The 144,179-nt window shown below is 38.8% G+C and overlaps 1 protein-coding gene across 1 annotated transcript; it reads left to right on the top strand.

Moving 5' to 3' along the window:
- The first annotated feature begins 84,377 nt into the window (after nt 1-84,377).
- Nucleotides 84,378-122,330, top strand: PLPPR4 (phospholipid phosphatase related 4). The gene is made up of 7 exons (XM_047785218.1): nt 84,378-84,756; nt 102,453-102,638; nt 108,865-108,994; nt 112,186-112,381; nt 114,182-114,239; nt 114,978-115,151; nt 118,490-122,330. Exons 1-7 carry the CDS (start codon nt 84,679-84,681, stop codon nt 119,813-119,815), a joined length of 2,148 nt encoding a protein of 715 aa, XP_047641174.1. The 5' UTR covers nt 84,378-84,678; the 3' UTR covers nt 119,816-122,330.
- The last annotated feature ends 21,849 nt before the right edge of the window (nt 122,331-144,179 follow it).

The following is a 144,179-nucleotide window of genomic DNA, read 5'->3' as shown; positions in this document are numbered from 1 at the left end:
ATTAATACAGAAACTGGAATTGGGGAAAGGTTGTCAGAAAACTATCAGGAGAGGGGTGGTGATGGCTTCACTTACATACTGACAGTAACTTAGGGGGAAGAGGAAGAATTAGAAAGAAACCCAAGAAGCCAAATCATCAGGTTTGGGGGGTATGTGCTTCAACTTTTTTTTTTTTTTTCCTGCTAGGCTACCTAGTTATCTCAGTGATGTTTATTGATTTGAAATGCTATTTTCATCATATACTTTAGGACAAAATTATGCCATATAGACTTAGCTTTAACTCCTACAAAGTCCTTTCTTTGCCCACGAGGTTAGTATCCCACGGCTTAATACTAACATAGCCCATTTCTCTAAGAAGTTTCAAAATTTCCCCAATGTTGTTCTTCCAAATGAACTTTAGAATCATTTAATAAAGTTCCAGACATCTTGCTGGGATTGCATTGAATGTTCAGATTAATTTAGTGGCTTTAACATCCTTTGAAATTAAGTAGTCCAAATGAAGAATGGAAGATACCTGTTTTTACTCAAACCTTTGCTTATATCTCTTAGTAAAACCTATGGATATCTATGTTTGTGCATATTATATATTTATTTAAAGTTTTATTCCCTTGCAAATTGGTCTTTTCATTATTGCGGATGATATTTTATTTTTCTTCATTTCCTTTCTAGCTGGTTATTATTATGACACTTTTATTAGATAGTTGTGCAATTTATTTAGATTATTTAGCAACTCAACTTACTAAGCTTTCTTATTGGTTATATTGAAAACAATATAAGCTTTTGATATATTGAAAGCTATTAATTTCTTGGTGTTTCTAGTCATACAAAGAGATTATTTACAGACATTCATCAATTTTCATGGTTTTTTCCAATGCTCACACGTTTTACTTCCTTCTGTAAGTATTTTGGCATTTGTATGACAATATTAAATAATGCAGACAGTAGCAAGCATCTTTCTGTTTTGAGTCCCTGACTTTAAGAGAACGCTTTTGTGGTTTACCATAAAGTGTTTTGGCAACTACGAGATGCATATCATAATTTATATTGATTTTATATAATGGTATTTTTAATATAATATAGTTTTAGTATATAAGAAAGCATCCTTCTATTTCTATTTTGTTCATGGCTTAAAAAAAAAAAAAAAACAGGTGTCGGTGGAATATTACTCAGACAAGAAACAGAATAAAATAATATCATTTGCAGCAACATGGATGGACCTAGAGTTCATTATGCTAAGTGAAGTCAGACAAAGATAAATATCATATGATATCACTTACATGTGGATCTAAAAATGATGCAAATGAACTTATTTACAAAATAAAAATAGACTCACAGACATAGAAAACAAATTTATGGTTCCCAAGGGGAAAGGGGAGGGAGGGATAAATAAAGAATTTGGGATTAAAATATATATACTACTAGATACAAAATAGATAACCAATAAGGGGTTACTGTACAAAACAGGAAACTATACTCAATGTCTTGTAATAACCTATCATGGAAAGGAATCACTTTGCTATACACTGAAACTAACGCAACATTGGAAATCAACTCCATTTCTTTCTTTCTTTTTTTTTTTGTCTTTTTGTCTTTTTGCCTTTTCTAGGGCCACAGCCACAGCATATGGAGGTTCCCAGGCTAGGGGGTCTAACTGGAGCTGTAGCTGCTGGCCTACACCAGAGCCACAGCAACTTGGGATCCGAGTCGTGCCTGCAACCTACACCACAACTCACGGCAACGCCTGATCTTTAACCCACTGAGCGAGGCCAGGGATCGAACCCGCAACCTCATGGTTCCTAGTCGGATTCATTAACCACTGTGCCACAACAGGAACTCCTTTTTTTTTTTTTTGTCTTTTTTCTAGGGCCGCACCTGTGGCATATGGAGGTTCCCAGGCTAGGGGTCTAACTGGAGCTGTAGCCGCCGGCCTACACCAGAGCCACAGCAACGCAGGATCTGAGCTGTGTCTGCAACCTACACCACAGCTCACGGCAACGCCTGATCTTTAACCCACGGAGCAGGGCCAGGGATCGAACCCACAACCTCTGGTTCCTAGTCAGATTTGTTAACCACTGAGCCACGACAGGAACCCCAGAAATCAACTCTATTTCAATAAATTTCTCTTAAAAAAAAGAATGTGTTGAGTTTTAGCAGATACTTTTTAGTATTTTTGGTAAGATCATATGACTTTCCTTATAACTTCTTAATACAACTATTCACATCAATAGATTCTTGATATTGAACGATTTATTATCCCTTCATTCTAAGGATAATCCCACTTGGCATAATGCAGACATTTAAAATATATTCTTATATTAACAACTTGGGGAGTTTGTCATATTTTTGCCCAAATATCCATAGGCAAATTTGTTTTGTAAAATTCCATGTTATCTTTGTCAGAGTCCAAAGAATGTGTAATTCTCAATGCATGAAATAATTAGAAAGATTTCCTTTTTTTTTTTTCTGAGATCAGACACAGTTTAAATAACAGAATGATTCTATTTCTATTGCTGTTTTGAAAAAAAAATCAGGCTAAAATTATCTGGATTTGAAATATCGCTCAAGGATATCTCTTGACAACTTTTTCAGTTTATTTTGCAGCTATTAGACTCTAGCTATGTTCTCTTTTTGAGTCAAGTTACATCACGTAAATTTTACCAAGACCATTTCATCCTGGACTTCAGATGCTATTAATTAGTTGGGAGAAGTATGAGTTCCTAATTCTCTTTAATTTTCCTGTGTTTTAGGACTTAATTTTCTTGTTTTGAATTGGGAGTGTGTGTGGGTTTTCCTTTTTCCCTATGTTGCTTATCAAATTCATTCGTGGTTTTGTAGTTGCTGCTGCTACCACGTCCAAGAATCACATCTGAGGAATTTGCGATTGATTTCACTTTCTCTTTTATTCCCAAATTCGCTAATATCCGTATTCAATCATGCTATTTCTCTCACATGTATTTTTGTATATATATATATATATTTAATGACAATCCACAGCATATGGAAGTTCATGGACCAGGGATTGTCAGACCGGAGGCACAATGCCAGATCCTTTAACCCATATGCCAGGCTGGGGATTGTACCCTGATTGTACACTGATCTGAGCCACAACAGACAGATTCTTAACCTGCTGCACCACAGTAGGAACTCCATATTTTTGTAATCTTTCCTGGTTACTTGAGTTGGATATTTAACTGACTTTTATATTTGTAGTGAATCCAACTAACATCATAGATGCTACTCTCTATATAACTTTAATTTCACCTCCCTCTATCTTGTTTGTATTTGACTCATACAAAATTACTCATACTTTAACTAGATTTAGGTGTGATTCATTCACACAGCATGGACTGCAGCTTTTTTTTCTTTTTTTTTTTTTTTGGTCTTTCGAAGGCTGCACCTGCAGCATATGCAAGTTCCCAGGCTATGGGTCGAATCAGGGCTGCAGCTACAAGCCACAGCCACAACCACAGCAATGCCAGATCCAAGCTGTGTCTGCGACCTACACCACAGCTCACAGCAACACTGGAGCCTTTAACTCACTGAGTGAGACCAGGGATTGAACCTGCATCCTCATGGGTTCATTACCACTGAGCCATGACGGGAACTCTGAGATGATACCATTTTTTAGCATTTAGTTTTGGCTTGGTGTTATTTTTTAATCAATATTTTTATACAATTGTGTTGCTTTATTTCCTTCATCTATTCCATTCTTTGTGTGCTTATTTGGGTTTTTTTTTTGGGGGGGGGGGACTTCCTTACTGCTCCTTTCATATTTTATCATTGGGCATACTGCCTATATGCTTTTCCTTAGTAATTTGGAATGAATTCTTTTTTCATTATATTAACGAATATCTAAGTACTTAATGTTCATCAAATTAGCATATAACAAAAAGGCCACAGTAGATATTACTAGTGTTCACCAACAAAGAGTTTCCCTTGTCTTCCCTGCCTAAGAAAAACTGGACTTCCCCAAACACTTGTAGTGAAGTGGGGCCCTAGGACTATGGGACTTGTCCTGGCCAAGGAAATGTGAGCAGCAGTGACCTGTGTCATTCTGGGCTAAGCCACTGAGAAGTGCAGGCCATGCTCCAGGCCCTCTCTCCATCTTATGTGGCACGTGTGTGATTACACAGGGTAGAGCCTCCATCACCCTGGGACTTCAGTGACATGTGAGGCAGAGCTCAGGCCACCAACCCAGCGGTGCATGTGGGTAATTGAGAAATAAATCTCAGTTAAGTCATGGACATTCCAGGGTTAAAATTGTTACCATAGCCAATCCTAGTCTCTCTTGACTGATCTAAGTAGGGAAGAGACTACAAACATATGCAGTGTAACCTAAAATTAATACTGAAAGAGTTGGCAGAAAAGCCAGCATTTTACTTACAGGAAAAAGGGTTTAGTGGCAAACCACAGACTTTGTAATCAATCTTGAGGCTGATTCACAAATGGCATGATTTTTGACGAGTTAATTAACTTCTGCGTGTTTAGTTTTCTCACTTGTGAAATAAGATTAATAACAACCTTGGGAATTTCTCTAAATGTTAAATACAAATAATGTTTGTTAAACACACCAAGTCTAGTTGGTTCCAATCAAAGCAGATATAATAATTATTACTGAATTTCTGCTGTTTATTCCTATTCAAAAGAGAACACTATTAAAACTTTTTGCTGATAAAAATTTTACTACTATCAAGGGAATATATCAGATAAAGTCAATAAAATTAGTCCAAATCTCATTATTATTATTTTTTTGTCTTTTTTTTTTTTTTTTTTTTTTGCCATTTCTTGGGCCGCTCCCACGGCAAATGGAGGTTCCCAGGCGAGGGGTTGAATCAGAGCTGTAGCTGCCGGCTTATACCAGAGCCACAGCAACGTGGGATCTGAGCCTCGTCTGTGAACTACACCACAGCTCATGGCAACGCCAGATCCTCAACCCACTGAGCAAGGCCATGGATCGAACCCACAACCTCATGGTTCCTAGTCGGATTCGTTAACCACTGAGCCACGACGGGAACTCCCAAATCTCATTATATAACGATTAATCCCACATACACCCCCCCGCCCCCCCCCCCCCCCCCCCCCGCAAACGTTGAGGGTTTTTTAAAAGAAACAATATTCTCATGTGAAATTGGTTATAGTTTCTGTGTTTACATGGTTGGAACTTGACATTTGAGTTCTTTGCATCACAAAGTTTATCCTGAGGCCTTTTCTCCCTGAATGAGCACATTAGTAAAAAAATATATATATACAATGCAGCAGTCATTTAAAAATATAAACTAGATGTTTCTCTTCTCTCTCCACAATATCAAATAATCTAGTGAATATATTAAAAGACAAAAAAATTCTTTGAATATTCCTGGCTTAGTTAGTCAAATCATTATATTTTCTTTCTCATTATTTTTACATCATTGAGAATTTTTTTGGATGCTCAAGTTCAGTTGATTGACCTGTTTTCTTTTTCTTTTTCTTACATCATTGACAAGAAAGTCTCTAAAAAGTGATTATCTACTGCTATATCTCATTTTTTTCCTCAAACAATGTTCTTTTTAGTTTGAAAAAAAACAAACAAACAATTACTCTGACAAATTATGAAGGATTCATATTCAGCTACAGTGGATTCAGGAAATTTCCTTTCTTTTCTTTTCTTTCTTTTTTTTGCTATATTAGGGCCATACCCGCGGCATATGAAGGTTCCCAGGCTAGGGATCCAATCGGAGCTACAGCTGCTGGTCTACACCACAGCCACAGCAACACAGGAGCTGAGCCTCATCTTCGATCTACACCACAGCTCACAGCAACGCTGGATCCTTAACCTACTGAGCGAGGCCAGGGATCAAACCCGCATCCTTATGGATCCTAGTCAGGTTCGTTAACCACTGAGCCATGAAGGGAACTCTGGGGTTCAGGAAAATTAACTGTTGTTTATCTGGTGAAAATAACTAAATGAACTCGATGCTTTGAGTTCCTTGGAACAAAAGCTACAACCACTTAATATAGGCTTCACAAATATTTTTACTAAATTGTATCATAGAAAATATTTGACTAATTAAAATATTTAAAGATAATTCTATATTTTTTACTTCCGATATCAGAAACAGCTGAATTTGCCTTCACCATTCCAATAGATAATTTGCTTCAGGGATGCAAATTTGATTTTGCAAATGTGATTCAAAATACATTGACCTAATTTTTAAACTCAAAACACACCCCAGAGGCCTTCTCTTACCAATAATAAAAGGAAAAAGAAAGGGGGAAAACATCAAGCCAATAAGTATTTCTTCTGGAAAATCAGATGCTAATATTACATCAACTTGAATTTTCTTTCCATTTATAAAATACATCCCAAGTTTTTAAAAAAGCACACATGTGATAAAAAGAAGAAGAAGAAAAAAAAAAGGTAGTTCCATTGTGGCTCAGTGGAAATGGATCTGACTAGTATCCATGAGGACATTTAGCCTGGGAACCTCCATATGCTGCAGGTGCAGCTCTAAAAAGACTGAAAAAAAAAAAGGAAAAATAAAAAACAATGCAATTATGATTATGGCAACAGGACAGAGATATTTTGCCAAAGAAATATTTTTTTTTTACGCAGATAATACAATTTAAAGAATGCGCCCTATACAGCAAATCCATGGTTTATGTGGGCTATCTCACTTTTACTACCCCCAAAGGATCTTATAGGCTACAGTTCTGAAACTTGCCCGTGCTATGAATGAAAGTGATTAAAGTTGTAGCTCTTTTGCCACCACTTTCTATTGTTTGTCTCTGTCTTATGGTGTCCCAAGCCTTTTTTTGCAAGGTGTCTGCCATCCTGAGAGTCACTTGTATTTTCCTGGTAATGACTGACATCAATGTATTTCTTTTTTTCTTTTTTTGTCTTTTTAGGGCCACACCCGAAGCATATGGAGGCTCCCAGGCTAGGGGTCGAATCGGATCTGTAGCTGCCGGCCTACCCCAAAGCCACAGCAACACCAGATCTGAGCGTCTGCGACCTACACGACAGCTCAAGGCAATGCTGGATATTTAACCGCTGAGCAAGGCCAGGGATCGAACCTGTGTCCTATGGACGCTAGTCAGATTCATTTCCACTGAGCCCCAGTGGAAACTCCAACAATGTATTTCTCACCTAAGGGAAAGTAGTTCCCTGTCCAGGTGTTTTGAACATGATAGTTAAATTTAAGCGTCCATGTTATATTTCCTAATGGTAGCACAGCTTAGAGATGTTCACGAGAGATGGAGGTAGAGGATATGCAGAAACAACCTGAAAAGAGACATCTCCTGGAGGCAGGATGTGAGTAGTTTGTTTATTCGGGTATTTTTAATGTAGGACACAAAAGACAAGTTCCTGCGGCTGATTTTAGCTGATATATTCACATTCAGGGCAGTTTCCAGAGGCTGCACAGCCTAAGGAAAAAAAGTTTGGGGTTGTGGAACAAAGCAGAGAAGAGGATGGACTCTCATCTCCAGCCCTGGTTAGCTCTGTGGTTACCTGGCCTGTTTGAGACTTAGTGCTCTTATCTGTAAGATGGAAATAATAATAATTAATGAGCAATGTTGTTGTGAAGAACAAAGCTAATAAAGATCTGGGTACTTAGCAGATACTCACTAGAGAGCTACAGTAATACTCACTTCTGTAATTTCAAAGTTTCTCATGGACTATACTAATCTAGGGCAAAGTGCTTAGCCTACTTAGCTAACTAGCTAACATAGCCTACACAGCTAAGTACATGGAGTGATGTAAAAACTGAGTTTCTCTCCCTTCTTTCCTTTCTTTTCTCTCTCTTTCCTCATCTCTTCCTACCATATCACCCCTCAGTTTAATTAATCCTCCCTAATATATTTTTGGGTGTATGTCTTCCCATTGCGAGCGGTACTCCCAAACCATCGTAACTAGGTTATCTTGTTTATTTCTCCAGTTTTATCTCTTTTGACATAAACAGGAAGAAAAACTACAGCTGTGAGGTTTTTCACCAAACATATCATTTGTTTTACTCAGAAATTTATCCCTGGAACAAATTGAGATTCCAAGCAATAAAACCACCATGTACAAGGCTTCTTGAAAAGAAATTCTACTTGAAAATGTACTGGGGATTCGATTAGTAGAAGAAAGTGACAGACTTCTGGTAACAAAAACAGCTATTCTCATCAAAGGAGAGAACTACAATACATTTCCTAAGCAAAATTCAACGTCATTGTATTTAGGGCAATATTGAGCCATGCCTCCGTGATGTTTTCCTATGAGCATAATTGGGCACGTAGCCAGGGAATCATATTGTGTAAACTAGAGCACTGAAAAAGGACCTGGGAGGCTCCTGGGGTTTTCTGTGTGATGTTGGTGGCTCAGGAGACAGCCCTGAGCATGTCCCTTAGCCTCCCTGAATTTCCATTTTTACATGATTGATTAGTTGGATTTAGGATTTTCCTTCCTCTTAGGAACAGGGCTGTGTCTTAACTGTATCATGACATTGCTCCTTCTCCATATCTCTAGCTGTGGAAAATCTTTTCTGCCAGTCTTCAGGTCATTCTTAGCAATAGCTGCTCTGAAATAATTGGGATTTTGTGATGCCTATGGGAAGAGGGAGCTCGGAGTCTTCCTACTCTGCCATCTTGTTCACTCCTGCCTCATTAATCCTGTGTCCTGGTCTTGGTGACACTCCCATTTTACCCACGAGAAAACCTCGGGGCCAAGGGTGAAGGTTTGTCTGAGACCTCTGAGCAATAAACAACACTGTTATCTCTCAGCACCATTATTTCTAACCCCCATCTGCTGCTAACATCCATGTCCTCTGGAAGCAAATTCCTTGCTCTCATTGACTTATTCAGTATGGTATTTAGTAGTGCATATGATAAAGCGAGCCAATAGTTTTTGACCTTCACTTGGGGAGAAAAACAATTCACCTGGACAGTAATGTCTCAGGATTTTACTGAGAGTTCTATTTCTCACAAATCCTGAAAGCTGAGCCGAATGTTCTAAAATTCCCTGGGGGTCCTGCTGTGTTGCAATATGTGGATGATTTACGCCTTTGCTCTCCTTCTCAAGCCAGCCTCCTACAGGATGGTGTCCATTGGTGAAAGCTTTTAGCTGTGAAAGGACTTAAGGTCCACAAGGAAAAGTTGCAGTTTGCCCAAACTCAGGTTTGATATTTAGGGTGTCTGATAGCAGAACAAGAGCTACACCTCATCCAGGTAGACTTCGTGGTGTTCTAAGTTTCCCAAAACCTAGCATGAAGTGCTAATTGTAGAGTTTCTTCGCCTAGCTGGTTATCACCAAAATAGGATTGCAAATGACCAAACTTCTCTATGTTTTACTAAAAACCATCAATCCTGACCCAGGTTTTTAGGAAGAACATAGCCTTCAACGCCTTAAAGGAGCGTTTGATAAACCCACCTTCCCGTGGATATCTCAGTTACCAGATTCCCTTTTTCTTCTTTATATATGAAAAGGAAGTGCTCTCCTTTGGGGCACTCCCCCAACACATGAGGTCTACCACTGACCCATGGCATATTACAGCCAGCAACTGGACCATGGGACAGCGAGATACCCTCCCTGCCTTAGAGTCATAACAGTCAGACCTTTTGGTTAAGGACACCACAAAAATCATTGTGGGATTTCCTCTAACCATTTTTATCCCTTCTGGATACAAAAATTCTCATCACACTGAGCTTTTCTTAGTCAGCTGCCTCACCTCCCATGAAGTCCTTTTGTTTAACGCTTTTGTCGTAACTCTTTTTTCTTTCCTTTGCTTTTTAGGGCCACACGTGTGGCATATTGGAGTTCCCAGGCTAGGGGTCGAATCTGAGCTGCCACCGTAGGATCTGAGCCACATCTGCAACCTACACCACAGCTCATGGCAATGCTGGATCCTTAACCCACTGAGTGAGGTCAGGGATTGAACCTGCACCCTCATGGGTACTAGTTGAGTTCATTTCCACTGAGCCACAATGGGAACTTCTCATAAGTCTCTTACATTGTATTAACCTTAATCTTGCTACTCGTCTTCCCTTTGGTCCCTAACAAAGTCTGTCACGACTCTTTAACACTGATGGATCACCTCCTAACTCCTCGTAATAATTTGAAAGAAATTCCTTTGAGTAATGCTGACTACTCATGGTTCACTGATGATTCTTATTAAAAGATGACAGTGGCAAATATTATGCTATGTGCAGTATTCCAATGCATTTTGATATTGCTGAAGGCTACTTGCTACCTAGGGCTACTTTGGTCCAACAGGCTGAATATACGCTCTTACATGGGCTTGTATTTTAGCCAAGGGACAGACTGCTAGTATTTATACTGGTAGTAGATATGCTTTTGGAATAGCTCATGATTTCAGAATGTTCTGGAAGCAACATGGCCTCCTTATTGCCAGTGGATATAGAATTTAAAATGGCCCTTATGTTCAGGAATTATTGGAGGCAACACTTTTACCTACCACTTTAACTATTATTAAGATTCCAACACATTCTAAACTTGGATCCTGGAAGCTAAGGAAATAACCTTGCTGATATTTCTACAAGGAATGCTACTCTGAAAGAAACCGACAGCAGTCAAACCTCTGTCATGATTCAGAGGGATATTTCTCCAAATGACAACATAGAAAAACTGGCTAGAAAAACCCAACAATAGCTCCCAGAAGAGGAAAAACAAGATTGGAAAATCAACAATTATTACTTTGATAAAACTCTGGTTTGGACCAAATAACCACCCAGTCCTACTAGAGACCTTAGATTTTCCACCAATTAAAACTGGACATGCATTAAACCATTGGCTTACTAATGAAATGACAGGCTTCATGAATCAATATTGGTGGGGATACATGTGGTAATAGTAAATAAATTCATGGAAGGGAATTTATATCTATTCAAAAGGATAAAAATTAAGAAGCAACATTGTAGTTAGAGTCATGTCTTTGGCTGTTTTTGGGCTGGTATAACAAAAAGGCCATTAATTGGGTGGGTTATAAACAATTAAGAATTTATTTCTCCCAGTTCTAGAGGCTGGAAAGCCTGAGATCATGGCTCTGGCAGATTTGGAGTCTGATAAGGCTTATTGACAGCTGTCTTCTGACTAATACCTCACATGGTGAAGGGGCAAAGGAGTTTCTCCAACTGCTCTTATAAGGGCATTCATTCCATTTACTAGGGTTCTGCCTTCTAGTACCATCACAATGGGGACTATGTTTCAACACATGGATTTGAAGGGAATGCAAACATCCAGGTACAGCAAGTGATTTTTAGCTGCAGAACTCTTTTGTCAAATAAGACATTTCGGAGAACCCCAATTCCTCTTTTATACAAAATATATAAAAGGGAAGTTTCTCTGGAACTTGCTGGGAACTCAAGTCATGCCAGCTCGGATACCTCTTGTATCTTTTCAGCTCCAAACCTGGCAGTGCCTAAGGCACCTCCTGGTTACACTGTGATACCAAGAAAGCCACTGGGAAATAACTGGTGTGACATATACGATGACCAAACTGAGAAATAGAGATTTGGTCTTCCTCCACAGTTCCTGACTCACAGTTCACCAAATCCTCTGAGTTTTATGAGTAAAACAAGCCATGGGAGCAAGCGTTGCTACAATATTTTGTCTCTTGCTCCCAGTTCTTGAAAATGTTTCAGAGCCATAAAGGTGAAGCGAGTGTCCTGCTATTCATAGCAAGCCCTTTTCCACCACAACTGGGTTTATGTTAATGAGGCAAATTTTGGGGATCACCTAAAGATGGGAGCTGGTTTCCAGGGGAACCAACCATAACTAGAAGGTTATAATTTTCAGTCCTGTGCCCTGATTTCCAGGGAAGGGAGAGGGGCTAGAGGTTGAATCAATTACCAATGGCCAATAAATTTATCAATCATGCCTATGCAATGAAACCTCCTTAAATGACCAAGAGGAGGGGGTTCTGAGAAATCAGAATACTTTCATTAGCCACCATGCCAGACCCCAAACTCCATGTGCACAGAAGCTTCCTTGTTTGAAACCTTGCCCTATGTATCTCTCTCTTCATCTGGCTGTTGATTCATATCCTTCAATATGTTTTATAATAAACTTGGCAATCAAATGAGTAAACAGTTTTCCTGAGTTTTGTGAACCATTCTAGCAAATGAATCAAACCTGAAGAGGGCATTGTGGGAAGCTATGATTTATAGCCAGTTGGGTCAGAAGCACAGCTAACAACCAGGACTTGGGGCTGATGTCTAGAGTGGAGGTTGGTCCTGTGGAACTGAACCCTTTACCTGGGAAATCTCATCTTATGTCCAGATGGGTGGTGGCAGGATTGAGTTGAATTTGTAGACACCCTGCCAGTGTCAGAATTGCTCGGTGGTGGGGGTGGTGCGTGTGCAGGGATGTGTGTGTGTGTTGGGGTGAATCCACCCTCTCAATGTTGGAATTGGCTGCAGTACCCCCAAAGAGCTGGGAAATCACAATTAAGTTAGCCAGATTTGACCTCTAGTCTCAGCTCCAGATCCACTTGTTTTAGGACTTTGAGCAACTTAACTACTCTGCTTGATGATGTTTTCTTATTATGAAGACATAAGAGATAATGGCATTAAAGCATTAGCATATTATCTGAATAATAGTATAGATGCTCAATAAATATCTTCACTGGAAGAAAATTCAAGAGAAGTCAACACTGAGTTAGACTGATACTGTCTGGAGATTACTGAAATAGTAATGTCATATCCAAAAGACCCATTGACTCTGTGTATTTCTGTTTGGAAAAAATTGTACTTCCTTCATATCATCTCTGTTTTCAGAGTGGATATGGTAAAAACCCGGGAAATCACACAAAGCTATCACGACTCATTATGCTTCAGAAACATGAGTTAGAAAGAGCAGCTTTCTCCCTGCTTTGAGAGCGGATAACAGCATCATTTTTGTAAATGAAGGTGGAGATAAAGCAGAGATAAAAGCGATAAAGATGTCTAAAATAACAAACTAGAGAACATTAGAGACAAATATATATATACCTGTTGCCAGGGGACTATTTCCTCCAATAAAGGCGTGCATTAGCTCTGACAAGAGAGTCATCTAATAAATGATTCATCCAGACACTCATATTTAATCAGTGCATACCTTTAATTGCTCTAAGAACCTTTTAAACATGTAGCATATTTAAACATAGGATTATTTGTTGTTCAAGGTTAATTTCTTAGTCAAACCTGTTTTTAAGTGAGTAAGTGACACAAAAGGACAGCACATTATTATCTCACACTAAATGCTAATGCTGCAATTATTCTCTTCAGAGAAGTAGATTTTTACCTGCAATGTTTACCTTAGAAAACTTTTGCCAATTTGAAAGGTTAATAGAAACTGCTTGCGAAGTCATAGAAAGTTTGCTCTACTGTGACATTAGATAAATAGATTCCAATTCTTCTCTGGAATTGCTTTTTAATTTTTTACAGCCCTGCAATGTTTTCCCTACTTAACTTTTATCATGTGAGTCATCAATAATGAAATATATTTGCTACATTCAGTGAAGTAAAATGTGATGCTAAATTAAAAAGCATTAATGGATTTTCTTTACATTTAGTATTTCTCCTTAGATAAATGACAATTCTCAGCTAACTAAAAATGCTGCCTTGAATTATTATACTTTTCCACAAGAGGGCTCTTGAAAAGCAAAAACACTGCCTGTGATTAGTGATCTGCCTACATCTATTGGTAAAAACTAGAGAAACAAGATTTTAAAATATTTCCCTGAGATTTAACTAAATATAAAAAAAACATTTTAAATTATTTCCTCTAACTCGAACTATCTAATTGCAATAAAGTTAAAATTTATCAAATGCTTCCTATGTGCCAGGCATGTAAAGTGCTGAGGATATAGTTACTATTATTAACTGCATTTTGCACAGTTACGATAAGCATTGAACTCTGGAGCCAGATTGCTTGGATTTGAATCTCAGCTCTGCTGTTGTTATTATTTTTGTGATTTTGAGCAAGATATTTGTTACTCAACTTTATCTGTCTTCTGTTCCTTTTCTATAAAACGAGGCTGTTATAAGCATCAAGGGAGTTAAGACGTGAAGCTTTTAGCTGTGCTTTGTAAATTCTTGCTGCTACTATTATTACAGAGGAAAAAACTGAGGCAGGCACACAGAGATTATGCAACATGGCACAACAATAGGGTGTTACAGATTTCAAAGTTGCTAAGAGACTAGATCTTTTTTTTTTTTTTTTTTTCTTTTTAGGGCGGTACCTGCGGCACATGGAGGTTCCCAGGCTAGGGGTCTAATTGGAGCTGTAGCTGTCAGCCTACACCACAGCCACCACAACGTGGGATCCAAGCGCGTCTGCGACCTACACCACAGCTCATGGCAACGCCAGATCCTTAACCCACTGAGCAAGGACAGGGATCGAACCCACAACCTCGTGGTTACTAGCTGTGTTCATTAACCACTGAGCCACGACAGGAACCAAGAGACGAGATCTTAATCGTTCCCAAAATAAAAAAGAAATGATAAATATGTGACATGATACAGGTGTTAGATAACAGCAGGGTGGTAATTATATCGCTATATTTAGATGCATAAAATCAATGGGTTTCACACCTTAAACTTACACAAAGCAGTATGTGAATTATATCTCAATTAAAACAACTAAATAAATGTAATCATCAACAAATAGTCAACTGAATTATAATTAATAATAAAGCCTGATTTTTTTTGTTGTTGTTGTTAGCATGACAGATACCACGGTGAACCAAAGCAGGTTTGGTTACAGCTTTCAAACGCCTGCGATAATGCTGGGGGAGGCAGCTCTGAATTAAACAGTTGTCCAGACAATATAAAACCTCAACTGTGAAAAGCATTAAGAATAAAAGAATATTTGACAATGAGAATGTGTCATGAAGAGAAGCAGCAGGTCAGGGGCTGGAGGAAATTTCTTTTGAAGGGAGGTTTCTGAATCAAGAGCTGAACGATGAGTAGGTGTCAACCAGGTGACAAGAGGTGGGAAGAATATTACTCCAGGCAAAGGAAAGCAGTGAGCAAAGGTTTTGCAGCAGGAGACACCAGGGTGCTGAGGCAGTGCTAAAAAGAGGCAATGGAATAGGGAGTAAGGAGGAGTAAGGAGCCTCCAGAAGAGGCTGAGAGTAGAAGGCGATTAATATTAATTAATTTAGTAAACATTTCATGGGAACCTGCTATATCTGTACTATTGCCATAGGTACAGAGAAATCACAAAGCGTTAAAAGCATTTTTCTCTCAAGGAACTAATTAATCTGGCAGAAGGTGGTGCACGCATGCGCGTGCACATATATACATACACACATGCACACACACACACAACCTATAAATATAATGTTATCATAATTGTAATAGCAGCAAGAACAAAATGCTGTGGGAGTGCAATAGAGGGAATAATTATTTCTGGCGGGGAGGGGGGATGGAGAAGCAAAGAATTGTCACAGGAATCACTGAGTAATATTTAAGCTGAGTCTTAGATGTATTCCAGATAACAGCATAGAGAGAGGCACCAGGTATAAATAGTGACCGTGAATCTATTAAATAATAATTTCTTTGAACAATCTATTTTTGGAAATAGTTATTTCTTTTTGCTTCCCAACATGGGTACCATCAACTGTTTACCGTACTATTTAGCATCTCTCAACTGCCACCACTAGGTGGCAAACGTTTCCAAACTATGGCAGGAGCGTGTCCTGAACGTCAGAGCCTGTTGGGACACCTTTCTGGGGCTCGCCAACAATCACAATCTGAGGAGTCCAAAACGTTCTCATTATTGTCATTTTGAGCACCTTTACTGTTTTCAAGAAATAAAAGAGAGCAACAGGAACAAAGATGCATTCAAACGTAAACACAGGTTTTATAGGCAGAAAAATAAAATTCTGTTCTTTTAACGATAGAACCTTCCACTTCAAGCTCAGAACAAGGCCAGAGAAGTGGAGCAGCCCCATCACGGATTCCCATCTCCATGGCAACCTTTTTAGCTCCATGCACAATTAAAGCAACAGTATCATTTTGTCAGGAAGGAAAAAAAAAATGGAGTACTGGCTTGGATTCACTTTTTAGAAGGGGTTAGAGAAATTAAATTGATTCTAATTAGTGAGGTTGAATTTTAGCTGGGAAGGAACAGATTTGGAAATGCTTCGCATAAGCGGCCCTGTATTTCTTCTCTATCAGCAAATGAAAATACGTGCAATTTGATGTACTGATATTATCAGTATCCTCTTTAGCTTTCTTTGAAAGCAGCTCTTCTGTGCCAGGCTTTCTCAGAAATCCAGCTTAATTCCCCTTTAGGCTATATTTATGGATGAAAAAAGAATCTGTCCAATGCATTAACAGTAAGATGTAGACCAGATGGTCTGGAAAGTGTTGGGATTCCCTCGGAATCCTGGAATAACCTCATCTCCCGGTCTTGTGCTCTCTCCCTCTTTTGCAGCCCTTTCTGGGTTTCTAGTTGTCAGAAAACTTAGCGCAGGTTCTCCCTGTGCTGAAGGGGATTGTTCAGAATTTCGGAAGAGTTAAAAAAAAAAAAAAGAAAAAAGAAAAGAAAAAAGATTTAAAGGATTAAAGAGTGGAACATAAGGTTTAGTGGAACAAGAGTGTGGTATATAAAGAACAAATGATTGCCAAAGGATTTTATGACTTAATGACTTTTCAAAAGTATATAATGGCATTTGAAATAGAGAATGAAGATCAGTTCCTTTGCTCCCTTAAAAAAATTATTAATAAAGAGTAAGATTCTAACGTGACCTGAGCTTTCATATTATTTCATGAAAGCAAAAAACATGAAAGACTTAGTTGAATTTAAGACAGTTCTGAGATTCCTGAGGAGAATGGTAATATATTACTGAGGATTATAATAGAATATTAGTACATGAAATTATATATATATTATATAATTATAACAAATAAAAGTGTATGTTCTTAAATGAAAAGTTTGATATATAAATATCTATTTATATATCCCCATGCAACCATGACATATCAGAAGACAAATTAAAGCTCTATTTTGCCTCTGTCTAGTCTGTTCCTAGTTTCCAGAAGTAAGTAATACTCTTACTGCTATCGATGTGTTTTGCCTGTTCTTAAGGTCATACAGTAAGTGGAATTCTACAGCATATCCTCTTCTATAGCCACCTTTTTCATTCAACATAATGTCTATGAGGCTCATCCATAGTGTTTCATGTACCATTAGTTCATTCATTTTTACTGTTGGGTAAAATCTATTATGTGAACACATCACAATTTATTTGTCCATTCTTCTATTGATGGGTATTTGGGTAGTTTCCAATTTTTAGCTATTATGAATAAAGTTTCTTGAAACATTCTTCTCCATGTCCTCTGTGTGTCTGTATAAACATATGGACTTATTTCTCTTAAGTACCTACCCAGGAGTTTGTGTTGGGTCATAGAAGATATTTATGTTTAGATTTAGCAAAAATTGCTAATATTTCAAAGGGGTAATACAATTTTATATCTCACCAGCACAATGTGAGAATTCTAGTTGTTTGTTATCTTTACCAAGTGGTGGAATGATCAATCTTTTTTTTTTTTTTTTTTTTAGGGCCACACCCGCAGCATATGGAAGTTCCCAGGCTAGGGGTCCATTCGATGCTACAGCTGCCGGCCTACACCACAGCCACAGCAACGCCAGATCCGAGCCGTGTCTGTGATCTACACCACAGCTCATGGCAGTGCCAGATCCTTAACCCACTGAGCAAGGCAGGGGATTGAACCCGCAACCTCATGGTTCCTAGTTGGATTCGTTTCCACTGCACCATGACAAGAATGCCATGATCAATCGTTGTATCTATTTGATGGGAGGAGTTTCACATTTTAATTATTTTAATTTGTATTTATATGATGAGTGAGGATGTTGCTCACCTTCTCATATACTTAATGATTATTTAGGTATCCTTTTTTGCCAACCTCTGTTTAAGTCATTTGCAATTTGAAAATTTTCATTGTCTTTTGCTTGTTGATCTGAAGAATGCTTTATATACTCTGAATATCTTTCATATATATGTGTTGCAAATATCTTCTTTTGTTCTGTGGCATAATGTTTTCCTTTAAAGATGGGTTTTGATGAATAAAAGTTTTACCTTTTAGGGTAAAGTGCATAATCCGTCTCTAATTTTTAAGTGTGGCGTATGAATTAGAGATCAAAGTTCCTTTCTAACCCGTACAAATATCCAGGTGGTCCAGCACTACTTAATCATAAGAATTCTTTTCTCCATTAAAAGTATTGATGCTTTAGTTTTATGTCAGGTGACCAGATGTATATGAGTCTACAACTGAATTCTCTGTCCTGTTCCATCAATCTCTTTGTATGTCCTTGCCCCATGTCTTATTAACTGCATCTTTAATTATTGGTAGTCCCCTGACTTTATTTCACTCCTTCAAGATTGTATTGGTTCTTTTATATTCATTGATGTTTCCTGTAGATTTCAAAATTGACTTATCAATTTCTCCAAAAAAAATCTACTAGAATTTTTGTTGGGATTTAACTAGCACATAGATCAGTCACGGACATGGTACATCTAATTTTTTGGCCTTTCTATAATTCTAAGCAGTAGTTGGTGATTTCAGTGCACAGAGCTTGCTGTACCTGCCCTCTGCAGATGGAGAGCATACCTAGTGAACTAAGCCAGAGAAGGACCTCGGGGCTGACGAGCAGAGGTCAGTGACGTGTCAGTGAACTCCAAGAAAAATTAGCTTCACCTAGGAATTCAGCTTCCTTCTTCTCAAGCTCCATTTACACTAACAATAAATCTTTTTCTAATTGAAAACAATATGATACCAGCCAGCATAACAATCCCCTTTATCTACAGTTACTTACTGTAGATATTAACCACATCTACAAAATACCTTCATGGCAACATCTCTTTCAGGGTTTGGTTAAATCACTGGCTACCATCTCTTGGCCAAGTTGACAAAGAAAACTGTCACACCAAGAAATGCCAAACAGCCACCAGAAGCTGGAAGTAACAAGCTGTGCATTCTGCCCTCAGTCCTCTGGAGGTGGTGCCTCTGGTGACACCGTAAATTCACACTTCTAGCCTTCAAAACTGTGAGAGAATAATCTTCTGTTGCTTTAAGCCACAAAGTTTGTAGTACTGTGCTAGCACAGCCACAATAAACTAATATGGGTGATTTGGAGCTATAGATGTGGAAATCATGGGCAAAATGGAAGAAGGACGAAGAATGAGATGGAAGGTGTGGTATCACAGGAATGCAAGAGAAAAAATATTTCAATAGACAGACTGTACTATCAAATGCAAAAGAAAGATCAAGCAAGACAACGGTGAAAAGATTTCCATTAGATTTAGCAACTAAGATAGCAGGGAGAATCTTTTTGAGAACAATTTCATTTTAAAAACCAAAAGGCAGATTTTAACGTGCAGAATGGTTACTGGTTAAATGAGGACTGAGAAATGATAATTCTAAATCTCTCTCCCCCTCTCTCTCTCTCTTTTTTTTTTTTTCAAAATGCTTGCATTTAAGAGGAGGAAAAAAGCAATGCTGTAGTTGAAGAGATTTGCAGGGTGACTATGTTAGCTTGCTTAAGATTAGAAAAGGCTACCAAGTGTTTAAATCCCATCCAAAAAATTAGTAATATAAATAAAAGAATAAGAAACTAATAAAACACAATCCTTGAGGGGACAGGCAGGTTTATAATACAGAAGTTTAGGCAAGATAAACAGTATCTTTTTCAGAGTTCCCATCATGGCTCAGCAGTTAACAAACCTGACTAGGATCCATGAGGATACAGGTTCGATCCCTGGCATCGCTCAGTGGGTTAAGGATCTGGCGTTGCCCTGAGCTGTGGAGTAGGTTGTAGACGCATCTTGGATCCTGCCTTGCTGTGGCTGTGGTGTAGGCTGGGAGCTACAGCTCCAATTTGACCCCTAGCCTGGGAACCTCCATATGCTGTGGGTGTGGCCCTAAAAAGCAAAAGAAAAAATAAATAAATAAAAGCACCTCTTTCATTGCAAACACAAGCATCAGGGTAGCATGAGTTCAGACAAACTGAACATGGGGTTTAAGGAAGCTGAGGATGACCTTGTGTGATGGTCTCTATTTTCTATTTTCTCAGCGAGTTGAGGATGAAGAACTTGAACTAAGAGTGAAGGGTGAAGCCTAGAGCTAGAAGGTTTTGAAATAAAAAAAAAAAAAATTTTTTTTTAAATAGCCAATCTGGACAAGGGATAGAAAGTTAGTTAGAAAAAGAAATAGACTATTTCTGCACAATGCTGAATATATATTTTTGTTCGAAAACTATTAGTTTATAGTGGCACCAACCTGCATATAATCATGGTTCCTGCTATAAGGCTCAAAATTCCAGAAGAAAAAGAGAGAGAGAGAGAGAAAAAAAAAAAGAGGGCATTTGGATGGATCTAGTGTTTGCATTTGATCAGTAGGGACAATAGGAGGACACGTCGATGATGAGGACAACAGCAAGAGAACAGCTGAAATAAGGGACATATTATTTTTAGGTTCAATAGGGTTTGCTTTTCATACTTGTTTTTTTATCCCTGTGCTCCACCACCTCATCACAGCAAATGAAGAGTCATGTTGCCCGAGGAAGAAAAGCAGCCACGAAAAGAAAGCTTCCAAAAGGAAACAAAGGGCAGAGAGAAATGGGGTGGGTTGGGAGGAAATAGAGGTAAAAGCTAGAGGAGAATGACAGGTGCAATGCATAGGATTGTAGGTGTGGCTATGCCGTTTGCTTCACTGAATTTAAGTGTTTAAAAAATGATTATGGGGAGTTCCAGCTGTGGTGCAATGGGTAGGAATCTGAGTGCTGTGGCTCTAGTCCCTGTGGAGGCGAGGGTTCGATCCCAGCTTGGTGCAGGGGGTTAAAGGATCCAGCATTGCCTCGGCTGCAGTCAGAGTCAATCCCCAGCCTGGGAACTTCCATATGCCGCAGGTGCAGCCATCAATCAATCAAACAAAAACCAATTATGCATAAAAGCTTTTCTGGGCATATTTCTAAAGAGTTGGAGTAGGAAGGGTGGAGGGAGGTAAGGACAAAAGGAATCTAGGAGTGAAGGCATTCCTAGATCAGATTGGATGTGATTCTCCCCCAGGGTTGCCAAATAAAACACATGAGGCCCAGGTAAATTTGAATTTCAGATAAACAATGACGAAAATTTTTACATAAATATTTTCCCCAAATCTCATGAGATATAATCACACTGAAAAAGTACTTGTTCTTTACCTGAAATTCAAATTTAAGTGGCTGTCCTGGAGTTTTACTTGCTAAATCCGGCAACCCTACTGCTTCTCCCCTATTAGAAATGATTTACAGTCTCTTTTACCAAGGAGTAGAATAACACATAGAACTGCAGGCTCTGAGCTGCAACTGTGACCTGTGTCACAGCTTTCAGCAACACTGGATCCTTAACCCACTGAGAGAGGCCAGGGATCGAACCGGCATCCTCATGGATACTAGTCCCGTTCTTAACGCACTGCGCCATAAAAGGAATTCCTGTGCTATGAGGTTTCTTGAAGAAGTATTCAAACAAGACTTAGATCATAAGTGTGTGTGTGTTTTATTCTGAGGTCTATTGTATTTCTTTTCCTTCTACAAAAGAAATTATATTTGATGGTATATCCCAGAAATAAGTCTGATGTTTATTAAAGTGTAACTAGATTGCAGCTCTTTTCAGATGATGACTGCTTCCCCTCATCCTGGAAAGACTTAAATGAAACCTGTCTATAGGTCGTGAATGAATGAGAATGGTTGATGGATCGCATGGTATTCCATGAAAGCCCACCCTAAGAAAAATATTAGATGTCTGCAATTAAAGACAAGGAGAAAATGTCTGATGAGATCTTTTAAATTGAAGCCACTGAAGACGACACAATAGAAGTGAATACATGGTGCTGCGGTTGTGGTGTAGGCTGGTGGCGATAGCTCTGATTTGACCCCTATCCTGGGAAGCTCCATATGCAGAGGGTACGGCCCTAAAAAAATAGCAAAAAAAAAAAAAAAAAGTGAATACATATAGAGTAATGACTCCATGACTCCATGTCAGACATTAGTCCTAAGTGCTCATATGTATTTATTTTTTTTAATTTTTATGTTTTGCTTTTTAGGGCCACACCCTTGGCATATGGCATATGAGCCTACACCACAGCCACAGCAACACAGGGTTCCAGCCACATCTGCAACCTTCACCACAGCTCATGGCAATACCAGAGCCTTAACCCACTGAGCGAGGCCAGGGATGGAACCTGCATCCTCATGGATACTAGTTGGATTCATTTCTGCTGCACAATGACAGGAAATTCTGCTCATATGTATTCATTCTCATCACAGTCATATGGGTCAGATATTATTAATATCCACATTTTATAGATAATGAAACTAAGAGGTTAAGTTCAAGATCACTTAGGAGAGAGCAGATCGAGGCTTTGAACATAGGCAGACACTGGAACATCTGCTCTTAACCATTGAACTACATTTTTCTAATTTACTCAGAAAAGCTTTAGGATTAGAAGGTATTTAGATAAATACCTTATCGTTTCAAAATAAAAAAGGTCTGTATAATGGCAGCAGCTGGCATGGTGCTTAGTACGTATAGGAGGACAATACAGGTCGGTTAATGGATTGTCTAAAACATCCCTCTATCCCCAGTTCAGCTAAAGCATTGTTCCTTCTTCTACTGCAGCATTTGTAAGGCTGTCTTGAATTTATTTGTTATTTAGGTAGTAGGTTATGACCTTTTTTGGATTAAGGATCTGGTGTTTATTCTCATTCTTAGTTCCCAGCAGGGTCCCTTGTACACAGCATTAACTTGATAATGCTAAATGAGAGTGTGAATGAAAGAATACCAAAAAATAGTGAATGCTAAGGTTTGGACTTAGGATTCAAGTAGGGTTTTTGTTGGTGTTTTGGATAAATTTTTCTAAATATGCCATGGAATTAAGGTAGAAAAGGAAGTGGCTTTCTAGTGCGTAGTGCCGGAGACCCAAAAGTGTGGCAGGAATGAATTCTGGCTTGATACATTCAATACTTATGCAGCAAAACTATTTTAATGGCTTTTTTTGGTAGGTTTCCTGATAATTCCAGTCTTATCTAACTGGTTAGATCTTACAAATTGATGGAGGTAAGGGAGGACTTTAGACAAAACAGGTAGTTCTCTTAGTGCAAACTGTAGAAGCAGCCTTCAGTTAAATTTGCAGCATTTCACCTTTAAATGCTAACAGGAAAAAATTGCCAAGGACACTACAATTTAAAAATGGAAATAGTAGATATGGATATAGGTCATATAAAATATACAATAATGTGTACTTTTAAATATGTGTGTGAGTATATCTATCTATCTATCTATCTATCTACCTATCTATCTATCTATCTATCTATCTATCTAATTAACTATCTGAAACTCAGGAAAAAGAAGAATGCCCAGCATACTGATAACCATCATTACCTCTGGTTAGGAAAGGAAATGGTGGAAAAATGAAACATGAGTTTCAGCTATAGCAGTTTTTTAAAACAGGAATATATTTAGTCCTCTTTTGTGCAATTAAAAATAATTCTTAAGAGTCTAGCTGCACTCTCAGTTACCAATAATCTAAGTATTTTACTTAATGGCACTGAATTAATTTACAGTCCTGGGGAGTAGGTGATACATTCTGAGAAATGTTGATTCTTCTGTGTATGTGTGTCTTTTTAGGGCCACCGTGAAAGTTCCCAGGCTAGGGGTCAAATCAGGGCTGCAGCTGCCAGCCTACGCCACAGCCATAGCAACGTGGGATCTGAGCCACATCCGTGACCTACACCACAGCTCATAGCAATGGCGGATCCTTAACCTACTGAGTGAGGCCAGGGATCAAACCTTTGTCCTCATGGATACCAGTTGGGTTCATTACCCCTGAACTATGCCAAGAACTCTGAAATGTTGATTCTTAAAGACTTTAAAAGCACTTTTATATTTTAAAAAAATGTGATTGGCAAAGTAGCACAACTTATAAAAATTCCAACACATGTACACATGTGCACATAGGAACACATGTGAGGTAAAAAGTGAAAGTCCTCCTTTGGGCTGCAGATGAGATGGGGTGGAAGATGAGAGGAGAAGAGTGTGAGATGTCTATTGCAAATATTATTTTGGTAATAAAACATTTTACATTTCAGTAGACCATTTTGGCTTGCATACGTCAAAAGAGCATTTCAACACCATTTTTGCCCCTCCAAGGTAAATTATAGCACATAACTGCCCTTTCTTTCTTTCTAAAGAAAACGTATGGTTTATAAACAGTTGTATTTCTCAAACTAATGTTATTCTGTGAATTCTTTTCTATTCACATGAACACTCAAAGATCTTTTCTTTCTATTGACAGCTGCTACCCATGTAATGAGGAAATGTCACCGCTTTGTTTCTAAACTGAGTAACTAGAAGCTGCTAGTGCACACAACTTTAGTGTTTTGTTAAACTTTTGGAAAACTAGTAAATTGTTTTAGACCTAATGTATATTCTCTAAATTACTTATGGGGAATATCATTTTTGAATACAGAGACCACCTTAATGCTGTCAAAAGCCATCATTTAAACTACCTGTTAAATTGAAACAACCCAAGAAGAGCTTATTAATTAGCTTTGGTTTTGCCAATAATCTACAATGCTGGGGCGGTGTTTTTAATACTTGTTTAATGGGTGCTTCCTCTAATACTAGCAATGTTGTTTATTCTTGTGATATGGCAGCAAACAAGAAAAAGTCTCCATGTGGGTGTATCAGTCAGAATCATCTTGTATGGTATCCAGGAAGTGACTCAGTGAGAGAAGGAGCAGTCTCAAAATCATCCTCTTTATTGGTACCAAGACTTTAAGAAGACCTGCATCAATTGTCATCCTTCTTTAAGGGTGCATCTGGAATTCCTAATGATTTCCTTTTTAGAATCTGCATTTTTTGGGGGAGGGGCGGGCAGCACCTGCGGCATATGGAAGTTCCCAGGCAAGGGGTTGAATTGGAGCTGCAGCTGCCAGCCTACACCACAGCTACAGTAACACCAGATCCAAGGTGCATCTGCGACCTACACCACAGCTCATGGCAATGCCAGATCCTTAACCCACTGAGCAAGGCCAAAGATCCAACCCATATCTCATGCACACTAATCAGGCTCTTAACCTGCTGAGTCACAATGGGAATACCTAGATTCTATAATCCTAATATGAAAACTTCAGATCAAGATGTAATCTCCCCCGCCCAATAAATTGGAAATATAGTAAGTATTATAGTTACATATCATATATATGCATATATAATATATAAAGTTATAGTTACATATGGTATATAATTTGTAACTATAACACATACATAATCATTATACTAGCTATCAGAGCCTACAATAAGGAAATATTTTGAAATGTTCACTATCAATCATACTTTGTATGTCAAAAGTATGTAAAGCAAATCAGCAGCCATTAGCCCATGAACACAACCACTGACCCATTAATTCAACATTCAATAACTATTTATTGAGTACTGTGCTAAGGGCTGAGTATAGCATTGTGAAAAAATATAGTCCTTATCCCTATTCTCCTAAAGCTCAGAGCTAAGTGGAAGAGATCAGTACTAAAAATATAAATCAATAAGTAATCAAAAAACAATGAGTTCTATCATTAGCTGTGCAAGTAAACAGATTACAACTGCAAAAAATAAGAGTAAAGCGCAGTTTCCCAGTTGCCATAGGAGATTCATAGTTTTATCTGACCTGTCTTTGCAATAAGAGTAGATTTATTAAAAAACTCTGGCTGGAGCTTATCATGTTGACATTATTACCTAGTTATGGGTTTTATGTGTGATACTCTGATTGTGTGCTTCAGCCTTAAAATTACCTTAAAATCTTGTGTATGTCATAATAATCACATCAAATAGGATCTGGCCATTTTAAATGTCTACCCCTTTCTCATTAATAAGGTGAATGTGAACATGTAACACACGAGTAGATTTCATTAGTGATATGGGGTGAGGTGCAACTGATCGCACTTCTGTGTACATTAATGTCTTAAAAATTGAAATGGTACATAAATCTTACTCTAAAGTTGGGTGTAGAAATTATCTGTTAAATATCTTTTTTTCTGTCTTCTGGTGAGGAAATAAGCTCTCCCCAGAAAAGGCTGGGCTAATATGGGAATGTTAAGCCTGGACAGATTTTTCTATTCCTTTCACTTTATATTTGACAAGCAATACAACATGAAGACTAGGCTAAGAGAGTGGACAAAAAGCGATAGGTGAACAGGAGGAATGAGAGAATGGTGTTAATTTGGGGATGATAGAGCTGCTGTAATGATTACTTCCAAAAAAAAATTTAGAAGTATTTTCATGATAAGAAAGTTTTTGAGCAATTGATAGCAATAGCAATGGCTTCCATTTCTTACATATTTGCAAGGTGTCTGCCCCAGTGCTTGACAAAGACTATCTCATTCAATTTCCTTGATGGCCTCGTGGGGTCAGAATCATTATCCCTGCTTTATAAATATTGAACCGAGACTCCGAGAGGGAAGTGACTTGCCCAATGTCACACAGCTCACCAAATGGAAGAGCCAGGATTCAAATTGATGTCTATTGGATGCCATGGTCTTTTGGTTACAGTGCTTTTTACTGAAGGAAAACTGTTTACAATTTTCCTAGGCTTTCATAGCAATGTGGAAATGATTTTTTTCCTGAGCCAAGCCTGGAAGATGTAGAGCAAGTCATTAAATGTGCATATTGATTTTATGTTAAAATCAATGAATTTTCAGTGAATAGTTCACTAATGCCTTCTACAAGGTGCTATATTTAGTACTTGCATGGCATTATGGCACGCCACGCTATGGGACAGAGCAAACATATTCCCATAAAAAACATTTATTCAACATTCCAGAGGCAAATGAAACTCCAAACTCTTCTTACACTTTCACTGGTGACTCTAAAGTAGAAGTTTATAGTTTTCATTGATTTGCAGGGGAGCATAAATATACTGTCCCTTTCCAGCCCTTTCTAGTTTATTCTGACATAAGCAATTTATGACATAAATTAAGACTATGTAATAACTGGAGTAATTTAATGTGAGATTTCAGAGAAATCCTTAATGAGTATTTTAAAAGTCATAAGGAAGGACGAGATCCATTCCCCCTTCTTTGTGCGAATCCTTTAGAGATGCTGAGAGAGGGAAGCATCACTGAAAATTCAGCTGAGTTCTTTATGAACCTGCAGCAAATCTTCACAGCCAAAATGTGTGCCTCCCCAGGCATATTCATTGTCTAGCGCTGTATAAAAAGTTACCTTCAAAACCTCCTGCAACAGTGTGTCTCTCGTAGTTTCTATGGGTCAGGAACCTGGGCATGGCTGACTGGGCTCTCTGGCTCACATCTATCATCACGTGGTGATCAAGGTGTAGGCCATAGCGGTCTCAAGGCTTGACCTGGATGGAATTGCTTTCAAGCTCAACTGCGTGACTGTCGGGCTTCACATGATCCATTTCCGAGCTCCCTCACGTGGCCATGGGCAGACCCAGTATCCTCACTGGCTTTTGGAAGGAGGCATCGTCTTCTCCCTACACAATCTTCTCCATCACAGGACAGCTTGCGTCTCCCAGAGCAAGGTCTCCAAGCCGGAGAGAGTGCAGGATGACAAGCAAGATGGAAATGACAGACTTTTTGTAAACTGACAGCGGGAGTAACATCCCATCCCTTTTGCACTGTTCTTGTTCCTTAAAACTGAGTCACTAGATCCAGCCCACACTCAAGGGGGGATAATTATATAAGGCTGAGAGTCTTGGGGATCTTTTTAGAGGCTGCCTACCACACAAACAAGCTAGGTCATAAGACAAACATTATTATCATTATTTTTATAGTCATGCAACAACATTAACTTATATTTTTAGAGTAATTTACATTTTTCAAAGTATTGTAGAAAAAGCTTACCATACCAACATCTGATGACATTTCAGCAGTAGATAAAAGGGGCATGTGTGAAATTCATTCGGTGGAATAGGTGGACACCTATAAATCTGGCAAATGCTTATGTCCTAGGCCTAAGAGGAGGCAGTAAAGTAATAGCAGATCCATCCAGGTACGATGCGAAGAATTTCCGGGTATCTTGCACATACCTTTGCAGTATAATTGACTTTGCACATAACTGACGTAGCTGAAAAGTCAAAAGTCTGTGACCTTGGGACTAGTAAAAGCTAACATGACCTCAAGGCTGTTAAGCCATGACTGGGTCTCATTAGCCCTGACCAACTGAATGCTTGATCCTAGTACTAACAATGTCTCAGTACATCATGATCATGTGGCTTCTTAGGTCAATGACCACTAATTCAAGGAGTAAAAAAAAAATATGGAAATGATATAGAACAGTTTATAATGATTTTTCCCTCAAGAACAAATTTCTTAAACCTGTTATATTAAAGTTATCTGGGGTCTGTTGAATACCTAAGTTCTAAATGTCTGATAAATGAAGATCATCTTTCAAAGTTGTATTATTCATTAATTTTGTGATAAATCCACTATTTCCAACTGATAATATAAGAATTGTTGACACTAATATAGGGAATTGCCTGATAGCATATCCCTAGAATTTTTTAAGTCCTGCCTGATAAATAGATAGCTTGTCTGTTGATAGGGTGAAGTGTTGCATGGGAATAACAGCAAAGGTGTTTTGTGGGTTTTTGGGGGCTTGTAATTTATTTTTTAATGGAAGTGCAGTTAATCTACAATGTTGTGCTAGTTTTTGGTGTAGAGCAAAGTGATTCATATATATATATATGAATATAAGAGAGATATGTATATAATCTTTCATAATCTTTTCCATTATGGTTTATTACAGGACATTGAATATAGTTCCCTGTGCTATATAGTGGGACTTTGTTGTTTATCTGTTTTATTATTATTATTATTTTTTGTCTTTTTGCTATTTCTTGGGCCGCTCCCGTGGCACATGGAGGTTCCCAGGCTAGGGGTTGAATCGGAGCTGTAGCCACCGGCCTACGCCAGAGCCACAGCAATGTGGGATCCGAGCCGCACCTGCAGCCCACACCACAGCTCATGGCAATGCCAGATCGCCAACCCATTGAGCAAGGGCAGGGATCAAACCTGCAACCTCTCGGTTCCTAGTCAGATTCGCCAACCACTGCGCCACGACGGGAGCGCCCTCTATTTTATATACAGTAGTTTGTATCTGCTAATCCCAAACTCCTAATTAATCCCTCCTTTACCTCCTTTCCCCTTTGGTAACCATAAGTTTGTTTTCTACCTCTGTGAGTCTATTTCTGCTTCATAAATAAGTTCCTTTGTGTCATATTTTAAATTCCAATATAAGTGATATCGTATGGTGTTTGTCTTTCTCCCTCTAACTTACTTCACTTAGAATGATAATGTCTAGGTCCATCCATGTTGCCGCAAATGGCATTATTTCATTCTTTTTATGGCTGAATAATACTCCATTGCGTATATTTACCACATTGTCTTTATTCATTCATCTTGCCACAGCCATTTAAATTGTTTCCGTGTCTTACATATTATAAATAGTGCTGCTATGAACATTGGAGTTCATGTATCTTTTCAAATTATAGTTTTCTCCACATACATGAGCAAAGATTTTTAATGCTAAATTCTTGTTCTTTTATTTGTAACTCTGGGAATATTTCCTAAACTTTCTGAGATGCAATTTCCTCACCTCTGAATGAGGATGAACGCTAGAGCAACCATGAAAATATGCCCCCCAGACCCCCTACTACAGGAAGCACACTGGACTGAAGGCCTTGCTGCTCTGCTTTGAAACCCACAGCTGTGTTTACACCAAGGTCATGCTCCCATGGGCTACCCCAGACCAAAGAACAAATGTGAGCTGACTGGGTACCAGGTCTTATTCCTGGGAGACAGGGCACTCTTTGCTGGCAAAATTGGGCTTGAATATTCCCCAACCACTTTGCCAAAACTTCCTCAGACTGCTTGGTACTCTTGGATATTTCTACCCGTCTTCTCCTTTCTCTCCCTTCAGGATCATACTGTCATTGCAATCTGTTGGCTCTCTGCCTTTGCTAGCTCCCTTCTGTATTAGCCACATCTTTTTTATTTTCTGTATCTAATGCTTTAACATAGGGCTCTTGCTGAGCCTGGAGGGAAGGACCCTCCCACAGTTAGGGATTCTAAGAGATGATAAACAATCTGCTCCTGAGCATGCCTTTCAAATGCAAACCAATCAATCTGTGTTGTGCTCTTACGCCCCAGGCGACTATCCACTTGTCCTAATCACTCTAAGATCAGGTCCCGGGAAACTGGAGACAGCCTCTAAGCCCTAGACACACTGAAATTATTCAAAATAGCCAAACCTAAGCCTGCTTACCTTGCCTCTGCCTATTCCTTCCCACAGGAATCACAATAAAGCTTTTGCCCACATTTTCCTTCAGTCTTTGGTCTCCTGACCAACACTGGTGCCCACCTGTGTGCCATGACATGGCTCTTATTTCCAGAAAATTGTAAGTGTTATTTCCATGTTTGCTTGTCTTTCCATACTTGATTAAAATGAACCTGTTATTCTTAACACACCTTCCTATTTCCTTTTACTCAGGCATCTTCCTAATTACATCCTTGCATATCTAATCTCCTCTTGGCATCTGCTTGTCTGAGGATCCAGACTGATTCGCAATGCCTGATAAAAATGGTATCTGAAAAATACTTTTTAAAAAATGGAGACATCATGTATCTCCAGGGCTGGGGGACAACTCCATCTTGCCCTGTCTTCAGATTGTTCCAGAGGAAGAAATCCATATTTTTAAAATGTTCATTCCAATGTATCAAAAATACTATGAAGATCAAACAAGGTATTGAGAGGCTAGATGTGATTCATGGAGTCAAAAAAGGCGCAGAGGAAGAGTGTAGAATTGCATGCCGAGGAGGATGCCTAAGCAAGGCTGCCAAGTGAGAGCAGCCATGGTCATGGGGGGAGGGGGACATCTTTCAGTAAGTCTAGGGGTGAGAGTGGTGGGTTGGAGTGGCTGGTGGGGGAGGTCAGAACAGCCCGGATTAAGAAAGTTCTTGTCAAAAACTGATAGAATACAGACCTTAACCTTTAAGGGTTTTAATCAGTGGAATTCAGCAGCTAAATTTACCCTTCAGAAAGAGCTTTTTGGCTACCATATGGAAAAAGAATTTGAGTGTGCTATGACCACTAAATTGGAGACTATTACTTTCACCTCTTCAGAGGTATCGTCTTCTGTGACAATAAGACAATAGAATGTGCTTTGTGAACCATGAGCAACAAAATGAAACCACTTATGTCAAAGGGATGGTCTAAACTGGATCTGGGAGGCCACTAAGGAAGTAGAACTTACATTTGTCCATACCTGAATGCAACATAAACTTATGATTTGACCAACCACAGGCCACCTGGAACTCATTTTCCTCCTTCCATGGAAACCACAGATTAGCAACCAATCAGCTTCTGACAAGGAACTGAATGCCTGCTGGCACATAGTTCTGTAAAACAACCTATGTAGCTTCTCTGGAATGTCCTTGTCTGTTGTCTTTATAAACTTCCACAACTTTTACTTCCCTTGGAGCACATTTGAGTTGCTGCTTGAAACTATGCCTCCCAAATTGCAATTCCTGACTCCAAAGAAATTCTTGTCGCCTTCTGTGTTTCTTGGTCAATGGATTCACCTAAACCCTTGGGCTATTTCTACTCCCATCCCCCTTGGCTGAATTCAGTCCCTATCTTCAACCTGGAAGTTAATTGGAAAGTACTTCTAAGAATAGTGAAGACAGCCCACCACAGGAAAGAGAAGACAGACAGACACACACACACACACACACACACACACACACACACACACACCCCCATGCTGCTTAGGCTCTATCTGTCATTTACTGCTGCAAAATTTTATCATCAATTTAGCACCTTAAGATAGCAATAAATATTATTACCTCAGTTTTTTTGAGTTACGAATTTGTGAAAGAGCTTAGCTGAGTCGTTCTGGCTCAGTGGTCTGTAAAATGTGGTCATGACATTGACTGGGTTGCAGTTATTGGAAATTTTGATTGGGGCTGGAGGATCCACTTCCCAGATGACTCACTCACATAGCTATGGGCAGAAGTCCTCAGTTCCCCCCATGGGAACCCCTTCATGGGACTGCTGGAGCGGCCTCATGACATGGCTGAAATGGGATATCACTCCAACCTTGAGATGTCTGGCTACTATTGCTAAAATCTGCATAGTTTTAGGCGATACCTAGAGGAAGGAAGCATGGGTTCAGAGATGGAGATTGGATTGGCTTGAACTGAGTTAGTCTTGCCAAATTTGACCCAAAAAATCATTGTATTTGTTTAAATTTTCATGCCATCATTTGAATAGAGTTATTTACCAGAAGACTGCCTGGGAGCTCAGAGTCTGAAATCAAAATCAGTTCTATAATAAACATTTTATAGAAGTGAGTTTTATTGGCTATTATACATAATTGGTGAAATAGATACATGATAAGTGCTAGAGAATGTGGACTAGTTAAAGCTTATTCTTGGTTCCAAAGATTCACGAGAGATTCAGCATTGATTGAGGAATTATCCCAAGATTATCTTACTTAATGAGACTACACTACTACAATATAATGAGACTACTCCCTACACATCTACTTGGGGAACCAAGGATGTTCCAAAATGTTATAGTGGTACCAATGTGGATGAATTCCTAGAGATCCAAGTAAAATGAATAATAATCTGGGCACTAAATAATAATCTGAATGTCCTTTACCTCAAGATATTCCCAAATATTATATAAAGGAATTCTTAAGTATATTATGATTCCTTGCTTAAAGACAGAAAAACTTATAAACAATACAACATATTGAAGACTATAACTCATAATGAGACTCTGAGTTCAAAACTAATCTCATGTCTACATTATTAAATCATTTGAAAGGTTAATGATAAATAAACAATTTAACACTATAAGTAAGCTTAACTGTCAGGATGATTTTTCTTACCCCAAATAGACAGCTTACTATATAAGAAACTTGAAAGCATGAAAACAAATTATTCTCAAAAAAGCCACTTATATTAACATAACGGAATTGTACATCTTTTTAGCACAAAAGCTGGACAAGATGACATGTTAACATTTGTAGGATCCATGTCAACTTAATTTATTAAAATATAGATGAAAAACAAAACAGTTAATGAAGAATATAATTTCTCAGTGAAGATGACCTAAGAAATGACATAAGCAGTTGTAACTGTGCTCTCTGCAAAAACAGAAAAGTACCATGATTTCTGTCTTAATTTGATTCTTTTTTTTCAGTTTTGCAGAAGCTCTTTATGTGTAACTGAGAATATGTTTATAATATCTGCCAAGCAAAAAATTCACTGGACAAAGTTAAACAGGCAAGGAAGACTTTATTCAAGGCTACTGCAAAAGAGGAGAGAGGCCAGAACTCAGTTTGAGCCCAGCTCCACTAAGGACTGGAGAGTTTTTAAGAGCTAGAAGGGGAATTGTAGACCATCTCTGTCTGCTAAGTTATCTTTACCTAAAGGAGATGTAAACTTCCTCTGATCATCATGACAGGAGGTAGTTTTACAACTTGGTACAAGAGACTCCCCCCTTCTGGAACCACTGGAAGAGGGTGTACTATCTTCCTTGATAATTACATTTCAAAGTCACGACACCTGGGTCTTTGGGAAAGACAGTCTTAGGTAGTAAAACTGGCCAAAAGCTTTTAAAATTTTGCATCTTAAAGGATACAAAGAATTTACAAGTTTTCTAAAGTAACTTAGTAAAACTCTAAGACAAGATAGGTCAAGAGCCTCAAGTCAGGAAGAAACCTGTTTAAAGTTGAATCAAGCTGTGGTGAAGGCTATCTTGATCTTACAAAATCTATATTCACACATGTGAGTCTGAGCTAATTTCTTGGCTTTTCGCCAATGGTAGACTCAACTTTTGTCCTAGATTTCAAGTCCTTTTCTTTTATACCAACTGACAGTTCCCCTGAGGCAGTTACAGGGATGAGGACCAAATGCCGCACACAGGGAAGGTGGGGAGAGTGCCTTGACATTCATTAGTGTAATCCAATAGGAGAGAATCTCTCCTGTTCTAAGAGCTTCCAGGAGGGCAGTCCCTCCTCTCGATTACCCTAACCCTAACCCTAACCCTAACCCTAACCCTAACCCTAACCCTAACCCTTACAGCCCTTGCAGGCAAGACCTTCTTCCATAAATCTAAGTAAAATTCTTCATCTATGTTAATGTTTTCCAACCTGCCCTTGGAGATCAACTCCTTGTCATCGGCTATGCAACCATTCTTTGCACAGTTGAAGCATGAAATTTCCCCATTGCATTCACTTTTCAAGGCTAAATTATTCCTGTCTTATCCTATGTATTTTCCACAGCTGAATCGTGTTTGTGCCAACACAGGCTAGTAGCAATATTTGGAAGTCAGAGAAATCCAGTTTCTAATCCTAGGTCCCCCACTTTCTTCTAGTTAAGGAGCCTTGGAGAATTTCAGAGTTCCAGTTCCCTCATTGTAAAGTAGGGCCAATAAAACTTATTCTGAAAGAGAAGAATTAAAGGAGGCAGTGGGTGGAGCGCCCAGAAGACGTCTAATAAATACTAGCGCCCTTTGCTTTCCTTCTTTTCTCAACTTGATTTTCCCCAGCACACTGGCCACTGACTCTTCTATACTGAGAGGAGAGAAAATATAATTCACTAACACATACAGCTTTTGAGCTACGATTTCACTGATGGTGACAAACTCCACATTAAAGTCACATAATGTATTGTGAAGATTTGGACATACTGATCAATCCTTTAATTTGGTAGAATAATGGGGTAACGAGGTTGGAAACTAAATTATGGCTTGATGTGACTGTTATAAAAGGGCATTAGAAAAAACATTTTTTATTCAATCTCTCTTAAAAAATCAGTTAAATCAATTTCTTTAAGCCAAAATGGCTTGTAGATTTATTTCCACTCTCTGATTAAGAAAAATGTCACATATAAATAGCGAGGGTATTTCCTTTGGTGCAGGAGTGTGCAGGGAAAAACTAGCTGCTCTGCTAACCACTGTTACAGAAAAGACATCAGTTTTTAAAAGTCCCAAGTGATCATTTAATTCTTTCTTAAATCTAAACAAAAACAAATTCTCTTCTAAAAACTGCATGGTTTCTGCCCTCCAAAGACACATGAGAATATTTCAAGCAACTGTTTAGTACTGTGTTAACACAAGGTCAGAAACAAATAGTTAAGGAAAATTCAAATAAGACTGTCCTGCCGAGAAAGCCAGACAATAGATGTGTTTACTAAATGTATTATGTCCATAATAGACTACATTGCCAGGGGCTAAAATAAGCTCGTTGAATTCATTTTGATGAATTAATTAGCTTGAAAATTCCCATCTCAACTTCCTTGATATTCAGAGATATGTCCTCTTTATAAAGAAACAGGCTGGGCATCTGCTTCAGATGCCTGCTTCTTCTGGGCAACAGGGCATTTATTGAGGATTTACTTCTGCAAAGTCATGTTTCTGGCACCTTACTAGTCACTGGAAGATGCAGAAATGTGGAAAACAAGGAAGCTTTCTTCAGAAACTTAAAATCTATCTGGGGACACAAAATGTAGAGAGGAACCTATAATATCAGGCATATTTCACATTTTACTTCTCGTCTGAGAACCACCAGATTATTGCTTTCTGGCTGGTAATTAATGATTACTCCCTGGTAGGCAGTGCAACCAAATAAAGAAGATGACTAGGGGTGTATATAAAGGCTATGAACTGCTAAAACTTCTCTTCGGTGACGAAAGAAGTCGAAAGCGTTTTGATTAAAAGGCACAGTTGGTATCGAGGCGAGAGAGTTGATAACTGAAAGGGAGCAGATGCGAATAAATATTTGATGGACTTTATAAATGAATAAGAATGCAAGGGATTCACAGTCAGGAAATAATGTAAAGAATATCATTGCATTCCTGATGCCCGACCTAAAGTAATTTGGAAATGTAATATTGTCTTTTAAGACTGTTGGTAACTAAATAGCGGCTCACTGCTTGAAGCTTCCACTAAATGAATTTGATACCTGATAGCATAGAGTAGTTAAGACCCTAACCATCTTGACACGAACGTATATTTATTTCATACTAAGAAATTCAAACCAGTTCAGAGTGGACGCCTTCAGAATGGCTGTCCCCTTCACGGCTGCTTCTCCTATTCAGGTGGGCTTTGCACATTGCAATATGTACCCTAATTCCAACACAGCTGTCCATCACCTGCATTTGATCTGCGGAAAATCAAGAACCAATAGTGGCGATAGCCAAACAAAGAGTTTGAGATGGGGGTGAGGTAACTTGATCTTGTTTTATGATACACACACCTGCTATTACCACTTGGTCTGGGTTAAATGCTTTTAACTGAGCAACCGATCTGGTGGTGCTGTGTTGTGTAACAGGGAAAGTTATCCCCGAGCAAGGCTGTTGTGTGCCCTCATTTCCAACGACACCTAGGTTTATTGTCACAGATGGACTGAAAAAAAAAATAGAATCTGGTGTCATAAAAGGTGATTTTAAAACCTACTGGTGAAGACTTGGCTGCTTGATTAAATTCAGTCTAAAAAGAACTAGTTAGAAGTCATGTCCACTTTTTGGAAAAAAAAAGGCAAACTTCTGATAAAGATAGCTTCGGACACAATTCAAACCTAGTCCTTTTGAAATAAAAGTAATAACTCACAATGTACAGGCATCAAAAGCTAAAGTTGATAGAAAGGACCCTTCCCAAACATCTACCAGGCTATCCCTGTATAAAATTACACACACACAGTCCCCACTTTTAACTATTATTATGTAACTAAAAAGCGCTTTGCATGTTAACACCTGACACTATATAAGACTCAAATAAGCCCTCTTGGAGAGATATGGACTGTCAAGGATGAGGACCTGCTCCCTCCCCCGACTCTAGGACCAGGCCTGGCTCATCCCTGTGGCTGGAGTAGGAATGTGGTGGGGCCCAGCTCCCATCCCCACAAGGCACATGGGCTTCCTGAAACCTGAGGCTCAGTATGTCCCCCCAACACCCCACCACACACACTGGGGTTGCCTTGCGTGTTTGAAGCTAAACAAAGTAAAGCAGAGTTTGAGATGGGGGTGAGGTAACTTGATCTCGTCTTATGATACACACTCCTGCTATTACCACTTGGTCTGGGTTAAATGCTTTTAACTGAGCAACCGATCTGGTGGTGCCATGTAAGAACCAATACATATTAAAAAAATAAGAGGTTTAATTCTTCCTATTGAAAATGGGGAAGACATTTCTATCCTCTCATTTTTCTTAGAGCATTTCCCTTAAATTTTTTATCATTGTACTTTCTCATCTCTTTGACATGTATAAAAATCCTTTTGAAGACCAGATGGGCATCTTGCCAGCTTTATGCCCCAGGATCATCTTTCTCAAGGACCTAGGAGCCCTCTCTTTGAAATGTTAACATCTAGGGAGAAGGTACCCTGTTTCCCAGTTTCTGCGGACGGGTAGAGAACTAACTTCAGGGGGTCCCTCTCTCTAAGTTGCAAAACTGTCTACAGTCATAAAAACACAGGATGAGATGTGTTTTTCCTTCGGATAAAGCCAACTAGCTAACAACACCCTAGTTATAGGAGAATTTAGGACAAACCGTATATGGCAAATGGTGCTATCAAGTCCTCTTACTTGAGGACTAGTGACTGTTTATCTTGAAAACATGTATGTGATGGGCTGCATGTGCTTGTGTATAAAGGGGGGAAGATTTATGTCTTTGCAATCTCTTGTTTGTTTGCAAAGATGTTTTTGATTATATTTCCCTGATAAAGGTAGAGTCCAGTTCACCTCATGAAGAGCTGGAGTTTCAGTGGGGAACCCTCAGCCTGAATGACAGACCCAAGATGTTTACTTACTCATCTATCCTGAACCCACCCCACATCCCCTTGCCCCAGTGTGAGGGAAATTTTGAGGAGGTCCTTTTGTCCCAAAGATGTACAAATATTCAGGGGCCTCTGTGTTAGACTGTAACCTTATTAGCCTCTTACATGTGAGATTTCCCAGAGGCATCTGTGAGCCAAAAAAAAAAAAAAAAAAGAGAGAGAGAGAGAGAGAAAACTTTGCTAACATTAAAAATATTTTGAAAATATAATTTTTATTCTTGGTAAATCCTAATACCCTAGGTTTTAAAACAGCACAACAGGTATAGTAACAACCACCACCACTGCAACAAGGTTCAGACTTATTCCTCCAGTCAAATGAGGAGAAAATTTTTCTCCCCTCTCCTTATTTTTTTAAATTGTAGTAACACTCCCTTCCCCCACATTATAGGAGATCTACTCACAACAAAATTTTAAGTGTACAGTGCTATAGTGTTAACTATATGCGTATTATTGCAGAGCAGCTCTCTAGAAAATTTTCATTCTATGTAACATAAACTATATGCCCAGTGAACAACAACTTCCCATTTTCTCCTCCTCTCAGCCCCTGGCCACCACCATTCTACTCTCTGCTTCTATGCATATGACTACTTTTGAGACCTCATACAAGTGTAATCATGCAGCATGTGTCTGTGACTGGCTTATCTCACTTACTATAATGTCCTCAAGTTTCATCCGTGCACTAACACGTGATAGGACTTTCTACCTTGTTAATGACGAATAATATTCCACTGTATGTATAGACCACATTTTTTTTTATCCACTCTATTCTCTCATTTTTTAATTTTTTGAGCACCCTCCATACCGTTTTCCATGGTGGCTGTATCATTTTACATTCCTGACAACCGTGCACAGAGTTTCAGTTTCTCTACATCCTCTCCACAACCTGTTGTTTTCTGTGATTTTGATCTTGGCCGTCCTAACAGGTGTGAGTTAATACCTGACAGTGGTTTTGATTTTCATTTCCCTGATGATGGGTAATGTTGAGTACATGTTCATGGACCTGGTGGCCACTTGTATGTCATCTTTGAGAAATGTTTATTCAAGTCTTTTGTCTGTTTTTGCTATTGAATTATAGGAGTTCCTTATATGTTTTTATATTAACCCCTTATCAGAAATATGGTTTGCAAATATATTCTCCCTTTCTACAGGATGTCTTTCACTCTGTTGATTGTTTCTTTTCCTTTACACAGCAGCATTTTAGTTTGTCGTAGTCTCACTTGCCTATTTTTGCTTTTGTTGCTTGTGCTTTCAGTGTCATAGCCAATAAATTATTGCCAAGACCAGTATCATCAAGGTTTTCCCTGGTTTTCGTCTAGTTTTATAGTTTCAGCTTTTACCTTTTAGTCTTTAACCTATTTTGAATTTATTTTTGTGTATGCTATAAGATAAAGGTCCAACTTCACTCTTTTGCATATGACTATTTCCAACACCATTTGTTAAAAAGACTAAGCTGTCCCCATTGTGTAGTTTTGGCACTCATCAAAGGTCATTTGACTGTATATGCGTGGGTTTTCCTCTGAGATCTCTCTTCTATTTCATTGGTCTATGTCCGTCTTACACCAATATCATATTCTTTGATTACTCTTGTTAATATGTTTTGAAGTCAGGAAGCATGACACCTCCAGCTTTGTTCTTTTTTTTCAAGATGGCTAGGCTATTCAGGGTCCTTTGTGGTTTGATATACATTTTACAATTACTTTGTCTATTTCTATAAAAAATGCTGTTGGAATTTTTATAGAAATTGCATTTAATATGTAGATTGGTTTAGGTATTGTGGACATTTTAATAATTCTCAAACACTTTCCAAAAAATTGAAAAGGGGGGAACATTTCCAACCTCATTTTATGAAGCCATATTACCCATAGTCAGACAAAGACAGAAGGAAAGAAAACTACAGGCCAATATTCCTGATGCACACAAACGTGAAAATCCTCAATATAACCCAGCGAAACCAAACTAGCACACCACATTCAATGGCACATTAAAAGGATCAACACCCTCTCAATTGAAGTTCATCACTAGGACGCAAGGATGTTTTCACATAGGCTAATGAATTGATGTGATACGCCACATTAATAGAATGAAGGGTAAAAAAAAATCACATTATCATTTCAACAGATGCATAAAAAACATTTGAGAAAATCCAACACTATTTTATGATAAAAACACTCAACAAACCAGGAATAGAGGAAATCACCACAACTTAATAAGAGTCATTTATGGAAAGCCTACTGGTAGGATGACACTCAATAGTGAAAAACTTAAAGCTTTTCCTCTAAGATCAAGGATGCTGAACCTCCTCACTTCTAATTGATATAACATTGAAAGTCCTAGCTAGAGCAATTAGACAAGAAAAATAGAATAATGACTATCCAAATCAAAAAAGAAGAATTAAAGTTTTTTTGTAAATAATATATTATATGCAGAAAACCCTAAAGATTACATACACACACACACAGAGAGACACACACAGACACAGACACTCACACATTAGAACTAATAAGTGAATTCAGCAAAGTTTCAGGATATAAAATCAACATACAAAAATCAGTTGCATTTATATACACTAACAACAAACTATCATAAAAGAAAATTAAGAAAGCAATCCATTTACAATAGCATTAAAAAGAATAAAATATACAGGAATTGATGTAATTAAGAGAAAGTAAGACTTCTACAATAAAAGCTACAAAGCATTACTGAAAGAAGTTAGACACAAATAAATGGGAAAAAAACGTGCTCCCTTCGGTACGGTACATGTTGATGCCTTATATGGTGATTAATTATGATCTTTCAAACATGTGTTTATCTTGTTCATCTCTGACAAGAGTCATTACATGTTAATGGAATCATTTTGCAGTTGTCAATGGATAAAAGAGGATGGGTAACAACTGGATTAGATGAAGCAAATTAGTTGGGTGGCTTGATGTGGAACAGAGAATCTGAAGAGGCACCATGGGAAAAAGTGATAAAGAAGGGGCTGGGATATAAAGAGTCTGGGGAAAGTATGAAATCTTTGGAAAATAATGAATAGATAAAGTTCACCTTGCTGAACCCAATGACATGCCCGCAGAAAAGTAAAGTTTTCTGGACTTTTGAGATCAAGGATTCAAAGATAAAAGTAGACGGGAGCTTGCATTGTGGCTTAGTGGATTATATCTGACTGGTGTCCATGAGGATATGGGTCGGATCCCTGGCCTTGCTCAGTGGGTTAAGTATCCCATGTTGCCCCAGCTGTGGCATAGGTCACAGCTGCAGCTCCAATTCAACCCCTAGCCTGGGAACTTCAATATGCTACAGGTGTGGCCTAAAAAAAATTCAAAAAAAGATAAAAAGTAGACAATTGAGAGGTATCTGGGGTAGGTTATGAGATTGACTTATTGTATGAACCAGGAGGTTTCACTGGAAGCAACTCAGAAAGGGTTTTGTGTAAGGGAGGGAGAAGTGGAGGGAGAAGTGACAGCTATTACCTAACAGAGTAAAGCCTTAGAAAGGAAAATCAATCTTACATAGTAATATTAACTCCAATGATACTGTCAATCTAAAATTTGCCCGCTTCCATATAATCTATGCACAAAGAATCTTTATTCAATGGCAAAGTTATTTCTATACACTATACAATTAGTTGAGATTGTGCTGACTTCCAAAAGTCACTGAAAAGGAAAACTCAGGCTCTGACCTGAAGAAGCAAAGTGTCCTTAGTCCCTTGAAAGATGCTTTTAGAAGAGACCAGTAGCAGACATGGATTCTCTTTGTTAAAAAAAAAAACGGAGGGGGGGGGGGAGTTGTTTCAGACGCATGACCTCATTATCTATTGTGCCACCTTTGTGTCCATAATTCCCATCTTTTTCAATAGGAATTTTATTGTTACCCATAGAGCTGAGTGTGTGGGAAAGAGAGTATGAAAATCGAACTCTCCTATTGCTGGGTCTGATAAGGAAGGGACACTGTGAGAAAGGGTACCATAGCTGCAGTCAGGAATATTATTTCTCCCCCTGTCCCTTGCAGAACCCCTTACTAAGCAATCAAAACTGGTTCCAAATCTTTAACAGCCCTTTCCAAAGGCCTCAGAGTAAAAGAACCATGGGCATGCTCAGAGCCAGTGAGGATAATGGAGGCATTACTTACGAAAACAGCACCAAATACTTGCTTATCAAATTTGGAGGGTTAGTCTAAGGAAAATTATCGTACTTGTTGTTTATGTTTGTGGCAAATTGAAATTTATTCATGAAAGAACTTACTAGCTGCTAAAAACATCTCTGATAGGCAATTGGATTTTTTATGACATATGTTTGTTATAGGTAGTGTCTGTCTGAGTTCCCAATTTCTCGTAAGAAAAGCCTTAGAGAAAACACAAGCGGCCATACTTTAAACTCTCTGTGCTTTATTCATCATTCTAGCTACCTTACTATTTCCAAAGTTCCAATTACAGTGATTTATGTTCTAAGGAGACAGCTTTTGCAGTTAGCAACTCTTTGAAAAGCATCACTGATGCTGAGCAAACAGGTCACTTACTTGGCGTGTGGGTTTTACAACTTTGGTGGCATTTTTTGTATCATGTCCATTGCAGCACAGAGAAATGATACTGAAAAACCCATGTAGCACTAATCAACTCTTTTATTTGCACCTGTGCAGCTCTTTTATTTGCACCTGTGCCATGTATCTCTGTAGAAAGACCAACCCTCATTATTATTATTATTGTTATTTTGTCTTTTTGCCATTTCTTGGGCCACTCCGGAGGCATATGGAAGGTTCCCAGGCTAGGGATCTAATTGGAGCTATAGCTGCCAGCCTATGCCAGAGCCACAGCAATGCAGGATCCAAGCCGCATCTGCGACCTACACCACAGCTCACGGTAATGCCGGATCATTAACCCACTGAGCAAGGGCAGGAACCGAACCTGCAACCTCATGATTCCTGGTCGGATTCGTTAACCACTGCGCCACGATGGGAACTCCCCCAACCCTCATTATCAGTCCTGAGAAAAAGATATTGGTGTCCTTGAAGAGGACTTTTTTTTTGGTCTTTTTACGGCCACACCTGTGGCATATGGAAACTAGGGGTTGAACAGGAGCAGGAGCTGCTGGTCTACGCCACAGCAATGCGGAATCCAAGGCGCATCTGCGATCTACACCATAGCTCATGGCAACGCTGGATCCTTAGCCCGCTGAGCGAGGCCGGGGATCAAACCTGTGTCCTCGTGGATACTAGTCAGATTCGTTTCTGCTGATTCACAATGGGAACTCTAAGAGGACATTTTAGTGAGTTCATTGTGCAGCTGAAAATCATTTTGCCCTTCTCAAATATTTTCCCCTACTATCTCTTTTCATTCTCAAACCAGCTGTTTCAGATAGATGAGCAATCGTGCCCTCTATTTTATAGACAACAATTATAAGAATACTTTCTAGTTTGTTAAGTCTTTCACTGTCCCACAATTACACCCAAGGTAGGTGCATATTCCTTATTTTCTCAGGTTTGCTGATGAGGACACGAGGGCTTGAAAGGTTGCTCTGACCCAAGTCCCCAAGTACTTCCCCCTGTCACTTGTCCTACAGGCGTACTATCATCTCCTCTGGAAATTCTTTGAAAGATGACAGAAATGTCTATCAGCAGTAGTTGTAGAACTTCAAATGCACTGAGAGCCCTTTGCTTGATTAAACATTACAAGAAACTCAAAGCAGTGTCCCATTTATCCATGGTAAGATTGATTAACTATTCCATGTGTGAGCGCCAAATGTGATAGATATTAGTCCTTAGCAGAACTTCCCTTGGCAGCCAGGTATTGCTTCTCCAATCTCAATGCTCCATAAATATATGAACAGAACAAGGAAACTCTGCCTTTCCAGCAAGCCTCAGATAAAAGCTTGTTAATAACAAGGTGGTAAGTGCTTCAGGAGTAATGAACCCAACTAGTATCCATGAAGACACAGGTTCAATCCCTGGCCTCGCTCAGTGAGCTGGAGATCTGGAGTGGCCATGAGCTGTGGTGTAGGTCGCAGACATGGCTTAGATCTCCTGTTGCTGTGGCTGTGATGTAGGCCAGCAGCTGCAGCTCCCACTTGTTCCCAGCCTGGGAATTTCCATATGCCATGGGTGCGGCCCTAAAAAGCCAAAAAAAAAAAAAAAAAAAAAAGATTGGCCTTGGATCAGAGTTTACATTTATTTAATGTAAAACACACGATCTTACACCTGTTCACTTTAGGAATGGTGATATTTGCTTCCTACAGAAAGTTGTAGTAAGTCGCTTGATGATCAGGCCACAGATGTATATTCTGAATTCACAAAACAGATATTAATTGATGCCTGCCTTATCAATCCTTCAGCCAACACATATTCCCTAAATTTCTACTCTTTACCCGTAGAAGTAACAAGCATGTGAGCGATTTAAGTATGTATGAGACATGATCCTTGGATTGTTAAGAGAACCAAGAGATCATGTGTGAACATCATTTAGCATCCCATAAATACTTACTAAACACCAATTAAATAGAACCTACCCTCCTGGAATTTGTAATCCCTAAATAAATGACATGCTACTACTGTTATTGCCAGTAATTCTTATTATTACCATTTTATCATTTATTGTAATAGTGACATTTATGACAATCCTATTTATAAACTAATATTCAGATTACTACTATCTCCCATCAGTATTTTTAAAAGGCAAATAGTAAGAACTAGTTAATAACAATCCACAAGATTTAATTCAATCTATTCAAAGGACTACCTCAGGCCTTAAAACTGTATATAAAAGTATTGACTTTTTTTTTAATTCAAAAGTGATCTTTTGCTGCGGACTTTTGGATTAAATTCAGTCTTTTCATTGTTATTTTCATAGTGAGTCATGCTACAGCTTGAAAATATATTTATTTAACTTCTTGGTGTTTTTGGTGGCAAAAGATTTTTTTTCCCCCTGCTATGAACATGGAAGGTAAGGACATTGAGTGAGGGACAGTGTCACAAGCAGTGGAGACATGGGTGGGGCACTGGAGTTATGGCTCAGCCTTGGCTGGAAAACGTGCTTGTGCCTGAAAGCAGATGTAGGGATTAAAACCGCCTGCAGAAGCACAGGTGAGGAGGCCATAGGTATAAGGGAGAAGAGCTCAGTAAAGGTGAGAATATTTCTGCAATGCAACAATCAGGACCAGAAAACTAATCATGGTGCTGCTGGCCCTGTTTTCACAGATGAGCTTCACTCAGCACCTGTTCCACAGCCCTGGGCTTTGAGTCAACCAGTCACATGGGTGTTGTGCCAGATCTAAGGCTGTGCATAGTCTCTGCATTTTTAGCTCGATAGTCTGAGACTGAAATCAGGGGGTGATGCGGGTGGGGCCAGAGAAGGGAAAGAGGGACAGCCGCACTTCATCCATCGGTGGTGACCTTTAGACCAGGGCCGTGTATTTTTTGGTAATTTCTAGGTCCCCTGAAGTTATTCACAAGCCTCTATCATTCTTGTCTTCTTGTATCAAATCCGAAAAAAAAAAAAGGAGATAGAGAGATTGCATGTTCTGGTCACAGTGTCTGTCACACCAAAGCAGGGAAGCTAAAATCACTGTGCTTCCAAGAAACTAAGGGCCTTCCATCCAGCCACCACACACACACGCACACACACACTTTGGTCTTAGTAGGGGAGAAGACTCAGGATCTTCCCTCTCCCCTGGCTGCTATCCAGTGATTTATAGCAAAGACAAGCCCCTCCTGACTTCAGCTCTCCAGGTCTTGCAGCTCCTGCCCTGCCCTCACATTTCCATCTCACTGCCGTCTTTCCTATTTGGACTTGCACCCTGAATATGCACTTGGACTTGCACCCCGAATATGCATTTGGAATTACACCCTGAATATGCACTTGGACTTGCATCCCGAATATGCAATTGGAATTGCACCATGAATATGCATTTGACTCAATCTGACCTTGTTTGATATTTATATAAATTCTGAGTTTCTGTCAGATGTCCTGAATTTCTTTTGAATTCCTCTCCATCTTCACCCCCAACAAATAACCACCTTTCCACAAATCACACACACACACACACACACACACACACAATATACACACAGACACACACACACTTATGCAGACCAAGAAAAGTCTCAAGTTTTCAAATCCCAAGCTTGTTTTTATGCCATTAATGTCTTCCTTGCCATCTCGATCTGAATGTGACCCATTTGAAGTGCTGACCAATTTTACAGCTCCGTTGAGTCACATTTTAAGCCTCATTACTGGGCCTAAAATGATTTGCATCGCTTCCCACTCTGAAATATAAGCTTTTTAAAAATAAAGTTCTGCTATAAATAGAACTGCTCTGAAATTACATGTGGCCCATAATTAAGTGGTACACATTTAAGCACTCAGCTGTTTTATAATTCTCCAGGAGCGGATGGTGTTGCACTAAAATCCAGAAAATACACTGCCCTTATTCTGGGCACCATCAAACCAGTGAGCAAGGCAGCCACAGATTTCGTTCCTCAGGATGAGCTATGAATCAGCAACATCTGCAAGCAGGGGACCCCACACCAGATGTAATTTTCTTTCTTCAACTCAGAAGCATCAAGACATCAGTACCTTGGCCAGAATCTTGGCCTCCTTCCTGATGAATAGGGCTCAACCTTCCCTGCACTGCCACTGTAGCCTGTGCACCTGCTGATAAGCATCAGCAAAATGTATAGCTCATGCAGGCAGTGCAACTTTTCCCTGGGCAGCAAATCTACGGACAGGCACATGGTTTTTTCTGTGCTTGGCAAGCTCAAGTGCAGGGCTAGAAGAACGAGTAACAGATAGAAGAAAAAGATGTCCAAAGTCTCTTACCTGCGACTGAACCTATGGCTCCCCTTGCCTCTGTCGAGTGCCAACTGAAGTTACATTAGTAGACTGCTAGTGTGATACCATCAATATTTAAAGGGGGAAAGGGACAGGGTGGTGGGGAGGGAAGGAGGCTGGAGAAGTCCTTTTCATTTCTGAAAGAGGCCAGTGAGTATCTCCTTTCCCTCTCTCATGACTAATTACTTCTGAGCCTTGGGACCAAATGCCAAGGCCTAAAGCAAGCCCCTTCTGGGCAAGAATAGGGATGCAAAAAGGAAAAGAAAGGGACAGGGAATAAAGAGGAAAAGAGGAAAATGAGATCAGAGTGAGGAGAAGAAAAATGGAAACAGAGGAGAGATGGTTACATGGCAAGAAAAAGAATAAAGCGAGGGAAGGAACAAAGAGGATGGTCAGGTGGAAAAGCAGACAGAAGGAAAACAGAACTGATATGAGCATCATCATGCACGTTCAGTAGTCTTGAAGGGAGACTCTCCCACTTTCCTAAACAGGGAGTAAAACAGAGATGAATGAGCATTTGCCTCTGTGGACACCGATAAGTGGTCCAGTATCATGGAGGTAATTTAATCTGTTTTGGCCAAGGAAAGGTTTATAGAAACATATTATTTAGGGAGTTCTCCTGTGGCTCGGGTTAGGAACTAGTATCCATGCAGATGTGGTTTTGATCCTTGGACTCACGCAGTGGGTTAAGGATCTAGCATGGCCATGAGCTGTGGTGTAGGTCACAGACACAGCTCGGATCCTGCATTGCTTTGGCTGTGGCATAGGGCAGCAGCTGCAGCTCTGATTCGATCCCAAGCCTGGGAACTTCCATACGCCACAGGTGCAGCCCTTAAAAAAAAAAAAAAAAAAAGAAAGAAAGAAAAAAGAAAAGAAAGAAACATATTATTTAAGTGCTGAAAGGAAATTTTAAGGTCCTTTTTTTCCATTTCCTAATGTAAGATTTTGCTACAACTTTTTGGATAAGTAGCTCTCCATCGTCTTTTTATAGATCTCTTAAAGTGAGGGAGTCACCACAAAGAGAAGTTATTTGTGTTCATTTTTCGAAAATGCTCAGACTTAGAAAGTTCTTCCTTCTTTTGAACAAAAAATTGTATCCAAAAAATTGGGAAGCAAAATTTAGGCTGATTATTTAGACTCGGGAAGTTTTTCTTGTTACCCCCTCTTTAGCTGCCTAAAAGAATTTAGATAAAGGGCTTGTTGCATCTATTACCAGATGGATGTAGGGGATGTAGGCTAGGTGTGGTGGGGAAAACTCACCAGGGCCAAGAGGTCAGAGTTTACTTTGTGTCCCACTGTCTCTGCAAAGCTTAGGAAACATCTCTTGGCCCAGCATTTGCTTTTTGATTTCCATGTGAATTGCCCTTCTGCCCTCAAACCTTAATGTCCTCTTTGGTTTTTAGCTGAAGGTGGTATTTAAGGTGAGGGTTTCTGCTATTTTGGTGAGTTGCTCAGGTCTTTTGGGTTTCTTCCATGTATACACCTTATTAAATTTTGTTTGATTTTCCTCTGTTCATCAGTCTCATGTCAATTTAATTCTTAGAGCAGCCAGAAGAATGTAAAAGGGCAGCAGAAAATTCTTCCTTCTCAACATTTCCAACGATGTCCTTCTAGAGACTCAAAAAGAAAAAATAGAAAAGAAAAAAAAACAGGACAGGAGGGAAGATGGGGGGGAAAGTACAATGGAAGATCACCTGATAATGAGAAAGAATGTGTAAGGAAAATGCACGAATATTAAAAAGACAGGGAAATTGTGACTCTGAAGAAAAAGGAAAACTGAAAATAAAAGGAGGCTAGAGGAAGAGATCCCCCATTGAAGGAGGAGAAACAGAAACAGAGAAGAATGTTTTGTTATCAAATTAATTTTATTTTAATATTTCTCTGATGACTTTTCTATCTTTTCCCAAATAGAACTTTATTGTTCTGCAAAATAATAGTAGCAGCTTAATTGTCCTTTTGTGCTATAATTCAGAAAGTGTTATTTTTTCTCTAATTTCCCAAACACAGTCATAATCTCTACAATCCTGCTTTTGATTCAAGAGAGATGAAGCTAAATTTGTGATTCTTCTGTCTAACATGGTCATTACGCGGCTGGAGATACAGTAATTGCTTTTTTGTTTTTCAAGTGTTAGTGAGTTTCTGTACTATAAATAACTGGATGTTCTCTAGTTGTTCATAAACAACTTCCATCTGGGATCCAAAATTATAATGAGCTTGGCTTGATATGTATTTACGCATTGCCAGCATCTGAAGTCTATGAAAAAGAGAGATTTCATTTACTGACCTGTTTCTAACCACACCTTCCTGAATTTCCAAATAATTTCAAAATGCCCTGTTCATCTGTATTTCATAGGTACAAATATATCTTTAAAGAAACGATATTCATTCTAAATGTACTCCCTATGCAACAATAAGGAAGCCATGAGTACATATTACAGTGGAGTGATGGAGTCACATGAAATACATGAGATAAAAGAATTGTGAAGACAGTGCTGCAATAAGGAGATTCCTGCTCACTTACGGGTTTTTATATATTTGTCAGAAATCCTTGTGTTAAAGAAACGTTTGAGACCAATACTTCTGATGAAGAAAAGAATGTTCTTACTGTGCTAGAATGTTAATGTGTTATAAATGCTTTGTTATGAAAACCCTCCAAATTTTATATAAAATTCTCTCCAATCAACTTGAATAAACTCTTCAACATGAAAATTCCACAGAAAGCTCCATGTGATTGTGCCATTTGGATGATAATTGAATGAGAAAATGTCTCCTGTGGTCTTGAATGCTTAAACATTTTTCATCGTTAGGTTCTAAGTTTATAGTTCTTCATGAGAAATAGCAGCATATTGAAGAACTCAAAAAGAAATATTTTCTTCTTCAATGTTAGAAGACCGATTTGAAATCCAGGAGGGAAAAACTTTTTTTTTTTTTTTCACCAAACCAAAATAAAAAGCAATGAGATTTCCTTGTTGAAAGAGATACAATTAACACATATGAATATTAATGGCGAATGAGTACTGTCTTCGGATAAAGAGCTGTTTATGTGCTGTGATAACTTTTGAGACAGTTCCTAAGACCTTATCCATGTTAGCTGCTGAATTTTTCTAGTTAAAGAGTATCTACACTCCTGAAAATGACCATTTGTCAGTAACAAAATCTGAGAGTAAGTAAAAGTCATATTCTCCTACCTTGGAATTCAGTCTGCTCCTTTCTCCCTTCGTGATTCTAACACCCAAATTGAGATCCTATTTATGAAGTGGATGATGATTAGTGTAGAAACTAGATTAATCCATATCAACTGGGATATTCTGGCAACTTGGTCTTCTTCCTATACATTCTTTTCTCTGAGAGCTGAGTTATATTGAAGAAGAGACCTCTGTATGTTTATCTTTTTCCATTTTCTGCCTACAGTGCTTTTTCCAAATTTTATAAAATACTTTCTGCTACCTTATCTTTGTAGCCATTATCTACTTACCCAGTGAGTGCCTAGCCACTCAACCTCTCTGGCTTTTGATTTCATAGGAGACCTTGCAAGGATTACATATTAGGCTAGAATCTTCAAGATCCTCTCTAGAGCTCCTGCCATGTTGTATCTTGAAGTCTGGCCTAGATCCATAATTACCCACTCATGTTTTAAAAATCCAAAAATTACAAGTTACAATCTGTAAAAAATTTCCAGATGGAAGAAAAAAAGAGAGCGATAAAGGATAACCAAATATTTTTGGTAAGGAGGTTAGGTTGATCAATACTCATGGTGATGTCATTTTTACAAAGACTATGGAATAGTTATTTTTATTAATGCATGACATGATATTTATTTTCTTAAACAGAATAATAACCCTTTAAAAAGAAAACAATATTGTAACATCAGGAATAATTTCTTTTCCTACTTAAAATAATCCAACAAAAGGGAAAGCAATTTTTTTCAATATTTTCAATATTTCTAATATCCTGGGGTTGATATCTTCTTCTATGTAGTAAGCAACAGATAGACCACAAAGCATTTAAGGAAAATAATTTATTTAACTCATCTAATATTCTAGGTACTTTTCTAGGGACAGATGAAATAATACTGAATAGGACACAGTCCTGGCCATGTTAGGTTGACATTAGTAGTGTTGGGGTTGGGGGAGGGGGTGGCGGGGAGAGAAAATTTCATCTGCCCTTCTAGGTTCTTCTGGTTGGTCTAAGAATTAAATAGACATGTGACAGATTAACAGGAGAAAATCAGAGAAAAGTTTAATAAAGTATATACATGGGAGAGACCCAGGAAAACTGAGTAATTCTCCCAAATAGCCAAAACCCTCACCTTAAATACCATCTTGAGCTAACGGCAAAAGAGGAAGTTGGGGGTGGGGGTTTGGGACTTTGAAGGGAAAGAAATTGACACGGATGTGGAAAAGCAAATGTTTGGTAAATAAATGTTTGCTGGGTCATGCAGAGACCAAGAATAGACTTGGATCCCTAAGAGTTTCCCCCACCCCACCTAGCCCATATTCTTTGCAGTTTCTGGTGATGGCTCTAGTCCAGGAACTGACTATCTAAATTCTTTTTAGGCAGTTAGGGGGAAGGTCAGAGTTTCCTCATGAATCTTTAAGCCTTAATTATTTTCAGCTGGACATAGTCCACGTGGCAGAGACATTTTGAGGTGGAAAATTTTGCCCCCCTACAGTAGAAAGTCTTAGACACTGTCCAAAATATTAAGGAAGATAACAGGCATAGAGCAATGAATGAATGGTTGGTATGGACTGCTCTGGGAACCTCATACTCATTAAAGAAAATATGTAATTCTTAAAAGTCATTGGAACTAGAATTTGGAGAAAGCATTTATCAAAGAATGTGGTAGATATTACTATCGCCTCTAGAATTCCCTGATACAGTTTTATGTAAATTGAATACCTGAGGATATTTCTATGTCCTCAAGCCTTGAGAATGCCTGTCTGGTAGATGCACAAGAGCTTCTGCTTTTACCCTGCTTGGATGGAAAGACAAAAGTAAAATGGCCTTAGATTTTAATTCCTACATTTAAAAAAAAATGTCAAAATGAAATTGATTTTCTTAAGCTTTCAGCAGCAATAATATACTTCCAGGAACTCAACTTGAAGGTTTTTTTTTTTTTTTTTGCCAAATTTGTGACATTGCAAAATCTGCTTCCCACTTGGCTCTGATTTTTTTTTTTTTTTTAAAGGCAAAAACTTCATGTTGGATTTGCAGGATTTCAGAAAGATGCTTGGACCAAAAATCTTACTGTTGTGGTACTGGAAATTCATTTTTTAAAAATGTCACCCTTACATTCACTTAATAATAGTTTCACAAACATTTACTGATATCCTACTATGAGCCAGGCATTGTAGTTGACAGTAGTAGTAAAGACTGCAGAATGAAGTGGAAAATTGGAACAATTTGGTAAAGATGAGTCTTAAAAAGTGTTTGGGTAAGACAACATATATTTCTACATTACTTTTGCAGGCATGAAAGCATCAAATGGCCTCTGCCAAGAGGCCAGAGATTATGGGGCAGCTAGACCACATTTGGAATTTGGGCCTGAAGAAAGGAAGAAAGAGACACTAAAATCAGGGTGAAAGCAGCAACAGAAGTGTAGGCACTGCTAACTTGGTCAGCAACAGTCTTTTTTGAGGGAAAACCACTCCCAGCAGGGAAGTGTCCAGGGAACTAAAACTTATGATACTTTCCATACAAACTCATGCTGTATCAGATGGGTATGTCTTACCATCTACTCCAAATGCTGTTACTTAATTCCTAATACCCCTGACATGAGAGGAACTCTAACCTGCTAGCTCTGCTGCTTTTTCCATGAAAAATCCTCTGAGCCTGGGTACATCCCAACCACCAGGAGTCTGTCTCGAGGGATGGCATCTACCAAGGGCCTTGCTCACATGCTTTCCATCAGTTAGCCAGTGGGCACATGGGAAAGAAGACCCTCATGGTTTGCATCAGGTGCCATGTGTCAGACGTCCCTGAAGGAGACCTTGTGAAGTTGTATCACTTTTTTTAAATTGAAATATAGTTGATTTACAATTTTGTACCAATTTCTGCTGTACAGCAAAGTGACTCAGTCATACATATATGCATATACACACTCTTTCTATATATTATTTTCCATAATGTTCTGTCTCAAAGATACCACAAAAAAAGAAAATTATAAGCCAATTTCGCTGATGAACATAGGCCCCAAAATCCTCAACAAAATACTAGCAAACTGAATCCAACAATACATTAAAAGGATTATACATCATGACCAAGTGGGATTTATCCCAGGGAGCAAGGGATTGATTGATATCACAAATCAATCAGTGTGATACACCACATTAACAAACTGAAGAATAAAAAGCATGTAACCCTCTCAATAGATGCAGAAAAAGCCTTTGACAAAATCCAACATCCATTTCTGGTAAAAACCCTTCAGAAAGTGGGCATAGAGGGAACCTACCTCAACATAATGGAGGCCATATATGATAAACCCACAGCTAACATCATCCTCAATGGTGAAAAGCTGAAAGAATTCCCACTGAGATCAGGAACAAGACAAAGATGTCTGCTCTCACCACTACTCTTCGACATAGTTCTGGAAATCCTAGCCGCATAAAAGGAATCCAATTTGGAAAGGGAGAAGTAAAACTATCACTATTTGCAGATGACATGATACTATACCTAGAGAATCCTAAAGACTCTACCAGAAAACTGTTAGAGCTCATCCATCAATTTGGCAAAGTCACAGGATACAAAATTAATACACAGAAATCAACTGCACTTCTATATACTAACAAGGAAAGATCAGAAAGAGAAATTAAGGAAACAATCCCATTTACCATCACACCCAAAGAATAAAATACCTAGGAGTAAACCTACCTAAAGAGAAAAAAGACCTGTACTCTGAAAACTATAAGACACTGATGAAGGAAATCAAAGATGATGCAAATAGATGGAAAGATATACCATGCTCTTGGGCTGGAAGAGTCAATATTATCAAAATGACTATACTATCCAAAGCAATCTACAGATTCAACATAATCCCTATCAAATTACCAAGGGCATTTTTTCCCAGAACTCGAACAAAGTATTTTAAAGTTTGTTTGGAAGCACAAAAGACCCAGACATCCTGAAAAAGAAAAATGGAGCTGGAGGAATCAGGCTCCCTGACTCAAGACTATACTACAAAGCAACAGTCATCAAAACCATATGGTACTGGCGCAAAGATAGAAATAGAGATCAGTGGAACAGGATAGAAAGCCCAGAATTCAACCCACACACCTACAGCCAACTAATCTATGACAAAAGGAGGCAAGAATATACAATGGAGAAAAGACAACCTGTTCAATAAGTGTTGCTGGGAAAACTGGACAGCCACATGGAAAAGAATAAAATTAGAACACTCCCTAACACCATACACAAAAATAAACTCAAAATGGATCAAAGACCAGATACTATAGAATTCTTACAGGAAAACATAGGCCAAACACTCTCTGACATAAACGACAGCAACATCTTCTCAGATCCACCTCCTAAAGTAATGACAGTAAAAACAAAAATAAACAAATGGGACTTAATTAAACTTAAAACTTTCTGCACAGCAAAGGAAACCCTAAACAAAACAAAAAGACAACCCACAGAATGGGAGAAAATCCTTGCAAGTGAATCGACTGACAAGAGATTAATCTCCAATATTTATAAACACTTTCTGCAGCTCCATGCCAACAAAACAAACAACCCCATCAAAAAATGGGCAAGAGATCTAAACAGACAATTCTCCAAAGAAAGACATACGGATGGCCAAAAAACACATGAAAAGATGTACAACATCACTCATTATTAGAGAAATGCAAATCAAAACCACTCTGAGGTACCACCTTACACCAGTCAGAATGAACATCATCAAAAAGTCTACAAACAATAAATGCTGGAGAGGGTGTGGAGAAAAAAGGAACCCTCTTACACTGTTGGTGGGATTGTAAATTGGTGTAACTACTGTGGAAAACAATATGGAGATTCTCCAGAAAACTAAAAATAGAACAACCATTTGACCCAGCAATCCCACTCCTGGGTATCTATCCAGAGAAAATCATGACTTGCAAAGACACAGGTACTCTGATGTTCATTGCAGCACTATTTTCAATAGCCAAGACATGGAAACAACCTAAATGTCCACTGACAGAGGAGTAGATCAAGAAGATGTGGTATATGTACACAATGGAATATTACAATGGAATGAAATACCGGCATTTTTAGCAACATGGATGGACCTAGAAATTATCATGCTAAGTGAAGTCAGTCAGACCATGAGACACCAACATAAAATGTTTTTACTGACATGTGGAATCTGAAAAAAGGTCACAATGAACTTCTTTGCAGAACAGATACTGACTCGCAGTCTTTGAAAGACTTAAGGTTTCCAAAGGAGATAGGTTGGGGAGGGAATGCGCTGGGGGTTTTGGATGGAAATGCTATAAAACTGGGTTGTAATGATCATTGTACAACTATAAATGTAATCAATTCATTGAGTAATATTAAAAAAATAAAAAATAAAAGAAGTTATTTGATAGAACTAAATAATTAAATGTTAGAATCATGCAGAGGAGAAGGATGTATCTGAATTTTGGCAATGGTTATGGAAAAGTGGTCACATGACACCTTTAGAGTCATAATTTCATTTGGAATTGACATTGTTGTCATTAACAAGTAAGATATATCTGGAAACAATGTTTGCCTTTATCAGGTAAGAAGGAAAACATCTCTAAAATCTGTTTGAGGCAAAATCAAGTTAGGTCCTGTTCAGTCAAGTGTCCTTTGCTAACAGGTTTTGTAATAAAACGAAAATCTGAATAGGCATATCTTCTGATTTTCTCTCTCAAATGTGCCATCAAGCACATTTTGTAGACCTCCCTAGCTTTTCTTATTTCAGAACAGCAGATGGATGCTGAAGCACACAGTGTCCTATGAAACAGTTACTCCTCCTACTCAAGATTTGTTCCGACAGATTCTACTCCATAATTTCCCTCAAACTGCATCATAGCCAATGCCATTATGGAATTAACCCACTTCCAGCAAATATAATGGTTGGTAACTTTTATTATAGTAGAAACTAAGCTACTGACCCTGGATCAGGATTCCAGGAATGCTAATTTAAGTCAACTGGGACCCATCTTTTATTTTCTATTACTAAGAACCCAATGAAGTAAATTGTCATCACTTTGAAAAAACTTTAGTTTGACATGCAAAAAGATAGAGGTTAATGGAATTTTTGCTACAGTTACATTTGTTGGATGTTAAGAGTTTATGCTATTGGAATAAATGCTCACAAAGGACCATAGATTTTCTCCAAAGTTCTATTATTCTGCAACTCTCTTGGATGTTATTAAAATGCTATTCTGCTTGTATGGTACCTTCTCAAATTTTTAATGCAAATTCATAACTGAAAGTGTAAGAATTTCTTTTCAATTCACTTGTAAATAATGCATTGTTCTTTGAAACTTGGTTTGAAAGAAATCTAGTATATATTACCTTTTCCTAGGGAAGTACATAATTTTAATCTCAGTGTTAGTTCTCAGCTATGGTTGATGTAAATTACTTAAGCATCTTGCTCTTCAGTATTAAAAACATAAGCAGCAAATGCAGGTGATAATTTAAAGTGTGGAGTTGTTATTATGTTTCTACTGTAAATTATTTCCTAAGTGATTGGGGATGCTTTTTATAAAGCATTGAAGCATATAAAGACAGTTTTTTATACCTGGAATTATCATCTTCATGTTTTCACATATCTTGTAGCCCATGGAGTCTTTATTATGCAGTGTGAGTTTGATCAGTGAGCTGTCAAGAAAATAGCTTCCTGATAGGCCAATCTCTGCAAACCCTTCCTGACTCAAACCTTGGGGTATTCCACTGGAGAAGAGGGGTTTTGTAGCAGCCTCTGGATGGTGCATTCCTAGAATTCCTAGCCCAGTGACAGAAAGACTCAGAAAAAAATGAACTCTAGCTCTTCTGCAAAATATCTTTGGCAACTTATAGAGCAGGGTAGTATCATTAGTGCTTCCAGAATGTTTGTAGGTAGAGCCGGTCTTACTGGACATGCAAGGAAGGACACCTGTATTACAGTGATTATACAAACCAGTGCAAAGTACAGTTAGAATGAGAAGCTAATGACGGAGTCTCCTGAGTGTAAATACACAAAATGACATAAGCTCTATCATAAGCAACTTCTTGGATGAGAGTCTCAGGACAGGCTGTGATGTCAGTGAAATTTAGTGTGGACAGTCTTTTCAGAACTTCAATTTGTGGTCTTCAAATCCTAGGAGGCTCAAGTGACTCCCTAAGTTAAGGTTTACTATGATTTATTGACCATGCTACACTTTTTTACATACATTAGCGTCCCATGGGTCTCAAATCTGGTCTGACTTGCCACTCCTAAGTCTTTGATCAATAATAACCAGCAGAATAAACTAATTCATGATGAAAGAACTCTTTATTTTTTAAAAGATTCTATGTAAGTGTTTCTGGATGTAGTTTTACCACTGCAGCCTGAAGGAAAGATTTAAATAAAAGTAGCAGGAAGAAGAGAACAGATCCATGGAAGGATATTGCAAAAAAAAAAAAAAAAAAAAGAGAGCTTCTTCCAGGGGATCTGTCTCAAATAATAACCCATGAATTGAGACATATTTTGTATGAAACAGTATATTTTGTGTTTTACAGATATTTATACGTAAGTACACTGTCATACACATATTACAATGTATTGTTTTTTTATATATGTTACATTTGCATGTTGTAAAAAAAAATACAGAATAAATTGTCCTGATTTGTGGGTTATTATTTGAGACAAAGCCTCTGAAAGATGTTCTTTTTTTATAATCTCCCTCTATGAGTCTGTTTTTATTTTATATACGTGTATACATATATACATAAGTATAAATACACACACAGACTGACAGCACTGCCATGTAACCCTTTGATTTTTCTGCATAGGAAGGCTGAGTCTCTTTTTGTGAATCACATCGTCTTCTGGAGCACAAAGGGACTCCTGGGGATAAAGCAATCCAACTCTCTTCTTTTCAGATGCAGAAACTGAGAACTAGAGAGGCTAATGATTGGCCACAGAAAACAACCAGTTAAAAAGCAATGTCTGGTCTAGAAATTAAGAAGCTTGATTCCTAGCCAGGGAGCTGGTAGGTAAGGTCTACCCTGCCTGTAAGGTCATCGAGGTATCATTTTGGAAACTATTACTTTCAGTCATTAAGACTCTTTATTTCCAAACATTCGAGAAGCGATTTCAGGAGTGGCGCCCTCACAGCTTTGAGGGTTGATGGCGTGTCCCAAAGTGCCCTGCTTTGGTCCTTGAGGGAAGCTCACCATCAAGGATAATCTAATTCATTGAGTTCGAAGCAGCAGAAAACTCCGTATATTTTGAAAATAAAAATATCATCTTACGAATGAATGCTTCTGAAAGAAATGCTAAAACACAGATGGTTTGTGTATTTTAGAAACACAAAGAGTGATAGCTTGTTTTCTTTGTGGAATTATTAAGAAACAATCCAACATTATTCTCTTTTCCTCCTTAAGAAAGTATCTAAAGTTGTTGGTGAGGGGAAGGCTGCAGAAATTAAACATTTTTAGATGTCAGCAAAGCATGGGATGGTCTTCTGTGATATAATGATGGAGAGGAATAAAAACAAATAAGAGTAAACTTATCTGGCTACATAGTTGATTAAATGATGATAACCAAGGAAACAGATTTGTCCTCTAAGGAAATTATTCATGTCAGCAAGGTTCTCTTCCTGGCCTTGGATGGAAAATATAGGTAAGACTGTTATTAGACATTATGATTATTTACTTTCACTCTTGTTCCAAAAACAAATTTAAAATATTTTGTAATGATACTTATACTAAAACATGAAAACATTATTCAGAACAGGAAAAGAGAATTGAAATAACATGAGAAAATGTAAGCCAGGAATGAGGTTAATACTCCTAACACAAGTTGCAAATGCCATTCGTGCTCCACAGAGCAGTGGAAATTTCACCTCATCTCCTAATATTTTATGATTAAGACAGAGCGTTTTAGAATCAGATACATAGGAATTTATGTCTTGGCTCAGTGGTAACCTCCCCTAGCCTGGGAACTTCCATATGCTGTGGGTGCAGCCCTAAAAAGAGCCATTTCCTAACAGGAAAAGTTGCTTGTTTTACAACACTGAAGTTTGTTTGTTTGTTTGTTTTTCCTGATCCTGGCCTTTGGAGTTTACAGCTGTCTTTCCACATATCACTTTATGGGGAATACTTAAAAGCTAACATTGGCTACAACTGCTTGACCGCTGTATATGCCAAGGACCAAACTTCAGGTCTCTCACTTATTCCTGGTCTTCTGATTCCAGCTCACTCTGGCACTAACTCAGGGTATTTAATTTCAGCAAGTCCCTTGCCTGTAGGTAAAAGGCAAGCAATTTTCCTGGGTGCTTGTTCCCCTGTCCTCTCTACCATATTCCCAAGAGCCACCTTGGTCTTATTAACTTACTGTCTAGGGCCTGGAACAGCTGGCAGTGGGGCCTGGGGGGATCCTTAGGGCTGGTGCAATCCATTGTTAGAAAGGGCCAGGTCCAGGGTAGCAGGCTGCAAAGCCCAGGGGCCCTGGGGCTGGGTCCTGGCCTCTTGGGGGTGATGTCAGGTTCCAGGGTGGCTTGCTGGGAGATTTGGAGGAGTCTGGGTTTGTACTGGCCCACTGATGGGTGGGACTGGGTCCCCATGTGATCGGCTGTTGGCCTGGGATTGTTGCCACCTGACTGGTGGGCTGCTGCTTGCCAACGCCACCATCCTTATGGTAGAATGAATTCCCCAGACTCCGCTGCTGCCAGTGTCTATGTCCCCAGGGGCAGTCCCACTTGCCTTCTGCCTCTCTAAGAGGCCCTCCAAGATTAACAGGTGGGTCTGACCCAGGCTCCTTTCAATGACTCTCTCTACCCTGGGTCTTGAAGCATCCTCCCTTTAAGTCTGTTTCCCATAGCCCTAGGGATCCACCATATGCAAGCCCCGCTGGCCTTCAATGCCAGACATATAGGGGATCATCCTCCTGGTGCAGGACCCCTGGGCTGGGAGCCCAATGTGGGACTCAGGCCCCTTGCTCTTTGGGGAGATCCTCTGAAGCTGCCTTTGTCCTCCCATTTGTGGGGCACCTACTAGGAGTGGGGGTCTTGACTATACCAGGTCTCCACCCTCCTACCTGTCTTAGGGGTTCCTTCTTTACATATTTAGCTGTGGAAAATCTTTTCAATTAGTCTTCAGTCATTGCTCTGCAAATAGTTGTAACTTTGATGTGCCCTTGGGAGGAGGTGAGCTCGGGGTCTTCCTACTCTGCCATTTTGGCAACTTTTCCCTGAAAACTAACATTCAAAAATCCAGTCAAACCGTAACTCAAACATGGAAGAATAGAAAGAAAAAAAAAATAATAAGCCTTTGGAAGATTTTAGATAGAAAGTTTCTCTCTTAAAAATGCTTCTTAGAAAAAAAATTTACTGAAGGATGTAGTCTAGCAAAGTAGGAACTATATTTTTATTTTTATTTATTTATTTATTTATTTTGGCTTTTGTCTTTTTTGTTGTTGTTGTTGTTGCTATTTCTTGGGCCGCTCCCTCGGCATATGGAGGTTCCCAGGCTAGGGGTTGAATCAGAGCTGCAGCCACCGGCCTACGCCAGAGCCACAGCAACGCGGGATTCGAGCCGAGTCTGCAACCTACACCACAGCTCACGGCAACGCCGGATCGTTAACCCACTGAGCAAGGGCAGGGACCGAACCCGCAACCTCATGGTTCCTAGTCGGATTCGTTAACCACTGCGCCACGATGGGAACTCTGGAACTATATTTTTAAACAAGCATTATGTGTACTACAAAAAATGTAAATAACCTTGGAATGTGAGGGAAAAAAACCCAGAAACAATTCTGAAGACAGCCTGTTGATCAATTTAAGTTGTAATAGAAAGTTGAAAAGTCCTTAGAAGAATGACTTAAGGAAGAAATAGATTTGAATATGTAAATTGTATGTTCAGTTAAGAATCTGGAATTTCTTAATGGCAAGACAAACGTATTTTTAATTGAATATATTAAATAAATCCTATCAACTAGTAAAATATGAAAAAAGAACTGCTGGGGAAAATGACAGCTGATAAGTAATCTTGTTTAAAACAATAAACCAAAATAAAGATTTTGAACACATCTTGAATAAATAATGGAGAATGAGAAAAAAATAATTGATATGAAATTGCTCTTTGGAACAGTCTCTTCTGATTAGTAAAAATAAAGTGATATAAGGTAATGTTTTCTATTTATAAACACAGGCACCTTATTGGTCCTTCAATGAATAATTATTTGTATGTTTATAATATTATACTATCCTTTTTTCAATTTTTAGAATCAACTTATAGGAGTTTTCTTGTGGCATAATGGGTTGAGGATCTGGTGTTGTCACTTTAGCAGCTTGGGTTGCTGCTGTGGTGCAGGTTTGATTCCTGGGCCGGGAACTTCCACAGGCCATAGGTGAGATCAATAAAGAGAAAGAAAAAAAAAAAGAAAAAAAGAACCAGCCTATAGACAAAACATTGATGTTTCAGAGACAGTGGGAAACGTGAAGGTAAACGTAACTATTGTAAACACTGACAATGCAAAAGCAACAGTAATAGAACTGACAGAGTTTGCAGGGGGAAGAGAGTTACAGAAGATGGAGGATGAAATCAGAATTACACGCAAGTTTAATACTCTCTAAAGTCGATGGTTCAAAAATGGAGGTTTATTCGGGGGGGGGGGGGGTTGATTTTGTTTTTCTTTTGGAGGCTGTACCTGAGACACCTGGAAGTTCCCAGGCTAGTGACTGGATCAGAGTTGCAGCTGCCAGACTAAGCCACAGCCACAGCAACATGGGATCGGAGCTGCATCTGTGACCTACGCGACAGCTAGGTCCTTTATCCACCGAGCGAGGCCGGGGATCGAACCTGCAGTGTCATGGATACTAGTCAGGTTTTTAACCCAGCTGAGCTACAATGGGAACTTCAAGAAATGGAGGTTTAGGTATATCATTTATCTTACAAGTAAAAGCACTAGATGAGCTAGAAATGTACATGTAACTGATAACATGAGAACAGGGTCAATAATAATATCTCAAGTTGATGAATCAAGAACCAGATGTGTAGGTTATGTCAGTAACCCCCAGAAGGATTTTAAAACAGCACTTGGAAAGTCTGCCTGGGGAGGTGAAGCGGGGGTGGGGCGGAGAGCAGCTGCTTTTCATTCTGAATGCTTTTGAACTTTGAGGCTTTGAGCATGTTGGTTAGCATTATCTGGTTCCTCTCTCAGTTTTGAATCGACTGAGAAATACACCCAAGATGAAAACATTAGCTTTGTTACTGATGAAACCAGAATCGGAGAAAAGAGACATGTGGACACACGGGGTTTCCCATTTCTCCATCATTTCTCCCCTTCCCTCCCACGTAGTCCTTCATAAACAGGGAAGCTGCATAACCAGGATTTTCCTCTTCATCTCATCCAAGTGGTCCGGTTTTTCCTCACTCAGAGGAGGAGAGAAATGTATCAGAACTGAAACTATTCCTTGGGAAGTAGCTTTTCCTCAATGGAAATAAAAAATGAAATTTCTCTAGTATGTATGTATGTATGTAACTATCTATCTATCTATCCATCCATCCATCCTTCTTTATACCTTGTGCCCTTCTGGAGGAAGACATCAGGAATTTATTGGCGTAGATCAGCTTTCATCATAATAACATACTCCCTAAATGCAAGAATTCTGTGTCCTTCTGAGAAAACTGAACATATTTCGGAAATTCTAATTGATCAAAACATTAATAAAATTAACTCCCAAATGCAAGTTAAATTATATTGAAAATTCATTCCCTAGTTTCTACCCACATGAAAATTTTCTCAGCCATGATTTCCAGTATAGAGAGGCAATTCCTCAATCATTCTTATCACTGATTCTACACCTGTAGCTTTAAGGTCATGCCTGCCAATAATCCTGTACCTGACCCCTGCTGAGAGGTGTTTCCTCTCTAAAATGTTGCCTTTTTCCTCGTAGGTTAGGCCTTGCTTGGATCTAGCCATCCTTCCTCATTTATTAATGACCACAATAGGATCTTTTTGAAGTCTCATCTTTGGGAACCATTTGATTTGAGCTTATCTTCCTTCTCATGACTGTGTAGCTTCATCACTCCCAAACTTCTAACCGTGTCACTAAAATTTGAACCTTTTAGAAAGGAAACTGGAGTTCCTGTTGTGGTTCAGTGGGTTAAGAACCTGATGAGTATCCATGAGGATGCAGCTTTGATCCCTGGCCTAGCTCAGTGGGTTAAGGATCCTTCGTTGCTTCAGACTGCTGTGTAGGTTGCAGATTCGGCTTGGATCCCACATTGCTGTGGCTGTGGCTATGGCAGAGGCCTGGGGCTGCAGCTCTGATTCCACCCCAGCCTGGGAACCTCCACATGCCATAGGTGCTACCCTAAAAGAAAAAAAGAAACTACTTTACTTTTCTTTTATTCTTCTACCTCTCTTTTTGTTCTAATTTAAAATTTTACTTTCTCCCCCGAAGCAATCAAATTTCCTTTTGAAAATCTAAGCAAACTTGATTCTTGCTGACATTGTCCAAACTATGGCACATTTACATTTCTCATCAGTCTATCAGAAATAAAAATAATTGCATTGACTTAATTCTGGCCCTGAGTCCAAAAGATGATGTCTCTTTAGCCCTGTGTTTTTGATGTTGGAAGAGCCCTCTGCGGTGGGATCCAAATCTGTCAGACTGAATTATGTCTCTCCAAAATGTATGTGTCGAAGTCTAACCCCCAATGTGACTGTTTGGAAAATAGACATAATTAAGGTTAAATGAGGTCTTAAGGGTAGGGCCCTGATCCAATAGGATTAGTGTTCTTATAAGAAGAAATATCATAGGGTTCTCTTCCCCCACCCCTGTTCTCTTCCCCAGAGAGTTCTCTCTCCTTCCCTTCCTCTCTCCCCCTCCTCCTTCTATTTTCAGCCATGTGAAGACACAGAAAAAAGGTGACCTGTCTACAAGCCAGGAAGAAGACTCTCACCAGAATTGAATCTGCTGGGCCTTCATCTTGGACTTTGAGCCTCTAGAACTACAAGAAAATAAATTTCAGTTGTTCAAGGAAGCCTGTCTATGGTATTTTGTTATGCCAGCCCAAGCTGACTAATACACAAAACTCTGGGTCTCTGATTTACAACACATAAATAGAACACATGAAATTAAAACCATAGCTCAATATGAGACCACTACGATAAATTTAAGAGCCTCTGAACGAGAGCTTAAAAGGTCAGCCTTTCCACAGTCCCGTCTTGACCCTGGGTAAAGTTCAAAACAGGATAATATAGGGCAGAGTTTAGACTCACAACAGAGTGCCAACTACCTATGCCTGGTCCTCCACAAGTAAGTTAGAATTTCATGCACTAGGGCCCTGAGGGCCGTGTGAATCTTATCTGCCTTTGCAGTATAATTATGGCCTGAAGTTCTAGTTAAGAATCAAAATAGAGCAAAACTGATTCTATCCGCCAGTGTAAGAACCTGCAAAATGGTATGTTTCATTTTCTGATACTCTAACCACTGTCTCAGGTGCACAGGCCATAGGAGCTGTAGCCTGCTGTGCCCATTGAGTCATAACAGCATGAATGGACTGTACTTACTAAGATCCACAGGCCCTTAGCTTGTTAAAAACAGCTGTTGGCTTATGAACTCAGGTCACCCCAGTGACTTCAGAAGACTATATATCTTCAGGAAGTATTTGTTCACCAAATCATGTGGCCACATTGAACTTTCCAAGAACCACACATTAGGTTTTCAACGTCCTAAATAATCAAATTCCTCTCTTTTCCTAGGAATTAATTCTAAGAAAGAAATCATCAAAGTAATAGATTTCTTAAGAGAAAACAAATTTGATAACAATTCAAATGACCAATAAAATATAAAGAGTATTTATACTAATATGTTAATAAGTGCATTTTGTGTATGTATTCCTGGATTTGCTAATTTTTAGGTATCAAGTATTAATTGAATATTTTTGTTTGAATAAAGAATGTAAGATGCTTAGAAAGGGGATCATTGAAATTTTAGTGCATTTTTTAAAATCAAATACCTCCTGTTGCCAAAATTGAGTTCAAACGCTGCCTCTAATCATTCTGACAAGCAGCTTAAAAAGCTCTTTATTTGGCCTTAGGAAAACAATGGGCTATTTGTGTCTGGCCAGATGTATGGTTATGATTACAATGCCATCTTCTCTTAAAAGAATAGCTACTTAACCCAAATGAAAGGCCATTCATAGGCATGCCCTACATAAGTGGACACAACTGTTTTGAAGCTGTTTTGGCAACTGATGCTAAATTATATTCTGTTGCCTGCTTTGGACTCAGAAGTATGTCAGAAAAAGAATACTCAGACCAAAAAAGGGACTGCAAACTTAATGAAATCTCTACTTTTTAAAAATTTATTGAATCCCTTATCTAAATATCTTATATTATTTCTATATGACCCAGGAAGCAAAGATGACTCTTATTCTACATATGTTCTCAAGGAAACTACAAACTAACAGGAAGTACCAATATGCATATAAACAATTGTACGACAATGAAACAGATGCTGGAATAAACTGAAAATAGATACCAAGTGCTATAGGAAGAGAAGGGAGAGCATGACAAACTGTAAACACAGGACAAATTGTCCATGGCCTTTTCTTTACTTGTGTAGATAATAATGCAGAGGGCAGAGACTAGTCCCACTCACGGTTCTCATCAGGACCCGCGGAGAGCGTCCCCTGCAGTTAGACATCAGGGCAGCCCTAGCACAGGAAACCATCCTGGCCTTTGGACATCCGAGTGGTGGCATAGAATCCACCACGCACTAGCCCCATTGGTTAGTAAAGCTTTTGGTGGTAAAAGCCCAAGTTCATGATTTTATGAAAGAAAGACATAATTATCTCAAATAACAAAAACTGAAGTTAAGACATTATTTCTTCTTGAGAAGTCTATTCGCAGCGCTCTGATTCTCTTCTGTGCATGAAGGATCTGCTCTTTGTTCCTGAAAGATGCAGAAGGTGAAGGAGAGACCATGCAGGTAATTCAGGGAAGAGCTTGGCAGGTACAGAGGCTCAGGCTTCCTCTGGGCACACGAACTAACATGGGCTGCTGGGCTTCTGCCTGTAAACCACCTTCGCAGATGCACTTTAACAGATAGCCTTCCTTGGCCTTCAGGCACGTGACAATGATTATAGTGCTGGCACAGCCCTGCCATTCCCTCTTGTCTGTCTTTGTCATTCCGTCACCTTCACTACCTGACATATATTTATTTTTTATTCATCTGTTTCCCTCCATTAGAATGTAGCTCCTTGAAGGGCAGAGACTTGGTTTCTACTCTATTTCTCACGCCTAGACGGTTTTTGCCAGGGGGAGGTGTTCAGTAAATATTCGCTGAGTGAATAAATGAGTGAACGGAAACTCGCATAAGCGCATGGCGACTGTGCCGTTTCCCTCGTGTACAAGGCACACATTTTGTGTAGTTCGCCTGTCCTGAATTGGGTTTTCTTGAACTCCTGCTATCTGATTCTCTCTCTTCATAAAGTCAGGGAATACAGGAAAAACTGCAATGCCTGGCATGTACTCTTTTTACCTAGGCTTTTCAGATTTGCTCTGCTTCAGCTCACTGTATTTTACTTGGGGGAATGAATTTCCCAGCATGCAGTGCACCAATGTAAGTCTCTCTGTTGCTTTTTGGGAGTTGTAGTCTCTGAATGAGTATAGGAATGTAGGGATAGTTGTACAAAAAGCAGAAATTTCAAGGAAAAAGAATAATCACTCAGTCCCCTGCTTTGCAAAAGTCTATTGCTTGAGTCAGGGGCCATTTAGCTGAAGATGAATTTAACTTCTTTCTATATTCTTGAAGGTGTGAAGAATTACTTGATTCCCTAAGACAAAGTGTAAGGTATTGATTGCATTTCTTAATTATGGAAATTCCACCCTGGTTCTAATGGAAGACTGAACATTAAAATTTTCAATGTCATATGTTTTCATTATTCAATCATTTTTCTTTTCTCATAGATATGTTTTCCAGAAAATATGCCATGTTGTAATCAATTAGCCATGTGATTTTTAAGCCCTGAAGTCAGAAATGATCGTATAGAAGCTAATAAACATCCGTTAGTTGTGTTAAAGAAAAAATAATCCTTAGGTTGAATTAGGTAAAATTGACATGTTCTTCCAATGCTCATATTCCACTGAGAGAAACCACTAATCACTTTCCCAAATACCAGAATCATGATTTTGTTGGGGAAGACAATATGCCTTGCTTGAAAACTGCATTGCCCCGACTCTTGAATAGTTTTTGCCCTACTCTTAGATGGAGAAGCCAAATTGTAACTAAATAAGCACAAAGTAAGACTATATGAGCAGAACCATAAAAGAAACTCAGGTCTCTGAGGGATTCACAAAATTTCTGTACCAACCCTGGACTATGGGCTTCTGGCACTGTCTTATGAAAAATAATAAACTCCTGATCTGCTCAAGCCACTTCTGTATGTGTGTTCTGTATCTGTATCTGTATCTGTATCATCTAGCTCTAGGTCTGTATCATCTATACCCATGTGTATGTCTATATCAACATCAGTATCTAATCTATATCATCTCTGTCTACATATGTCTATGGCTATATATCTATCCTATGTTTAATTTATATCTTCATATCATCTATATCTATATTACTTTTTTTTTGTCTTTTATCTTTTTAGGGCCATACCCGCAGCATATTGAGGTTCCCAGGCTAGGGGCTGAATCAGAGCTGTAGCTGCCCACCTACACCATAGCCACAGCAACGCAGGACCCAAGACACGTCTGTGACCTACACCACGGCTCAAGGCAACGCTGGATGCTTAACCCACTGAACAAGGCCAGGGATTGAACCCGATGCTAGTCGTGTTTGTTAAACACTGAGCCACAACGGGACTCCTACATTACTTTTTAAATTCACCTTTTTTTTAGAGCTCAAGTTGCTCACTTCTAATTTTCTCTCTTCTTCCAAAACCACAGACTCTTCCTCTAGTGTTGGCGGGGTGCCAAGGGTGGCAGAGAAAGCAAAGAAAATGATAAACTTTTTCTTTCTCATTCTAAATTTCTTTTCTGTACCAAGAACTGCCTTTTTGGTTCACTGCAATATATTTCTTCTGCTCTCCCAATAAGTTAGGCTATAATGCATTAGGTATTAGAAGAAAATACTGTGAACTGATGTAAATTACTGGCAATAAAAATGCATTAGCATCTCAAAATTCTATTTCATTCCAAGTCAGAGACCTCAGTTGCAAGCAACAGAAACCATGTCTAACTGATTTAAGCAGAAAAGGAATTTATTTTTAAATAGAATCTCAGCATCACCAGATAAGCTGAAAGCCAGGCTTGGGAAAGACGAGAAAAAGATTTTGCAGCCAGAATCCCAGGCGAAATCATTCCAGCTGAAACAGCTGTTGGTACTTAATGAATCACCCCAAAATTTAGTGGCAACCATTTGTTTAGCTTACAGGTTGTGGTTCAACAATTTGGACAGGGTTCCCCCAAAGGTCTGTCAAAGAATCTAGGTGTCTCTTCTTCTGGCGGTGGCTGTGGTTGGAGGACACAGTCAGGCTATATGACTCTCATCGACCAGCAAGCTAATCTCTATACCTGCTACACAGGGGTCCAAGAGAATGAGGACGTAGCATTCTTTTGACTTTACAAAAGGTAGATACAATTCTCATTGACCTTGACTCTTGACTCTTGCTGTGGTGTATCAGACCCCAAAAATGTAACCTGAGACTTAATAAGCTGAATTTGAGCAACTGGATTAAATTAATACCAAATTATGCTCCTCAGGTGGAGATGTGCTGGTCAAATTCATAATTATAAATGTAACAACTATTAACCAGTAAATGCTAAGCAATTTATGTACAATAATTCTTTTATTTCTCTGTTAATTTCATATTTTGCATTTGAAATAGATTTGGCTCAAACATATAAAATTTTACTTGAGGTTAAAGGCAAACTCCAAAATTAAATAATTGCTAATTTTATAGGGTTTCTTGTACTCCATATTATATAAATTTCATTTGATAAACAGAGTGTTTCTAAGTGAATGACTAAGATATGGTTTAAGTCATTTGCTATGTCGGTATTATATTTTGATATAAGAAATTGAGAAAATGGATGTAATATCTAATGAACAAATTATTTTTCAAGACAGGCAAAATTACTTCTCTATAAATTTTATAATCAGATTATCAAGCTCCTTAAAAAAATCTTTCGGAATTTTTATTGGGACTGCTTTGAATTTATAGGCTTTAGGGAGCGTTGACAATTTTGTGTTATTGTGTTTCACTCTACAAACATGATACAATTCTCCATTTATTTAGGTCTTTAATTTCTCCCATTAATTTTTTTTTAGCTTTTACTGTAGATGTCTTGAAAAACTTTAATTCCAATGGGAATTGGATAGCTTTTTATTCCACTGTATATTAGTGTAACCACATCAGTTTCTTCTGGCTAGGTTTTTGTATGGTATATTATTCCCCTTCTTTACACTTTAAAATCTTAAATAAGATCTAATTAATTTTTAAATCTGATATGTTAATTCTCTTATTTTAGCTAAATAACAATAAATTTGAAGTCATGTAATTACATATATAATTATGTATTACATACATGATACATTATGAATTATCTACTTACATTTTCCGCTTTCCTATGTGCTTTTTTTTGTTCTATACAAAAAAAATTGCCTTCACCTGATATATCTTTATTTCCTTTTTCTCCTCCTTTAAAACAGTGAATAACCTTGGAATACTATAGATTTTGATTCTTTCCTGACTTATATGCTATTTTTATCATGTTTATTTTCCATCCTTACCCTTTAAAAAGGTTTAATTTCCTGTCAAATCTATTTATTTAAGTAATGTTCAATTATGTAATTTTAGATAGTTCTTCAGTCTGCAAAACTCAGTTCCTTAAAAATTTTGTTTGACTTTTAGCTCCAGGAAAAGAGTGTTTGTTTTAGCCCATACATGTCTGATATTTCCAATATCTGAAGTTCTTTGGGATTCATGTATTGCTTCTACTGAGTCTGACTCATGTAAACTTATTATCTGCTTTGTAATTTTAAATTATTTGCTCGCCCATTTTATTTGAAAAAATATATTTAGATAAAGTTTATCACTTACCATGCTCTTTTCTTAAAGAATTTTATTTTCTACTCCCAGTTACCTGTGGACACTTGCAGTACAGGATCAAGGGCTTTTTGGTTTTTTTGTTTGTTATTTATTTATTTATTTATTTTTGGCCAGATATGCAACATGCAAAAGTTCCCTGGGCCAGGGATCGAACTTGTACCACAGCAGTGACCAGAGCCACTGCAGTGACAATGCCAGATCCTTAAGCCTCTCCACCAGCAGGAACTCTGAAGATTCTTGGAGCTACCGTGGGTGGTTCCCAGATTTCAGTCCTCTGGGGTGTTTTCTCATAACAGAGGTGAGTTATGCTGAGTTTCTGCCTTTGGGAGTTACTGAACTGCTGGGTCAGTTCTCCCATCTCCAAAAGTTCAGCCCCCGAATTGGTTCCTGGGAAGTTCCCTCCCAGTCACCTTAGCCCCCTTACTTAAGTATGAGTTGCTCCCGCGACATGGATGAATGCCCCTGGGGTCAACAACTTCAGTTCACCTCTTTGAGGTGTTCCTGCTCACTGGTCTAAGATTGGTTCTTCATCACGGAGTGGTTGTATTTGATGCTGTTTCAGGATAGTGTCTGTATTGTGGCTAGCTTTTTTACTTGCAGTTAGCAAGAGTATTAGTCTCAATCACCTACATCACCATTACTGGAAGCATTTTTCATTTATATTTTTATTTTTATTTATTTTTGTCTTTTTTTTTTTTTTAGGGCCACACCTGAGGCATATGGAGATTGCCAGGCTAGAGGTGGAATCAGAGCTACAGCTGCCAGCCTACACCACCCCCACAGCAATGCAAATCTGAGCCACATCTGCAACCTACACCACAGCTCACAGCAACACCAATCCTTAACCCACTCCACGAGGCCAGGGATCGAACCCATGTCCTCATGGATGCTAGTTGGGTTCATTAAGCACTGAGCCATGACGGGAACTCCCTCATTTATATTTTTAATGAATGAAGATAGTTATCAAATCCTAACAATGTTTAGATCCAGGGGATATATGTTCTAAGGTGATCTTACTGATTTAATGAATATTTTCAATATGTACAACCTGCCAAGATGATATCATTTGCAATAATTTAAATATATTAAAATTTTAAACGCTAACATAAAATGGGCAAGGAAAAACATTTATTAATATTATTTTAAGGGGGAGAGGAGACATTTTGAAGACCAGGATCTCTTTTCTAAGCACTTGCTTTTGCATAACTTCCCTTAGCAGAGTGTGAACTTGCTGAGAACAGGACTGTGCTTATTTATCTCTGAAATTTTAGTATCTAGTGCAGTTCCTTGAATAGAGTTGTCCCTCAATAAATATTTGTTGAACTGTTAAGTTATTTTAAATTATGCAGAGGCAGATGCATGACAGAATGTAGCTACCTCTCTCATACATATATACTCACTATGTATGTATGAATGCATTCAATATATGTGCTTTTAAAAATTGTACTGTGTGTGCTGGTAATGAGTAACTGGTCATTGGATACAACATCATCTCCATTAAATCTAGGTGTAGCTCTCTCTAGTCAATATAACTGTTGGTTTCAGCACTCAAATGACGTGAAGACCAAAGTTCCATCTGCTTTGCCTGAAAAATTGGTTAATTTATTCAAATTTGCATGCCATTTAAATAACTTTGAAAGAATTCAGCACAGATTGAACGAATTAAAGATACTCGATTAATATGGCTTTTGCCATTCTATGACATTTTAAGGCTTAAAATTTTCTCTGAATAGTATTTGCAAAGGCAAAAGTATGTCTGAAATTTAAATATGCTATTAAAGCTATTACTCTATTGTATTTTGTGGCATATTAGGGCCTATTTTTAATTTTTTTTTTTTTTGCTCTTTAGGGCCACACCTTCGGCATATGGAGGTTCCCTGGCTAGGGGTCTAATTGGAGCTACAGCTGCCAGCCTACACAACAACCACAGCAATGCAGGATCCGAGCCACGTCTGCGACCTATACCACAGCTCACGGCAACGCTGGATCCTTAATCCAGTGAGCAAAGCCAGGGATCGAACCCGCAACCTCATGGTTCCTACTCCTGTATTTTTAATTTTTGTCAAATCTGTCAACATAAATTTTAGACTCTTTTTTATTCTTTTATTATAGTTGATTTACAGTGTTCTGTCAATTTCTGCTATACAGCAAAGCGACTCAGTTACACACATACATATATTCTTTTTCTCATATTATCTTCCATCGTGTTCTATCAACGTGCTGTTTTGCGTTCATGCTTTTTCTGTGTGTCCAAAGTCATGTCAGAAATTCACTGTGCTCGGTGAATTCACTCCCCAGGATATAACACTAAAGAATCAAGCACTGGAGATTTGTAGGGGGGTAGAACATTGTTTAAGAACTCAGCTGTGGGAGTGATGGTTGGGATGGCATCTGAAGAAAGTCCCGGTCCATTCTGAAGACAGTAAAAGCACCCACATGGGCTCAGAGTAAACTTGGCGACTAAAATCGGGAACTAGTGGGAATGAGAATAGATGGTGTGAAGCGACACGGGGAAAGCTGTTGAAAATCGGGGTCAGCAACGTTCTCAGTAGCGTCCAAGAGTAAATATTTTAGGTTTTATGAGTGATATCGTCTGTGTCGCGAATACTCAGCTCTGCCACCTGAGCGTCAAAGCAGCAGCTGACAGTTCAAAAGCGGGTGGACGTGGTTGTGTCTCAATAATACCAGAAAAGAAGGCTGGGTTTAGTCTGTGAGCTGGTCATTCACCAACCCTGCTCTGGACCACGGACCCCGGGGGCTGATTTGCTGCTAAAGGGGTTCGTCCACTTCCAGTGCCAGAAGAGACAGGATCAAAAGCCTCACTTCCGTGGCATCTTGGTTCCATTTGCTGCCACACCTTCGTCATCCACAGTCCAACAGAGGTTAGCGCAAGGCTTCCGAGATCCCCTCGGGGACTCGGACCCTGCACCGGCCGCAGTGCCGCATTTGGGGATGAGCAGGTTCGAGATCTCTTCCTTTACAAGCTCGTGCTCATTCGTTGTCCCTCAGAGCACCACACCATGTCAGGGTGAAGGCCAGAGGGGCTCCCCAGCGGAGTGCCATATCCAATCCAAGACCAGCCCTTCTTTGTCAGCACAAGGGCCCTGTTATTTTGGATCGAGGTCACCAAGTCAAAAGCTCATTCCTTCCAGTGTGTTCCTCCTGTGAGTCTTTATATCCCCTCCCGCCAGGAAGCCTCTTATTTAGAGCTACCCTAGGTCACCTGGAGAGTCGCCCTTAACTTTTATCCAGTAAGATAGGGGTCGGGGTCTGGTTCTCTTTCTTCCATTAAAATCCTAGCTTTTTAGAAAACTGATTCATCTCTTAACATCCTAAAGAAAATACAAACGCAGAATTCCTGGCCACAAAAGCTGTGCGATGTCCTTCTCTAAGGATGTTGGATCCTACTCAATTTAAATGTGCCTATGTCATCCCTTTCAAAGCAAAGAGCTGCTCCAAGGTGACATTTCTCTTTGCCTATAGAATGAACATGCAGTTTGTCATTATAAAAAGAAAATTTACAAGTACTGTTGTGGCTCAGAAGTAGCAAACCCGACTAGTATCCATGACAATGTGGGCTTGATCCCTGGCCTCACTCAGTGGGTTAAGGATCTGGAGTTGCTGTGAGCTATGGTGTAGGTTGCAGACGTGGCTTGGATGGGGAGTTGCTGTGGCTGTGACATAGGCCGGCAGCTGCAGCTTCGATTCGACCTCAGCCCAGGAACTTCCACATGCCACACATGCAGCTCTAAAAAAATGGTGAAAGAAAGAGAGAAAGAAAGAGAGAAAGAGAGAAAGGAGAAGAGAGAAGCAGAGTAAAGAGTAGAACGAGAGAAAGAGAGAAAGACGAGCAAGAAAGGAACGCCCAAGAAAGACAGAAAGAAAGACAGACAAAAGAAAAGAAAGGAAGGAAGGAAGGAAGGAAGGAAGGAAGAGAAGGAAGGAAGAAAGAAAAGGAAGGGAGAAAGAAAGAAAGAAAATTTAGCCCTGTTTAAAAGATATTCTTATTCAGATGTGAGGTCATTTTTCTTGGGATGCAATAAGGTCTTTCTGGAAAGACTTTAGGCTCTCTAAATTAAATAAAAGCTAAGTTATCCAAAATGCAAATGTAAAGAACACTGTATATTTTAATTCTTTTATATTGTCACTACTCCACTTATCTTTATTCTGGCATAACCTTATAATGCTGGCCCATCACACAACTTGCACAATTCACCAATCAAAATTTGCCAAGGGAATTCCCATCATGGTGCAGGGGAAATGAATCTGATTAGTATCCATGAGGATGCAGGTTTGATCCCTGGCCTCGTTCAGTGGTTAAGGATTCAGTGTTGCTGTGAGCTGTGGTATAAGCCACAGATGTGGCTTGGATCCCGCGTTGCTGTGCTGTGGCTGTGGCATAGCTCCGATTAGACCCCTATCCTGGGAACTTCTATATGCCACAGGTGTGGCCCTAAAGAGACAGAAGAAGAGAAAAAAAAACTGAGTCACTGAATCTGAGAAATGTGGAGTTTGAATGAGCACCATCTCCATATCTTCAAAAACAGAAGAGATCTTCTCCATTTGTGACTCCACACCTGTGTGAAATCAAATTTGTGCTAATTTTGCACATCGAAATAAGGTCCAGCATGAATGTGGCTATTTTTCAAATCTCAATGAACATGCCTTTAGCGAAGCTATAACTAAAAGAGTAAAAGTTGTTTTAAATGTATAGTTTTCATGTAGTTTACATATTGCTATTCAAACAGTACCTGTTTTATTGCAGAGTTATGAGATATCAATTTTAAGAACTATCTTTAGCTCATTTCGTAACTGCTTTCAGAACATACTGCAAGAACAAAAGTGGTATGAGTGGCAGCAAAGGTTAAGAACAACTTCTTTCCATCTTTTTACATTGCTTTCCAAGTCTGGGAAGATATTTCCTTTTAATAATCCCTTCCAAAACCATTTGGACTCCTGCCCTAATTTTTCCTATAATTGGTTATAAAACATAAGCATGGTGACTATTCTTAAGAGGACTGCATATTTGAAACACTGCATATTTGAAAGTTGCGAAGAGAGGAGATCATAAAAGCACTCATCACAAGAAAAAAAAAGTTGTAACTACGTATGTGGACAGACGTTAGCTAGAATTATTAGGGTGATCATTTCACAATATATTCAAATATTGAATCATTAAGTTGTACACCTGAAATCAATATAATGTTATATGGTAATTATCTCTCAGTAAAAAGAAAACATGATGGCTATCATCAGGGCAGTCAAATAAAGAGAGCATGAAGAGAAACTGCCATTTAGGACGACAAATAAAGCAGAAGTTCCAACCTACAGAAGAGTTCAACAGCTAAGGAGACCAGGATAGAAGAGAGCATAACAGCAAGAGCCACATAAGAGCATGGATACTCAGAGAAAGAAGAGGACAACTAGCATGTGGATTAGGGAAGACTTTGGGAGCTGTGAGAGCCTGAAGATAAGCCTAGGAAATTTCCTAAGGGAAGTGAGTCTTCAGTAGAATTTAGAAGAATTTGATTTGCAATATTTGCGAGATCACAGTTGGCTAGCTGCTGGGAAGAGAAGAGAGGGATGAAAATCTGACGGGATCAGGCATCTCAGCAGCTCAGACAGATGCTCAATATCCTCCTGTTGGACTAATTATTATTCAAACTCTATGCAATCGATGAATAATTATGGAAGGATTGAGAGAACAGGAGTCACTCTGGACTAATGAAGATTAAGTGAGTTCTCGTTAGTGTGTGTCAGACTCCTTTCACACTTCTGGTGAGAACTGTCAATGTTCTCTAAGTGTCAGGAGAGAGAAGGAGGGAGTGTGAGGGTGAGTACTTATTCCTACAGAATCATGAGTCATAGAAGCCTAAATGAATCAATAAGTATATACTCAGAATCCTGTTCCATGGTGGTGCTGGCCCCTGCAGGGGAGCATGGAAATTATGGAATTTATTCATTTAGTAAATATTCACTGAACTTTTGATATGTTCAAAATATTACACTATGGGTTCAAGAGACGAGAAAGAAGAAAAAGAAAGATGAGCTCGACCTGGTCCATACCTCCAAGAGACAAAATAAATATCTATGAGAAAAATAAATACAATGTAAAATATAACATTTACAAACAATTTCCAAGGCAAGTCCTAAAAGATCATGGAAAAGAGAGACTTCATTGGGAAGTTGCTTTTTGTCTGCAATTTTTGAGGATGGGAAAAGGAAGCACACACAGAACACTTCAATGCAGAGAGTGTGGTTTCTGTAGGACCATCTAGGCTAGGGTATCTTGAGTGCAGAGTCTGCCTAGGGGAGAACGGGAGGTGAGATGGAAGGTTGGTGGTGGCCGGACCAATGAAGCTCATAAATGAAGCCCAGGCTAGAGACTGAAAAACCATGGACTGCTTTTGAGCAAACAAATGCATAATCAAAAGCATGCTTTAGGAGAATTATCCTGGTGAAAAGTTAAACAACTGATGAGAAAATGAAAAGGTAAAGCCAGAGAAATTGGCCTGGAGGGTATTCTAATGTCATGGCAGTAATGAAGAATTGAACAAAGTGGTGAGAGCAGAGGTGGAAGGGGGAGAAATGACATGTCTCTCCCCAGTTCACTCCTACAGTTGGGGGTATAAGACTGGAATATATCTGATAAAACAAAACAGTTCCTAATCAAATGCTAGAATGTGCAGTGCCAAATAAGGACCAGTGGTATTCAGAGAAAAGTCCCTGGATCAGCACAAATAAAATTTGGAAACATGGGATGTTAAGGCATTTCAGGGGAGGGGAGCAGCATATGAGAAGGTGGCAGGACAGAATGAACATGGACCAAGTACGGCTCAAACATGCTCATCAGAGGAAAGGACACAGTCTGAAGATGGTGCAGTAAGGCTATTTTGCTTCGATAATTAGTGTCTAACGGGACGCTTATCCAGACGGGTGTTACATGTAAGAAGAGCTTGAAGGTCACAGCCAGCTCTTACAGGAAACTGGACATTAACCGATGCAGACGGAAACAGGGAAGAGACAAATATGAAAGAGCGCTATTTTATTGGAAGTTCAAAAGAATCTGGAGACTATAAAGGAGAAAAGGCAGGACTAAAACCAAGTTGATGAAGAGACTTTCAGACCGAGTGGTTGGATATATCTTATACGCGAATGATCTGCTGCTTATTATTCACCAGTAAGACCGTGGAGAACCATTTGTACCAACACTGAAAGAAAAGGAAGAGCCAATTTATGTTCATGTCTTTCTCAACTTTTTCACACATGAAATTGTCTATTAATGAAGCACATGTAGGTGAACTAAAAGGAAATTTAAGGCAGCTATATAAAACTTGGGAAAATGAATTACATTAATTTGTAATTAATATGTAATTAGTATATAAGCATGAAGACAAATCAAGTTTTAAGGAGATACTTCAAATATAAAACTTCCAAATAAAATCTATTAAATTTTTTTTTTTCATGAGAAACCTGCACTTACTTTCATGAAGCCAAGGAATGGCTACATAGGGTTTTCTGATAATTTTTTTTAATTTTGAGCTCTTTAACTTCTTGATAGTCATCACTGAAATTCTGCACAAACAGCTAATAAAAACCTGTAATTATTTTTTTTGCAATCACTGAAAATATAACGACTCTTGAAATCAAAATGAAAACATCCAACAGCTCTGTTTTTATTGACAAAAGTAACCTTTAGATTCTTTGTGATAACTTGGATGTTATAAAATTCAATTAAGTACTTTTGTATCAAATGTTTCAAAACAAAAATGATGCTCCTATTTGTAGGCTGTGCACATATTGGGGGCAGTTGTTATGCAGCTAGCTGGAGCGCCCCATAAAAGACAAAACTGGTAGCCAACGGACAAAATTAACAGATTTTAGCAGAGCTACTGAAACAGCAAGAAGACCCCATGGTCCTTCTCCCACATGTTCTCCACCTGCCTTCTAGCTGTAGGAAAACTTTAACCAAAGAATAAGTTTAATCAGAGAAGTGGGAAAATACAGATGCAAAGGAAATAAGTCAAGCAAGACAAAAGAATAATAGTTTAATCATTAAGCAAAGTGAAGGATCTTTAGTTCCTCCTCAAGGGCTATAGGTAATATTCTGAGCCATATCCTGTGAGCTGTCTTATAGCTACTGAAACACCCACCAGGTGGAAGAACTACATGATGACTGGACTGTTGCCATGACATAAGCTGCCATAAATCTGAGAATTCGCCTCAAGGAAATGGGAACAAACTGACCCTGGAACTGAAGAGTAACTATACTTAAAACAATCAAGATGATGCTGATCAGATCACTGCACAGCCAGAGCTGGCTGTGCTGTTTCTGCTTTTAGAGCCCTCCCTCTGCATCTGCACCCCCAAAACTCCCCTTTAAAAACTCTCGCCCACTGATGGTCAGTGGTGGCAAGCCAGTCTTTGGACTGGAGTCTACCTTCTCCCCACCCCCCTGGCCTCTGACATAAAGTAAGCATTCTTTTCCACCAATGTAGCCTTTCAAATATATCGGCTTTGAGTGGTGAGCAGCTGGATCCCACTTCTGGTAACAGTAACAGTACTCGCCACTGGCTTCAGCTGTGTCTGCAAGGAGATTGCTGGATCTTTCCACTCAAAATCACTGATAGTAAGAAAATATAAAATTTGATTAAAAAGTATTTCCTGTATCTCCTACCAGAAAATACTGTTAGGTATTGGGTTTTTGTTTATTTTTGTTTTGTTTTTATTTATTTTTTTAGGGCCTCACTTGTGGCATATGGAGGTTCCCAGGCTAGGGGTCAAATCGGAGCTGTAGCCGCTGGCCTACACCACAGCCACAGCAATGAGGGATCCCAGCTGCGTCTGCGACCTATATCACAGCTCCTGGCAACGCCAGATCCTTAACCCACTGAGCAATGCCAGGGATCGAACCTGCGTCCTCATGGATGCTACTCGGGTTCGTTAACCACTGAGGCATGACAGGAACTCTTGTTTTTTTGTTTTTAACCTTAAATTAATCCTTTAGCAAATGAGTGTCTTGTGATCTCTTTGTATTAGTTAGAGGTTTGAGGTCACAGAAGTAGACTCTGCCTAGATTACTGAAAGAATGAGAGAGGAAAAGAGCTAGAGAGACAGAGAGTGGAATTTGAGAGGCATGGGATGTGCCGGGAAACAACAACCACAACAACAGGAGAAAAACCAGACTTCTGAAAAGAAGCAAAGGGCAGTTCTGAGAATTGAAAGACCAACATTAATTGCTGTTCTCTCTGCTTCGGCCATGAATCGACACCTAGAATTTTCCATCTTGGTATCACTCTCCTTGAGATTCACGTCCCTGGGACATTACGCCTGCTCACCTCCCCCCCTACTCCAGAGAGGGCTGAAAACCTTCACTGCAGCCCAGCTCTGACTGCGGGGAGGAGGACAGCCCGCCAAGAACATTCAAGAAGTGGGCAGAAGAAGAAGGAACAATGGATCTTGGACAAACAGAAACAACAGACATCCGCTTTACCATTCTAACACCATTTTTTGGTGAGGAAAATGGGTCCCTGGGGTAAAATGTTCTCCTCCGCAGATGCACAGTAGGTCAATGACGAGGCCAGAATATCTTCCAGGACCTTCCTCATTTCAGTACTTTTCCTCCCTCTCACATCTGCACACTCACCACTTTTAAACCTCTCTCTCTCTCAAAAAAAAAAAAAAAAAAAGAAAGAAAGAAAAAAGAAATAAAATCTTACATTGTCTCCTCAAAATCCTGTAAAGGGAGCTAATTTCTGGGAAATGCACGGGAACATGAGATACAGCTTTTGATGACCTTAAAGATAAATGTCAGACAAATAGCCTGAGGAGGAATCGTTGCTGGGAAGCTGGAGAAGAGTGTGTATTCGGCAGTGGGCAACCAAAGCCAATACATAGGAAAGCTACTTCTTTCTTATCTCGGGAGTCTGACAGTGTTAATGATGATGTCAAGTGTATTTTCAGGCATATATTTTCCAGGTTATTTGTGCCGTGAAGTACACTGTCTTATGAAATGTCAGAGTGCTGCTTTTCCAGTGGGTGCTATTTTTTCATTTGAATGCACTGGAACAAGATTTCCATGGAAAATACTCAAGTTCTGTGAGGCACAAGAGATTGTGTTTAATTTTAGTGGATTAAAATTCTAATGCTCCCTGAAGCAGCATTCAACATGCAAGTTCCATCCTTGGCCTAAATGCGGATTTATACGGTGAAGGGAGGATAGAGCATATTTTTTAGTTCAGCAATGTCCTCTAATAATCTCAGTGCTATCAGTGGCTTGACTGTCAACTCCTCCCAAGTCCTTCCTTGGCCGCCATACTTAAGAAGTTTCTCGCAGTAATTACAATTGCATCCTAATGGTTTCTTTGGTAGTGTGCATCACAAGATGCAATTATACATTTGTTAAGAGAGGCCGTATGTATAACCTGAAGAACACAGAGCTTGTAGCAATCCACATGGTTCAAAAATCTTAGCTCCACTAATTATAGGAATTGTTGCATACCGTAACTAACCTCGGCTTCTTCTACTGGAAAAAAAAAAAAAATGTGACAGTGGTACCCAGTGCTTAAGGATGTTGTAAGAATTAAATGAAGTAATGTGTGCAGAGCATTTTTAACAGTGCCTTGTCCATGGTGAGCCTCATGGAAGTGTTTTCTATTGTGATGACTAATGGACTATCTGTGTTTCTCCCTTCTCCACTGGTATGTGAGTTCTATGAGGACAGGAACCATATCTTCTTTTCTCCAGTGGTTATCCAGAAGGAAAAATGCCTCTCACAGAGTGGGGGGACTCAATCAATATTTGTAGGTTGAACGGATGAACACATGAATGGATGGACCAGTTTGACTATTTACCGAGTGCTTTCATGTACTGTCATATTTGAGTTAGAGAATGTTGCTGTCAGTTGGTACCAATACTATTCTCATTTTATACATTAGGAAACTGAAGCTTAACGCTATTAAGTGACTTGCTCAAGAGCGGGTTTCAAACATAATAGATCCAGTCTTCTGACTCAAATCTCTTTCTCCTCTGGTTCAAACTTTTATTTATTTATTTGGTTTATCTATGGTCTTTTTAGGGCTGCACCCATGGCATATGGAGGTTCCCGGGCTAGGCCACTGGCCTACCCCAGCACCACAGCAACGCTGGATCCAAGCCACGTCTGCAACCTACACCACAGCTCATGGCCACGCCAGATCCTTAACCCACTGAGCAAGGCCAGGGAGAACCCGTGTCCTCATGGATGCTAGTCAGGTTTGTTAACCACTGAGCCATGACGGGAACTCCAGCCTTTTATTTATTTGTTTTTCATCTCTCAAACTTTTCTACAAGATTTTTCTGTAACATAGGGAACTATTTTGCCCTGTTTATTCCATTGTTTTGAGCATCAAAAGTTTAGGTAGGGAAAACACATCAAACTGTTACCCCGTAGTGCTTAGTGTTTAGGGGACTGTGTAAAGCAGCTTGATTATTTTGTAAAATTATTTTAGATGGGAAAGAGAGAATTTTAAAAGAGAGAAAGAAGGAAGGAAAATCTGGGCAAGGGAGGGATAAAGAATTTGCAGTAGAAATTGACTTTGAACTCTGCAGCATTTCCTGATCCCTGGCCATATGGTCAGGTCAAGCTGGTCAAACTACATGGAGAGGAAAGGAGAGTACTTTTCTGATGTCTCGGTACTTTCTGGAATTACTGAGGTATGGTTAGCATGCATCTCTGATATTTTATCATATATTTTTAGCCCCTGGCTAATGAAATTAGGGAGCTACAGTTTTAGTCTTTCTTCCCTCTCTATATAAATATTGTTTCCTACATGATCAATTCAGAAATCTTCTAACTCATTTTTTTTACCTCTACCAAGAATGGCAAATTCTGTTGAGATGCTAAGAAAGTTGAAAAATTCACACCCACAAAGTAACTTTGGTAGTAGTCAGAAGTATAATTGATGACTAGCACAATAATTAAAAAACGGAATCAACCAACAATTATTGAACATTTAGTATGTGAAGAAGCTATGTTATATGATTTTATATGTATCATTTGAGTCATTCATTTCTTGAACAAATATTTACTGAACACCTACTATTTTCCAGGAACATTTCCAGCAACTAGACACATAATGATAAATACTTGACCTTACAGAGTTGACAGTTTAGTGGGAGAGGAAGGCAATGAAAAAGTTGGCCAATACATACTTGATAAACTATCCGATCGTGATAAGTTCTATGAAAAACAAGAAAATACTGTGTAAAAATAAAGACTAATGGAGTCCTGGGGTGATTGATGCTGCTTAGATGGAGTGAGTGGTCAAAGAAATCTTCCCTGTGGAGTTTCAATTTGAGCAAGAGAATGAATGGGGACAGAGGTTAAACCATGTATGCGATATTGGCAGAACAGAATTCCTGCACAAAGAAACAGTAAGTGCAAAATCCTTGAGGCAGTACAACGCAAGAGTGGGATTGCTAGATGAATAAGGTTCATGAATCAGGCAGCAGCCTTGGGTAGAGCTTTGAGGAAGAGATGGAGAGTTTGACTCTTGTCCTGAATATGATGGAAAGCTCCTGAAGGGTTTGGGCAGAATGACACATTTGGCTTGACTTTTCAAAAGATCATTCTGGCTGCTGTAACGGGAGTGGTTGGTAGACTGCAGGGGTATTGGGGGCGGGGGTGGGGGGGGTGGTAGTGGGAAGCTGGTAGAACACTTGGAGGCTATTGTTCTGGTCCAGGAAGGAGAGAGTGACAACTGTGAAGGGTGGAGCTTGAAGGCAAGTAGTCTCCAACTTGGGAAGATGGCATAATTCTATTCTGATTACTTTCATTCTTTGAGAGAAATAAGAGTTGAAGTCATCAGCTGAAAATGTCATGATCTAAAGACACTGGAGAAAATACGAGTTGGTTCTCAGAGGGGGAGAAAGTGAACAAACTGTGGGAAAACACGAGGATGGTGAGGCAGTGGGGACTCGGTGAACTTTGTGGGCATGAGTCTAATGTGAGACAAGACCATGGGTTGTGTGTTCTTCTCCCTGCACCTTCAGTTATTCTGGAAAAGGCAGAGACCTGGATTTAACTGAGACTGGGATTTTGCCACGTGAGTGTGGTGAACAGGGGGTGGGAAATGAACGATTATCCTGGTGGACTCTGGAACCCAAGCCTGGTCGAAGAAGGTAAGGGTATGAGGTGGTAGTGACAGTGAAATGCGGACACTGATAGGTCAGATTGTCGCTATGCTGCCAAAGATCTATTAGAGTATGTGATGGATTGGATATTGGTGTCTGTCAAAATGCATATATTGAAACACTAACACCCAAAGTGATAGTATTACTTGGAGGTGGGGTCTTTGAGAGGTAATTAGCTTTAGACAGGGTTATGAAGGTGGTCCCCAAGGATGAGATTAGTACTCTCATAAGAAGAGACCAGAAAAGTAGCTCATTTTCCTCCACGTGAGCCTACGGCCAAGAAGAGAGTCCACACCACAACCTGACCATGATGGCACCCAGATCTGGGACTTCCAGCTTCCAGAGTGGTGAGAAACAAATGTCTGTTGTTTAAACTACTCAGTCTATAGTATTTTTTTTTTTTTTAAATAGAAGTCCATCCTAAGACAGACTAACCACTGAAGAAGTGAGTTGAAAGGTGGGGTGGAAATTGGCCCTCAGATGCTTGAAATGGAGACCTTGAAGGTACCAGAAATGGCCAGAGATGTGAGATTACAGAAGTGGGTTAGCTTATTTAGTATAATACAGAGTTTTATGTTTGCTTTTCTCTCTCTCTCTCTCTCTGCCATATCATGTGATACTCCTGGGCTGCCAAAATCATGCAGAAGTTGAGAAGACCCAAGAACATCACTCACAGACGGAAGGGCTTAATATGGATTGTTAACGTCTGAGAAGTGCCTTCTGTTACAGTTCTAACTGTAATCCTGACGTGGTTCTGCGGGTGTGGTGACAAGATAAGCGCGCACCCTGGCTTTGGGGCTCGATGAGGATGCCCACACTTCTGCCTCCGCTGACGCCTCCCCATCCCCAGACAGGCAGCCTGTGAGTTGGGGACGGAGGAAGCCAGGGAGTCCCCCAGGCAGAGAATCCTCAGACAGGGAGGTTATTCCTGGATAGCTGCCAGCTCTCCATGAGTTCCCACCACGGCCTACTTGGTCGTAGGGGATCCAAGTTTTAATTCTGAGTAGGTAGAGGTGGGTTTTCACGCTGTGGGTCAGTGCGCCAGAGCTGGGCTTCTGCTCTCCAGCAATCCTGAAGTTCGAGTTCCTAGAGGGATCCAGGAGGCTTCCCGGAGGGGCGTCTTCTCCGCCTTGCTGCTGCAGCATCCAGGGGTGCATCCCTCCTTTCCGATTCTTGACGTCAAGCCCGGACCGCTGCGAAGCCTCGCCAGGGCGGTGGAGAGCAGAGCGAGGGCGGCGGGGAGGGGAAGCCATTGCAGCAACAGCTTGGAGAAGGGAGCTGGACGGCTCCGCCGAGAAAAACAGGGGGTGGGAGCACGGCAGGGGAGGCAGGGGACCTGCCCACTTAGGGAGTCGCTGGGTTACTGCAAAGAGGGGCGGGGAGAGGCGGGGGCGCAGCCTGCACAGCGCTGGCTCCAGCGGTGCCCGCGGGGAATGTGACATCAGCGGCGCCGGGCGCTTGCGGCTGGAGGAGGCAGTTCGCCTCGGCTACGCTGGGCAGACCTCGGCCCGGGGAGGACGCAGCCAGACCCGGGCAGGCGGCAGGGATGTCGGCGAAAGAGAGGCCAAAGGGCAAGGTGATCAAGGACAGCGTGACCCTCCTGCCCTGCTTTTATTTCGTGGAGGTGAGTTGGCCCAGCGCCTTGGCGTAATGCAGATCCTCCCGGGCGGCTCCGGAACCAGTTCGGGTCCTGGACGGGGCTGGAGGCGCCGAGACCGTGCCAGGGTGCGCGCTGCTGCCCCCAAATGCCTGACGCTCCCCCTTCCCCCTAGGTTTCTCGGGAGCTCCCCCGAGTATACCAGCCCGGGGTGATTACCACTAGCGATGCCACTGCGAGGTGGCCTGCAGACGAGAGATACCTGTGTGAGTGAGTGTGGGGCTAGGTCCCTGGCCCTCCCAGGCTGCCTGTGTGCACAGCGTCGCTCGTGGCCCACAGGGCCATGATGCTGATATTTTGGGATTTGCGTCAATCTTTGAGTACGTATCTAGAACTCTGTGAGCTTTCTATAGGAATTCAAATACACACAGCCGTGCCCGGAGTGTGTGAGGGCTGGGGATGTTTATAGAGGATCAGGAACATTGACGCTTTATTACTCAAAAACAAAAAACAAAAAGCCTTTCCTCTATTATAATTACTGTGGTGCTCACATCTGCTTCCAAAACTGGGGCTGCATCTCTAGGCATCAATCTATTGGCCCTTTTCCACGGTTAACAAAAATTATATATCTATAAACACATATATATGTATGCATATGTATATGTGTAGCTACACATATTGTATCTATACATATTTTTTTAAATAAGTGACATCATCTGATTTTACATGATTTATACATGTGCATTAATTCTGGACTGAACTGTTAATTGCTTACAGAGACGCAATTAGCATGGAGAGGTATTCAGAAGGAACCTCTAACTTACCAAAATGCAGTATTTAAGGGAGGAACAATTTATGGGAGGGTTATAAAGATTGACAGGGACAGCGCTCTGTGGTCCAGTGCATGAGGAAGACATTTTTAAGCAAGAGGTTTCTTAAAGCATAGGTACAAAAGAGACGTGTTGGATAGTTTTCTTGAAATCATGGTTTTAAGCAAAAAAAAAACTATATTCTGTGTACTTAGAGCCTGGCTGGCATGGAGAATTATGAGACTGTTGCTGAATTATAAATATCCTTCCTTGGCCGTCTTTTCAGCCAAATATGGAGGTTTAACACTTCCAAGTACAGATAGAAGGTTCTGTATTTGGTGATTGTGGGGCTTATCTGGGTTGAGGGATAGTCACTGCCTTGAAACTTGGGAGAGAAAACACTGTCAGATTGTTTGTATAGATAACAGTATACTTGCAAGTTTCTCTTAGGTCTCACAAGTTTTTTAAATGGTATCAGTGTTAAGAAAGATGTGTGTGATTTGCATTAAGCCTCAGGGAAATGATGGCTGGCTGACTTCTTCATCCATTACCCGAAGAAGGGAAAAAGATCTGACCTGTTTATTGAAAATAATGAATTCATTTCTTTTTGCCCCTCCTCTTTTCACAAGGGATTTTGAGGCCATGATGTACATAATTTTGTAGAAAACTAATGAAGAGTTTTCTCAAGAAAAAAAAGGGAGGGGGGATCCGCAGAAGAATCCTCGATGGAAAGGGTAAAGCAATAGAGAGTGGAGATCCCTGCCTTCAAGTTAAATCCTATCAGGCCACTTGTCACATTGCTAATCCACTGGAGTCTGGTCCAAAAGCACTTTCATGCATGTCTGGACCTATTACATTTGTCTAGGAGAAATCAGTTGGTTGCTGGCTTCCACCTACAGGACAGAGCACACCTGAGGTCAGCTAGAGGCTGACCACACATGGATTGCAGCTGTATGGCTTCAAGGAAAATACTTTCATGAAAGAGGATGCAAACCAGAGAATCAAGGATGTGCCTTTAAAGAATTTACATGTGCACCTTTGAGGTACCTTTAACAGGAGTACCTTATCTTTTAATCAAAAATTTCAAAAGTAAAATGCCCCCCGTGCATTTAAAATGTATCTCTAGGAACAAACAACTCACAAATGTTAATTCTTTGCTATGAGTGGAAATAGCCCCAGCGGGTCAATCCACTTGACCCATTCAGAGCCCTTCTTTGAATTCCTTAGCAGGGCAAGCTATAGAACAATTACTTGAAGACAATTCATGGAGTTTGTGCACTTGGGACATTGTGTCTTGGGGGTGACAGATTTCAAAGGGAGAGCCACAAAATTGGATTGCAAATGATCTCCCTGAAACCTAAATGCATGATGAGCCACTAAACAGCCTGTAGAAAATGGGAGAAGATATTAGTACACCAATTAATTAAAGGATTGACAGAATGCACTACTGAACTCCTTTGGAATGACTCATTTTGAAGCCAGTGAGAATGAGCCATGTATCTCCTTTGGAAGATGAATAAATACAGCATGAATTAACATGTCAATAAAATGCTCCAGAGTAATGGCGCTTTGCTGTCCAACATAACTTCCCCAGACCTTAGTAATTAAAATGGAAAAGTGAAACATGAGTGAATCTTTCACCACATCACCACCCAAAGCACATATTTCAAGCCTTTTCTGTTACTTCAGCCAATAACTTAAGTAACAAAAAGAGTCAAAAGGGACCAGAATTTGAGGAGAAAACAGGACCTAAGGATTAAGTTAAGACCCTACCCTGTGGCATACAAAAATACATTCCAGACAGACCAATGATTTAAATATTTTAGAAACAGTTAAAAATTTAAAGAATAATAATAACAAAGTATATTTTTAGAATTTTATAATGGGAAAAGTTTGGATTTTGGTTTTTGCTTTTTAGGGCCACACCAGTGGCATATGTAAGTTCCCAGGCTAGGGGTCAAATCGGACCTACAGCTGCTGGCCTACGCCACAGCCACAACAACTCGGGATCTGAGCCGAGTCTGTGGTCTACACCATAGATCACAGCGACGCTGGATCCTTAACCTACTGAACAAGGCCAGGGATTAAACCCGCATCCTCATGGATCCTAGTCAGGTCCTTTAACAGCTGATCCACGAAGGGAACTCCAGAAGAGGCCTTTCTTAACATATTATCAAAGTTAGCAGTGAGGTAGGAAAAGACAAACAAATTTTTACTACTATCCCAAATAAAGTTTCTCTGTAACAGAAGATGTTTTTTTTTAAAAAAAGGTTTAGAGGAGAAAACACTCTCTGGGTTTCAAGTCAGGGACACCATGAAAATTTAAACTTTGCCTTTCTTCAAGGAGCTCAGGCTGTCTTAAGTCGCTCTTCATGATAGGCATGAAATGTGAAGAAACTAACTAGGAAACTGAGGAACAAGTTTCATTCAGGCCAGAGGGGGCTGAAATCAAGTTAGAGTGAATCATGGCAAAAAAAAAACCCTGGGCCTAATTGGCCAGACTGACTTGGTTCATATACCACCAATGGCACACGCCACTTGGATAATTCTGACCAAGTTACTTCTCTCATCCTCAGCTTCTGGATACATAATAGAAATTATAGGATGTAACATAAACATATGTATTCATATATAATAGAAACTATAATACCCATATAACTTAGAATATATTATGAGGTCAAAGCATGTAAGACACCAAACACCATACCTGAACTAGAATAGACAGCCAAGCTGTATCAGTTCCTTTTGCACAGTGTCAGGGTATGGAGATTTCATCCCTGGGGGCATGAGGTTGAGGCGTTCAGTCACCAAAATCAAGTAACCATGTCCCAGTTGACCACCAAACTCGATGTTAAGCAAACCTTAAGTTAATGGGTAGAATTAATGTTTTCTTCCATCTTTGGTTTATGCTGCCAATTGCTCATGCTGAGAAATGGGTTTATGGTTGACAGTAATTAAATACGTCAGTGTTACATGGCGATTTGCAAAGCACGTGACTGTTTCCAGCATGGTACTTCACTGTGAACAAGTCTGACAACTCAGGTTTGCATTGGTCAGCTTGGGAAAAGAAAGGTCAGGTTATGAAAGAGAGTCTCAAACAAGCATATCCAAGGTCTTAGCAGGTTGAACAGAAAAGCAGGTAAAAAGGAACATTCTACTGAAGAAAGGTTTCTCTTGCCTTTCAAGTTCCAAAGCACTCTCCAAGTGGTGGCTGTGTCACTTACAGTGCAATTGCAGCCAGCAGCACACCTAGAATTAGCGAAAGGTCTTTCAGCTTAATAACCCAGTATTATAAGGGATAAAGCTGGTTGTCTGTGTGCCTAATTCATTTCCTTTATGCCAAGCATTACAATGACCCCACCTGTGCTCAGACTCACACTTGTGTTCTCATTAGTCATCCTGTTCCAAGATATGAGTTCACATTGATTCAGCATGAAATAGAAACAAATGATAAATTACCCTTTAAACCAAGTTCTTCAAAATAAATCAGAAAAATATTCTTTTCATTTAAACATTCTGCTTCATGGCATATTTTTTATTATGAATCTAATGTTTACTTTATAGAGATAAAAGAGCTCTGTTTGACCTATATGCAAAGATACAAAGTGAGAGATGCAGATAAACTGAAATTTCCTGTTTTTCATACACACACACACACAGAGACATGCACAAACACAGAGGGAGTAGGAATTAAGTGTAAAATAACTGTATCTTACATATTACAGATTTAGAATATTTTCAACATGACAGACTTGAGATTATACAAAAAGTTTTCAGTAATTTGAATGTTATATTTAATAAAGGACATATTTCAGGGTTTTGTTAATGGATGTTAATTACTACAGTTTAGGGTCAGTAACCAGACCTTGTGCTCAGGAGTAAAAGCCATTGTTTCTGTTACCATCCAGCCTGGGTAAGTTAAAAAAAAAAAGCCTTTGTTTGTGCAAAGACACCCTGGTTAGTCCAGTTGGAATATCATACCTAGGCATTGTGGGGTCTTGACAGAACCCTAATATGATTTTTAATCCCCTTCTCCCGCAAGTGTCCACCGTATCTTAATTGTAGCAAACATTAATTACAAGATTTCTGTTCTAGCTTGAGGTCTATGTGAAAATTATGTAACTCATTTGCTCTTCTTACTGGGAAACATGCTAACTGATTTTCTTTTATATAAACTTTAGCATCGGTAGAAGTACAAAATTACAACATTTCTGCATTGCACATACCAAAATAGTAGCTGTAGGTTTTTTTCCCTTTTCTAGATGGCGTGTATAATCCACTCAAAGAAGCAGTCCAAGCCCTGCCAACAGAAATGAGCTGGCAAATCTTTCCTCCTATTTTAGTCACAATGTGTAAAGTCCTTTGGTTAAAAACACCAAAAAGTAGAGAAGATAATAGAGCCCTAAGTTTTAGAGATTAAATGAGGACATTTCCACAAATACCAAGAGCCAAGTATTGAACTAGAACCCGCTGTTGGGGAATCCCGTATTATTCCTCGGTTCCACCATGATCTTACTGTGTCTCCCGGGTCAAGTCACTCACAATATTCTTCGTCCTACTTTCTGCCAGTAGGAAAAAAATTACATGATTTCTATTAACCTCAAAGGGATGTTAGTAATTGTGATGATAATAATTACAAGGAATAATCAATGTCAAGCCTCCTACCTATAGCAGATGCTGTCCATACATTATCTTGAATCCTGAGAACTATCTTAGAAGGTAGTATTAATTGTATTAAGCTAGTATCAAGAAGGCATTATTATTCTTATTTTGTAAATCAGCAAATTGTAACTCAGAGAGCCAAATGTCTTTCTGGGGCCACCAGCAATTAAGTGAAGGAGCCACAAGTTGTGTGCTTGTCTGGATCTCTGCCTCCATCTTTCATTACCTTTATAATCACTCCTCCTCACACATAAGTCTAACGATGCTGCTGGACTTTAAGAGGGAGCGGGATGCAGAGACCTGTCTCTGCCATGGCTTGGCTATATTTGTGGTACCAGAAGGAAGAGGTTTTGTTGGGTTTCTGTCTGAGCTGTGGAATAGAGTTCTTCTCTTCATGCAGTCACTCAGCTTGACTTTGTCAGTGCTACCTCCTACCTAGAGCGGCTGGTTTAATTCTGACATGGGTGTGTAGAGGGCACAATGACTGTCTACCTAAAAGGATGCTTCCTTCAGGAAAGCACAAATGGTACCCAGGAGGCTTCTGGAGAGGGAGACGGAATTCAGGTAGCATGAGAGGGAAGCGTTCAGCAAAAACAGCAAAGTCCACTGTGTAGGTCTATGAGGATGACAGAATGTGGAGGAAAGAATGTCAAAGAGAGAGAGGCCAGACCAGGGAGGATGACGAGAAAGAGCGTGGGAAACATAGAAGGTAGGAGTGAAGTGTATGTGAAGGTAACGGGCATCTTATCTGCGAGCACAACGTGGAGATCCCCTTCGGCATGCCAGTGGTCTAAGGTGGCTTGCTAAATAAAAAGCATTTAGGTCCAATTGTTACTGCTTGCTGTGGCAACGTGTTACAAATAGTACTTACAAGAATTTCCTCCCAGCATATGCGTACAGCACAGGCTCTTTCTCAAGCGACCTTTCAACAGCAACAACAGCAACAAAATGAGGAAAAGTCCTACTATAGAATTAAGTCTGATAAAACCATGTCCTCCTAGAACACTGTTTGAGTCTTCTATCCCACGGGAGAAAACTGTGGCTTGAAAACGTCAACTGAGTTACCCAAAAACATGCTAGATCAGGAACAGAGTCTGTCTCTTCACGCCTGTTCTAGTGCTTGTTCCTAGTTATACTATTTCTAGGATGCCTTAGGTTAAGAGAGGAATGTTTATGTTTACCCTTGGACTATAACGCTTAAAATGCAGGTCATTCTCATTCTGCATGTGAATCAATTGTGCTGCCTGTTTGAAAGTTATATCTAAATACCCAAGGTACACATTTCATAACACCTCATGGCATTGAACAACATGTTAAAGTAATTTTTAATGGATCTTCTGTTTTCCAAAGTGTTAGGCCCTTTGAAAAGCATGGTTAGAGCTACAAGTCATCTGTTCAGGGGGGATAATAATAGTACCTTAATCAAAAGGATGTTGTACAGATCCAACGCATCCAGAAATGTAAAGTACCGACTTTACATGGTACCTGGCAAATGTCAGTAGCATTAAATTGTGATTCGCATCCATATTTTTAAAAGACAGGTATATGTTCTAAGGGGAAAGAAATTACACTGTAAGAAAAGATTTCAACGCAATTACCTTTAAGAATTGCAACACAGGTCCTCAGCCTCAGGTCCTAGTCTCTAATTAGGTTTAAAGAACAAAATCCTTTCCAAGACAATGCACGTGCTTGTATCTAATTATGTAAGAGGAGCAAAGCAGGACCTGAAGTTAAAGCTGGTGACTACAAAGGGACCTACTACAAGCCTAACGCAAAATCCATATACAAGTAATAAAACAGCCGCAGACTATTATTTTAAACTTTACTGGTAGATCGCTGAATGATTGCAATTAGTCTTTTTTAGAGCTGTAAAGATGTAATTTATTCTGGGGTATAAATAGAACACATTTTTCCCCCCACTAACATGAACATATATATTCGGTGTGTTTGCTCTTCCCTATTAATTACCATTGCCATTTGGAGGGCTCAACTTGAGCTTCTTGTGTTCTTTAATGTGAAAAATATATTATTAGAATTCTAGAAATTCACAGTGAAAGCATGTTCTAACGGCAGAGAAAACAAGGATCTTTTAACCTGGGAATCTTTCTGGTATCATGCCAACTGCATTCCAAGAACTGTGTAGACATTTGACATTTCTGTTCAGATCATCCACACATGCATTAGTTGACTCTGCATGGAGGGTACCCAGGATGTCGGGTCCTTCCCTAATACTAGACTCTGGGGGTAGAGAAGTGAATGAGACAATTTCTTTGCTCTCAAGGGTCTTGTCATTGAGTAAGAGAGAAAAGTGAAGCAACAACTGCCACCTCAAGTGACAGTTGCTCTGATAGAGGCAGTCATCAGGCCATCTCTGCAGTTAAAGAAAATGATCCAAAGGAAACATGACAGGAAAGCATTTGGAGCTTGAAATCTAGATATTTTATATTCAAAGTCATTCACTAGGGAAAACAGATGTAAAGATAAGAGCAGACCACATCCAAGAGTTAATGAAAAGTTCTTGAGATATTACCTCACACCCCCCCCAATTAAAATAACATTAGAGAAGATGGCACAGGAAAGAACACGCAAGACCTTAGAATACCACACAATTAAGAATGTGATTTGAACGTGCCTGCCACCCCTTCGCTCTTAGCGCCACTAAACCCCTTGCGCACATGGCCATCTCTCACTTCTGTCCTTGAAACTGGCATTTCCACTGAAGCCTGGGGCTATTTCCTGAAAAGCAGGAGACAAGCACCAGATGGCAACGTGCACCAAAGCGGCAGCAGGGTGTAGTGGGGCTGTAACTTCTAGGGATTTAACAGATCAAGTTTCAATTGCTGGAAATCAGGCATGCGCTTTACCTTATCTGGAGCATGGGTTTTCATCTTAAGATTTATCTTAAAATTCCCGGGGAGGTGGTGAGTATTAAATTAATTTATGGGGAAACGTTTAAATAAAAAGTCAATATTCTTTTCTTTTGATGGAAGAGTAGGTGCTCAATAAATTCTCTGAGTAACTAAGAGTGAAATGAGCTCTGGAAAGGATAGATATTAGATTTGAGCAAAAGTAGCAATCTGCAGGTTTGCATGATAAGGAGAAGTGGGCAGAAGAATGGCTTAAGAACATTTAAGAGTTAAGAGCCAGGGGGGCTTTTTTTTCAAATAGCACACAATCCTCTACAACATCCTCTTCCCACTGGAGAATTGTAGCCATTGTGATAATGTTGAGAGAGAAACTGAGTTGAGACCCTTAAGCAAAGCAGGATAGGGCATGTTTCCTAGATGTAAGCATCTGAGTAGGAATCTGGTTGCCCCACTTACTGGCTCTGTGACTCTTGGGTAATGTATGTGACCTCTCTCTGTCTCAATGTTCTCACCTATAAATTGGGGATCCAATGGATGCTTTACAAGGTGTAGATCGAATGCAGCAGCCTATTAGAGAACTAAGCACGGTTATCTGGCACTAAATCTTCAACATATTCTGCGTATTGCTAAGAAATTACCCATGTTTTCAACTTACTTAATAGCAGTGTCCTGATTTCTTTTGATTTAATTTAGTAAATGTCTTCTGGACACCCAAACTTTTCAAGGCACTATGTCAATGACAAAGGTCTCACTTTGAAATCCCAGATCTTAAGGCAAGGGCTGGTAATATACAAGTAACTCCAATCCAAAGACTAACAGGTCCTTTTATAACAATATATATGGACACATGAGGCAGGTGGTGGGAACTGAAGACCGTAGGGAAGGTTTCAGGGAGAAAAGCAACCAACATGTGATCTCATCTTCTACAAGGACAGTTCTTATGGGAAACAAATGTGAAAACGTAAAGCCGAGGCTACAGCATGTCTTTGGGGACATAAGTAACAGGAACACAGGTGTTCATGGTTGAGAGAGTGGAGAGTAGGTACAGAGCAAAATTAAATAAGGCTGATGGAAGCTCTAATACAAAAGACCATGCATAATACAAAAGGTCATTCTAGGACATTTGCACTTTGTTTCATAATTAGGGGGGCACTGTTAAAGGCATGGTTCCATGTGAATTCCAGGAAAACTAGCCTGGAGACATTTCGGAAGATGAAATTAATTGTAGAGAGACTAAAAAAAAAAAAAAAAAAATCTGTATGACATGGTAGTGAGAGCGTGAAAGAAGTGCGAGGAATATTGCTTACCTCAGACAGCACATGAAGAATTTCAGAGCCAGAGGCAACGTAAGAAGCCCCTCATTTCATTGGTAAAAAGTGAGACCCAGGAAGGTTAGGTGACTTGCTCCAACTCTCAGAAGTTAGTGGAATAAGTGAGGGGAGAAACTGGATTTGGCTGGTTCTCAGGCCAGCGTTGATTTACCTCCATGGCATGGCCCTATTTTAATTTGTATCCATTGTGTGTCATAGAAGCCACCTCCATTCTCTTTGTGAAAACTAGTTTAGATTTATACACATTGAATAATGTTATAGACTCATCCTGACCTACTCTTAAAGACACTAACAAGTGTTAGTGTGCTTTTTATAATCATACAGTTACCTACATATGATACTATTATAAGAATAGTTTTATAAATCATAAAGCCCTATACAATTTTATTAGTTTTTATTATTGTCAATATTTAAAGGAAACATTTATCTGTATTAGCTACAAGGCAAAAAATACTAAGGGATGCCATTAAAGATTGCTCTGTAGGGAGTTCCTGTTGTGGCTCAGCGGGGCTACACACTCAACTAATATCCACGAGGATACAGGTTCAATCCCTGGCCTCACTCAGTAGGTTAAGGATCCAGCATTGCCACAAGCTTCAGTGTAGGTAGAAGACGTGGCTCAGATCTGGAATTGCTGTGACTGTGGTGTAGGCTGGCAGCTGTAGCTCTAATTCAACCCCTAGCCTGGGAACTTCCATATGCTACAGGTGCAGCCATAAAAAAGCCAAAAAAAAATTTTTGCACTGTAGGAAATGGAAAATCCTATAATCACTGTGTGTTGACGTCTGACCACCGGCTTACTGGCCACCAGCTTTAATAAAATTACTTTGATCTGCTAATATTTCTTTCAATTTGAATTTCGTTTGAATATAATCCATTAATAGTTTAAACTTCACATTCTGTATGATTTGGGAATGCTTATCAGAATTGATTCTTGGCCTCCCATTTAAAATTTGTTATTAATATAAAAAGATTCTTTTTCTCTTCGATTATTTCTTGCATATGAGTGGTATGAATACACACAATTATATTCTTTAGTTCTTGTGACATTACTCATCTCAAAACCAAGTTAATTTAACTTAGAAATTTCTTACATAAGTGTTGCTCTTCAAAAATGAGGGTAGTGATGTTTAAATCCTCTGTTATCAATGACTCGCAGCTTTTCTCCTGCAGCCTTAGACTCTCTTTAGCCCCAGGTTGGCATCTTCCTTTTTTCTTGACATGTTATAGCTAAGAAGCATCTCAGTTTTTTAAATTTCCAAAACAAAACTTTAGATGCCTCCTACTCAAGCTTCTCCCAGGTTTCCCCATCCCAGTAAATGAGACCTCTGGCCCCATTGCTCAAGCCCATCAACATTTACTGTTTCCTTTTCAATAACAACTCATCCACAGGTCCTGTCATTTTTGTCTCCAAAGTTATACCCAGAATCTGCCAACTTCTCTGTATGTCAGCACTGAAATCCTAATAAAACTGCCATGTCTTGCCTGGATTATTGCAATTGCCAAGGATGCACGAGCAGGTAAACCTCACGAGTATAGGGAATTTTCTCTGTTTTGTTACCATTATATTCGTCACCTCAGGGGAGGGCTTAAAAACTAGGCACTCGATAAATATGTGTTGAGTTTGAAGAGGCTTCTAAATTTTCACCCTGCTTCTACTTTTGACCCACCCAAATCATTCTTAACTCAGCTGCCAGGGTGATCTTTATAAAATATATTTCAAGTCTCACTATACCTCTGCTTAAACACTCCAAAGTTATTTCCAAACATACTTTGAATAAAGTACTAACTCCTGCCATGGCCTTCAATTCTTTGCAAAGTCTGGTCCCAAACCCTTCTCTCTGACTTCGTCTTACATCACTTCTCCCTTTTGACTGTGCCTTTTACCTCGTTTTTATACAATTAGTTTATTCTTGCCTATTCAAGACTCTTTAAATGATACCCACCTAGGCAGGGCTTCCTTGATCAAAAATAGCAATCCAGGCACTCAGTTACCCCAGCCCCTAGCTTTTTCTTCTTTATATGTTCTTTCTAATATTATAATTTTTTAGTTTTTTTTAATCTGCCTTCCTCAGCAAGAATGAAATCTTCAGAATAAGGACTTTGTCTTGTATCACAGATGTATTCCCAGAAGCTAGAACAATGCCTAGTACTAACTAGTAGGCGCTCAACAGGTATTTGTTGAATGGATAAATAAATGAGCCTTGAGTATCATACATGGTAGCTGACCCTTTGTGGCTATCATCCCACCAGTTTATGACTATCTCAGAGGACTCTGAATTGACCATGTCTATGGCAAAGAAAAAGAATGGAACCTGTCTTACTGTAGGCTGGGAACAAAGTGGACTTCCCACATGAGAAGAAAAGTTTATTCCTGTTGTCGACATGCTAAAAACAAGGCAGCTCTCTGACCTAGATAAAATGTCATGACAGAGTCCATAAAATGTTTCACTAAAATTGATATAGTCTGTAGATTTGTCTTTTTCAAATTGGCAGCAGAAAAATCAATAGTACCTAGCAAATGTCATCTTTTGAAAGACATTTCTTTTGTTTGCCCTATCCTCTAAAACTGTTATTTTCTCTCTAGAAATTATTTTTCTCCTCACAAGTTCCTGAGCAAAGGGTAATTATAAGAATCTTTTATTTATGAAAACCATTTTCCTAATCTTCAGATAATTTCTCTCCTGTATTGCTACATAAAGGTAGCATGGTTCACACTTTTTCTTGGCTACAACATAATCAGAGAATAAAATTCCTAATGCCTGACTATATAGACCTTTTCAAATCTCTTTTTAAATCTCATTTAAATGAAATAAAAAAATGTCTGTATGATGTTACTACATGTGTGTCAATTCCATATCTACGCCAAAGCTAGCACATACCGTCTGTTAAATTTTTTGCTTTGAAAGAAAGTTCAGTTGTTGAAAAGATAAAAGATATCTTTGAAGACAAATATGTTAGGAGCAAACACTGTAATTTAATCCAAACATACACTGTAGGAAAACAATGTAAAAAATTACTTTTCTCCCCAATATTATAAACATTTTGTTCAAATCACTCTTTCTTAAAAAAGCAAAACTGATGTAAAAGACAGAGTGAAAGATACTTTTTAAAAAAAGAGAAACATCAAGGAGCAGAAAAATATAATTCCTATTTTGAAGACAAATGTAAGTCTTGAAACATGCTTCCATGAACTACAAAAGATATTAATATATAAATAGAAAAATACATGGATAAAAACCTGAAAAAACTGGCAGTTTCAAGGAGACTAATATCTTAAAGGACTGAAATACATAATATTAATGAAGGAAAGTGTTTTCACTCATATATTGGTTTATTATATATACGCATATATATTTGAAAGACACTGTTATGCACGTTTTAGTTTAAATATTAAAACAAGTAAGGTTAAGCCCCTACCATAAGGAGATTTTCATCTAAGAAGCAGAGCAAAGGCTGTAACTAATCTATACCAGAGAACTGTAATAAAAAAGAGTCTGTACTAATTGCCTAAAAAGAAGTACCAGGAAATTAAGAAAGGAAATTACTCTCCAAAAAGATTGCCTAAATAAGGCAAATGGAAAAGATGACATTTAACGAGACTATATTATTGCCAATAGTTGGAACAGCAACAGCAAAAACAATAAAACATGTCTAAGCAGGTCTTCACTCCAGGTACTGTTAACTAATACTTCACTTAATCCTTACAACTACCTGTGATGATGGGTACTATCAATGTAGCTATTTCATAGATAAGAAAACAGGTTTAAGAAAAACATTTCCAGGGAGTTCCTATTGTGGCACACCAGAAATAAATCTGACTGGTATCCATGAGGATTGCTGGCTGGGTCCCTGGCCTCACTCAGTATGTTAAGGAGGCATTGCTGTAAACTGTGGCAGAGGTTGCAGATGTGGCTCAGATCCTGTGTTGTTCTGGCTGTGGTGTAGACTAGCAGCTGCAGCTCTGATTTGATCCCTAGCATGGGAACTTCTATATGCTGCACGTGCAGCCCTAAAAAGCAAAAAAGAAAAAAATAAAAACATTTCCAAGGTCACACTGCTAGTGAACAGAAGAGCTTGTATTTCAAAGAACCTCCTGGGTGACTTGAAAACCTAATGGCCCCATTGGTTTTACTACAGTACATAGTAAAAGAAAGAATTCTGAGCATCTCTCCACACACACATGTACACATTAGGTCCATGGCTACATTACAGTGGACTCTGAAGTAATCCGCAGAATTCAAAGGTGAATTCTTGTCTGTACTAGGGAAGATGATCACGTTATCTGGGTGATGTGAATGGCCTCAAATCTATTTCCCATTAACAAAATACATGTAGATGACCTAAAATATGAATTAACGGCATCAAATAATGTGGATTATCTAATCTGATTAAATATTTAACATTCAAATTAATTGAGGACAATTATAACTTAATTTACTGAAACTATGTTTTTAAGATAATGTTTATGCTAAGTGACACTTTTAACTAAAGATTTGTGAATAGAAACTCTTGGTTAAACAGAACTTGAGGCTAAACAGTACCCCCATGAGTTGATGCCTAATTGTATTTCATTATCCTAAAACTCTACTCCCATTTTTGGAAAGGAAGCATAGAATAGTCATTAAGAGATAAGACTCTGTTGGAATTCCCATTGTGGCTCAGAGGAAACGAATGTGACTAGGAACCATGAGGTTGTGAGTTCCATCCCTGGCCTCACTCAGTTGCTTAAGGATTTGGAGTTGCCATGAGCTGTGGTGTAGGATGACTTGGATCTGGAAAAGACCCTGTGGCTACAATTCATGGGTTCAAAAACCCATTCTGCCATTTACTAAAGGAGACTGGGCTTATCCACCTGCAAAGTGTGGATGACAGTAACCCTTATGTCATAATAGAAAGTTTGAAGTTAAATGAGTTTACATCAATTAATAAAATTAATTGAAATTTTTAAAACAGGAAGTTGACACATATAATTGCTATGTGAACTATCTGTTAAACCAAAATACATTTAAGTGGAAAATAGTCATTGTGCACATACACCATGAAGTGTTGATTTATTAGTGAAGGCTCGAAAGCAACTATTCCTGCATTTCAGGAGAAGGAAGTGGTGAGGCGGGATGATCAGATAGTTGGGGAGGGCAATGACCATGGATTCTGATAAGAGACATCTAAGTGTTTGGACATACTTTTTGCTTTCTCTGTTGAAAAGCATCCATCTGAAAAAACAGAAGGATAATGCTAGATTAATTATCATACATTTAAATCTTTCCAATAGACCTAATTCTCACCTCATTACAAAAATACTTCTTGGGAAGAGAAGGCATAAATTGTTTTGTAAATTTATTTATTTTCAAACAAGACAACCAGAAATCATGGATGGTCAATAATGTTTTTATCAAAAACTTGTTCTGTTTTTTTCAATAAATATTGCATCCTCCACATGTAACAAAGCCTTAAACTAAGTAATTTTTTCAGTGTTATAGAAATCTGCATTTTCAGATTCTGAAAGGCCCAGCATCAGACAATGCATTTGAAATATTTTTTCTCTAGTTGAGAGCAAGTCTCTCCTAAGTTTATGGCCCTTGATGGCCAAGTCCATGTCTTGTGTGTCATATCATAGTCAGGACCCACGTAGTATTTGTATGACCCACACTGTAGATTGAATGAGTGAATAATCGAATTTATACCACAAAGTCTAGAAAGTAAATTGTGCCTAGTTTAGATTAACCAGACAAACTAGAGGACATCCAGTAAAATTAGAATTTCAGTTAAACAACAGATAATTTTTAGTATAAGTATCTCCCAAGTGTTGCATGGGGCATACTTATACTAAAAATGATTTATTGCTTATCTAAAATTCTAATATCACTGACTGCCTGCAATTTTGCTTGCTAAATCTGGTCATTCTAGTATAGCTATTGTAATGAATTTATATTTACCCATTTATTCAGTTAGTCATTCATCAACAAGTATTTATTGCTTCATTAAGTTATTAAATGATGCACTGTTTGCCTACAATGAGCCAAGAACAATTCTATGCCTCGGGGACTCAGCAATAAATAACAGTGGCAGACTCTAACTTCATGGAGCATATATTTCAGTGGGAGATGGGGGAGAGAAAAATAAATATGGGAAGTTTCAATCAACAAGACAATTTCACTTAATGATAAATGCCATGAAGAAGTCAAGCAAGCTGATAAGGGTTTAAGAGGGAAGGATGGGTCAAAGGCTACCTTAGATAGAAAGTACAGGAAGTCATCATTAAAGGATGAAGAGAAGCCAGTCAGACAAAGATCTGAGGGAGAGTATAAAAGCAAGAAACAGCAAATGCAAAACCTGTAGGTAGAAATGAATTTGACTATTAGAGGAAAAGAGTAAAGACCATAGGACTATCAAACTGAAAAGCTTTTGCACAGCAAAGGAAACTATCAAAAAATGAAAAGGAAACCTACCAAATGGGAGAAAATATTTGCAAATCATTTCTAATAAGAGGTTAATGCCCAAAGTATATAAGGAACTCATAAAACTTAATAGCAAAAAAACCAAAAGCCTAGCAACTTGATTGTGAAACGGGCAGAAAATCTGAATAGACAGTTTTCCAAAGAAGACATACAAATGGCCAGTAAGTATATGAAAAGATGCTCATCATCACTAATCTGAGAAAAATGTAAATCAAAAATGAGATACCACCTCACACTTGTTAGAATGGCTATCATCAAAAAAAACAAGAAATAAAAAGTATTGACAAGGATGTAGTTAAAAAGGGAACCATTGTACACTGTTTGAGAATGTAAGTTGGTACAACAACTATGAAAAATAGTATGGAAATTCCTTTAAAAATTAAAAATAGGACTACCATATGATCCAGCAGTATTTATCTAAAGAAAACTAAAACACCAACTGGAAAAGATATGTACATCTCCCCACCCCCACCCAGTTCACTGCAGCATTATTTACAGTAGCTGAGACATGGATGCAACCTAAGTGTCCATCAATGGATGAACAGGTGAAGAAAATGTGGTACATATATACAATGGAATATTATTCAGCCTTCAAAAAGAAGGGCATATTGCCATTTGGGACAATGTGGGTGGACTGTGAGGGCCTTATGCTAAGAGAAACGAGTCAGGCAGAGAAAAACAAGATACCATATGATCTCACTTATATGTGGAATCTAAAACAATAACAGCAAAAAAAAACCACTCATAAATACAGAAAATGAACAGATTGGTGGTTACCAGAGGTGGGTAATTAACAGTGGGAAAAATGGGTAAAGGGGGTCAAATATTACAGATGTTCATTTATAAGACAAATAAATCCTGGGGATGTAACGTACAATATAGGGACTATAGGCAATAATACTGGATTGTATTTTGGAAGTTGCTAAGAGAGTAGATCTTAAAAGTATTCATCATAAGAAAATGTTGTAACTATGTGCAGCGATGGACGTTGACTAAACTTATTACAGTGATCATTTTGCAATCTATACACATATTGAATCACTATGTTGTATGCCTGAAACTAACATAAGGTTATATATCAACGTGTCAATTATTTCTCAAGAGATCAAAGATCAGTTGGATTGCAGTGGGTAGGGGGCTGGGGGAATAGTATAAACTTGGTATAAAAAAATGTGAGAAACTGAAGCAAGAGCCTGATCATGCAGAAACTTGCATTCCGTGATGTGTCATTTGGATTTTATTCAAGTAGACTGGGAACCACTGGGATGGTTAAAACAGGGAATAATATGATCTAAAACATTCTCAAAATATTTGGGAGGCTGGGTAGAAAAATAGATAGGTGGGCCAAGGAGGGTAAACATGAAAGTGGAAGCACTGAGGAAATTATCCAAGAGTAAAGGTGAGGCATGGCATGTGACAGAGAGAGATGAAGTGGAGCTCTATTTTGAAGGTAGAAGCAATACTGACTATGAAAGATTTCAACTCCAAGACCAGAGAGGAGTGGTGAGAGAAGGGGATAACTACAAGATGTACTGATTCTGTGCATGACCTGGATATAAGAATAAATTGATCTTCTATGTTCTTCATTCTCAGTTGCCTATATTGGCATCATCAGTGGTTAGCCTGTATTTCCTTGAACTCACGGATGTCTTCAAACCTGTGCACTCCGGATTCAGCTGCTATGACCGGAGTCTTAGCATGCCCTACATTGAACCCACCCAGGAGGCAATTCCATTCCTCATGCTGCTTAGCTTGGCTTTTGCAGGTCCTGCAATTACGGTAAGAATTGCTCCCGAACTGTGTTTGTCCGTCCCAGAAGACTAAGAATGACCACATTTATATATAATAAATGGGTTAAAAGCAAACAAAAAATTTCTGATACATTCCCTCACTGATGTACTTTTCATGTGCTCATGTAGTATCTAAAGTCTGGGAAACTGGAGCTAAAAAACATATAGCCAACAGATCTCTTTCCAAAAGTGTGTGTTGCTGTCACTTTCTTTTTACCAGGTTGGCATTTTTATGGATTCTGAGCACTAAGCATCAACAACCATACAGTGAAGAGCATAACTCATATCCACCCCCCTCCCCAAATAAAATACCTTAGATTCAGAAGAAGCATTTGCATTTAAAAATATACAATATAAGGAAGTGCCCTAACCTTCTGATATTGAATTTAGAACATAATTGTTTTTTGTTTGCTAACAGACACATTGTAGGTAATACACATTCCTTAATAAATCTCATTGGCTTTATCTTTACATCATCTCTTATGCCCTTAGAATCTACCTAAAGGACAAGAAACATGTTTCATAATTAAATTTATTTCTAATGGTAGGAACTCTTACTTTGCTTTCATATGATCATGAATGTCAGAGGAAGTGGTTATTAAATATAAAAAAGCTTATTTGATTGAAGTTTTTATGAATCTCTAATGAATTGGTCTATTCTGGTTGAGTATATAAGCAGTTTTAGAAAAGTCTCTGCATAGACCTATACTTTTATATAGTGGCAGATTTGTTTTCTTAAAAAATTCCCTGTATTAAATAACCGTAATATGCTATTTATACTATAAATAAATTACATAAAATATTCTTAGAAGATAAAACCAAAACTTGATTTTCTATAGAACTTTATCCTACTTAAAAAGTCTTAAAATACTTTGTAAATAAAGAAGTTATTTGAACTTAAGTAACTCCATGGTGATTGGAACTATTAATGATGTACTTAGTAAGCAGCTGAGTCTCAAACTAATAAAATCCATTTAAAGTGCAATATTGCTCAGAATAACAGCATTTTCTGGCGATTTCTCTAAAGACTCATAAAAAAAATCCATATCATCCAGTCATTTGACAAGAGCCAAAAGAATATATGCTTCAAATCTATTAGGCCAGAAAACATTTTTCCTTGTTGGAATGTAATGCAGAAATTATTATAATTGATATAAAGTAAAATAAATAAAATACTGTACGAATGTTCATGATTCTGCTAAAAGACAGTGTTGATATCTAGTCATTTACATAGTTTGCTTTTTATATACCCAGAAGTCTTTTGGTTTTTTTCCCCCCAGGGTGTTTTACTAAGTGGCTGGGAGAGCAAGTCTAACTTGTAGCCATTCCTGCCAGCACCACTTACCTCACAATGATCCCTTTACTGACACTGTTATAGGTCTTAGTTGACAGTGACCTTGGTCTCATCCTTGTGTTCCTGCTTCTCTGACTCCCTCATTTCCAGTAACAAATTCTCAGTGTGCAATTAAGGGTGCTCTCTGGGGGATTCTGGGCCAAAGTGTTCTTTCTTGAGCCTTGAGAAGTGAAAGGACAAATTTGCCATGACATGCTTCTACCAAGTTGACCTGGGGAGCCCAGTGCCAACTTCTTCCACAAAGACCAGCGGGATTCCTGGGTCTCCCCAGGGCCTCCAGAACTGCTGCTTGCCTTTTAGTGGAACAAGAGGCAAACTAGGAAGATATTTAAACCACAGGGTCCCTTAATCTCCCCCATGTCACTCAAAACTTCAGGACATCCCAGGATGTCAGGGATTCTTTGCTTCCATACTGGCTTCATGGGTTTGAGTAAACAACTTGATGATAAAACAAATCCTGACTTTAATGACAGCAAATACTATCTTCCATGAGTTTCTTTCTAAACATATATCGTATGTCTTCTAAATGTCTTTCTAGTTTCATTTTCCCTCTGTTTTTAAGGACTTTCCCTAAAACACTGATCCTGTGCTTTGGACCTGGAGTCATCATGTTCTAGAACCATAATTCTGTCTCTAATTTTTATTTATTTATTTATTATGTATTTATGTATTTATTTATGTATTTATTTTTGTCTTTTTAGGCCTGCACCTGCGGCATATGGAGATTCCCAGGCTAGAAGTCGAATCGGAGCTGTAGCTGCCGGCCTATACCCACCACACCAATGCCAGATCTGAGCCGAGTCTGTGACCGACACCACAGCTCATGGCAATGCCATATCCTTAACCCGCTGAGCAAGGCCAGGGTTGGAACCTGTGTCTTCATGGATACTAATCAGATTCATTTCTGCTGGGCCACGATGGGAAGTCCTCTGTTTCTAATTTTAATACATATGTTCCTGCTCCAACTCCTCTCCCCCCTCTTCCTGAATGTGAGAATAACAGACTCTAATCCCTGATTTTCAAGGATGCTGTTTTCTTTTTATCTTTATGGAAGCAAACTTGTTCCAAAATGGAGCAGTGGGGGAGGCGGGGAGGCTGAATCCTCTAATTGGAAATGGCTTTCAGAGCCCATCTGTGTGAGGAGAGACACTTCCAATCTTCACCCATAGACATGCAGAGAAGACAAAGCAAAACAGACCTTTATATGAACAAAAGGAAGACCAACTGATTTTTTTATGTAGCTTTTACATAAAAATTGTTTAGTGTTTGCTTCTCAAAATGTTATGCTTTGAAGGATGTTTTAAAAATAAGTTATCTTCATGATGTTCAAGAAACTGTAGAAAGTTCCTTTTATGTCTCTGAAATGCATATTCTTATTTCTCTGAAATTATCCTTAAACTGGAAAATTTCATCCTTAATATTAAATTTTCATGTGCTTTAAAGTGATAATGAAACAAGCATTTTGCTTAGTCCTCTGGAGACTGTTTCTAGGGGAAAACAGCATAGACTATCTGGACTCATCCTAAATCTTCACGAAATCTACATAAAATAGGAAAAAATAGTGTATGTTCTCTTCCCTGGAAGCAAAATTTTACTACATCTTATTAAAGGACAAGTGCATCTAATTTTATAGAAGAAGTCTATTGAAATTTGGATATAGTTTCTAGAAGGTAACCTTAGCTTCAGGAGACTATAGTGTCCTTTGAGTGGCTATTCCAAGGACACTGTCCACCGTATAATAAGCAATATATTTCCTCTCTACATTTTCCCTGAAGCAGTGAAACAGTCACTTCAGCATCTTTTCCAAAAACCTGTCCATATTTAACACGCAAAAAAAAAAAAAAAAAAAGGTATTGTTTCTCTTCAGGCTTGGGTACGGCATCAACAGAATATTGTGAAAAGATACTTGTCATAGACTGTTTTCTATTTACAAATGACAACAGCAACAAATAATTTTGCTGTCAACACCTAATCCCTGAAACCATATTGCATCACAAGAGTGTGCGTTCAGAATGGGGAAACACTGAGGCGCATTTGGAAACATGCATTAGGAAGCATCTCCCCTTCCCCTGAGGAGAACTCTAGCTTTAAAGCAAATTAAATCATTTTGAAAATGTATGCAGTGACATATAGATCAAGGTTAAACGAACAGAAGTGTGCGGAGAAAATTGATGTGCTCCTTCGGGAGAGGGAGAGTTGGGTAACGTCAAAATACTAACAAGAAACCTCCATCCATAATCAAGCCAAAGAGTGTGAAAGCGCTTTCCTGACATAATGAGTTCTGAGCATATTAAACAACTAAATCACAACCCCTAAAATCTCAAGGTCACTTGAGATCATGACTGTTGTGTTGTGTGATAAGAAACATTTCCCTAATGAAACGGAACACATAAATTCTTCTGTAATATAGCATTTAGAAACAAGAATAGAATCACTATTTATATGACAATTAAAAAGACAAAATTATTCATAGAATTACTAGTGAAGATGAAATTGATGTCTTTTAGTGGATTTCAGAACACATTTTAGAAATGAGAGGTTAATTTTCTTGAAATGATGAATTTGAGATTACTATAGTATTCTATGTACGTGGTGTGTCGTGTTATGTCTATCAGTGCAGAATATAGAATCTCTGTGTCCCTATGTCTAACTTAAGGTGGTAGAAGCTGACAATTTTCAAGAAGTATAAATAAGTTAGTAGTCAATGCTTTGAAAAATATTCCTTTTGATTATTTCTATATGATTGTTCATAAAGAAACTTATCATGGATGCCACCAGATTTTTCACACATGTATGGTTATTGGTAGAGTTTCATCAAGAAAATTATTTTTAAACAAATAAAGGTTTTTTATAATTGTACACACACCCTATTACCTATGGAACTAAATACAGCAGATTGAACATTTGAAGCAGAAGGTCATACGCTTACTGTTATTAGTTTAAAAAAATCATAATTTTAAGTACCTTACAAAAATGTTAAGTTGGTATTGAGAACTGGGACGTTCCCCTAGAAAATCTGTTTCAGTCCATAAAAATCATGCTTATCATCTTTAAAGTAAAATGATCACTTACATCGAAGGGACCGCCAGGATCTTATATAACCCTATGTTTCTCGGCTCCACATTTTTACCATACCAATTTTTTCTTCATTTAAAAAACTGAGTCACATAATATTTTGAACATGCATAAAGGGACATAAAACCATATCAATTCTAATTTCACAGTAATCTCTTTGGCACAGTCATCCCGAATATTTGAAATTTTTCACATTAAGAATCTCATAATTCCCAATCTTGCTTTTCTTATGCAGAATAACCACAGTGAAGGCAACAAAAGCAAACCCCACAAGGCCAGGTACTGTGCTAGATAGTGAGCGTAAAAGGTAAGAAAGAAAGGGTCTTCCCTCAATGGGTTATAGTCAAGTGAGAGATAATCAAGTGAATAACTGAAGTTGCACTAATCAAGCAATGCCAGAGGGAAGGACGGGATATGAAGGGAGCCGCACAGAAGGGGACATAATTCAACTTAGAGAACAGTAAGGGATTTCAGGGAAACGTTCCTGAAGGAAATGATGCCTCCATATATTAAGTTTCTTCACTGATGTCCTGTATCCTAGAATCTTATGGCAAGTGTTCCTTATCTTAAGACAATCCTTCTGATACGACAGTAAGGTTCTCTGATCATTGTAAACACATTTTCTAAATATTTCATATCTAAGAAACATTACTCGGTATGAATGGATAAGTTCTCAGAAATGTCTTTAACCATGTCAATTCCATTTCCATTGTCCTGTTTTCATCCAGGAGTTACTGCTTATCTAGATTCTCTTATAATCCACATTCTCCAGTAAGATAGTTACTAGCCACACATGACTATTTCCCTTGAAATCTGATTGATTTACATTTTAAATAATTAACTAAATACAAATAAAATGAAATTCAAAATTCAGCTCCTCAACGGCAGTAGCTAAATTACAAGCACTCAGTAGTGGCTACCATCCTGGACAATGCAGAAAATATATCCATCATCACAGAAAATTCAACTGGATAGCTCTCCTTTGGAGAGCACTTTTCTACCTGCATGCATGCTTTTCATGGGTTGATCCTTCTGCTCAGTCCACAGACTGGTTTATTGGTTTATCTGCTGATAAAATATTCCTGATCCTAACTCTGGTACTTATTTCATTCTCCCCTCAGGCATCTTGTTCACATGGTTTCAAGATTCTAAGAGTTAGGGCAAAATCCGTCACAGTGTGACTAATCAGTTAGGTGTCACTGGGTATTGTTGGGCATAGGGAATGTCTGGCTACCACAACCACATTAAAATACCAGGATGCTATCATTCCCTTGACTTGTATGTAGGAGCAGAGAAGAGACAACTAATGCTTTTTCTTTTTTTTTTTTTTTGGTCTTTTGTCTTTTTAGGGCTGCACCCATGGCATATGGAGGTTCCCAAGCTAGGGGTCAAATCGGAGCTGTAGCTGCTGCCTATACCAGAGCCACAGCAATGTGGGATCCAAGCCGCGTCTGCAACCTACACCACAGCTCATGCAATGCCACAGCTCATAGCAACGCCGGATCCTTAACCCACTGAGCGAGGCCAGGGATCGAAACCTCAACCTCATGGTTCCCAGTCGGATTCGTTTCCACTGTGCCACAACCAGAACTCCAACAACCAGTGCTCTTTATAGCACCCTGATTGCTTACTTCTCACTGCTTCCTCAACGACTCAGGAGAAAGTGCACATGTCTCTAAAGCTTTTGTGAAAAATACATCTTTACTTGACTGAGTTGACAGCATGTTCAACTTCTAATTCATTTGTACCCATGGAGCCCATTTTGAACACCCTCTTGTCGTTGCAGATTATGGTAGGGGAAGGAATTCTCTACTGCTGCCTGTCCAAAAGGAGGAATGGGGTTGGGCTGGAACCCAACATTAATGCTGGAGGCTGCAACTTCAACTCTTTCCTTCGAAGAGCCGTCAGATTCGTTGGTGGGTGTTGGAAACCACAAAGAAAGGAGATGTTTTTCAAATAGAAATGTTATATTTAATTACAGATATTAAGTCCTTAAAGCTATACTTCAGAAGCATAATTTCGGGTACATGGTGAATTTTACATTATACCAAAACAAAACAAAACAAAAAAACCCAAAAAAACTGGGTTGTTAAAACACCCGGATTTGAGCTTTGGATCTAAAATGTGTTATTTACAGTTATAGTTCTTGTTTTGAGAGCTAACATCCATGCATTTCAGTGTACTTTTGTCTTAGCCCTGGGAGAAGCATGAATTTACTTTCAAATGGTTTATTGGATCTGTGTTCATTTTTTCAAGCGGGGAATAAATGTCAGCAGGCCAGTATGAAAGGATAGCTCTTCAGAGATTACTTTAGCCACATCAATGATTCCCTTTCAATTGTCTTGGAGTGTTTTCACCCAGAAGTTACTGCCCGTGGAAATGTCACCATTTTCTCTATATCACATCAGGGCCATTTTCCTTAGTTACATCAGCTAACTTTACCTCCTATTTTGAGGAGACCTACAGATAATCCACAGGCTTGCATCAGAATCAAACCAGTGCCTAAGTCTTCATCTCTTCTGATTAGCCTGTGACCATCTTAATAGTATTTCAATCACAGACCTTTAAAAAAAAAAAAAAAAAGCCTGAGTTGAAAAGTCAAGCCATAGGACATCACACTAATGTGAATGCCTTACATTCATTCCCAGTAAATCGGTAAACATTTATTTTTCCTTTTAACCTCTTCAACTCAAAGGAATAGGTAGTTTCATGTAATACCTAGTAGATAAGTCAATACAATCATTTCTTCCACTAGAGGAAGAAATCTGGTCTAAACCATTCCCTAGACCCTGCCCCATGAAGAAAGGCACCTCATGTCTAAGGCAAGAGGAATCCCCTTACCAGGGTCAGGAACTAAGGTAAGGAAGTAAAACTTCAGGACTTAGAGCTGATCTCAGAAGTTTTTCTAATGTAGCAAATTACCATGGCAAAGGGGCACATAACCTCTCTGAAAACTCTCATGCCCGTGAGAATGGTCCATCCTATGCTAGAGAACAGAGTTCCAGAGTCGGGAATGCCCATCCCCAGGGGTCCTAAGAGTCTCATTCTCCAAAGATAGAAATAGATGGTATCCTCACTTATCCATACTCTGTCCAAGATCTTGCACGCTGCTAGGAATGAGAATGTCGAAATAAGGGTCCAGTGTCATGAATCCCAGGTGAGAGGGCAGCGAAAGAATTGGGAGAGCAGTTGTTAGGTGACAATAAGCAGAGAAGGAAAATGCCAAAGACGGTAACCTGCAGGCCAGTGACCTTGGTCTAGAGGACTGAGTAACAACACTGGACGCTGGACACAGTGATGGCTCTGAGCAAGTCATGAATCAGAATGCAGGTTGTCAATTCCGAGGGAACCCAGGGTGTCCAGACAAGCGGGGGTAGGCGAGCTGAGCTGGACTCCCAGGGATAAGGCCAGGCAAGGGGCTTGAAGCAGGAGTGGAGTCCAAGTGTACAAGCCTGCGTCAGGGTTTGTGAGTTTATGGTCTCAGACTGGCTCCCAGAGACAAAAGAAAGAGTTTCAACTGGGAGATGTAAGAATGTCATCTCTGAATTCCAAACAATGAAGGAAGCCTCCCATAGCACTGTCCTCATACAATGATTGTTTCTGTGGCAAGGCTGGCCTGCCCTCTTCTTCTCTGTTTTCCTGGTATGATATCCACTTATAGGGAGTTAGGTCTGATTCTGATGCTGTTGGGTTTGGCAGGTGTGGCTGGAGTTAGGAACTACCAGGGAGAGAGGACCTTGAAAGCTCAACATGCTGAGTAGTTTACAATGATTCTGAGTTTTGCTTCATTCCTGCATGTCATATCTTTCTCAAACCACACAGTTGTCACCTTAACATGTTCAGGTATCTGTCAAGCGATCTATGGTTAATAATATTAAGAATTGGTCCTATTGAAAGTAAATTGGTACAACTTTTCTGGAAAACAGTACGGAGGTTCCTTAGAAAATCAAAAAATAGAACTACCATATGATCCAGCAACCCCACTCCTGGGCATATATCTGGAAAAAAACTATAATTCAAAAGATACATGCACCATGTTCATAGCAGTACTATTTACAATAGCCAAAATATGGAAACAACCTAAATGTTCATTGATAGATGAATGCATTAAGGAGATATGGTACAGGAGTTCCCTTTGTGGCTCAGTGGTTAATGAACCCGACTAGGATCCATGAGGTTGCGGGTTCGATCCCTGGCCTCACTCAGCAGGCTAAGGATCTGGTGTTGCCACGAGCCGTGGTGTAGGTTGCAGATGCGGCTCGGATCCTACATTGCTGTGGCTGTGGTGTAGGCCAACGGCTATAGCTCTGATTTGACCCCTAGCCTGGGAACCTCCATACGCCATGGGTGCAGCCTGAAAAAAAAAAAAAAAAGGAAAATGTGGTACATATACACAATAGAATATTATTCAGCTATAAAAACAAATGAAATAATACTATTTATAGCACCGTGGATGGACCTAGAGATCATCATACTAAGTGAAGTAGGTCAGAAAGAGAAAGACAAATACCATGATAGAACTGATGTGTGAAATTTAAATATGGCATGAATGAACCTATCTACAAAACAGACTCACAGACATAGAGAAGGAGGGGACAGGGGAGGGAATAGGATGGATGGGGAGTTTGGGGTTGGTAGATGCAAACTGTTACATTTAGAATGGATAAGCAATGAGGTCCTACTGTATAGCACAGGGAAATACATCCAATCTCCTGGGACAGACCATGATTGAAAATAGTATAAAAAATGTGTGTATATATATATATATATTCACACACACGTATGACAATACTTAATTGCACAGCAGAAATTGGCATACTATTATAAATCAACTATACTTTAATTAAAAAAAAGAATTGGCCTTATTTAACCAAATTGACAAAAATATCTCAAATCACTACTTTGGAGATACTTATTGCCTTATTTTGGCCTTAATATCTGTTTGGAAGTTTATGAATTTTGTTTACCATCTTCTCCAAATAAACTCGAAGTGATCATAACAGGTGTGAAACTTGTCCTGTTAACGTGTAATAAACATGGTCAATGGTAGGGTGACATCAGCATTAAACAATGGGTTGGTTAACAGTTCCTTTCCTTTTGCTTATAGGTGTCCATGTGTTTGGACTCTGCTCTACAGCCCTCATCACAGATATCATCCAGCTGTCCACAGGCTACCAGGCTCCATACTTTCTGACTGTGTGCAAGCCAAACTATACCTCCCTGAACGTGTCTTGCAAAGAGAATTCTTACATTGTAGAAGATATTTGCTCAGGATCTGACCTTACAGTTATCAACAGTGGCAGGTCAGAAATTCAGATTTTGAAAATTTCCATGTCAGTGTTTTTATTACTGAGTGATGGCTTGGGGTATCATTGTAGGCATACATTTTTCAATCATAATGATTTGGGTTTTAGTTTTCTTCTCAATTCAGTGATCTCTTTAGGGATTATACCATAAAAACACATGAGTGGTTCATTCTGAATCCTTCTGTCTCCAAATTTCAGTTTCACATTCATGTCACTAATTTTTGTATCACCAAATTCCAATCACATTCTGTGAGCTACACTGTACTCATCATGGTTTTAGGTCATCACAATTGGTTTATTTTAGATATTTATAGCAGTCATGGCTTCTAGTCAGTATGTGTCACGTATTGACTTAAAAGACTAAATATCTATGCTATTTCCTGCTACGTTATATATTTTACAAAAAAAAATGAATTTCGCTTTTGGTAGAGTTTTAAAAGAAATAGAATCTAGGATTGTATGTCTCCTTCGAGTAAACTCAGAAAATATGTACAACTTCTCACCTTGCATTTCAGAAAATAAAAACTCAAAAACTCAAAAAGCTACTAAGACACTAAATTGTTTTCAATTAGTAAAGTAATACATATATATGGCAAGAGACGTTCAAAAGAAATAAACTACAGAAAGATGAAGGGTAACAAAAGATTGATTAAGGATTCTCTTTTTCACTCAATGAGTTCAAGTTCCCACTATTGATTTAAGAGTCAAAAATAAGTTAGGCACGCTTGCAGAATCAGAGCCTGATATGCACATCCAAGCTCTTAATCCATTCAATAATTTTTTGAACCTACATTTAAGACCTGCATTCTCTATTCTTTTTCAATACTTTTACATTATCTTGTCTGTGTTGACTGGTAGTTTTTTTTTTAATTGGATACTAAATAATTATAAGGACATTAATAAAACTGAATTTAATTTTTTCATTTTTTTATCCATTAAAGGAAATCCATGTAATCTTTCCATCCACATTGCTTTTTATTTAACTAAATGAGAAGCTCAGTGATTCTTGAGATAATTATTTTAGAGAAACATTTTGTTAAAATGAGACTTTCTCCTTTCTCTATTCTTTCCAGAGTGAAAAATAACACATCTAGACCTGCTGCCATGAGAAAATAATTTTGTCTTTTAAATTTCTATGTAAAAGAAATTATATATTTAGGAGCATAGAAAAAGTTTGTAAGCTTTAAAATCTTATGTTTTATAAACTTTTACTTTAAGCTGACATAACATCAGCAAACAATTAAAATACTTCCCATTCCATTTCCACCTTCAACCAGTATTCCGATGGTGTAAAGAAGTGATCCCTTACAAAACTAACACTCAGAATTCCCTCTGTGGCTCAGTGGTTAACAAACCTGACTAGGATCCATGAGGTTGTGGGTTCGATCCCTAGCCTCGCTCAGTGGGCTAAGGATCCGGTGTTGCTGTGAGCTGTGGTGTAGGTGGCAGACACGGCTCAGATCACGTGTAGCTGTGACTGTGGTGTAGGCTGGTCACTGTAGCTCTGATTCATCCCTGGCCTGGGAACTTCCATATGCTGCAGGTGTAGCCCTAAAAAGAAAAAAAAAAAAAGTTTACATTGGAAAGTGAATCACAACTATTCTTTAATATTAACTGGAATTAGCAGTGTTTATTTGATCACTCAGATCTTTCTCCAGAAAACTAAGCAGAAATTAAAGTTATTGCTTATTACCTTTTGCCCTTCAAGTAAACATTTTAACCACCTAGTGTTCTTGTAATGGTTGCTAACTGTGTATCAGAAATAGAAGGCGTAATTTGACTGTCTTTCTTTGGCAGAAAATCATTCCCTTCTCAACATGCGACCCTTGCTGCCTTTGCAGCTGTGTACGTTTCGGTAAGTAACTGGGTCCTTTTTTTTTTGTCAAACTGTGTCCTAGAGAAAACCAGAGAAAGGAGTATATTGTCTGCAGTGACTAATTAACTTATACAGGTGTGTAATAACAGAACAGTAAACTTTGGCCCAGCAGTCCTTCAACACAATAGCATCAAAAGTGAAATTGGATGCGACTCTAAACAATACCTCGGCAACAGAGTTTTTTATACAGCCGTGGTATTTATTTAGCCTCCTGTCTCTTTAATGTAGTAGTATACAGGAGGGTACTGTGAACTCCATGAATGCTATAAATTCTAAAACGGAAAGAACCGTGTTAAGGGTACACACACCCACACACACTTGAGTTTCAGTATTTATGTAACAGTGAGTGCGAAGCTGACCAATGCCCTATGACAGACTGTCATCCTGTCTGATTAATAGTTCATTAGGGCTTATGTGAAAGAAAGGGATTGAAATCATGGGTCAAGTGACACGGATATTGACCAGTTATCTGGCTAATTCCACCACTTCAATTTATTTTCAAACTTTTGTGTACTTATGTGAGAGATCTGTTGTTTACTTGATGAAGTGTGTCATGTCTTTCCTTTGTTCCAGGTATAGAACGTAGCCATAGCAGGGGGAGTGGAACAGTCAAATTGGTGTCGAGTGTATCGATTAGGGTTTAACTTTGTATTTGATTCTCATTTAATAGTAAAATGGCCCCTGCAGCATACTTAACCTAGGTCTTTCATTTTTAAGATGTACTTCAACTCCACACTAACGGATTCCTCCAAGCTTCTCAAGCCTCTCCTGGTCTTCACCTTTATCATCTGTGGAATCATATGCGGACTAACCCGGATAACTCAGTATAAGAACCACCCAGTTGATGTCTATTGCGGCTTTTTAATAGGAGGAGGAATTGCTCTGTACTTGGTAAATAATTCCTTATTATTTGATAAAGCACAATTTTGAATGGAAAACACTGGCGTTCCCACTGTGGCTCAGGGGTAGCGAACCTGACTAGTATCCGTGAGGACATGGGTTTGATCCCCAGCCTCGCTCAGTGGGTTAAGGATCAGGCGTGGCCATGAGCTGCAGTGTAGGTCACAGATGTGGCTCGGATCCTGTGTTGATGTGCCTGTGGCTGTGGTGTAGGCTGGCAGCTACAGCTCCGACTTGACCCCTAACCTGGGAACATTTTTATGCTGTGGGTGTGGCCCTAAAATGACTACATAAATAAATAAAATGGAAAACATGCCTAGAATATGTTTTTCATTTGCAATGTAGTTTATATCTACGAGAAAATCTCTGACTACATGTCCATTCTAAGCCAAAGCACATATCCCTCCTTTCAGTAAAATAATTTTTTAAACTCTTACCATGGGCCAGAAACTGTGATTTTTAGAAAGATTACTGCATTTTACCCTTAACCCCCTGCATAAAATTAAAAAAAAAAAAAGTCAGGGGCTGCTATTACTAGTATAATTTTATAGATGAGGAAAGTGAATATTAGTGAAAGTAAGGTTAGTGAAAGTTTAATGGAAAATTATATAATTTGCCCAACAACACAAATATGGCACGGATGTAACTACAAGCCAACTAATTTTGAGTTCTCTAGCAGTACTTTATTTTCAAGCCTGATCATCTTTCAAGGTCAATATCCTCAGCTAAAGAAACTGAGATTGTCCACTTCCTGCATCCATTCATTCACTCATTTTACATTTATTCAGTGTCTGATCTGTGCCAGGTACTACACTGAGCACTAAAACAGTGATAAACATGGTATCTCCTTAAGGAATTTATAGGGCAAAGCCTAATAGAAATATAAGAGGGTATGAACAAAGTACTTTGGGAAGAGCAAACTGCCTAAGGCAGTTAAGGAAGGCTTCGTAGAAGTGATGTAACTTTTCAAAAATGAGTTTCTTAGGGTAAGGAAAGGAGGAAGGCATCCAAGCTGAAGGAACTGCACACGCAAAAAGATGGACACATAAAAGAGCAAATCTAAGTGGAGGGTGAGGGAACAGCAGGAATGAGAGATAATGGCCAGGTTTCCAGCTTGGAAGACTGACAGATGGAGACTTCATTAGCAGACCAGATAAGTGATAAAAGCAGCAGAATGGTGGAGGCAAAGAGGTTGATAAGCTCAATTTAAGGATCAATAGGCAGTTGAATGGTTGGGTCTGGAGCTTGAGCAAGCAATGAGTAGTGGAGAATAGATTGGGAATCATGGACTTTAGCCTGGGGTGGGGGGTGGTATATAAAATTGCCAGGTCAAAAGAATGCAAAGGAGCCCGGAAACCACCAATATGCAAATGCAGGAAGAGAAAGAGGCAATAATGAAGGAAACTAAGGGGATCTGGTGTACTTGTGAAAAGTGTTACAAGAAAATGCTCACCAAAAATAGTAAAAGCACTTAAGTGAGCAATGATTTATTTTTTTCGTTTTTTACACTAGCATAGTCAGACTCGTCACCTAAAATATCACACCTCCTCATGTACTTTCTTTAGTGGAGGGGAAAGTGACCAAATTAAGTTACTGTGTCAGGAATTGTACATAAGCCTGGGTTGCTCACAGGAGTGTTCATTGGCAACGGGTGTTACAGAATAACACTGAGAACTGTCACTCTCTAATTTCTGCCTTGCCTTTGTATGTGTGTTATTCCATGGCATCCTGGAGTCCCAAGAATTTGGGCTTGATCGGTTCTCCTCAATAGGCCAAGTTTTGTAGCCTTTCAGAAGCCTGATTCTTCACCTAGAAAATGAGGATAATAACCACCTGCCTCTTCGAACAAGGGAACAAACAAAACAGCTCTATTAAGCACAGTGCTGGGTACTGTATGTTGAAAAAATGTAGGCAGAGGTTAGGTACAGTCTAGAGGAGGATGGTCCTAGACTTACAAATTTAAATACTTATTATTATTATTGTTATTATTATTATTATTGGCTGTACCCATGACATGCAGAATTTCCCAGGCCAGGGTCTGAGCCCGTGCCACTGCCGTGACCTGAGCCATAGGCAGTGGCAACACTGGGTCTTTAATCACTAGGTCACCAAGGAACTCCTAAACACAATTATTAATTAATGGAACATTAGGTAGGAACTGCTTATCCTGGAAACTGGCAGTGAGAGCATAGATAGGTATTATTTAGAATTTTTGAACCAGGAATTAAAGTACTTGGAGACATAGGATCTTGACTTTATTCCATTACCATTTACACTCTGCCCTGAAATTGTAAATTTATCAGTCTAAGCCAATGCTGTTGTTCTTTACTAAGCACACTAGTGTCAAATCCATGGAATTCCTTCAGTCTGATTTGAAAAGCAGACAGTGGCTACCTCCTATTGAAATTAGCAGGCAGACAGGTATCCACTGCTTGCTCTTACCTCTAAACAAAGCATCTCTAAGACTGACAATACAGCAGAGATTAGATCGTCTATGCGTCAAAGAGAAACAAAATTCTGAATCTGAACTTCAGCCTTTTTCAGATTTTCATCCCTCAAATCTAAAAGAAACTAAAAATTTATCACCTGAGTGTGACGATAAGATTAAATAAAACCTGGCTCACACTTAGCGTAATAGTACTGAGTTGATCAAATATTACTTTCCAAATTTAAGACCAGGTTTAAATCAGGAAAGAATGTGGGTGCCCCAATCGAGTGACAGTTTCTGCCCTCTCCTCCCAGAAAACTCTGGAAAATGCTGAACACACAGGGCTGAACTTGATGTGAGTTGTAACAATATGTGTCTCTGGCCTCACCACAAAACCTGATATCATGTGTCATGAATGATTCATTGCTCTGCATTTCCACATCTCTTCCGTTTTCCATCATGAGGTATGATCGACAATGGAAGGCAAAATAAATCAGTTAAGCCATGTGAGGTGTCACTCAAGGAGCAGTTCATAAATCCAGAAAAATGGGTTGCTTTGAAAAGCAGAGATAACCCTGATTTCTCTCATTGCCTGACTGTTCTTCTCAAAGCAGAGGACAAGACTGTCAAGAACATTCCGTGGGATGGAGAAAGGAGAGAAAATCCCATTAATGATACAAACGAATGGATTCCATATTTCTGAGTGATTAGTTCAGTGATTTATGACATAACGTACAAACTGTTTCCTGAGTAACTGTGCTTTTAGTTTGGGGCTATTTGTATTAATCAGTGGTGGACAGAGAACGCACACTTATCTGGGTGCTTCCATATGCTCTCCAAGGCAAACGCTAAGTAACTTTGTCTCCTAATGCGTGATATTTCTTGTTTCTTCCTACACTAGGGCCTATATGCTGTGGGGAATTTTCTGCCTAGTGAAGACGGTGTTTTTCAGCACAGAGAAGCCCTCAGGTCTCTGACAGACCTGAATCAAGACCCCAGCCGAGTCTTAGCTGCTAAAAACGGTAGCAGCAGTGACGGGATTGCTCACACGGAAGGCATCCTCAACCGAAACCACAGAGATGCGAGCTCCTTGACAAACCTCAAAAGGGCAAATGCTGATGTCGAGATCATCACTCCTCGGAGCCCCATGGGGAAGGAGAACATGGTCACCTTCAGCAACACCTTGCCTAGAGCCAACACCCCCTCCGTGGAAGACCCCGTCCGAAGAAACGCCACCATTCACGCCTCTATGGATTCCGCGAGATCCAAGCAGCTCCTCACCCAGTGGAAGAATAAGAATGAAAGTCGGAAGTTGTCCCTGCAGGTTATAGAGACCGAGCCTGGACAGTCACCACCCAGATCCATAGAAATGAGGTCCAGCTCGGAGCCGTCGAGGGTGGGGGTCAATGGAGACCACCACGCCCCTGGCAATCAGTACCTCAAGATCCAGCCTGGCACGGTCCCTGGGTGTAACAACAGCATGCCCGGGGGACCAAGGGTGTCCATCCAGTCCCGCCCTGGGTCCTCACAGTTAGTGCACATCCCCGAGGAGACACAGGAAAACATAAGCACCTCCCCCAAAAGCAGCTCTGCTCGGGCCAAGTGGTTGAAAGCTGCGGAGAAGACCGTGGCCTGTAATAGAAGCAACAGCCAGCCTAGAATCATGCAAGTCATTGCCATGTCCAAGCAGCAGGGCGTCCTCCAAAGCAGCCCCAAGAACACTGAGGGCAGCACGGTCTCCTGCACCGGCTCCATCCGCTACAAAACCTTGACAGACCACGAACCCAGTGGGATCGTGAGGGTTGAGGCTCACCCGGAGAACAACAGGCCCATCATACAGATCCCCTCCACCGAAGGCGAAGGCAGCGGCTCCTGGAAATGGAAAGCCCCTGAAAAGGGCAGCCTTCGCCAAACTTATGAGCTCAACGACCTCAACCGAGACTCGGAAAGCTGTGAGTCCCTGAAAGACAGTTTTGGTTCTGGAGATCGCAAGAGAAGCAACATTGATAATAATGAGCATCACCACCACGGAATCACCACCATCCGCGTCACCCCAGTAGAGGGGAGTGAAATTGGTTCAGAGACCCTGTCCATCTCTTCCTCCCGCGACTCCACCCTGCGGAGAAAGGGCAACATCATCTTAATCCCTGAAAGAAGCAACAGCCCTGAAAACACTAGAAATATCTTCTACAAAGGAACCTCCCCCACACGGGCTTATAAGGATTGAGTGGCCATTCCATCATTTGGGCCACCCCCAAAAGACAACGTGTTGATTCTACCAGTGCTCTGTTCCAGCGAATTGGGAAGCCTTCTCACCAAACCAGACTGGAACTCAATGAATGACTCCAGAACTACTGCACTCAAGCTTGTAGATTTCACATCAGGGGGAGGGAAAAGCACAATGCAAGAACCTAACCAATGTGATAATGTGAAGACTTACAACCTACCTTCAAACTCAAAAGGCGTGCAGAGGGCAGCATCAAAAGAAAGGGATTTCCTTCAGTGTATACTATTTTACGTCCTGAATGTGCCAACGTTAGGGAATCTTTCTTTATAATCAGCTGTGGGAATCCAGACACACATTTTCCCAACAGCAGAGGCCATGCAGTATTATATATTCATTTTGCAGAATCTGCACCAAAAGCTCAATATGGGTGGTGCTGATTATTCTAGTACATATACCATGTAAACTCTCAAATTCTATTTAGCTGTGAAATAGTGGTGTGCAATTCCTTGTCAAAGAAATGCTACTGTATTAAGAAGATGTTGGCTTCTTTGTGTTAGAATAGGACACCCTGCAGCTCCTCTGTAGTGGCTCTGTCACAGTCAAAAAATGAAAAGGTTTTGTGCATTTCTCCAAAAGTATGCTTTCTTCAACAACAACAAAAAATTGTAGGAATGTTTTCAGTGAAAGAATAACCAGTACTTTTCTGCTTAGCTTTTTGCTGCTTACATTTTATTTAAATATAGTTACTGCTAATGAAGAATCTGTTTTAAGTAAGTAAATTTGCCTAATTAAAACTATATTGTTTTAGAGAGTCTTTTGAAATTGTGATCATATTTTGCATTTTATGGCTTTATTTATTGATTTTATTTTTTTGACCTTATGGATATGTTGTTCTATTTTTAAAGCAAAAATAACAGTTGACATTTTTTGAGCAAAATAAACTGCTGAAGTTTATAAGCAAGAAACATGAACCAAAACTTGACGTTGTGGGTTACACTGCGAGCAGCATTGGTCAAGTCAACCCTTATGTGTTTCCAGCCACCCCTTAATAAGTGATCCAAAAATTTCATTTTGTTCCAGATGATTAATTTTTTTGATATCCTGATAACCAGTAAATTAAAGCCACAATAGGTTAGGTTTTACCTCCTTCTCTAAAATATTTTTGTTAACTGGACATAAACTGGAAGAATCTGAAAAAAAGAAAATTCATAAGTAAAAATGTCTAACAGTATAAATTAAGAATGTATTTCTCCAAAATATCTAGACGGGCACAGTTCTTGTGCTCAACATGCAAATAACAGTTTTTGCTACCTATCCTGAATAAAGTTCAGCCTACATCAAAGGAATCCATTATTATCAACAGTAAGAGAAAAACCAAAACATTTTGAGGTGTTTTGAAACTTAGAATTTCAAGTATGAAGAAATATTTGGTTCCTGTAATTTAGTATTAAACCTGTTTACACCATTTCTTAAGAATTCCAATGTACAACTGATAATGCCAAGGGGACAAAAAGTAACAGCAAAGCTGGTGGATCTGATCTCAGTTTAGTTTTCAGTGAGAACAGAAGTAGTTGTTTAGAGGTGAATATTACATCCTTAGCAACATGTACAAGGAAAAGGCAGAGCTTTCTAGAGTAGCCAACCTCCTGAAGCATTAGGGATTTAGCTGAAACCAGCAGAATTGAAAACTCTGGCAATAAAATACAGATTCAACTATATCCCTTCTGGCAATTTCCTTCTCAGAGAGGGGAGTGGGAGTAAAATGTTGCCTTCCCCACTTCTCACCACCACCGCCTCCATTACGACATTCCTGGCTTCTGCCAGTTTGTAGAGAGAAAGGTGGACTGGTTTTAGTGCTCTGAAGAAAAAAAAAAAAAAGCTGCAGTATTTCAGGTGCAGTATGATATTTCCTAATCTTTCCTATTTCTTAACAAAAGATTTTAAAGTACTTATCTAGTCATTGAAGTTTTTTTTTCCTTTACATAAATATTGATATATTCTTTTTTCTACTCAAAGTGCCAAAGGCTACAGTTTTTAATGACTTAACAAATTATACCACATTATTAAGGAAATATAATGATAGTCGCTAGAACTCAGACCTCTGCATGTATATTTGATAACACATCTTTTGTAAAAAAAAAATTACAAAAAATATTTGTTTACATTCCACTGATACCTTAATTTAAAATAAATGAGACTAACAGGTGGATATCTTCTTAGTGTTCTATTTATCTTATTTGCCTATGAGAGCACTTCTTCCTTTGTTAGGCTGTGCTTTATTGATAAAACCAAGTATTGAATAAAGAGAGTTAATTATCTTTTTAAAGTAAATAAAATTATTAAAATATATGATATATATAAAGTATTGTGATTAATAAAAATGTTATGCAATGTTTTCCAAACTGATAAAGTTTGTAAAGTGCTATAATGTATTTTGTTAAGTACAGATCAAAGCTATTGTGTGAGTATATTGTGCTAACATCTTAGAAATAAAGATTAGATTTCTTCATCAAAATCGGAACATTGTGGTCTTTTATTTCATTCAGTATGAATAGATAATAACTTATAGGAAAAGAGCTGAAGAAATAAGAATGAATCAACTATTATATTCATAATTATTTAGAAAAAAAGAGTATTGCATTAAGAAGGAAAGCTTCTCAAACTCAAATGATGTTTCCTTATTAAGAATTTTTGTTCTATGCTTATTAAAGAAGCTCTTTTAGATTTATTTAGATATAGATTTCTCCCATTCACATATCAATGTTATAGAGTATTAAAGAAAACATGAAAGAGTCAAGGTCAATTGTTCTCAATCGATTTTTTACTAAGAGTAATTTATATTCATTATTACCCTCTGAGCCAGCTTCTTTTAAAAAGAATGCTTGTTTTAACTCCAGGAATGTTTTCTAAGCCACTAACTCCTGTTACATGAGTTGTACTGCTCTTACTTTGTACATCTTAGAAGGTATTAACACACAGTTTTTAGGACAGCCAAGACTTATGCTTGAATCAAATAACCCTTAAGTGACTGGTTCACTGAAACACGAAGTTACAGTTGTCTGGTGATGCAACCAAGTTCATGCGTGCCATGTAACTACATCCTGATAGCCACCTGGCCAGCAGTCATTGCAAGATGCTATTAACCGTAGAAAACATACTTATTTTAGAGACATTAACATGTGAAAAATTGATGTGTGTCTTATAATGGTTGAAATATATTAAGCCTCATTGAGTATTGGTTTTTTTCATCTCTAAAAGGGGCACATTCAGTTCTACCATATTTTCCAAAGGATAGCTTAATGTTCTTTCCAAATGTCTATGGGTTATTATGTATTTTATCCGGAGAGCAAAAACTGACAATAAAATAGGAAATAACTTGTTGGTCTAAAAAAAACCAAAGAGTCATCTTTGACAACAAAGTTTTTACATAAGCATGCCAAGGGGATTACTAAAAGCCTACATCAATCGTTTCACTACATAATATATCAAAATATGTGATGTGTGTACAAGTGTCCCTGATTCTAGTACTTTTCTCATGACATATAAGGTGAGTGGAGTCTGGGTTATACATAAGAAGTTATCATGAAAGGGCATAATTTTATCAAACATATAAAGAGGAATTGGTGCCCATCCTCCTTAAACTCTTTAAAAAGGTTGAAGAAGAAGGAATACTCCCAAAGACATTCTATGATGCCACCATCACCCTCATTCCAAAACCAGACAGAGATACCACCAAAAAAGAAAACTATCGCCCAATATCATTGATGAATATAGATGCAAAAATTCTCAACAAAATCTTAGCCAACCGAATCCAACAACATATCAAAAAAATTATACACCATGACCAGGTTGGGTTCATCCCAGGTTCACAAGGATGGTTCAACATACGCAAATCAATCAGCATCATACACCACATTAACAAAAAAAAAGTCAAAAATCATATGATCATCTCAATAGACGCAGAAGAAGCATTTGACAAAGTTCAACATCCATTCATGATCAAGACCCTCACCAAAGTGGGTATAGAGGGAACATTCCTGAATATAATCAAAGCCATTTATGAGAAACCCACAGCAAATATAATACTCAATGGGGAAAAAATGAAAGCCTTCTCACTCAAATCTGGAACAAGACAGGGATGCCCACTCTCACCACTGCTCTTCAACATAGTTTTGGAAGTCCTAGCCACAGCAATTAGACAAACCAAAGAAATAAAAGGCATCCATATAGGAAGAGAAGAGATCAAACTGTTACTGTATGCAGACGACATGATACTATACATAGAAAACCCTAAGGACTCAACCCCAAAACTCCTTGAACTGATTCATAAATTCAGCAAAGTAGCAGGATATAAGATTAACATTCAGAAGTCAGTTGCATTTCTGTATACCAGCAATGAAATATTAGAAAAGGAATACAAAGATATAATACCTTTTAAAATTGCACCTCACAAAATCAAATACCTCGGAATACACCTGACCAAGGAGGTAAAGGACCTATATGCTGAGAACTATAAAACTTTAATCAAAGAAATCAAAGAAGATGTAAAGAAATGGAAAGATAGTCCATGTTTCTGCATTGGGAAAATCAATATTGTAAAAATGGCCATACTACCCAAAACAATCTACAGATTCAATGCAATCCCTAGCAAATTACCCAGGACATTTTTCACAGAACTAGAACAAACAATCCAAACATTTATATGGAACAACAAAAGACCCAGAATCGCCAAAGCAATCCTGAGAAACAAACACCAAGCAGGAGGCATCACTCTCCCAGACTTCAAGAAATACTACAAAGCCACAGTCATCCAAACAGCGTGGTACTGGTATCAAAACAGACAGACAGACCAATGGAACAGAATAGAGAACCCGGAAATAAGCCCTGACACCTATGGTCAATTCATCTTTGACAAGGGAGGCAAGAACATCAAATGGGAAAAAGAAAGTCTATTCAGCAAGCATTGCTGGGAAACCTGGACAGCTGCATGCAAAGCAATGAAACGAGAACACACCCTCACACCATGCACCAAAATAAACTCCAAATGGCTGAAAGACTTAAATATACGACAGGACACCATCAAACTCCTAGAAGAAAACATAGGCAAAACACTCTCTGACATCAACCTCATGAATATTTTCTCAGGGCAGTCTCCCAAAGCAGTAGAAATTAGAGCAAAAATAAACCCATGGGACCTCATCAAACTGAAAAGCTCTTGCACAGCAAAGGAAACCCAAAAGAAAACAAAAAGACAACTTACAGAATGGGAGAAAACAGTTTCAAATGATGCAACCGACAAGGGCTTCATCTCTAGAATATATAAACAACTTATACAACCCAGCAGCAAAAAAGCCAATCAATCAATGGAAAAATGGGCAAAAGACCTGAGTAGACATTTCTCCAAAGAAGATATACAGATGGCCAACAAACACATGAGAAAATGCTCAACATTGCTGGTTATAAGAGAAATGCAAATCAAAACTACCATGAGATATCACCTCACACCAGTCAGAATGGCCATCATTAATAAATCCACAAATAACAAGTGCTGGAAGGGGTGTGGAGAAAAGGGAACCCTCCTGCACTGTTGGTGGGAATGTAAACTGGTACAGCCACTATGGAGAACAGTTTGGAGATACCTTAGAAATCTATCCATAGAACTTCCACATGACCCTGCAATCCCACTCTTGGGCATCTATCCAGACAAAACTCTACTTAAAAGAGACACGTGCACCCGCATGTTCATTGCAGCACTATTCACAATAGCCAGGACATGGAAACAACCCAAAGGTCCATCGACAGATGATTGGATTGGGAAGAGGTGGTATATATATACACAATGGAATACTACTCAGCCATAAAAAAGAATGACATCATGCCATTTGCAGCAACATGGATGGAACTAGAGACTCTCATACTGAGTGAAATGAGCCAGAAAGACAAAGACAAATACCATATGATATCACTTATAACTGGAATCTAATATCCAGCACAAATGAATGTTTCCACAGAAAAGAAAATCATGGACTTGGAGAAGAGACTTGTGGCTGCCTGATTGGAGGGAGAGGGAGTGGGAGGGTTCGGGAGCTTGGGCTTATCAGACACAACTTAGAATAGATTTACAAGCAGATCCTGCTGAATAACACTGAGAACTTTGTATAGATACTCATGTTGCAACAGAAGAAAGGCTGGGGGAAAAATGTAATTGTAATGTATACATGTAAGGATAACCTGACCCCCTTGCTGTACAGTGGGAAAATAAAAAAAAAAAAAAAAAGGCCATATCATTTCTGCCTTTCACAGATCACGTCTTCATTTCTTAGTAAAGTTCAAACGGAAAACAGACATTTATGCATAATTCAGACAGTAATTTAATTAAAATAATGGAAGGAAATCAAAAGGAATTGAAATGGTTTAATCTAAAAGGATAATGTGGCCTGGAAAATGGATAATGATCTATTTGTACCTGAATATTTCATTTCCTCTGCTTATTAAATGGGTCTCTTGCCTTCATTCTGTACGAAGATTCTAAAAGGCTCTAGGACCAAATGTTACTGTTGAAGGAGGTACAGATTTCAGTAATAGTATATGACATTACAGGTAAGATCCAGTTATAGGAAATCCCTGGTGACTGTGCTTCCTTATCGAAAAAAAAATTCTTATCAGTTCTCTGATACAGAAACGACTTAATTTTACTGACCACACCATTGTTAGTCAATGCAAGTCACCAACTGCGTGTGTGTGTGTGTGTGTGTGCACTATTGTCAATGTCACAAACTCGCCCATTTTATCTCCTTGAGTCTCCCTCGAACTCAGTCATTGCCTACAAGAAAAATCCACTTGAACTCCAATGTCAGCTTTTAAAAAACAGGACAATTGGCAAGTAGGTGAATGAGTTTAAAGAAGTAAAACTACAAAGATTGTAGTCAGATAAAATCTTCCTTTCTCTAATCACCTCAGGACACTTTATACCTGGCTATAACGACCTTCTAGAAAGATGGCTAGATATTTTCTATAGTTAGAGCTTTTCCAGCCCCCATGGTATGGTTTGTACCTTCTAGCCTGTGGAAGCACTCTGAGAAAAGATATGTTATCTTTGAGTATTAGGAAAAACTACTTAACATAACCACCAGCCCCATCTTTCCCATTCTGCATCTAAATTAAAAAAACAAAAAACAAAAACAAAAAACACACGCAGACATTTCTGGGGGTATCAACAGTGGTATTTTAGAAAATAAACTCAAAATGAATCAGGGACTTTAAAATGTAAATCTATAAATTTTTTAGTGAAAAACACAGGAGAAGATCTTTAGGATCTAAAACAAAGACTAGCTGCTAGTCCTTGGTTGGGTATATTATCTGCAAAGTTTTTTTTTTTTTTTTTTTCCAGTCTGTAGTTTATCCTTTCATCCCCTTAACAGGGTCTTTCAAAGAGCAAAGTTTTTAAATTTTGATGAGGTCCAATTATGTTTTCTCTTTATGGACTGTTTTTTTAAAGTCAAATCTAGAATAGTATAAAAAAAGTCCTCAAAACAACAGTAAAAAAAAATCAATAACACAGGAAACAGTAAAGACTTAAAGAGAAAAAAGGAATAAAATAAAAAATAGACAAAGATATGAACAGACATTTCAAAAAAGATAGATAGCAAATAAGCATATGCATAGATGTTCAACATCATTAGTCATTTGAGAAATAAAAATTAAAACCACAATGAGATATTACACACCTATAAGAATGACTAAAACACAAAATAATGACAATACCACATGCTAACAAGAATGTGGAGAAACTGCATCATCACTCATTGCTGGTGGGAATGTACAATGGCATAACTGCTCTGGAAAACAGTTTGGCCATTTCTTAAAAAAAAAACCAAAGTATACACTTATACAACCCAGGAATTGCACCTATTGCACTCTTGGGTATTTATTCTACAGAAATAAAAACCTAGGTCCACACAGAAAAATTGCGCTTATGTATTCATCTCAGTTTTATTAATAATAGCCCCAACCTGGAAATACTCCACATATCCTCCCTTGGGTGAATGGTTAAACGAACTATTACACAGCCATACCATGGACTACTCAGTCACAAAAGGAAATGAGCTATTGATACACACAACTTGAATGAATCTCTAAGGAATTATGCTAAATAAAAATGCCAGAATGTTACACATTGTATGATTTCATCTTACACACTACAGACATGAGCAGATTGTGGTTGGAGAAGTGGTTTGATCTTCCTTAACTCATGGCTTCCAAAGTTGCTCTAGTGTCATGACTTTCCAGCAGGAGTGGGAGGGAGGAAATCAAGGATAAGAAGATTTATCTCTAGGAAAATTACATCAAAGCTGCATCTGTAAGAGTTCCCACTGTGGCTCAGCAGGTTAAGAACCCAGCTAGTATCCATGAGGACTCAGGTTTGATCCCTGGCCTTGTTCAGTGGGATAAAGATCCCACATTGCCACAAGCTGCAGCCTAGGTCACAGACATAGCTCGGATCTGGTGTTGCTGTGGCAGCTGCAGCTCCAATTTTACGCCTAGCTCAGGAACTTCCATGTGCCATGGGTGCAGTCTTAAACAAAGAAGAAAAAAAAAAAAACCTGCATCTATCATACATAATCCACCCATTTGGAGCAAACTAGATCACCCTGTTGCAAGAGAGGCTGGAGGTTGTCTCTAGCTGAGATACCCCAATACCCACTAAAATGCTGTGTCATCTCTAACTCAAAATGGAAGAGGATGAGAATGGGTCCTAGATGGGAACAATCAGTCTCTGTCATACCAGCTTCAAGACTCCTCTTCACAATACAACCTACAGACCCCACCCCCACATTGTCCACAACTTCTCCATACGAACATGTTGCTACTGCAGGCTTCACGTCTTCATTTGTGAGAGTGTGAGTGTGTGTGAGTGTGTGTGTGTGTGTGCTTATGTGTATGTAGTTTAGTTTTAACTTGCTTTCTGGAAAGTCTTTGCTCCCATTCTTTAAATCTCCTTTGTCCTTCAAAACTAAATCTCAGTCTTCCCATTATACAACTTTAGAGCTCGGAGTTTTGAGATATCACTTACCTTCTAGGTATAATCACTAGAATTATCTATGATTTACACATGAGAAAAGTGTAACGCATGAGAAGTGTTTTAATCAAAGTCGCACAACTGGTAGGTGTCAGGAGGACACTGAGAGCAGGAAACAAGTACTTTCCATTCATTTCACGGTCGCAAATGTCTAGCACAGTGTCCACCCCACAGTTTAGACACTCAATAAACATTTGAAAGAAATGAATGAATGAATGACATATTATGACACCAGTATTGGTACATTTTTCAAAAAGGCTAAATTATCTCTCCCTTTGGAGAACATGTGTAGATTTGTATTCTCCATGGCCAATGTACTCACAGATTTTACAATTAATCACCTTAATAACAAGGCATTGAACATTTACCACACACTAAATTGAAGCCCTTTATACGCAGCTCCTAACACAATAGGTGATCAATAAATATCATTGCATGAGTACAGTATGTTCCTCCTACTATAAGTAAAAAAAAAAAATGAAAAGAAGTAAATAACAGAATTTATTATAAAGGAAAAAGTATGAGGGGATTTGGAAGAAAAAGAAATGGTTGCATATTGGATTGTTCCCTGAAGTCTCCTAGTTCTGAGAAATCCCTCCGAGACCTTGAAGCCAAATGTATTTATATATTTCTCTTTTTTTTCTTATTTGAAGCATCTATTAAAAATGTTGACACAGTGTAAGCCAGATTGCTTGGAACAAGCTGTCTCCTCACAATAGATATGGTTTTGCAAGAGTTGTTTGTTCAAATGTTCCCACCTCCACAGTAATCTCTGTAGAGGCAAGTGCCAATAAAGAATACTTACCTACTCTGTCATTAAAAAAGAAGAAAAAACAGAAAGCCCTCTTCATAGTCAGCACTCAAGTTTATTTTTCAAATTCCAAATCAGATATTGACGTCCAGGGACAGTAGTAATTTATTTATATCTGGCATGTCCACTGGCCTCTTATTCTCCGTCTGCCACTAGGATATCACAATTATTTTCAGAATTTATGGAGTGGTGAAAGAGTCCCTGGGGTCAGGCTGACAAGTATTCAAATCCCAACAACCTACTGTATGCCTCCATTTTCTGTATAATAGGAGTAATAATTTAGAGTTGTCTTGGAGGTTAAAGCATTTAAAACACTGCACGGCAGGATTTTAATTCTTAATCTTGGGCAATGCCCTGTGACTTTTTTTGTTCTCACCTCTCCCCAGAGCCAAATACACAACTGCCTACTTGATTCACAGCTCTACTTCAATATCTATAGTTGTCTCATATTTAACATTTTCAAAATACGGGTTCTGATTTGTATTCCCAAATTTATTCTGCCAGTTCAGTAACAGCAAACTTTCCTCCCCCTACTGCAATTGCTAAAGCCAAATATCTGGACTATGTCCTTAGTCCATCTCTTTCCATGCCCATTCAGAATGGCACTCACTGCCACAGGTGGTGAAAAGGAAGCAGATTTTAGAAATGAGGAACAGAGTACAATCCTGGCTCAACCATTCACCAACTGAGCAACTCTTTGACCCTTCCTGAGAATCCACATTTTTTTAAATTATAAATTTAAAAAATGTGTTGCGAGAATTAAGATTATAAATGTATATCCCCAACCGACATATTTGCCATCCCTTTTAAGGGCCGTGTCCTAGTATTTTTAGGAAGTAAAGGCAGGTTGTTCTCTCAGACCGTGTCTAGAGTTGTCTTACCCATGAGTTGCTCCTCAGCCTGTTGTGCTGATACGTGCCTCTCCGAGCACCACAGTAGCCCACCGCTGACTTCTCTGCTTGTCACCACCAAGGATGATTAGACATGGCGGCTTCATACAATACTGTCCTTTTCAAATAGGCATAATGGGAAGAAGAGCACAGAAAGGTAAAATTCTTGTGACAGCTCAATTCTTTTGCTCTCCACACTACTATTTAAATTTATATTGATGTAACCAAGTAACTACACGAAGTTATAAACATCGGAGGTAAAAATATTAAAACTTTGTGCTAAAAATGAATTTCCTTTAATTAAACAAAAAAGGAAGTTAAACTCTTCCTCAAGGTCTATCATCGATTGCCTCAGTTTCTTACTTTGCTTCTATTCTTTATTATTGAGACATCTTTTCTTTTTTCTTATCTCCACTGAGCATATCTCTAATTCACCTCCTATTGACATGGGCTAGTTTCAACCCATTCCATCTATCATTTATTAAGTTCTGTTTAAATGTTAGAATAATGTCCTGAGAAGAGAGGTTTTGTGAAGAATGGGCGGGGGAGACTTTGGCTGCCAAGTTCCACCAAGAAATTTAAACTTGGACCTTTGAGATTTTCCCATCAGAATGAATTGCAAATAGGACCATTGATTCCTTTACCAGTTAACTATTGAGTTAGTCTCTCCCTGTCTCTCTCTGGGTGTCTCTCTCTAATATGACTATTTCTGTTATCCTTCTTTTAAGAACTGCTATTTTAGTTTCCATTCTCTTACAGTTTCTTAGGACTCTGACTTTTTATATGTTATTCTCAGAGAGGACTTTTTTCTGGATATCCAAGGACAAGTCTTTATCAGTATTCATGAAATTATTTTCCTTGGTTTAGACTTCATTGATCTCCAATTTATCACATTTCTTTCTTTCCCCTGGATGTTTAATCCACAGCCAAAAAAGAAATAAAAAAACTTTACATATGTCCCAGGCTGGTCTCTTTCTGATTAAGCCTCTAGTTAAAATCTGAGCTGTCTTTGGGAAAGTGCCCTTTGTTGAAAGACTGTACAGAGACATCTTGACCACTCTGTTAAAAAAAAATGCCAGGATTTTTTAAAAAATAAAATTTATTTTTACCAAAGTTTGAGTTTCACAGCAATATTGAGTAGACCCAATATGGATTTCCCATATAGTCCCTGCACCCACACATAAAATACAGCTTTCCCATAATCAATGACCACCCTACCCCTACTAGGGTAGTACATTTGTGATAAGAGATGAAGCTACATTGGCATATCATTATCACCCAGAGTCCATAGTGTACATTAGTGGTCACTCTTGCTGCTGTGTATTCTATGAATTTACACAGTGTATAATGATAGGTACCCGCCACTGTAGAAGAGCCCTCCACCTATGCAGCCTGCCCTGACCTCCCCCAGCTCCTAGAAACCACTGATCTTTGTTTTGGTTTGGCTTTTTACTGCAACATAACTGACATATAACATTATATTAGTTTCAAGTATATAATTATTTGATGTTTGTATATATTGTGATATGATCACCCACTGGTCTTAACTGTTTCCATACTTTCACTTTTTCAGAATGTCATACAATTCGAATCATACCATATGTAGCTTTTCAGAGGGGCTTTTTTCACTTAGTAATATGCATTCACATTTCCTCCATGTATCTTCACGACTGATAGTTCCCTTCTTTTCAACAGTGAATAATATTTCATTGTCTGGACGTACCACAGTTTATTCACTTAGCCATCTACTGAAGGACACCTTGATTGTTTCCAGGTTTGTGCAGTTATGAACAAACTGCTATAAGTATCCATGTGCATGTTTTCACGTGGATATTAGCTTTCAAATTCTTTGAATAAATACCAAGGAGTGTGATTGCTGACTCATATGGCAAAAATATGTTTAGTTTTGTAAGGAACCACCAAATTGCCTTTCAAAGTGGCTTGCCATGTTGCATCTTTATCAGCAATGTATAAATATTCCTGTTACTCCACATCCTGGCAGTATTTGGTGTTGGCGTTCTGGATTTTGGCCACTCTAACGGGTGTGAAATGGTGTCTGTTTGTTGTTTTCATTTGCGTTTCACTGCTGACATGTGATATGGGGCATAGATTTACATGTTTGTTTACCATCTGCACATCTACTTTAGGAGGTATCTGTTAAGGTCTTTGGCCTATTTTCCAATCAGGCTGTTTGTTTTCTCATTGTTTAGTTTTAAGGGACTTTTGTACAATCTAGATAATGGTTCTTTATCAGATGAGAATTATACAAATATTTTCTCCCTGTCTTTGGCTTGTCTCTTCATTCTGGTATTTCCAACATCCCTGCCATGTCTGGTTTTAATAGTTGCTCTGTCTCTTCAAATTGGGTTTGTCGCCTTTTGGTATGCCTTATAATTTTTCTTGATAGCTGGATATGAATTTTGAGAATCAAATGGATGATACACACAAAGTTTCTTTTAAAACTACAGACTACTAAATAACATGAATATAAATTAGTGAACAATTTAGGGTTTGTTAAAAAAACTTACATTTTTTGAATGATCTTAGATTCTTATTTGGTGATAGTTTTTTAACCATGTTTTAAATTGAAGTATAGTTAATTTACAATGTTGTGTTAGTTTGAGATTACAGCAAAGTGCTTCAGTTGATATATATTTTGCTGTATATATGTACATGTATATATATATATACATTCTTTTTCAGATTCTTTATCATTATAGATTATTACAAGAATATTAAATACAGTTTATTGTGCTATATAGTAGGTCCTTGTTGTTTCACTATTTTATATATAGTAGTGGGTATATGTTAATCCAAAACTCCTAATTTATCCTTCCCCAACCATCCTCTTTGGTAGAAACTTACACCCTAACTTCTTTATTATAAACAACTGAGGTTATAAATCCAGTGAACTTTGATATATTCAAGTAGGTGGTTTCAGTAAATGGCTCAAGTATATCTGTGGCTTGACAAGGTATTTTTTGATGCTTGAGTATTTCTACCTGCAATTCAGCTGGCTGCCATGGAGAAAGTAATACCATTTTGTTAAGTAATTAGAATATCTTGATATAGTAATTGAAATTGGAAAACTAAATGTAGAACTACCATATGAGCCAACAATCCCACTCTTGGGCATACATCTGGACAAAACTTTCCTTGAAAAAGACACATGCACCCAAATGTTTATTGCAGCACTATTCACAATAGCCAAGACATGGGAACAACCTAAATGTCCATCAACAGATGAACAGATTAAGAAGATGTGGTATATATACATGATGGAATAGTACTCAGCCATTAAAAATAACAAAAAAAATGCCATTTGCAGCACCATGGATGGAACTAGAGACATACTAAGCGAAGGAGGAAAAAGAAAGACAAATACCATATGATATCACTTATATCTGGAATCTAATATATGGCACAAATGAACTTTTCCATAGAAAGGAAACTCATGGACTTGAAGAACAGACTTGTGGTTGCCAAGAGGGAGGGGGAGGGTGTGAGATATACTGAGATTCTTGGGTTAATAGATGCAAACTATTGCCTTTGGAATGGATAAGCAGTGAGACCCTGCTATATAGCACTGAGAACTACATCTAGTCACTTGTGAAGGAGTCTGGTGGAGGATAATGTGAGAGAAAGAATGTATATAAATGTATGTGTGGCTAGGTCACTTTGCTGTTCAGTAGAAAACTGACAGAACACTGTAAACCAGCTATAATGGAAAAAGATAAAAATCATTTAAAAAAGAAATTATAATGAATAAGCTACTTGACATTTATCAAATTATAAATATGATGCTCCTATATTAAATACATACATTTATTTAATAACAAATAAAATGGCACTTAGAGCAGGACATTATGAAACATAAGATCCAGCCATTAAGGCTGGTTTGTTTAGGTCGCCTTAGTCATTACATATGTCAAAACTTAGGGGAGAACATAGTGCAGACTCCATTCTGCACTGGGAAGGAAGCCACTGCTCCCGCCTCCATGTGGAACTAGAGTTGCTCCTTTTCTCCGGTCCCTTCAAAACAATGGGACTCAGGGCTACACGGGCTCCAGCACAACTGCTTTAGGAGGTACTGCAAGTGTTACCGTGGTTAGCTGTGCTTGATGCTGTGACAAACTAGAAACTAGACAGTAGACATTTTTCAGGCCAATACAGAACTGCAGCACCAACTCAGCAGGTGCCTCCCACCTGCAGTACAGTGTGCTTGAGTCCTCAGAATAACCTCACAGAGCAGGCACTATTATTCCTACCTTATAGATGAGCAAACTGATGAACTGTAAGATTGAGAACTTGCCCAATGTCATAAGTCAGGACTCAAACTCAGGCTCTTTAGGTGTAGGGCTTGCCCCATGACTGCCTGCTGTACATAATATATTCCTATTAGTTTTATTATTATTGGTTTATGAATTTTAAAAATGCACTCATCTTAAAAAATAATAAAATAATGTCATTATGAAAAAATTCCAGCCCCCAGTTCAAGTCCTAAACATTGAACTAAACTCAGTTTACATAGGATTCTGAAAATATAACCTCAGAGTTATTTAAAGGCCTTTAGCCTTTATTTCATTAAAAAAAAAAAAAAAAGGATCCAGATTCTAACCTAAACTAGGCTCTCTTTCTGACTTACTTCACTTAGTATAAAAATCTCCAGCTGCATCTATGTTGCTATTTCTAAATTATTATTGTTACTATTATTATCACCATTATTTTGGTTTATAAATTTATTTTTCACAGTTCTGGACTCTGAAAAGTCCAAGAAAAAGATGCTGGCCAATTTGATGTCTGGTGAGAACCCCGCTCCTAGGTGGCTCTTTCCCTATAACCTCACAGGGTGGATGGGGCAGGGGGTGGCTCTCAGTCCTCTTTTATAAAGGTGACAATCCCATTGGTGGGGGTGGAGCCAAAGGTCCATCCTCCTAACACCATCACATCGTACATTAGGTTTCAACAAGTCAGTATTCGTGGACATAAACACGGGGGTGACCATAATAAATAAAGTCAATTCTCCAAGAGAACACCACAAACTATGAATTATTTTTTATATAATTTTCAAGGTTTATTTCTAAGTTATTAATTTTGTATAATTCATAAGAAGGAGATAGAGTTTTACTTTCTGATTAGATTTTTCCGTCTGCCTTTACCTGTAATCACACATCTTCCAAGGCAAGGGAGAAAAAGATTGAAGACAAAAAAAAAAAAAAAAGGTGTTTTATATATATATATCTCTACTAAGATATTTAATCTACTAAGATTTTAAAGTGTGTCTTTCCAATTCACTTTCCAATTCAAACGTGGTAACTGAAGGAAGCCATATTTTTAAAGGGTACCCAGATTCTCTTGTATCTCTGAGTAATTCTTCCTTCCCCTACTCTTTTTTCCTCACTTTGCTTAGAGCAGTCAGTTTATCTTGAACAAAGGCCTTGAATTTTCTAGTCCTAAAATTTCAGTCCATGTCCCGAACATATTACTGATGAAGTTTTGTTTGAAAGGAATCATTATTTTCCATTAATTCATAACATGAAGAAAATGGCATTTAGAGCAGGACTTTAAAAAATATATATAAACATCCAGCCATGGATCTGAAGGAAAGTGCTATGAATAATTTCATACAGGACAGTGGTTGTTTCAAAAGGGAAGACTGTAATGTGGTCTGCATCCTAAGAATTCTACATTTGAATGAGAATGATAATTACTCAGCAGCATTCAGAAGACACTGCATTGCGCCCTTCCCTAGGAAGGGACTGTGTTTTTCCACTGTATTTCTAGTGTCTACTACAGTGCCTCGGTATTGGAAAAACTCAAAATCAACCACGTGAATTTTTTAAACTCTCCCAACAAGAATAGTTATTATTATTTCAACTTGAAAAATGAAAGACAAAACCTCCAGGAAGGGAGTTCCCGTCGTGGCGCAGTGGTTAACGAATCCTACTAGGAACCATGAGGTTGCGGGTTCGGTCCCTGGCCTTGCTCAGTGGGTTAACGATCCGGCGTTGCCGTGAGCTGTGGTGTAGGTTGCAGATGCGGCTCGGATCCCGCGTTGCTGTGGCTCTGGCGTAGGCCGGTGGCTGCAGCTCCGATTCAACCCCTAGCCTGGGAATCTCTATATGCCGTGGGAGCGGCCCAAAGAAATAGCAAAAAGACAAAAAAAAAAAAAAACACCTCCAGGAAGTTAGACGTCTCTGTCATGCTCACTAACTAGCTATTGGTAAATCCAGCTTCTGGGAATCGCAGTGATGTTTCCGACTTGAGCCACAAAAAATATGACTTTTTTCATCCTTCTTGGTAAGTATCCAAGAAGAAGTGAGGCCAGGGATTGAACCTACATCCTCAGGAGTACTAGTTGGATCCTTAACCCACTGAGCCACAACAGGAGCCCCTCTACAACAGACTTTTGAACAGAGGCTTTGTTCTAATGAGTTCAGTTTATCACTTACTGATTTTTTTTTCCCTTTTAAAAGAAAAAACAACAACAAACTGCAGTTTATTTAGAATCTCTTAGAAGCAGTCCTGGAGGACTCCTCTAAAATCCAAGACTATCCGGGTCAGGATTCCTGTCTCTAAACTGCACTTGTAATTGATTTCTAACTTTTTTTGGCTAATTGGTAGTCACTGGCAGGAGCCTACCCATTCATACTGACTCGGAACAGAAATGCTCCCGTCACCTTTCGGCTCTGTTGTGCCTCCTCTGTCCGCTTCCACAGGCCTTGCCAGACCAGGAGCATCTTCACCGAATAGCTTTGTCACCAGGTCAGAGAAATTCTTTCAGTTCTTGTGGTCTAGATTGTTCGGCATATATAAATGCGTAGCACGTGGGTTTGCGCATGTCTGCACACAGCCTTTAAGAGAAAATATACACCTGTTAGTATGTTGGTCGAAGCATCTCAGTAGTGGCTGTATGAATATTTCATGTTTCCTCCTGGCTGTTGCTTCTGTAACCTGCTTCTAAAGTGAAGGAAAAAAAAAGAGTACAAGAGTGCAAGAGAGAGGTCAGTTTCCATAGGAACGAATGTAACCCCAGAAAAAAGCCTGTTAAAGCGAGCATTGCCTGCAGAGAAATTGAACTCACTCCACCAGCTTAAGAACAACGCATTTGCCTAAGTTAATTGCACTTTCAAGAGTCATATCTAAAAACCTTCCATAGGTGATGGCTTACAAACATGAACGATCTGGCCTCTGAAAATAAAAATATTTTAAATCAGAAAATTAACCATACTATTTTTTTTTGAGTTGGTACTGTTTGGATCTGGGGAAGGGGGGGAAGCCAGCTAAAGCATAAATAGGATAAAATTAAGGCATTACAAAATAACTACTTTTTCTTAAATATTAACTTTGTAGTACATCTAACTGTACAACAAACACACCGGGAACTTGATAGACTGAAGAATAAAAAAATAATAATGAAGCTATAAATAACTTGTAAAACTTTTCTAACTTTACAAGAGGAAATGACAGGAAATAATTCAATTTAAAAGAAAAACTGGTAACTGACAATAACTGCTCATAATCAATATAAGAAAGCAAGTCTGATCTGTAGTATATTTTAAGGGCTCAGAGGAAAAATTTCATTTTAGAAAAATCTATAATTCTAGGTAAACTCTAAAATTTCTGCCTATACCTTTTGAATGGGAGGTTAAGTATTCAAACAGTAACAGGAGTTCCAGCTGCAGCTCAGTGGGTTAAGGATCCAGTGCTGCTGCAGCTGTGGCACAGGCTGCAGATGTAGCTCAGATTTGATCCCTGGCCTGGGAACTTCCATATGCTGCAGGTGCAAAGGGAAAAAAATAATAAAATAAACCAAAACAAGACGAAATAAAATAACGACAACAGATACGTTCTGGAAACCTCAGAATTATCCTTGAATTCTTCTTTCCTCTCTCTCTCTGCCCAATTCACGTCATAAAACTCTGCATTCTGTCAGTCTGTACCCGTATCCCATGACCTCACTCCAGCTGCAGTCTTCACCGCGTCTGCTCCAGGTCCCCACCCTGCAAGCTTCCAATACTGCAAGCAGGATCACATTTCCTTCTTACTTGCCCACACTCCCAGTCCTAAGAGGCTGGTTTCTCATTTCTTCGTCAGAAGGGCTTGATCAAAAGACCAATGGAGCGGTCAGTGAGTTACCCTTCCCACCCAGAGTGATCTGCAGTTAAAAAGATTTATAATCTCAAAAAATTAATTCGTTGACTAAAATTCTTTAGAAATAAGAGTTTTTTAAATAAACAAATGAATATTCATAGGAAGAATAAATCTACAATGCTAGAATTTCATCAACAACACAGCTGTAGACGACAATCGTCTCAATTTGCATACTTTTGGCAACTATCTCCTTCACGTACAACCATCAGCTCAGCAACAAAATGTGGGGAACTTAGAAGCTACCTGATTTGTTCTTCACGGCCTCTCCCGCGATGCTGAATTTGCAGCACTGGGTACCTTTACAATGGAAACAAGGTGAGGTTGCAAACAGAGGCTGTTTAAAAATCAGCAAGAGCTGCAAGGTACTCTTCTCACTGTCCCTTCCCACCTTTGCAGAAGACTGAAAGCTTGTCCTTGAGGGGGTGAGACAGAGGCTAATTTGAGAAGGTTGAGAAGTCTGTCTCTTGGAAGCACACACCAGAGATGGGGGCGAGAATCAGAGGTAAGAGAGTCTGTCAGTCACATAGTGAATTTTAAAAACCCAACATTTTCTCCCACTGAGATCTCAGAAGGATGGCAGGTAGACTAACAAATTCCAGGTCGAAGACTGAAAAATCCATTTAGAGGAATCTGACCAGCACAAGAAAAAAGAACTAAAGGCACTACTATCAGCCCAGCCAGATTAACCAGTCCAGAAATCAATGACTCGGAAGACATAATAACAAAAATGAACAGGAACTAAAGGGAGATATTAACAAATCCACATTCACAACTGGTGATTTTAATATCCTTTTCTTTGTAATTAATAGAAAAGGCAAAGAGAAAATCAGTAACAGCATTGACGTTTTGAATAACACTACCAAAACTTGACCTAATCGATATTTTATACATTAAACCAAACTGCAGAGTATACATTTTTTAAGTGCACCATGAAATGCCTACTAAAAGTGACCACATGCTGGGCCATGGAACAAGTCACGATAAATTTTTTTGTTTGTTTGTTTTTTTGCGTTTTCTAGGGCCACTCTCGTGGCATATGGAGATTCCCAGGCTAGGGGGTCCAATCGGAGCCTCAGCAACCGGCCTACAACAGAGCCACAGCAACGCGGGATCCGAGCCGCGTCTGCAACCTACACCACAGCTCACAGCAACGCTGGATCCTTAACCCACTGAGCAAGGCCAGGGATTGAACCTGCAACCTCATGGTTCCTAGTCGGTTAACCACTGCGCCATGACGGGAACTCCACGATAAATTTTATAAAAACCTCAAATCATAGGTTTTCAGATCACAACTGCAATTAACTAAAAATCCAATCAGATATCTAGAAAATCTATAAGTATTTGAAAATTAACTTCTAAATAACAGATGTAGCAAAGCAGACATCGCAGGGACATTAGAAAATATTTCTCATTAACTGAAAATAAAAGCACAACAGACCGAAACCAGCAGAATGGAGCTAAAATAGTGCCAATGAAGTACTTAGAAAGGAATTTGTAGTTTCACGTTTCCATGCTCAACTGCAAAGCCAATTATCTAAAACAAGACACCGTGCTGGACACCAGAATACAATGGTGACAAAAGGACAGTCAGGGTCCTGACGCTGAATACTGCCTGTGTGAAGGTTGCCACACATCAGCATGACTAATCACCACTGGGAATATTCATTAAAATGTAGAACATTAATATGTAAACCCAATTACCGATTTCCCTTCTGTTGCGATCGCTGTTGGGGGATGCCCTTCACGACAAGGAGATCCATGTCGCTAACAAACAGAAGCAGAAGTCTTCAATTTCATCACACACGCGGAGGGTGCTAATTAGAAACAATGAGAATGTCACCACACACCCACCGGAACAGCTAGATGAAAAGGACAGAGAATGCCAAACCTTTCAAAGATACGGAACACCAAAACCCTCACCTACTGTTGGTGGGAGTTTAATTGGCTGAAGCACTTTGAAGAGCTGTTTGGCAGTAATGGTGACAGCTGACTATGCGCATCGCCCATGACACGGCAGTTTACTTCCTTAGTGCACGTCCTGCAAAATGCTTACATCTGATGACCGAAAACCGTGTTATGTATATCATAGTGGGAGTAGCCCTATATGTGAAAGCCAAAAGAAAAACCAGCTAAATGTCTGTCATCAGTAGAACAATTTTTTTTTAAATGGCATAGTCCCACAATGAGACACTATACAATAAAAAATATGAAAAAAAACTACAAATGCATATGCAAAAGGTAGATGAATATCATACAGGTAATGTAGAGTAAAAGGAACCCCACAGATAAAGTCATATAGACAGAATGATTCTGTTGATATAAATTTCAAAGACAGGCAAAACTATTTCGTGTGGTAGAAGTCAGTACTGTTTAGCCTTGGGAGTGGTGGGCAGTGACCGGTAAGGGGCCTCAAGCTGGCTGTGAGATGCTGGCAACATTCTCTTCCACAACTTGTGTGCAATTGATATTTGAGGGTTCGTTTGGCAAAAATCCATTGGTCCGTCCACCTAAAATTTGTTCACACAAACTATGTGTTACATTTGAATTACAAGTTCAAACAAAAACAGAAGAAATATTTTCCATTGTTTTTAATTTGATTCATGAAAGTCATCACCAAAGTATCTTGATTATCCGGATTTCTTATGCTGAGAATTTCCAGCCGTGGTCCTTTTCCACATGACACCTCCTTAAAATGGGCTCCTTGTGCGAGTTCTCATAAATACGAGGAACTACTTGGGTGTTCAAATGAATGGGAGCCCTTTCACATTCTCAAGGTCAAATAATTTGTTTGGTATTTCATCAAGAGAATTATTTTCGAAGTAAACCACTGGTCCTGAAATCTCCCTGTCCTCCTACCTCCTCCTTTTTGAGTCGGGGTAATGTGGTTTCCAACTCCCTGAATGGATGGTAGCTACCTGAACTGTTTCCCTTTGGGAAGGGAACACATTGCTTTCTGCAGCCAAACAAGTCTACACTGAGTGAGTCATAATCCTACTCACCACCATTAGAGATATCTGGTATAATCAAATACTATTCTGGTGTTCCAGTCATTTTCCTTTCCCTTTAGGAGACACATGGGAAAGCGATCACCAGTCACTGGTTTTTCCATGTTGACTTTTGTGAAGCCTCCCATTCAAGAAGAGAATATTCATAGAAATAAGAACTATCTGATGCACCTTAGTAAATTATGCATTTTCTTTGTTATTTAGGGAAAAAATTCCAGTTACTCACATTGGTTTGTGTGAGGTTCCATTACAAGTTGCCTTGGGAATTTACGGTCTGATACTGACTTACTAAATAAAGAAATTAATTCTCTGACACTTCCTTTATATAATGCCGTTGTAAATTACTGACTACCCAGAGGTGAGAAAAGACCATTGGTGAAGCCATTTATCAGTGGGAGATTTGTTTTCTGTTGTTTTACCTTTTATAAATTAAAAAAATATTTCTGAAAGGGAAAATTAATTCCATCCCCACCAGAATCGGCCCTAATTCTTACTGCAACCTTATCAGTGAATCACAATCATGAGTTCAGGAACGACTGCACTGGTGTAACCAATGCACCAGCTGAAAATACCTATGCAATTAATCTGCAAGGGATTTTATCACATTGATGGTGATATATTATGATTCTGGCCTCTTTTTCAGTTTCAACTCACTGGATTTAATACAAAGTTTGTGTAACAGTAGTTGTAGGTGCGACTCTGAGACAAGATCTCTCTCCACGAAATCAAAATGATTTGGAAATGACACTTGATATAAATCTCATACAAAAAATTGAGAAGAGTAATAGTTGTTTGTTTTAAGACACAGGCCTCTCAAAGTACAGTAGAGTTTTATATTTATCTAGTTTCTTAAAATAGCTGATTTCTTGACAGCATCTTAACATGAGAGAAGGCCAGGCTTCATTGCAGTTGCACAAATTTAGTGGATAAAGCATAATTGTAAACAGTTTTTCCTTCCATTATCTTCCTTGCACAAAAATTCTATTTTGCATTTTTCCTGATAATTATGAGGGACTTTGTGTTTTATCGCTTTCTATTCATAACACTCTCATCTTAACTTATACTTTCATGGTTTCTGAATTGATTGCTGCTTTAGTTTCTATGGTAACTCTGCCAGTTGCCTACCTATAAATAGATATTTCATAATAGCAGGCTTATGAAAGATCATGTTTGAATACCCTTCCATAATAAGAAGAATTGCTAGAAAAATAACATATGAACCAATGTTCAAGGAAACAGATATCTTATACCTGTGAGGGTACAAAAATAGAAAACCAAAATTAAAAATTCATGTAGTTGCAGGTTGGCAAGTACATGGTGAATAGAGAGAATACATGAGTATTTAAGAATAAAAATGTAGAGTCAGGATATGCTTTTCATTTTAGCCCCTACTGAAAATTTCATGACACCTTTAAAAATAACATTTATAGGAGTTCCCTTGTGGCTCAGCAGGTTGAAGATCTAGCATTATCACTGCTGTGGCTCTGGTTACAGCTGTGGTACAGGTTCGATCCTTGGCCCAGAAACTTCCACATGCCATGGGTGCAGAAGAAAAAAAATTGCTAATCATGTATTAACTGTCTAGATTTCATTTCTTTCACTGGCATCTTAAGACTACTCTTCAATAGGATTTTTTTTTTTTGTAGAAACTCTGTTGTACAAGTATTATCCTATATATACAGGATATACACACACACACACACATATACATGCATGTATATATATGTATATATAATACATATATATTACCTTTATTTACATATGTAAAATCTCCCAATATATTCTTTATCTTTCAACTTTTTTGTATTATGGTTTTATCTGCATTATAGTTATTGTAATGTATGTAGTCAAATATGTCAGTTTTCTTTGGTGGCTTCTGAGGTTGTGTCTCACCTAGGAATATAATCTTCCCTACTGCGAGATTATAAAAACATCCCCCTTGACTGCTTTTCTTCTCTTAAATGGTCTTTGAAGTATATTATGCTTTTAACCTACCTGGAATTTTTTTGGGTGTTTAGTCTGAGGTAGGAATTTTTTTCTAGAAAATCAATTGGATTTCAGCACTTACCCTTTTCCCAATAATTTTAAGTGCCCTATTTATCATGTATTAAATTTCAAATGCACATGGATCTATTTGTAGACCTCACATTATGGTCCCTCCATTTGTTTTTTCCGTTCCCACATGAAACCCTTTAAATAGCATGTTTTAATATAAATGTTTCAAGTGTGTGTTAGTGTTTTGTTTATGTGCTCTTCTATACGAACTTTAGAATCACCTTGAAGTTCCATAAAATCCCCATTACTGTTTGCATTTAGTCTATTATTTAATTAAGGAATGATTTACATCTATATAACCTTTAGTCTTCCCATTTAGAGACATGGGAAGTGTCCACATTTACTCTGCTCAGTTTTATGTTCAACAGTA

This window comes from Phacochoerus africanus, chromosome 6, assembly GCF_016906955.1.
Source record: "Phacochoerus africanus isolate WHEZ1 chromosome 6, ROS_Pafr_v1, whole genome shotgun sequence".
Taxonomy (NCBI): Eukaryota; Metazoa; Chordata; class Mammalia; order Artiodactyla; family Suidae; genus Phacochoerus; species Phacochoerus africanus.
This window is presented reverse-complemented; position numbering and strand designations above follow the sequence as displayed.

Excerpts from the sequence above, each read along its gene's own strand:
- PLPPR4 (XM_047785218.1), top strand. The coding sequence starts at position 84,679 with ATGTCGGCGAAAGAGAGGCCAAAGGGCAAGGTGATCAAGGACAGCGTG. Across the intron at positions 84,757-102,452 it reads CCTGCTTTTATTTCGTGGAG|TTGCCTATATTGGCATCATC; the intron begins GTGAGTTGGCCC and ends CTTCATTCTCAG. Across the intron at positions 112,382-114,181 it reads ACAGTTATCAACAGTGGCAG|AAAATCATTCCCTTCTCAAC; the intron begins GTCAGAAATTCA and ends TTTCTTTGGCAG.